Source organism: Podarcis tiliguerta (assembly GCF_965153285.1).
Source record: "Podarcis tiliguerta genome assembly, chromosome: 13".
NCBI classification, from domain to species: domain Eukaryota; kingdom Metazoa; phylum Chordata; class Lepidosauria; order Squamata; family Lacertidae; genus Podarcis; species Podarcis tiliguerta.
In genome coordinates, this window is record NC_139546.1 from 9579570 (window position 1) to 9720678 (window position 141109).

Genomic DNA, 141109 nt, shown 5'->3' on the forward strand with positions numbered 1-141109 from the left:
GGACTGCTCGAACCGCTGCAGACTCCGAGCGAACCGTGGGAGAGGGTGGCCCTGGACTTTGTCACGGATTTACCCAGCTCAAGGGGTAAAACGGCAGTGCTAGTGGTGGTGGACATGTTCACTAAAATGGCCCACTTCATTCCGTGCGCGAAGGTGGCCACGGCAGAACAGACCGCCAAGCTGTTCATAGACCACGTCTTCAGAGTGCATGGACTGCCACGGTCTATCTTGTCCGACAGGGGGCGCCAGTTCATTTCGAGCTTCTGGCAGAAGCTGATGGGTTTCCTGAATGTCAAGATCAACCTAGCGTCGGCGAGACACCCGCAGACCAACGGACAAGCGGAACGCGTCAACGCCGTCATGCAGCAGTACCTGAGATGCTATGCAAATCAACAGCCGACGACATGGGTGGACTACCTGCCGCTCGCTGAGTTCGCTTACAACAACACGAAGCACGTGTCCACAGGGGTGACGCCGTTCTTCGCCAACAACGGGAGGCATCCCAGAACCTTCCCGGGATTAGAGAGACTGGGGGAGGGGGAGCCACAGGCAGCGGAAGTCTTGGCGGCGGAATTGCAGGAAGTCCACGAGCAGCTTAGGAGGCAGTTGGAGCTGGCAAAGCACGCATACAAACTGCAGGCTGACAAGCACAGGAGGGTTGGTGAAGACATACAGGTGGGAGACTGGGTGTGGTTAGCGGCCCATGCAGTGCCGACCAGATCCTTAGCTAAGAAGAAACTCGGACATAAGCAGCTAGGACCTTACCTAGTTGAGGCACAGATCAATCCGGTGGCCTTCCGGTTGACACTTCCGGAAGGATCCAGAATGCACCCAGTATTCCATAGGTCGGTGCTCACGCCCTACAAAGCACCTCACCGATTTCAGGCGCAGGGCACGGCACCAGACCAGTATAAGGAGATCCCCCCAAGGAGGGAGTCGCCAAGAAGGGAACCCATCAACCAGGTCACAGAGATTTTGGACTCGAGATGGGGGGAAGAGGGAGTAGAATATTTTCTCGCAAGGGAAGGTACCCCGGCCAGCGCCAACAGTTGGGTGCCGGACTATGCCCTGGACGAGCCTCTCCTCAAAGAGGAGTTTCATGCCTTGTTCCCACACAGGCCCATGCCAGCCGAGTATTTCGACGACTGGCTTTTCACACCCACGCTTTCTACCAGCACGTTCCAGGGATTCACCTCGGACGAAGAACCAGCATTAGAAACACGTTCACCGGAGGGCTCGCCCTCGGGGTTTGCCTCAGACCGCTCCTTTTGGTGGGACAATCGAGGAGAGGAGAGGTGGCTGAGGGGCCCTTGGCAGGCAACGGACCCAGAGGGGAACGAGGGTGAGAGGGACATGGACGTGATGGGGGAGGACGTTGGGTTCGAGCATGGCGGCACGGAGATGGAAGCAGAGGAGAACGAGGTCGGCGAAGACATGGAGGACGAGCCGGATTTCTCTAACTGGATGCACGCCACGGGGGACGAACTGTATCCACCATTCACCCCCACAACGACGGAGCACCCAGCACCCCCGCCGGAGGAAGGGGAGGGGGGAAGGGGGGGCTTCGAGGGGGGGATGGATGTCAGGGGTTCAGGAGCAGAGTCACAGGAGAGGGAAGAAACGGAGAGCGAGGGGGAGGAGTCGGAAGGAAATGTCAGCGGCGACAGTAGTCCGAGGTCTCTGAGTCTCTCCAGTGACTCGGAGGATTCACAGAAAGGGGCCCCCATGGTCAGGGCAAGGGGAGTGCCCAGGGGGACACCTCGGGAAGAAGGGGCCAGAGGGGACTCAGAGAGTAGCAGCTGGAAATCCGGACCAGCGTCCCCCCCAGAGTGCAGTAGGGGGGAGGAGTCCAAGGCATCGGGATCAGGGAGCGCGCAGGCAGAGGGAGAACGTGAGGCAGGACTGACCACACCCTCGTCAGGGAGCGAGGAAACGGTCATCCGGAAAGTAAAACGCGCGCGCGCGCCAAGTTCAAATGTACAGGAGGGCGGCAAGGTGGGCAGCCCGGGTAGGGAGCCAGGTCCTAAAGCCCGCCGAAGAGAGGGGGAGGAGTCAGAGGGGTCAAGCTCTGCGTCGGAAGAGTCCAGGAGGAATGAGACCCCGGGGGGTAGTAAGACCCAGAGGAAGAGAGAGAGAAGGAAGAGGTGGAGTAAGATTAGAGTCTTAAGCTGGTGCACAGGGGGTGGAGATCCAGACAGAGCTTCGCCGGTCTAAAGTCCAGACGTAGGGCTGGGACGCTGAGACTTGTAAATGGAGACTATTCTTCAATAAAGACTTTGATACTGTACGATCGGCTAGCGTTGGTCCTTGGTGAGCTGGGACCCGGAGCCAGCTCTGACAATATATATAAAAGGATGTCACATAGAGGAGGGAGAAAGGTTGTTTTCTGCTGCTCCAGAGAAGCGGACACGGAGCAATGGATCCAAACTACAAGAAAGAAGATTCCACCTCAACATGAGGAAGAACTTCCTGACAGTAAGAGCTGTTCGACAGTGGAATTTGCTGCCAAGGAGTGTGGTGGAGTCTCCTTCTTTGGAGGTCTTTAAGCAGAGGCTTGACAACCATATGTCAGGAGTGGTCTGATGGTGTTTCCTGCTTGGCAGGGGGTTGGACTCGATGGCCCTTGTGGTCTCTTCCAACTCTACGATTCTAATAGGGAACCTACTGTATTTTTCGCTCTATAAGACACACTTTTCCCCTCCTAAAAAGTAAGGGGAAATGTGTGTGCGTCTTATGGAGCAAATGCAGGCGGGAGGCTCTGCTCAGAGCTCCCTTTAAAGGGAGCCCTTGGGGGCTTTACCCCGTGGAGAGAGAAGGGCCCCCAAGAGCCGCACACACACACTGCGTGCTCTTTAAAGGGAGCACAGCTCTTGGGGGAGCCTTAGCCGCACGCAGCCTCTCCCGGGCAGTGGGATGAAGGCTCCCCTTGCCCAGGAGAGGCTGTGCATGACTATCCCATAAGCCAGGACAGCAAGTGGGATCCCGCCTGCTGTCCTGGCTTCTGGGATTCAGAATTCCCCCCCCCCCCCACCTTGTTTTCCTCTTCCAAAAACTAGGTGTGTCTTATGGTCTGGTGCGTCTTATGGAGCGAAAAATATGGTACTTAAGAAGAAGAAGAAGAAGAGTTTGGATTTGATATCCCGCCTTTCACTCCCTTTAAGGAGTCTCAAAGCGGCTAACATTCTCCTTTCCCTTCCTCCCCCACAACAAACACCCTGTGAGGTGAGTGGGGCTGAGAGACTTCAGAGAAGTGTGACTGGCCCAAAGTCACCCAGCAGCTGCATGTGGAGGAGCGGAGACGCGAACCCGGTTACCCAGATTACGTGACTACCTCTCTTAACCACTACACCACACTGGCTCTCTTAAGGACTCTATAAGGGGAAAGGACCAGGTTTTTTCTAGATCACGTGGGTACCCTGCATGTTGCACCCAATACAGGGTCCGTGTGGTCCTCACAGCTTACAAACAGTGAAATTAAGAATGACGAAGCATCACCCTAAAATAAAGGCTTTATTGCCAAAAAATGCAATAGGAAACAGGTGTGTGTTTTGCAAGATGCCAAGACTCTTCCCAGGTGGGTGGCACTCAGGTGCTGCTCTTTCACGGTGCCACTCCTGAGATTCCTTCCAGATGGGTGGTGAACGATGCTTGCTGCCTGAAGCCTCCAGGCTTTTCACCGCAGCATGCCCATTGCCTCAGGCAGCCCATATCCCGGCTCAGCCGTTGCAGGTCCTTACGGAAGCGCATGCCCAGAAAGGTGTGGAGCACAGGGTTCAGACAGCAGCGGGCAAAGGCCAAGGCACTGGTGATGAGGAGGGCCAAGTCCCGGCGGAGGGTGACTTTGCAGCTCGACGCCTGGTGTCCCAGCAAATCGGCCGTGTCCAGTGCGGTGAGCAGCGCGTAGGGCAACTGCAAAGCCAGGAAGACCAAGACCAGGGCCAGAATCAAGCGCAGCGCCTTGAGAGACTGGGCGCATGGAGAGGCCAGGAGAGCGCGGGCGATGGCTGTGTAGCAGGCCGCCATGACTGCGAACGGGAGCACAAAACCCAAGGCCACTTGCACCAGGCTGATGGCCGCTGTGACGTCTGCCACCCTGCAGAGGCTCACGCCCCCATAGTCCTCCACGCGGGCGTACAAGAAGTGGGGCAGTGCCAGAGCCGCGGAGAGCAGCCACACCAGCCCTGAGCAAAGCCGACCCCAGCAGGTGGCGGAGGAGTGCAGGCGATGGGCGACGGGTGCCCCCACGATGGCCACGTAGCGGTCCACCGTGAGGCCCATGAGGGACAGGAAGCCACTGTAGAAGTTGAGGGCGTGGAGGCCCTGCAAGGCCTGGCACGTGCCGGTGCCTGGGCTCCAGCTGCCCACCATCCCAGCCACGCCCACGGGCAGCGTCAGGAGCAGCAGCAGGTCAGAGACGGCCAGGTGCAAGAGCAGGACGTCCCCGAGGGACTGGGCTGTGTGATAGCGGGTGCGCACCAGCAACAGGATCCCGTTGCCCAGGACGCCCAGCACGCAAAAGAGGACAGCCGTGACGGGGAGGTAGATGTGAGCCACAGCACGGAGGGCTGCCTTTTCGCACAACTCAGGCAGGTCTGGCGGCGATGCGTTGTAATCCCACGGGTACCACTCGGTGGTGACCGCTGGCTCATTCATCCAACCAATCGGCTCCTGCAAAGCAGGGGGGAAGTGCTTATTATCATGCTTTATTATTACAGTGGTACCTCGAGTTACATACGCTTCAGGTTACACATTCTGCTAACCCAGAAATAGTGCTTCAGGTTAAGAACTTTGCTTCAGGATGAGAACAGAAATTGTGCTCCGGCGGCGCGGCGGCAGCAGGAGGCCCCATTAGGTAAAGTGGTGCTTAAGGTTAAGAACAGTTTCAGGTTAAGAACGGACCTCTGGAACGAATTAAGTACCGTATTTTTTGCTCTATAAGACTCACTTTTTCCCTCCTAAAAAGGAAGGGGAAATGTGTGTGCGTCTTATGGAGTGAATGCAGGCTGCACAGCTATCCCAGAAGCCAGAACAGCAGGAGGGATCGCTGCTTTCACTGCGCAGCGATCCCTCTTGCTGTTCTGGCTTCTGAGATTCAGAATATTTTTTTTTCTTGTTTTCCTCCTCCAAAAACTAGGTGCGTCTTGTGGTCTGGTGTGTCTTATAGAGTGAAAAATACGGTACTTAACCCGAGGTACCACTGTATTACTGTACTGGCCTGAATCTGAGCTTCGCTTTTCTCCCAAATTCCAACCATGAAAAGTTAAAAGTGTGGCTTATATTCACAGCCCTACAATATGCAGCCAGGAGCCTGGGGCAAATAGCGCCAGTAGCACAGCAGAGCGGTGGTGTGTAGTCCCCCGTCCTCTCCACCAAGACTGGGAAGCAAGGAAGGGAAAAGGCCGCCATCAACACAGCCCCCCCCCCCCCCAATATTCAGCCAGGAACGGAGCAGCTTATACAGGGGAAGCTCCGGTTGCGAATGTGATCTGTGCGGGAGGCACGTTCGCAACCCGCAGCATTCACAACCCGCAGTGCCGCGTCTGTGCACGCACGGGTCGTGCTTCTGCGCATGTACAAAGTGCGATTTAGCGCTTCTGCGCATGTGCAAGCGCTGAAACCCGGAAAGAACCCGTTCTGGTACTTCCCGAAAACGTGCAACCTGAAGCGTCTGTAACCCGAGGTATGACTGTATTCAGGTACCATATTTTTTGCTCTATAAGACTCACTTTTTCCCTCCTAAAAAGTAAGGGGAAATGTGTGTGCGTCTTATGGGGCGAATGCAGGCTGTGCAGCTATCCCAGAAGCCAGAACAGCAAGAGGGATTGCTGCTTTCACTGTGCAGCGATCCCTCTTGCTGTTCTGGCTTCTGAGATTCAGAATATTATTTTTCTTGTTTTCCTCCTCCAAAAACTAGGTGCGTCTTGTGGTCTGGTGCGTCTTATGGAGCAAAAAATACGGTATTTTTTCTCCCCCCCCCCGCCTCTAATTTTAAAGGTGTGGCTTATATTTGGGTGCAGCTTATATTCGGGCCAATATGGTATTAATAATAATAATAATAATAATAATAATAATAATAATAATAATAATAGAATTTTATTCCGCCCTATACCTGTGAATCTCAGGGCAGTTCACAAAATAAAATAAAGATATAAAACCACAAAATACATATTAACAACAAAAACAACCCAACAGCCCACTCCCCACAAAAAATCATATTGTCAATGGTATAGGATGTTGATTAGGTCAGCCAAGGGCCTGGCTGGGACGCAGGTGGCGCTGTGGTCTAAACCACAAAGCCTAGGGCTTGCTGATCAGAATGTTGGCAGTTCGAATCCCCGCGAAGGGGTGAGTTCCTGTTGCTCAGTCCCTGCTCCTGCCAACCTAGAAGTTCAAAAGCATGTCAAAGTGCAAGTAGATAAATAGGTACCGCTCTGACTTAGTCATGCTGGCCACATGATCTGGAAGGTGTCTGCGGACAAACGCTCCCTCGGCCTATAGAGCGAGATGAGCACAGCAACTCCAGAGTCGTCTACAACTGGACCTAACTGGACCTTTACCTTTTAAGGGCCTGGTTAAAAAGGAACGTTTTTGCCTGGCGCCTAAAGGTCTATAGTGAAGGCGCCAGGCAAACTTCCCATGGGAGAGCATTCCATAGGCAGGAAGCCACTGCAGAGAAGGCCCCGTTCTCGTGTTGCCACCCTCCGGACCTCTCGAGGGGGAGGCACATGAAGAAGGGCCTCGGAAGATGATCTCAGGGTCCAGGTAGGTTCATATGAATATAGGCAATCCTTGAGGTACAGTGGTACCTCAGGTTAAGAACTTAATTCATTCTGGAGGTCCGTACTTAACCTGAAACTGTTCTTAACCTGAGGTACCACTTTAGCTAATGGGGCCTCCTGCTGCTGCCGCACAATTTCTGTTCTCATCCTGAAACAAAGTTCTTAACCCGAGGTACTATTTCTAGGTTAGTGGAGTCTGTAACCTGAAGCATCTGTGTTATGTACTGAAGTTCTCACCCTGGGTCAGCAGGGGGATACTATAGATAGTTTTCACTCAGGTCCACATATGCAAATAAGGGATTGAAAGTGACGTTCAGTGATTGGATAGTTACAGAAAGTTGTTACTGTTGCGTTGTACTGGAGCTCTATATAAGCAGGCTGGCTGAACCCTTCAGTTCAGTTCTGTTCTGGCCTGTGAATAAACAAGAGCTGTTTGAAGAATCGCTGTGTCGTCTGTTATGTTCACCCACAACTTAATAGTCTGTAACCTGAGGTACCACTGTATTGTGGTCCAGAGCCTTTTAAGGCTTTAGAGGTCAAAACCAGCACTTTGAATTGGGCCCGGAAACTAATTGGTAGCCAATATAGTCAGAGCAGATCAGCGTAATATGCACAAACCGTCCTTCTCCAGTGAGCGTCCTGGCTGCTCAATTCTGCACTCTGCTTTATGAATTCTGAATTCTGCTTTATGGGATGGGTGACATGGCGAAAGTGGGCAGTGACATGTGACATGCATGCGAAGCGTGGCTTAGACGTGGGCACACCTTTATGTTTGCAAAACGGATGAAGATGTGCACACCGAACAAATGCTTCCAGAAAATGCTCTGTCTCCATCCCCCTCCCTGCAATAAAAGGGTTAACTTTGGATGCCCCGGTGGGCCAGGATTAACCCTGGGAGTGGAGGCTCTCCATCCCTGGTGTCACCCCCCTTCAAAGCTATCTAAGCTGCTGGTCTCCACCTTGTCTTGGGGTAGCAAATTGCATAGTGTAACTCTGTGATGTATGAATCTGTTCTGAATTTCTACAATTCAACTTCACTGGATGATTCCAGTTTCTAGTATTATGAGAGAGAGAGAGCGAAAGAACCTCTCCATTCACTTTCTCCACAATATGCATCATTTTAGATACCTCTTCATGTACATTGCTTTACAGGCACCAGCAAGTAATAACAAGTGCAGACTAACAGGATGCTTAATCTCAACTGCTAGTAGATTTCTTTTTCCCTTTTTGCAAGTCACTGGGTGGTGGGGCTGCTATCCCTCTGCTGCCCACTGCCTACCACTAACAACCTCTTTCAAAGTAATTCCGCTATGTTTGTGCTGATGATTATTATTTCACTATTTAATAAATTTATACGTCACCTTTCATCCAAGGATCACACAGCAGTTCACAATATAAAAACACAAAAATGCACACTATAGTTACAAACAAAACAGTTACACACACAAGTATTATGATGGTGGGAAGGATCTCAAAGAATAAACTGGTGGGGTTAATCTAAAATAACCCTGTGCTTGTCGCTTGGGATTCCATAGGAACATAATAGGTAAAGGTAAAGGAGCCCTGGACGGTTAAGTGCAGTCAGGTGACTATGGGGTTAATAATAATAATAATTTATTATTTATACCCCGCCCATGTGGCTGGGCTTCCCCAGCCACTCTGGGCAGCTTCCAAAAAAATATTAAAATACAGTGGTACCTCAGGTTACATACCCTTCAGGTTACATACGCTTCAGGTTACAGACTCCGCTAACCCATAAATAGTGCTTCAGGTTAAGAACTTTGCTTCAGGAGGAGAACAGAGATTGTGCTCCGGCGGCACAGCGGTAGCAGGAGGCCCCATTAGCTAAAGTGGTGCTTCAGGTTAAGAACAGTTTCAGGTTAAGAACGGACCTCTGGAACGAATTAAGGACTGAACCCGAGGTACCACTGTACTGTAATACATCAAACACTAAAAGCTTCCCTAAACAGGACTGCCTTCAGATGTCTTCTAAAAGTCTGGTAGTTGTTGTTCTCTTTGACATCTGGTGGTGGGGCATTCCACAGGTAGGGCGCCACTACCGAGAAGGCCCTCTGCTCTTCTCGCTTTCAGACCAAGGGAGCCGCCGTTTGTCCGCAGACAGCTTTCTGGGTCATGTGGCCGGCATGACCAACCCGCTTCTGGCACAACAGGACACCATGACGGAAACCAGAGCGCACGGAAACACCATTTACCTTTCTGCCATAGCAGTCCCTATTTATCTACTTGCACTGGCATGCTTTCAAACTGCTAGGTTGACAGGAGCTGGGACAGAGCAACGGGAGCTCACCCCGTCGCTGGGATTCGAACCGCCGACCTTCTGATCGCCAAGCCCAAGAGGCTCAGTGGCTTAGACCACAGCGCCAGCCGCTGCATAATAATACATAATAATAGCCTGCTGGTTCAAGGCAATGGTCCATCTCGTCTAGCATCCTGTTCTCACAGTGGCAAAACCAGATGCCTGTGGGAAACTAGCAAGCAGAATTCGAACACAAGAGCACCCTCCGTTCCCGTGGCTTCCAGCAGTGGCGTAGCGTGGGGGTGCAGGGGGGGCCGGCCGCACCGGGCGCAACATCTGGGGGTTAGGGTTAGGGGGCGCAAATCCATGGGTTAGGGGGCGCAAATCCACGGGTTAGGGGGTGCAAATTACTTCCTTGCCCCGGGTGCTGACAACCCACGCTACGCCACTGGCTTCCAGTAACTGGTATTCAAAAGCATTGCTGTCTGCAGCGATGGAGACAGAGCATAACCATCACGGCTAGAACAGTTTGTCTAATCCTCTTTTAAAGCCATTGAAGTCAGGGACAGTCCTGGTCGAGCCAGTCCCATAGTTTGACTGTGTAAATAAGTTATTTTTATCCGTCCTAAATCTTCCGGCGTCCAGCTTCATTGGATAGCCACGGGTTCCAGGGCTGCGAGAGAGGGAGGAAAAGATTTCTCTACCCACTATCTCGTAATTTCACGAACTTCTCCTCCTGCTCGTCTTTTCTCGAAAGGAGTATACCCCAGTCGCTCTTGAGAGCAAGTCCTCTCCCACTTACCTCAACATCAACGTGCTCTTTGCCCTCCATCGTGTCGCAGTCACATCCTTGAAGGCTGGCTCGTTTTTTTTATACGCTGGCTGCTCTGCTGAGCGATTTTGTGGCTGATTCTGAAAGGGCTCGCCCCCTCCTTGATACTGAGATAAACACGCTAAGAATAAGCGCTGTATTAACCACAGCTAAACCGAGCAAGCCTGGGCTTACTTTGCAGATACGACATGGTGCGTGCGATGGAGATAATTTGCAAAAGTGTTGTGAATCCCACATAGTTTAAAAGTTGGGGGTGGGGTTCCTCCTGTTCAGGTAAGTAAAGTTATGAAATCTGTTTTGAGTGTTTGTGGGTGCAGAATGATGGGGCGGAATTTCCCTCTCCTCAGGGCCGACTAATGAATTGTGATGTTGTATAGAAGACACAACTTCATACCCATCACATCGTGTCTCTTTCCAGTGAAAAATGACGCCAGTGGTCCATTTAGTCTGGCATCCTGTTGTTGCAGTGGCTGACCTGTGAGAAGCCCAAAGGCAGGATCCTAGCGCAAGGGGCGCTGTCCTCTCCTGTGGTTTTCAGCAACTGTCATTCAGAGGCATGGCTGCTTCTCACTATGAGAGGTAAGAGGAATGTGTTCTGCTTGAACATTTATGCTCCCTGTTCTCACCCACCACAGAGCAAAAAAGCCAGCCCTGAAACAGATCCCTTTAGAACTACAGTACACAGCTGTCAACCGTCCCTTATTTGGCGGGAAACTCCCTTATCCCAGCGCCGTGTCCCGCTGCTGTCCCTTATTGATGATGTCCCTTAAATTCCCCAGGTTTCAAAGGAAGCAGCTCCTCTCCCTCCCTCCCTGCCGGCCAGGGAGGAGGGAGGCTCCAATTGTGTAGCTTGGCTGCGTTGCTCACCCAATAAGGAGTCTAAGAACAACTGGGGGGGTGGAGCTTGCATGCCTTGTGCCAATCAAATAGGCCATGTTGCCTGGGGACTCGCCTTTGCTCAGCGCTTCCCAGTGGAGAGGTGACGGTGGCTTTCCTTGCTGCATCCCCTTTGCCGGGTTGCTGCGCTGTGGGAACCACCGCTTGACGCTTCGTTTGGCTGCTGGCTGGGCTTTCTGCCTTTGGCTCGGAAGGGCTCAGAAGTCGAACATACCTGTGCCTGGAAAATACCTTATTTTGGCTTCTGATCCCTTATTTTCGAGGCTGCTGGTCCGTTATTTTCAAATTTGTAAGTTGACAGCTATGCTACAGTAGATGCTCGGGTTGCAAACGTGATCCGTGCGGGATCCACGTTCGCGACTCGCAGCGGTGCGTCTGCATACGCACAGGTTGCGATTTGGTGCTTCTGCGCATGGGCAAAGTGCAATTTAGCGCTTCTGCGCATGCGCAACCACTGAAACCTAGAAGTAACCCATTCTGGTACTTCCGGGTTTCGGCGGGTCTGTAACCCGAAAAAACGCAACCTGAAGTGTATGTAACCCCAGGTATGTCTGTATGTAGAACAGTGACAAAGACAAAACCACCAACAAAAAATATCTCTTTTTTAAAAAGTCATTTTTATTTGATTTTACAAATATAAATTTATAACTAAACCAAATACATATCCATATAAAGAGATTCCTCTATATCTCCAGACTCCCATCCCCTCCACAGATCCTATTGTCCACTTTTCAACTGCATATCATTTCATAATCTACGTTTTATATCTCTCCATATTGTCCATAGTATTTGTTACATTACAGGTGAGATTAAAATCCTACTAATGTTTTCATTTGCTTACAGTGGTCTCCTAAATAAATTATAAATTTTACCCATTCTTTTTTGAAGTTTTTGTTGTCTTGGTCCCTGAGCTTTCTAGTAAATTTTGCCATTTGGGCGTAGTCTAACAGCTTAGTTTGCCATTCCTCTCTGGTAGGGACTATTTCTTCTTTCCATCTCTGGGCTAATAGCATCCATGTTGTCGCATACATGAAGAGCCTTTTCTGTTCCTTTGGGATGTCGGTACCTACAATTCCTAATAAGAAGGCTTCTGGTGTTGTTGTTTTTACAAAAGTTATTTTAAATATTTAAATATTTATTTCAAAGAATGTACAAAACAGGCTCAAACATGTGTTAGAGATGTAAGGAAAAAGAAGGGACTTTTTATCATAAGTGGTGGGATTGCAGTAAGATTTTGGGAAATGATATATAATGAGTTGAAGAAAATGTTCCAATTAACATTTGTTAAAAAAACCGGAAGCACTTTTTTTTAGGAATTGTTGGGAGAGACCTGCCAAGGAAATTTAAGAATTTCTTTATGTATGCGACAACCGTGGCAAGAGTCTTAATAGCACAAGGATGGAAGAATGAAGAAACCCCGACTAAAGAACTGTGGCAAGAGAAACTGATGGACTATGCGGAATTGGCGGAATTGACACACAAACTGCGCGACAATGACAACTGTGACTTTAAAGAAGAATGGGAACCTTCTACAAAATATTTGAAGAAACAAAAAACTGAATTGGACTCCTTGGCAGGTTTTGAATAAACACCCACAAATTTATTTTTAATAATACATAGACAGATAAGTTAAGGATCTTTACAATTTTACAATATGCAGAGAATTATAAGTATGGAAAAACCAGAGAGAGGAGCTGAGGGAAGTCTGGGGGGGGGAGGGGAGGGGGGTTCTTTTTGGGGGAGGGGGGAGAAAAAAAATTAGGGGATTTTTTTTGGGAAGATATGTTTTATTGTTAAAATATTATATTGTTGTTATGTTCAATAAAACGCTTTAAAAAACAAACAAACAAACAAACTTTTTTCCAGTTCATTGTATATCCTTTCCAAACAAAACAAAACAAATGTTCTCAGTGAGCTTCAAACAGCACTGTAAACCTTTTGTTTCAAGCTGTCTGGAGGTGTGAACCACAATATTTTTATTCAGGGACTGCAATATTTGTTTCTTCTGCTTCCCATTTGTCTAATGTTGACCTCCTAATTCTGGGTGCTTATTCCTCGGCTAAACCCTGACACCACAGCAAAACAAAGAAAGAGGATCACAGAGGTGAGGAAGCGTCCCATATTTTCCCTATGTGGGGCAGATGTAAATCCTATATTTCAGATTTCACTATAGATTGGTTGTGTTTTGCTTGTGTGGGGAGGGCATCATTACCTTTTCCCAGCAAACAGTCACACAGACATCAAAAATCCATTGTTGTTAACAAGCAGATTAAACTGCAGTGGGGAGGAGCCCTCCTTTTCTCTCGATGTCAGCTGAAAAATCAATTTGGTTTTAATTTTAATAGGCTTTTGGATTTGGGAAGTTATAATCCTGCCGGGCTTTCCCCCATTCTCCAGGCCCCGAAGAGCTCATCCCTGCTTGGCCTTCATAAATAAAGGAGGTGTTTCTTCCCCCATCTTTTTAACAAGCGGAGGGCTTAGACCCCCACATCTGTCCCCCAAAGAGGCATGAATCCCACCCCACTCTCGCCACCCTTGCCCTCCCTTCTTAAAAGAAGAGCTTCACGAAGGGGGAGGAACCAGCTAGCTCCCTGCTTTGGCAACAGAGCAACATATGGGGCCCCCATTGTTGCCGAAAGAGAAAACAATACCAACAATTGTCTGAGTGCGGATTGCCAGTAGCAACAAAACAGGTTTGCCACCTTTTATTTCTGGCATTTTCCCAGTAGTGATGTATGGAAGTGAGAGCTGGACCATAAAGAAGGCTGATGGCCGAAGAATTGATGCTTTTGAATTATGGTGCTGGAGGAGACTCTTGAGAGTCCCATGGCCTGCAAGAAGATCAAACCTCACCATTCTGAAGGAAATCAGCCCTGAGTGCTCACTGGAAGGACAGATCCTGAAGCTGAGGCTCCAGTACTTTGGCCACCTCATGAGAAGAGAAGACTCCCTGGAAAAGACCCTGATGTTGGGAAAGATGGAGGGCACAAGGAGAAGGGGACGACGGAGGATGAGATGGTGGGACAGTGTTCTCGAAGCTACCAGCATGAGTTTGACCAAACTGCGGGAGGCAGTAGAAGACAGGAGTGCCTGGCGTGCTCTGGTTCATGGGGTGCTGACCTTTAAAGCCCTAAACGGTCTCGGTCCAGTATACCTGAAGGAGCGTCTCCACCGCCATTGTTCAGCCCGGACACTGAGGTCCAGCACTGAGGGCCTTCTGGTGGTTCCCTCACTGTAAGAAGTGAGGTTATCAGGAACCAGGCAGAGGGCCTTCTCAGTAGTGGTGCCCTCCCATTGGATGTCAAGGAAATAAGCAACTATCTGACTTTTAGAAGACACCTGAAGGCAGACCTGTTTAGGGAAGTTTTTAATGTTTGATCTTTTATTGTGTTTGCAATACAGTGGTACCTCGGGTTACATACGCTTCAGGTTACATACGCTTCAGGTTATAGACTCCGCTAACCCAGAAATAGTACCTTCAGGATGAGAACAGAAATCGTGCTCTGGCGGCGCGGCAGCAGCGGGAGGCCCCATTAGCTAAAGTGGTGCTTCACGTTAAGTTTCAGGTTAAGAACGGACCTCTGGAACAAATTAAGTACTTAACCCGAGGTACCACTGTATCCTGTTGGAAGCCACCCAGAGTGGCTGGGAAGGCCTGGCCAGATGGGTGGGGTATAAGTAAAATTGTTGTTGTTGTTGTTGTTTTAAAAGGCTGGCTGCAATTCACTAAGTGTGAGCCGTAGTGTTTTTCTGCTCGTCACTGCGGACCAGCTGTTATTTCATGAACAGCGGCTGGTTCTTCCACCCCATCACACACCACAAGCACCTGGGCCTCTTTGTTCTCACTTTCACCCTCAAGGCCCATCATCCCCATCAATGCACAGGAAACATCAGTGGAAATGGCGGGTAGAAAAGAAGCGACTATTGACGTCTAGCACGTATCGGCTTGAGGAGGTGGGACTCTGGAACAGACCTCCACAACCACCCTTTGCAGCCCTCAGCATCACGGGCAGGACGGCACCCAAAAGCAACAAGGCTGGTGAAATATACTCGGAGTCGAAGAGTGGAGTTTGTGCTCTTTATTCAGCTCGTAGTGGTGAGGAGGAAATGGAAGCTTTGCATGTTTTAAAGTACGGCTGCAAATTTTGCTTGATTTTCTTGTTTTATCTTTTCATATGTCACTATGTGGTTGTGTGGGTGGGTGTTTTTGCAATCAAGCAGCGTATAATTTTTTTGCAAAATTAAATAAATGGATACAACTAACCGTTTCAGGGAGTATCACATGGGGGCTTAATATATCCACAGGTCACTGATATACCACAGATAGGTTATTAGAGGTTCAGAAATACGCCTCCCCTCCCTGAATTAAACTCTAGGAAACTGTAGAGAACAAATAGCTGAGTTATAAAAATAATTTATTTCTTGTACCCCGCCCATCTGACTGGGTTACCCCAGTACTTTTTGTTTTTCAGTAAAGAATATGAAATAATAATAAAAAGGAACACACCAAAACATCCAACATTAGAAGCTTTATGAAACAGCTGCCTTTAGATGTCTGCAAAAAGTCATATGATTATCTCCTGATGGGAGGGCGTTCCACAGGGAGGGTGCGACTCCCGAGAAGGCCTTCTGCCTGATTCCCTGTAACCTCACTTCTCGCAATGAGGGGACTTGCCAGAAAACCCTTGGCACTGTACCTCATTGTCCGGGCTGAATGATGGGGGTGGAGACTTTCCATCAGGCCTCTGGTTGTAGTGGGTTGTAAAGTTCAGCTCCACGCTCCATAAAATAACAGTGAGGAATGTTCTTTCCAACTGGATATTAAAACAGAATACTGTAACAGACGGAACGCAGGTGGTGCCGTGGGTTAAACTACAGAGCCTCTTGGGCTTGCTGATCAGAAGGTCAGCAGTTCGAATCCCCGCGACGGGGTTAGCTCCCATTGCTCGGTCCCTGCTCCTGCCAACCTAGCAGTTCAAAAGCATGAAGTGCAAGTAGATAAATAGGTACCACTCTAGCGGGAAGGTAAACGGTGTTTCCGTGTGCTGCTCTGGTTTGCCAGAAATGGCTTAGTCATGCTGGCCACATGACCCGGAAGCTGTACGCCGGCTCCCTCGGCCAGTAAAGCGAGATGAGCGCCGTAACCCCAGAATTGTCCACGACTGGACCTAACGGTCAGGGGTCCCTTTACCTTTACTGTAACAGAAACCGTGTCAAGATGTTGTTGTTGTTTAGTCGTTTAGTCGTGTCCGCCTCTTCGTGATCCCCTGGACCAGAGCACGCCAGGCACTCCTGTCTTCCACTGCCTCCCACAGTTTGGTCAAACTCATGTTCATAGCTTCAAGAACACTGTCCAACCATCTCGTCCTCTGTCGTCCCCTTCTCCTTGTGCCCTCCATTTTCCCCAACATCAGGGTCTTTTCCAGGGAGTCTTCTCTTCTCATGAGGTGGCCAAAGTCTTGGAGCCTCAGCTTCAGGATCTGTCCTTCCAGTGAGCACCCAGGGCTGATTTCCTTAAGAATGGATAGGTTTGATCTTCCTGCAGTCCATGGGACTCTCAAGAGTCTCTCCAGCACCATAATTCAAAAGCATCAATTCTTCGGCGATCAGCCTTCTTGATGGTCCAGCTCTCACTTCCATACATCACTACTGGGAAAACCATAGCTTTAACCATAAGGACCTTAGTTGGCAAGGTGACGTCTCTCGTGTCAAGATACACAAGTTGAAATCTAACATTTTCTCTTTAGGTTTGCTTCTGGAAGTATGCATTTGGGACTCTAAACCTCTAAAAATAGGATTTAGGCCATTCCCTGGGTGGTTAAAAAAAAACCTTTCCTCTGTAGAAAAATCCATTTAAATTAGTTACAGTGGTCCGGGGAATCCCTGTTAGGATTGTGACGCTCCCCGTTCTCCTGAGGCACTGCAGGGTCGTGACGATTTCTACTTGGCTCATGCTCCGTAACCATTAATACGCCGGGATGTCTTTCATTCTCTCCCCCCCCGCCCCCCATGTTCCAGGGCAGGAAATGACCTTGCCATTGGTGGAGGTCGCTGAGATTGGGGGCTGTTTCTAGGCCATCCAGCCAAACCGTAGCCATCCCTCTGACTCGGAGAGGGTGAAAATGACAACAGGAACCAGAAACAGAATCAATTCCGTGTAGCTTTCGCTGCTTTAGCTGATAATAAACCCCACAAGCCCCTAAAAGCCCCCGAGGCTTAATCTGCTGGTTGATTGCAAACGAGCCACACATCTGTCACACTGCAGCCAGAGCTTGTCTGGTTTCTCAGATGATGCTAGCACTAACACATCTCCAATTTATTTCCCTGCTGTCACACCCCGGCTGTTTATTATCGGCTCTGTTGCCCCATTGCAGCAGTCCTGGGCATCTCCTGCTCATTTTAAGGAAGTCGGCATACGAGAACTTCTTAGCTGTTTTGTAGGGCGTGTGACTGGTTGGGTTTTTCTGCCTTTCACACCAGCTGCCCTCCATTCTTCTTTCCCTGTTCCTGCAGGTGACGAGACAAGCTCAGTGGCTATTTTCTCAGCAAGACGATGAGCTTCAAAATGTCAAATCCTTCATTCAGCAGCATTAAAAGTCCTTGTGATCCAGATACCAGACCTGACATCAGGATGGGATCCAGCGGTTCACGTACCACTTCCATCTGGCTCAAATTAAACCCTGACCTCACTTCCTCTCATCCCAGAAGCAGGCTGCTTCCCCTTCCTTTGGGACTTTCTCCCCTGAAAGGATTTGAGGTGGATTAAATAGATATCGCCATATCAAATTTTATGGTCATGGCAATTATAAAGGCACAAGACTCCCTATACAGGTAAACCGAGCTGGTCAAAGCTGCATTCCACAGCTTGGATGTTATTATAAATCTTAATAAAAACCCCGTGGATTTGTACAAACTGTCTGATATTTGGCATGGGTTGTTGTTGTTGTTTAGTCGTTCAGTCGTGTCCGACTCTTCGTGACCCCATGGACCAGAGCACGCCAGGCACTCCTGTCTTCCACTGCCTCCCACAGTTTGGTCAGATTCATGTTTGTAGCTTCGAGAACACTGTCCAACCATCTCGTCCTCTGTCGTCCCCTTCTCCTTGTGCCCTCCATCTTTCCCAACATCAGGGTCTTTTCCAGGGAGTCTTCTCTTCTCATGAGGTGGCCAAAGTATTGGAGCCTCAGCTTCACGATCTGTCCTTCCAGTGAGCACTCAGGGCTGATTTCCTTAAGAATGGATGTGTTTGATCTTCTTGCAGTCCATGGGACTCTCAAGAGTCTCCTCCAGCACCATAATTCAAAAGCGTCAATTCTTCGGCAATCAGCCTTCTTTATGGTCCAGCTCTCACTTCCATACATCACTACTGGGAAAACCATAGCTTTTACTATACAGACCTTTGTTGGCAAGGTGATGTCTCTACTTTTTAAAATGCTATCTATGTTTGTCATTGCTTTCCTCCCAAGAAGCAGGCGTCTCTTAATTTCGTGGCTGCTGTCACCGTCTGCAGTGATCATGGAGCTCAAGAAAGTAAAATCTCTCACTGCCTCCATTTCCTCCCCTTCTATTTGCCAGGAGGTGATGGGACCAGTGGCCATGATCTCCGTTTTTTTTATGTTGAGCTTCAGACCATATTTTGCGCTCTCCTCTTTCACCCTCAATAAAAGGTTTTTTAAATTTTTTTAATTCCTCCTCACTTGGCATGGGTTAGCTACATGCTAAGCAATACACTCCTGACAAAATTTCCTGTGTGAGTGCCTGGAGGCAGTTGGAAGATGGATGGCGGCTAACAGATTGAGGTTGAATCCTGACAAGAGAGAAGTACTGTTTTGGGGGGACAGGGGGCTGGCAGGCAGGTGTGGAGGACTCCCTGGTCCTGAATGGGGTAACTGTGGCCCTGAAGGACCAGGTGCACAGCCTGGGAGTCATTTTGGACTCACAGCTGTCCATGGAGGTGCAGGTCAATTCTGTGTCCAGGGCAGCTGTCTACCAGCTCCATTTGGTACACAGGCTGAGACCCTACCTGCCTGCAGACTGTCTTGCCAGAGTGGTGCATGCTCTAGTTACCTTCTGCTTGGACTACTGCAATGTGCTCTATGTGGGGCTATCTTTGAAGGTGACTCGGAAACTACAACTATTCCAGAATGCAGCAACTAGACTGGGAGCGGCCACTGAGACCACATAACACCAGTCCTGAAAGACCTCCATTGGCTCCCAGTATGTTTCCAAGCACAATTCAAAGTGTTGATGCTGATCTTTGAAATCCTGAATGGCCTTGGCCCAGTGTACCTGAAGGAGCGCCTCAATCCTCATAATTCAGCCCAGACACCGAGGTCTTGCTCTGAGGGCCTTCTGGTGGTTCCCTCCCTGCGAGAAGTGAGGTTAGAGGGAACCAAGCAGAGGGCCTTCTCAGTGGTGGCGCCCGCCCTGTGGAACGCCCTCCCAACAGATGTCAAGGAAATAAACAACTGAATTTTAGAAGACATCTGAAGGCAGCCCTGTTTAGGGAAGTTTTTAATGTCAGCCACATGGGTTCCAGGCAGATCCAGCAAATGGTTGGGACATCACAGTTTATAATCTTTTGTCCATTTCACCTTGGATTTTGCCAAGATACTTTTGGGATTGTTTTTCTTGCCCCTTTAATTGGGCACAGAAGTTCAAGGAAATGTGATCATGTGGAGAAGTGACATGCAGACACTCTGCTTCAAATCTCCCTCCTCCAACACATGGACAGCGACAATAGGGACACAGAAGAGGGTGTAGGGCCCCCCCCTGCCCCCACCTCCAGTTATGGGGTTGTAATAATGTGAAAGAGAATGCCCAAATTGGGGCAAATGGCTAACATGTTAGTAAGTGTGTTTGCTGTTGTGGATAACATGTGTACTCTTCAATATACAAATGTGCTATTTTTTTTAAAAAAAAAACTTTTTATTGGATTTTCTAAACAAGGGCCATAGGAATAACAAACGGTACAAATACAGTGGTACCTTGGGTTAAGAACTTAATTTGTTCTGGAGGTCTGTTCTTAACCTGAAACTGTTCTTAACCTGAAGCACCACTTTAGCTAATGGGACCTCCTGCTGCTACTGCTCCTCCGCAGCTGCACGATTTCTGTTCTCAGCCTGAAGCAAAGTTCTTAACCCGAGGTAATATTTTTGGGCAAGCGGAGTCTGTAACCTGAAGCGTATGTAACCTGAAGCGTATGTAACCCGAGGTACCACTGTAAATAGATCAAGCCTTCTCACGTCATTTGTCCACCACAAATATAGCAAAAATAAATTTGCAGTAATACCTACAGTATATCACTGTTCATTATTGGTGGTTAATGTATACGTTGGGGTGGCAAGGTTTACCTCACCTGGGCCGGATCACTCCAGCGGAGATCCCTCCGTGTGTCAGATCGCGCGTGTAGCCACGATTTCCGGTGTCTACGCAGACATGATTTTCGGCGTCTGTGTCTGCGCAGATGCAATTTTCGGCGTCTGAGCATACGCAGACATGATTTCCGGCACTACGGAAGCGAGTCCCCAAGCCGCACTGCACCGGTTTAGCATAGTGTATGGGGACTCGCTGAGTAGGCAGCTCGGAGAGAGCCAGTGTGGTGTAGTGGTTAAGAGCGGTAGTCTCGTAATCTGGGGAACCGGGTTCGGTTCCCCGCTCCTCCACATGCAGCTGCTGGGTGACCTTGGGCCAGTCACACTTCTCTGAAGTCTCTCAGCCCCACTCACCTCACAGAGTGTTTGTTGTGGGGGAGGAAGGGAAAGGAGAATGTTAGCCGCTTTGAGACTCCTTAAAGGGAGTGAAAGGCGGGATATCAAATCCAAACTCTTCTTCTTCTTCTTCTTCTTCTTCTTCTTCTTCTTCTTCGGTTCGGGGGTGGCTTGTGGGACAGTCAAACGACCCCTGTGGGCTGCTTGTGGCCCATGGGCCTTAGGTTGCCTACCCTTGGTATAAGTTTTTGGTTCATGAATTGGTTTAAATAAAATCTAAATCTAAGGGGAAACAGAATAGAACAGAGTTAGCAGATAACACTCGGTATTGCGTAGCTAAACGCCTAATCAGGAGCTCTTCTGTTTGTGCTTAGATTAAATATGAGTAATAAGTCATTTCCTCCCCCCCCCCTTATGTTACCAATGAAACAATGCAAAATGCTTGTCTATCGATGAACATGGGAGCAGGGTTCAAAGTGAAGATAATGATTTATGCTTAAATTTAATTGTAGATCAACCAGATTGAGGCGAATGCTGAGGTGGGGACTTGGTCGTTTCTTGGAAAACTGGCATATGTTTTGAAATTAAGTCACACCAGGGTAAAGCCATATTTCTTTATCTGTCCACGTGTCAACCATAATTTATATGTTAATCTCTCAAGGAGAGCTTAGGTTGTGGAAAAATCTAATAATTTTTTTTAAAAAAAAGTTTGTTGAATACATTTCAAGACAGTCATCTGGATTCACATAACAGAGAATTAATAAGCCATTCATTACAAGCAGCAAGACACAACATGACCAGACACATGACCAATGTACCAATTGTCCACTGCTGTGCCAAAAAAGGTTATTTCCAGGGTCTGGTCATGTGTCTCGCCGCTTGTAATGAATGGCTTATTAATTCTCTATTATGTGAATCCAGATGACTGTCTTGAAATGTATTCAACAAACTTTTTTTTTAAAAAAATATATTATTAGATTTTTCCACAATGATAACACAAACCACAAAGCAGAATGATACACAAAAACATAAAATGAGAGCGAAAGAGAGAAAGGAACAATAAACAGATAAACAATAACAGCAAACTTAATTCTTCACAAATCCAACCTTTTAAACATCTTGGTTGACTTCCTTAAGTCCCTCCCTTCTGAGTTTCCTTGTAGTTAAAAGTAACAGCTTTGCAATATCATTATTAAACTAAAAGAATTTCCAATTATAGTCCATCTTGTTCACTTTTCTTAACATTCTAAATCCCATTTATTTAATTATAACTTAGTTTAATCCTAGGCCTATTTGTTTCTTTCAAGTAATTTCTAATTTTTTATATTAGAAATATATTCAACAAACTTTTAATTCTCCACCACTGCTTGAGGCGGTAGGGCAAGCAGGGCATCCAAGGGGGGGGGGTGTCTCTGCCGCCTGAGGCAGCAGTCTCACCCTGTCTAATGGCTGGGCCGGCTGACTGTACAGTCCAGCACTGTCTGGAGAGCACCACATCAGCTACTCCTGCCCTAAAGGCTTCTGTGGCAGCTTTCAGTCCTGGGCTGATTTAAGAGGCAGGGTACTGTGAGGCATGTCCAAAATGCTTTCTTTACCCCACTACATACCATGGCTGTGGGAGGCCCTGCAGCAGCCCAGCTTGGACTACAACTCCCATTAGCCTTGACATGACCGTGGTAGCGGAGGCTGCCAGGAGATGCAGTACAACAACCTGGGGAGAGAGGACGTACAGATTCTCCAGCGCGGATCGCCGGTGACCTTTAGTTCGATGCCACGAAAGGGCCGGTTGCGAAGCGATTGCTGCGGCTGATCCGAAGCCCCACGCTTCTCTGGCCATTACTGGCGAAGAAAGACTCCTTCTGTTTGTGTTGGTTAAAAGAATGGATTACACTGGAAAATGCAGACTTCCTGGACTTAGGTGGTCATGACTTAAAACTCGGCTGGCATGCATCTCTTTCGTATGGGAAGACAACAATTTATAAGAGTTTTATGAAGCATATTCTTCAGAAGAAGCTGTATAGAGTTTGGAAGAAATATAAAAATCTGCTGGAAAGGAAAACAGCGTTTTCAGCTGCACACAATTATTTCCCATATATTCAATAAACCTTTTCCAATCTTCTCTAAATGTATTTTCTTCTTGTTCTCTTACTCTATATGTTAGGTCCGCAAGCTGCACATATTCCATCAATTTAAGTTCCCATTCTTCTTTAGTTGGGACCGCTTGTTTTCCATTTTGGGGCTAAAAAAACATGGGCCGCAGTAATGGCATACATAAATATCCTTTTTTGACAGCTGGGAATTTCTGAATTATCCCCAACAAAAAGGACTCTGAAAGATCTGTCTTTTAAGCTCCGGGTTGCCAGCACAGACAGATTTACAAACTCGAGCATTGGAAGACACAAGAACTACCCACTCTGGAAGAATGGCAGATGAATGGTGATGGAATTGGCAAAAATGACTGGCAGAATCAGAGACCAGGGAGAAGAGACGGTGGAAGAAGATTGGAAGAAATTTAAAGACTATTTACAGAAATATTATAAAATTAATGAATGTTAGAATGACATCGGATTGAGCTTAAAAGGCTATTAGCAACAAAGTGGTGTAGGAGTATGGAAAATTCGAAAGTTAAAAGGTGTAAAATTAAAAGGTTTAACATATTAAGATATCAAGAAAAGATTAAGATATATTAAGATGTCAAGATAAAGATTAAGTTAAGATAGAGGGAAGGGATTTGCTGATTAAATATGTGAACTGGAATACAGTGAGGGGAGGTGTGGGGAAGTCTGGGAAATAAGTAAACGCAAGGAATATTATGAAAATGAAACTGTTTTTATTTGTTTTTTCTGTGTTGTTGTTTTTGTTTTTTTGTATTTTTCTTTTGTTTTTTTCTTTAATGTAAAAACCTTAATAAAAAATATTATATAAAAAAAGACAGATTTACAAATTCATATGTATGTCTGTGTGTGACAAATGCCAGAGGGGCCACCCTTGTAAGACTGCAAGAGATTGTAATGGATCGCGTGGAAGTCACTTCAGCACCACCAGATGAAAAGGAAAACCGTCCGCCCTGTCTGGTCAAAACAAAGGTGGCCACCCTACCTCTGACCCTGTGCAGAGCGCTCTCCCCTCTAAGGGGCGGGAACGAGCAGCTCGGCGGAGAGAGAGAGGAAGAGGCCGTCGGCTGGTCCCGGGCGGAGGCGCGCCGGCGCTCGCTCCCCGCGTCGGAGGCGCGCGCAACGGGCTTGCTCCGGCCAGCGGCAGGCGGAGGCGGGCAGGGGCGCACGTGCGGCGGCGATGGGCAGGCGGCTGGGCTCGGGAGCGCACTGAAGCAGCCCGCGCCGCGGCTGCAGCATGGGCGGCTGCGCCATGCTCTTCGTCCTCGCCGTCGCCGCTCTCCTGCAGCCCAGCCACGGAGGCTGGTTCTGGCGTGAGTGTCCCGGGACTTGGCGCGGCGGCGGTGGCGGCACCTGCATTGCGGCAGAAGGAGAAGCAGCCCGGATCGGGCCGGCAGGGGAGAGGGGGAAAAAGGTCACGGGGCGGGGACAAGGCGGACTGCGCTCCGGGGCGCGCGGCGCAGCGCGCAACGTTTGGGGAGAGGGGCTTGCGGCGGGGCGCGAGGTTTGCGCGCGGGCTGCGGCGTCCTGGGTGCTGGGAGCGGCTCCCTGGGGACCTCGGGAGCGGGCGGGGTTTGTAGGAGAGACCTCACCACCCCATCCCTCGAAACCCGCTCAGGAGAGGCTTCTGCGTCGGGGTCGTTTGGCACAGGACGCCTGGGTCCCCTTCCCCGTCTCTTCCCCCATCCCCCCTGCCCCGCCACCCAGGTCAGAGTGTTTATCCCGCGTTAGCGAGGAATCCCGACTTGGGGAGCTGCCGGGCGGGGCTGGAGCTCGGTTGGTATCCTGGCCAGCTGTCGAGAAAGCGGCTTTCCATCCAACGCTTCCCGGCTGCTAAGTCTCCCGGAGATCCGGAGCACAGGCGCTCATTTGGCGTAACCTTTGCGCCTGCGGATCGGCGCGTGTGGATGCACATTTAGGTCGCTGAGCAAATTAAGGGGGCTGGGGGCTGGTAGCAGCGCCCTTTGCAGTGGCAAAGTTTTTTTGGGTTTTTGTTTTGGTAAAGCATTCCAAGTTGTTGCCGCCTTTTCCAAAAGAGGGGCAAGGGATCTGGGGCTCAGTACCAAAGATTTGGGCCTCATCAGCTGCTTCCTGACAGCACCCCATCCCCGCGTTGCTCTTTGGCGAGTGTGTGTCTTGGGCCCTCTCAAGACAGAGGCCCAGGGAACAGTGGCGTAGCGTGGGGGGTGCAGGGGGGGCGGCCGCACCGGGCGCAACATCTGGGGGTTAGGGTTAGGGGGCGCAAATCCACGGGTTAGGGGGCGCAAATCCACGGGTTAGGGGGCGCAAATTACTTGCCTTGCCCCGGGTGCTGACAACCCACGCTACGCCACTGCCAGGGAATGGTCGTTTCTTCCATCTGAACACACACAATACACAAACACACACACTTTTTCTTAGGCTGCACAGTTTGTTTGTGGGGATGGCTGCGAGCCTGGAGCCTGTTCCATACATTGGTGCTCTGGGAGGGCAAGACAAAACCAGCCCCCTGCTCCCCCCATCCACCCCACCATGCAGGGCCTTGCAAAAATAGGTTACAGGTCTGGGTCGATTCTTCTGCATCTGCTTTTTTTGGGGGGGGGGGTGTGATGATTCTGCAGACTTCTACACTTATCTATGTCTTCCCTCTTCATTTTTAAACAGGGTTGGGGGGGGAGTTTGGGGTTCCTCTCCACCAGAGAGCTCTGCACTAGTGAGTTTGCTGGAAGGTTGCCTGAGGTTGGGGGGGTTGCGATGCCTGTTATTTGTTTTCCTCCCTTGGGCAGGTCAATGGCTTCCTTCATCTGTCCTTGATGTAACGTGCATCTCTTTTCGAACTGGCTCGGGGAACTCAAGTGCGTCCCACTTCCTTGCACCCCTGGCCGTTTCTTTCTCCAAGCCTTGTTCTGCTGTCTCATAGCTGGCCTGGTGGTGCTGAGGAGAGAGGGCTTCCCCATTTTGCTCTCTAGCAGATAGAGGCAGGCAGGAGCTGAGCCTGCAAGGGCGTGCCAGCCACTCTCTGCAGTGGAAGGGGGAAAAAAATAATAAACCTGGAGGGAGGGAGCCGGTGGATAGCTCTGCTGCTGCTGCTGCTGTTCAACGGCCTTCCAATTTTGCAGTGGTGACAGGCTCAGTGTGCTGCCTGCCTGATGTGCGTGTGCCTTGCCATCTCTGGAAGGATAACAGGAGCTGCTCACTTTGTCACTTGGTCTTGGCCGCTGGCGTCCAAGAAAACTGAACTTTAAAGACGTGCAGCTTAATCTGGCGTGGGTTCTGCCCTGGAACCTGTTTTACATGGGAGGTAGTGATAGCGCAGGGGTAGGCAACCTAAGGCCCATGGGCCGGATGCGGCCCAATTGCCTTCTCAATCCGGCTCGTGAATCAGCGTGTTTTTACATGAGTAGAATGTGCCCTTTTATTTAAAATGCACCTCTGGGTCATTTGTGGGGCCTGCCAGGTGTTTTTACATGTGATAGCGTATCATCTGAGCATGTCTGGAGTGCCTTTCCTTCGCTGCCGCAGTGTGCTTTGTGTAGGGCTTCCCTTGATGGTGGTGTGGAGACAGCAGCTAGTGCAGAGTGCAATGGCATGAGTTCGAATTCATTGGGCCGCCTGTGGTGATATGCTGCTAGTTCTGGTTGCTCACTGAGCCCAATTCAAGGCGCTGGCTTAAAACTGTAAAGCCCTGAAGAGGATGGGACTCTGCTGTCTCAAAGAGTGGTGCTCCCTAAACCGTTCTGCCTGTGAATTGAAACCACCATGTTCGCCATGCCAGCAATAAACAAAGTCTGGTTGGCCAGAGCCTGGAACAGGGCCTTCTCAGTGGTGGCACCATGGAGTCCTCTCCTGTCCTGAGGCGGTTGTCAGCACTGGCTGGATTTTGGCACTAAGTAAATATGTTTCTCTTTCCCCAAGCCTATGAGGAATTGCACCTGTCTATAATTTGGAATGTTATCAGTGGAATGAATGAGTATGGTTAATTTTAAACGAGGAATCAGAGAATTGTGTAGATATTTTATGGCTGGCATTTGGCAAGTGAACAATTGAGGATGGTGATAATTTGATTTGTTGAAACCCACCCTGAGACCACTGGTAAATTTTATAAATCAATAAAATTAAATTAAATAATTAACAACAGCTATTACACATACGTGTGGCAGTAAGCTTACTAGTTGCTGCCCTCCAAGCTTTTCTGAGTAGACATGCTTTGGATGCTTACTCAGAAGTAAGTCCCACTGTGGAACTTAACTCTCTGGTATGTTGAGGACTGCAACCTTAGATGGCTTTAAAAACATAGGAAGCAGCCTCAAACAGAGTTTCGCCATTAGTCCATCAAGCTCACCATAGGAGCCAACTCCTAGACGCTGAGGTCCCTTTGCCCCCTCATAAAATATTTGAGGGGGCCACCCACCCACCCACCCCAAGTTGACGGGCATTGCCATTCAATTGGGGGGATGTGTGCTGCTTTGTGTGACCAGTTACGCAGAGCTTACCTGGCCCCTCCAATGTTTAATTGAAGTGGGTGCCCCAATTATGATGATGATGCCAATTTATATGTCACATGCAGCATAAGGAGCATCCAAGCGAGTTACAGAATTTTAAGAGTATTAAGCGAAATGTAAAAAAAGAAAATATACATTGCAATAAAACCCCGCCCCAAGGTTGCCGCACCTTGGACAGGTGCCCCCATCGCAAGACTCCATTCTTCCTATTCTTCCTTCTGCCCTGCAGGGACTTGTGACCATGAACTGGTTGGCCCCCTCTACACCTGGAATCTCGCAGCATCTTCCCGATCCAGCATCTTCCGTGCTGCCACGTTCGCTCGGATTTATGGTGAGTTCATCATGGAGGGACAGACTTCACGCTCTCTCCAGCTCAGTAGCGTTAACAGATGCAAGACTAAGCCAGTGGCCCATTGAGTTTGGTTGACTGTCTTCCAAAATTGGCCCACTGTCCCAAGCAATGCATGGTAGTAGAATGTGTTGCTTGTAGGCGATGATTGCTATACTGGATCCAGCCACCGGATCCAGCCACAAATCTAAACGCTGGATTTGTGGTTGTCACACTAAATCAGGGTGGTCCAACCCTCAGATGTGGCCCATGAGACCTTTTTTGGTGGCTCTTAGCAACATTCAGGAAAACAATATCTTTAAAGCTTTATAAATTTATTTTTGTGTGTGTTATGCATTGTTTATGAAAGTTTGGTGGTTCGAGCCCAGCCAGGGAGGTTCATGGGTAGAATTCCTTCATTATTCAGAGAGAATTATTGGGTGCACTCTTCCCACCTTAGATCAAATCTATGCTTCCAGGTGCCATAAGAAAGCGGCAGAGATAGCGCAGGATAGTACGCACCCCGGAAATGATCTCTTTCAGCTTCTGCCTTCTGGAAGAAGGTACAGGGTTATAAAGGCCAGGACTCGCCGCCTGAAAAACAGTTTCTACGCTAATGCAATTCTGGTTCTAAACGCAGCATAAGGGGTCTCTGTAGTATAGTGTATTGTAAAATGGGGTTTTAGAGTTTTTTAGGGGTTTTTGAATGTTTTATGTAGTTTTTATGTAGTTTTATGTAGTTTTTATGTAGTTTTATGTAGTTTTTATGTAGTTTTATGTAGTTTTTCAATTTCATTGTTCCGCAAGGGACAATGACAATAAAGATATCGTATCGTATTGCAGGGGGTCAGACTAGATAATCATCCGACTCTACAGTTCTAGGATTCCATGAAAGCAGCTGTTTCCTGTATCTTGTCCTCCCCGCCCTCTTTCAGGTGCCGGAGGCTGGTCTCCCGACCCGCAAGACAAGCAACCGTGGCTGCAGATTGACCTGACCAAGAAATGCCGTATCAACGCCATCGCCACTCAGGGGACCTTCAATACCTACAACTGGGTGACACGCTACATTGTGCTCTACGGGGACCATCCCAGCAACTGGAAGCCTTACTTTCAACAAGGGAGCAATTGGGTGAGAGAGGAGTTTCTGTCCCTACCTTCCGACAGGGAGGGGGCGGCATTGTGACATCAGGTGACAGGCGGGTGGGCACCTTCCTGCCCAAACCTGACTTATAAGGGGTTTGAGGAGATAATAGTTCCCCACATCTATACTGAAGGGTCATTAGGTAATTCCATCTGAAAAGTCCCTCTCGTTTATTCTGCTTCTTGGCTCCAGAACTGCTGTGTTTTCCTACTTGGGCACCACAGGTGGTGAAAACCAGCCTTTACAACTTCCTGTTGTGGATCTGCAAGGGATCTACGCAGTTTTCTTCACGATTTGTGGGTACTGAAAACAACAATCCTTTTTCTACATAGAGATTCCCAGACTTATCCTCTAGAATCGCCTGTTGTAGATTCTGCGCCCATATCTTTATATGGTGCAAAAAAAAGGAACACACTCGTTTTGCTCAGCCACCCGTTCCCACCACCCCTAATATATGTGTTGGTTCAAAATACATATCTAGAAAGGAGAATGCCCTGGATGCCAAGATTGAGATCTGGGGCCAGTACTCTTTGGTGAGAGAATCCCAGCAGAGATTTAAAGTCATAAAGTAAAGCATGGAAATACAGACTTTAAAATATGCCCTTCCAAATTCCTTCCAAAGTTTCTCACTTCCACTAGCATAGAAAAAGACCACACGTTTGATAAGTTAAAAAGTGGTTTACTTATCAACTCTCCAAAGGTCAGATTCATGTGCTTTAGAAAGTTGCACAGGCGGTATAGCTTGGCTTAGCTACAGAGTAGTGAAAGTTCCTAAATTATTGGAGTAGGAAGTCAACAGTGGCTTGTGAGAGCCATGCGGTTGAGCTGGGGCAACTAGCTCAAACCTCTTGACACAGAGAGCTTCTCAGGTAGACTAAGGTTGAACAAAGGCTTGTTTACATAGTCCTTCCCAAGGTAAGGGGAAGTGGACATAGCTAAGCCTGGCAGGACAGCTTACTCTATGGTATTAACCCCTTCATGCATTAATTAGACTTAAGCATGTTGATTATATGAGGCTTGTTATCCCACAATTTGGCCTTGCTGACTGGGCATGATGGGGATTGCAGTCCGCAACATTTGGAGGCTGCCATATTGGCTATTCCTTCTTTAACATCAGCCTTGAAGGTCCTCCTTGTATACCTGTCAGTGCATCAGTTTGGCTGGAGTGGGCATGGCCTTTTCACCAGTAGCCCCACCCGCCAAAATGAAATTGCCTCCCAGGTGAGATGTGGGTGGCTCTTTCTTTGCAGGCCCTTAAGCAGACATTCAAGACTGGTCTATTACATATAACTTTCTATTTTAAAAAAAAAATTGTGCCCCTATACAGGACTTGAGGGAGTCTTTTGCTATTATGGCTTGTTTTTATGTCCTGAAAGACCTATGTACATTGGCTCCTAGTATGTTTCCGGGCACAATTCAAAGTGTTGGTGCTGACCTTTAAAGCCCTAATTGGTCCCAGCCCAGTATACCTGAAGGAGCGTCTTCACCCCCATTCTTCCCGGACACTGAGGTCCAGTGCCTTCTGGCGGTTCCCTCACTGCAAGAAGCCAAGTTACAGGGAACCAGGCAGAGGGCCTTCTCGGTAGTGGCGCCCACCCTGTGGAACGCCCTCCCACCAGATGTCAAAGAAATAAACAACTATCTGACTTTAAGAAGACATATGAAGGCAGCCCTGTTTAGGGAAGCTTTTAATATTTGATGAATTATTGTATTTTAATATTTTGCTGAAAGCCACCCAGAGTGGTTGGGGAAACCCAGCCAGACGGGCGGAGTATAAATAATAAATTATTATTATTGCTATATTATTATGATGTAGTAGGACGACTTGATAAGTTGGTTTCCTCTTACTTGTTTGCGTTGTACTGCATCTTAATACTGTACGGAAACTGCCTTGTGCCATTACCGTGAAAAGTGGCTTGTAAATATTGAAAATAAATATGTCTTTTCCCAATTGACTGTGTGCCTTCAAGGTCTCGGGCAGAGGCTTTACCCAAGTTCCTTTCCATGGCAAATGGCAAGGAACGAACCTGGGACTTCCTACATGGGAAGAAAAAAATGCCCTTGGCTGGAGATTTTGCATTCTATTGCCTTCATTTCTCTCTTTTTTTATGATAATTTTTATTAATTTACAACAAAATCAAATCATACAATAATTTCACATCCAGTTTTTTCACAAAATCTTTCTTTTCTGGACTTCCTTCAGCTTTTCCATAAATCTTTCGTAGTCATTATTAATTTACGCATTTCTTAGGTTTGTATTGTCATTATTTAAACCTTTCTTTTTCTATTCCCTTTTAACAATACTTCTCGCGCTTCACAGTGCTTTTTAAAATCCCTCTAGCGTTATTTGACCATCACTAATACTCTCCAGATATTCCACAAGTTTTCCCCAGTCTTCTGTGAACTTTTGGTCTCTTAAGTATCTAATCTTCCCAGTCATTTTATCCAACTCAGCCTAGTCTAGCAGCTTCCTTCTCCATTCTTCCATTGTCGGTATTTCCTGTTGTTTCCATTTCTGAGCCAGTAACACCCTTGCAGCTGTCACTGCATACTGACTATTGCCTTCATTTCTCATCCCTCCTTTTGGTTCTTAGTTCTGAAATCCACAAAGTGTTTGTGTGCCTAGGAAGACAGCCCTCCCATGGCTGATCGTGCTGCTGCTCTTGAGAAGTTTCTCTTCCCATCACCACTTTGTTTTCCCTTGTGCAGACATTTTTCGGCAATGTGAACGCAAGTGGCGTGGCCCTCCACAACCTGCATCACCCCATCTTGGCTCGGTACCTCCGCATCATCCCTGTGGCCTGGAATCCACATGGTTCCATTGGCTTACGCGTGGGCCTTTACGGCTGCTACTACCGTAAGTGATTCAAGCTGGGAATGTCGAATGTAATAGCTGTTCGACAGTGGAATTTGCTGCCAAGGAGTGTGGTGGAGTCTCCTTCTTGGGAGGTCTTTAAGCAGAGGCTTGACTACAAGAAAGAAGATTCCACCTAAACCTTAGGAAGAACTTCCTGACAGTAAGAGCTGTTCGACAGTGGAATTTGCTGCCAAGGAGTGTGGTGGAGTCTCCTTCTTTGGAGGTCTTCAAGCAGAGGCTTGACAACCATATGTCAGGAGTGCTCTGATGGTGTTTCCTGCTTGGCAGGGGGTTGGACTCGATGGCCCTTGTGGTCTCTTCCAACTCTATGATTCTATGATACGATTTATTTCATTTAATTTTTATTTCCCCAACCCGAGATTTATGTGCGGCGCCACTCTCTTGTGATAAAACCCCAAAGCGGTTTACGAAAAGAATAAAGCAGTAGCATTATCAGTAAAAAAATAGTTTAACAAACCCTATTTGCAATATTCAAAAATACAGTGGTACCTCAGGTTAAACACGCTTCAGGTTACAGACTCCGCTAACCCAGAAATAGTACCTCAGGTTAAGAACTTTGCCTCAGGATGAGAACAGAAATTGTGCGGTGGCAGCGGGAGGCCCCATTAGCTAAAGTGGTACCGCAGGTTAAGAACAGTTTCAGGTTAAGAACGGACCTCCAGAACGAATTAAGTTTGTAACCAGAGGTACCACTGTAAAGAGATTCCTCTATATCTCCAGACTCCCCCCCCCCCCGAAATCCCCTCCATAGGTCCTATTGTCCACTTTTTTTGTTGATAAAGGTACCGCTTTATCAACAATAAGCCAAAAACCAGATTAAAACACATGCTAACATTCCACGGCATCTTAAAAACAACTGCTTCACAGAAATGTGAAATACTTGGATGCTATTTATACCTTCCAAGTAAAAGAAGATTTGTGGGAGACACCCTGAAAATATCTGAAGTTATCTTTCTAGTCAGATTATTTTACTTTGCCCTCTGAAATTCCTGCATTAGGGCAATACATTTGTTAATACATTTTCAACATGCCCAGTGTTTTTATTTGCCTTGATCGATATGTTTTCCTAATAGGCAATGCTTTTCATTGAAAAAAATGAACGAGGTGCTGGTATTCATATCTTAATCCAAGTGTTGTGGGTGCCAGCACAATTTTTTTTTTATTCTTTTAAAAACTTTTTAAATTCAAAATTAAAACAAAACATATTATCCGGAAACCTATCATCCTTATTCCCCGCCCCCATTTTTCCTCCCTCCCCCCACCCTCCCACACAAACCTCACCCCACCCCCCAGCTTCCCTCAGTTCCAGTATCTGATTTCTCTAAGAATGCTGTTTTCTGCACGTTACACAGTTGTATAGATCCTCAAACGATTTAGCTGATTATCATCACAAAATAGTTACCAGTAGCAGCAAAGACAGAGGTGACAGTATTGTGTACCAGTGAGTACTCTCACAAAAAACAGTGTTTGAGATTACGGACCAACATGACTCCCTTTTACAGTGGTGCCTCGCAAGACGAAATTAATTCGTTCTGCGAGTTTTTTTCGTCTTGTGAATTTTTTCATCTTGCGGAGCACGGTTTCCCATAGGAAATGCATTGACGGTTTCCCATAGGAATGCATTGACGGTTTTAAGAAAAAGGCGCAAGACGTTTTCGTCTTGCGAAGCAAGCCCATAGGGAAATTCGTCTTGCGAAGCAACTCAAAAAACAACAAAATCTTTCGTCTTGCAAGTTTTTCGTCTTGCGAGGCATTCGTCTTGCGAGGTATCACTGTACTTTTTTACATTAACAAAAAAATCCATAATCAGAGCACATACTCAAAATAAAAACTTGTCTTTGTGGAGAAGCATTTTGGAAATTGATTGGCCCCACAATCATTGGTTAAAAGAGGAAAATATGGTGCATGTATTGGTTTGTTTGTTTTTTCTTAGCAAACTCGGGCAGGGAAGGGGAAGAGGGTGATTTTCCAGATGTCTTCAAGGTGTGACATATTTAGGGCTGAGGAGACAGATCTAGATAATATGGGGATAAAATGGGGGAGATAAAAGGTATTCAGGAAATTAATGGAACCTGAGATGAAAATATAGCTTAGTAACTGAGGCACTGACTCTTAGTATTGATCAGGAGTCACCTGCAAGCAAACTTTGCATTGACCAAGGTCCTGTTGGTCTAATTTGGGACATTGGCAACGGGCTGGCTACTATTGTACTGTCGTACTTGGAAAGGGGGGACGCGGGTGGCGCTGTGGGTTAAACCACAGAGCCTAGGGCTTGTCGATAAGAAGGTTGGCGGTTCGAATCCCCGCGACGGGGTGAGCGCCCGTTGCTCAGTCCCAGCTCCTGCCCACCTAGCAGTCTGAAAGCACATCAAAGTGCAAGTAGATAAATAGGTACCACTCCGGCGGGAAGGTAAACGGCGTTTCCATGCGCTGCTCTGGTTCACCAGAAGTGGCTTAGTCATGCCGGCCACATGACCTGGAAGCTGTACGCCGGCTCCCTCGGCCAATAAAGCGAGATGAGCGCCGCAACCCCAGAGTCGGCCACGAGTGGACCTAACGGTCAGGGGTCCCTTTACCTTTACTTGGAAAGGAGACTTGACTGGAAGCAGCTGTGCATCTGCTTTGCTCCTCTTCCCCGCAGAGTCTGACGTCTTATATTTCGATGGCGACGATGCCATTGCCTACAAGTTCCGCACCAGAACAGTCCGTACCGTCCAAGACATGCTTGGGTTCAACTTCAAGACGATGGAACGCGAGGGGATCTTAATGTACGCGGCGGGGGCCCAGGGCGACTACATCAGCCTGGAACTGCAACAGGCCCAACTGGTCTTCAGCATAAGCCTTGGTGAGTTTGGAGGGGGGGGGGGAAGCATGCAGGTCCCAAATCAGAGATAGGCAACGTGGTGCCCTCCAGCTGTCGTTGGGCTCCAAGTCCCATCATCCCTGACTGTTGACCACGCTGGTGGGAGTTGGTGACAAGCTGCTAAGGCAGTGATTGGGTACCTGGGTGGAGATCTGCAGTTGTGACATAACTCATTTGTGAATATCCTTGATTGGCGTGAGAGTAAACAACTGATAACAACAACAATTTTATTATTTATACCCTGCCCATCTGGCTGGGTTGCTCCACCTTCCAACACATATAAAAACATAATATAACATCAAATATTAAAAACTTCCCCATAAAGGGCTGTCTTCAGGTGTCTTCTAAAAGTTGTGTAGTTCTTTAACTCCTTGACATCTAATGGGTGGGCATTCCAGTATACCTGAAGGAGCGTCTTCATGCCCATCGTTCAGCCCAGACACTGAGGTCCAGCTCCGAGGGCCTTCTGGCGGTTCCCTCACTGCGAGAAGAGAGGTTACGGGAAACCAGGCAGAGGGCCTTCTCGGTAGTGGCGCCCTCCCTGTGGAACGCCCTCCCATTAGATGTCAAGGAAATAAACAATTATCTGACTTTTAGAAGACATCTGAAGGCAGCCCTGTTTAGGGAAGTTTTAAATGTTTGATGTTTTATTGTGTTTTTAATATTATTTTGGGAGCTGCCCAGAGTGGCTGGGAAACCCAGCCAGATGGGCAGGGTATGAATAAATAAATAAATAAATTAACGACAACAACAACAACAACAACAGAAGTACAATGAAGGCATGACATTAATCAAGGCAGTCAAACTCATAGCAATGCATGTAGATGTTTCAGGGTGCTAAGATTTGAGATTTCATTTAGCAGACCTCTCCTGTGAAGCTCTCTGGCAGAGGTGGTGCAGTTTGCAACGTCTGCATGCAAGACTTTGGCAGCTGAGCCCACTAAGCAGCTCAGGCTAAGCAGAGATGATCTTGAGCTCAAATGACATAAAGTTGATAGACTTTCATCTTTAAATGTGAGCACCGCATTTGCATGTGAAATGACTGTATTTGTGAGAGACATTTAAAGGGCATGCGAATGGGTGGATAGGTGCACGCCAAACCTTTCTGCTGCCCTTCATCCCAATGCTTCCATCTCCCCAGGTACTTTTATCTCAGCTAAACTCTTGATACTGAAAGTGAGCTTAGCTGGGAGAAAACGTCTGTGGAGGATAAAACTGGCTGGAGTAAGGGCCCCACACTTCTTTGACCCTTCGAAATTGCAACCCACATCTGCCACACCTGTGAATAGACACAAGATAATATCAGTGGTAAAGGGACGCGGGTGGCGCTTTGGGTTAATCCACAGAGCCTAGGACCTGCCAATCAGAAGGTCGGTAGTTCGAATCTCCGCAATGGGGTGAGCTCCTGTTGCTCAGTCCCTACTCCTGCCAACCTAGCAGTTCGAAAGCACGTCAAAGTGCAAGTAGATAAATAGGTACCGCTCTGGCGGGAAGGTAAACGGCGTTTCCGTGCGCTGCTCTGGTTTGCCACATGACTTGGAAGCTGTACGCCGGCTCCCTCGGCCAATAAAGCGAGATGAGCACCGCAACCCCAGAGTCGGCCACGAGTGGACCTAATGGTCAGGGGTCCCTTTACCTTTACCTAGTATCAGTGCCTTGGTTTTCCGAGCGTCTCGGCAGCCAAACATTTCGGTTTTCGAATGCCGAAAACCTGGAAGTAAATGTTTCCGTTTTCGAACGCGCATCGGAAGTCAAACGGCTCCCAATGTGTTATTTCCCCAAATTTTTCTATTGAAATTGCCAACTGCCCTTTGCGCCTCAGTTGCCGAACTTTTCAGAAGTCAAACGGTGTTCCGGAATGGATTATGTTTGACAACCAGGGAACCTCTTTTTCTGTAAACAAACAATAAACGTCCCCAAAAATGGCAGAAGTAATTTCTTTCCCAAATAGGTTTTATCTTAAACAATAGCAAACGCAGTAAATAAAGAGTTCCCTTGTAATATGTCAGCGGTTCAGTGCTCATTTCTTCTCTTTCCAAAATAGATTTTATCTCGAACAATGGCAAACGTGGTAATAAATGGTCCACTTGTAATGTATCAGTGGTTCAGTGCTCGGACGTTGTTCCGGTAACCTGGCATTTCGTCGCTAAAGAGCTTCGTCATCGAGCTTTGTAGTAAATAATGTACAAGAGAAGACTGTTGGCAGTAATCCAGCCTAGAGGCCACCAGAGCATAGACAACAGAAGTTAGGCTATCCCTATCCAGATGGCGCTGTGGGTTAAACCACAGAGCTTAGGACTTGCTGATCTGAAGGTCAGCGGTTCGAATCCCCACGACAGGGTGAGCTCCCGTTGCTCGGTCCCTGCTCCTGCCAACCTAGCAGTTCGAAAGCATGTCAAAAGTGCAAGTAGATAAATAGGTACCACTCTGGCGGGAGGGTAAACGGTGTTTCCGTGCACTGCTCTGGTTCGCCAGAAGCGGCTTGGTCATGCTGGCCACATGACCCGGAAGCTGTCTGTGGACAAACGACGGCTCCCTCGGCCTATATAGCGAGATGAGCGCCGCAACCCCAGAGTCGGTCACGACTGGACCTAATGGTTAGGGGTCCCTTTACCTTTATCCAGATAGAGGTACAGCTGATCCACCAGCCAAAGCTGATGGAAGGCACTCCACATCACTGAGGCCGCCTGAGCCTCAAGCAACAGCAAAGGATCCAGGAGGACCCCCAAGCTATCTTATCTGCTCCTTCAGAGGAAGTGTAGGGAACCACCCACTAACAGTCTTAGCTGGATTGAACTTCTGTTCAGCTTTCATCCAGGCCATTACCAAGGCAAGACTGCAGTCCATCACACATCCACTGCCACACCTGCAGATATTAAATAAATAATAGAATAATATATTGTTATATTAATGGTCTATTATTGTATTAACTTAGTTCACTGATTGATTTGATTTTGTGTCCTGCCCTTCCTTCCCCAAAAGCCCAGAGTGGCAAACAAATAATGCTGTTTAAAAGGAAACAGAAACAATTAAAAGCATCAACAATCAGTTTAAAACGTCCCTAAAAGCTGTTAAAGGTAAAGGTAAAGGTACCCCTGCCCGTACGGGCCAGTCTTGACAGACTCTAGGGTTGTGCGCCCATCTCACTTAAGAGGCCGGGGGCCAGCGCTGTCCGGAGACACTTCCGGGTCACATGGCCAGCGTGACAAAGCCGCATCTGGCGAGCCAGCGCAGCACACGGAAACGCCGTTTACCTTCCCGCCAGTAAGCGGTCCCTATTTATCTACTTGCACCCGGAGGTGCTTTCGAACTGCTAGGTTGGCAGGCGCTGGGACCGAGCAACGGGAGCGCACCCCGCAGCGGGGATTCGAACCGCCGACCTTTCGATCGGCAAGCCCTAGGCGCTGAGGCTTTTACCCACAGCGCCAACCGCGTCCCTAAAAGCTGTTAGAGCTGTTTAAAAAGTTCTTGGATTCAGCGATCTGCAGGATTCCTGGAACATTGTTCTTCGGCCACCCAAATTCCTGAGTTGCAGTTTCAAAATTGACCTTTTGCTCAGTTTTCTGGGAACTTCCAGTACAGAAAAACAGCATTCTTTGCCTGTCTTCTGCCCGTGGGTATACACAGTGGTACCTCGGGTTACATATTCTTCGGGTTAAAAACGCTTCAGGTTACAGACTCCGCTAACCCAGAAATAGTACCTCAGGTTAAGAACTTTGCTTCAGGATGGGAACAGAAATCGTGCTCCGGCAGCAGCGGGAGGCCCCATTCGCTAAAGTGGTGCTTCAGATTAAGAACAGTTTCAGGTTAAGAACGGACCTCCGGAACGAATTAAGTACTTAACCCAAGGTACCACTGTACTGGCTCACCAAATAACCAAGGCCAAAAGTTGGATTTTAGAGGGGCACGGAAAGAACTCGAATGACTTGGCTCTGCTCTTCTGCGGACAATATCTCCCGCATCCTGTTGACTTGCTGTTTTTGCTCCCCAGGCAACAGCTCACTAAACATGAGCGGAGGGGAGACGATTATGAAACTGGGAAGCCTCTTGGATGACCAACACTGGCACCAAGTTCGCATCGACCGCTACAGGCGATTTGTCAATTTCAGCTTGGACGGGGAGGTCTTGCAGTACCGCCTGAACGGAGAGTTTGATCAGCTTGACCTGGACAAAGAGGTGATTGGGATGGCATGGTGGGCAGCTGCTCACAGCTCTGCCAGGGGTTTACACTTGCGATGCCCTGATTGGAGATTTTAAATTGAAGTCCCAAGTTGAACCCTGCTTTTCTCCCTTTCTCCATGGCAGTGGTACCTTTCAGTATTTCCCAGCCTTACATATTTGATCCTCTCTGGGTTTCCTTGACTTCTGCAGATCTTCTTTGGGGGAATAATGAACTATGAGAAGCAGCGCCTTGTCTATCGGCCAAACTTCCGTGGCTGCATGGAAAACATCGCCTACAATTTGGTCTATATCAGCAACTTGGCAAGACGCCGGAAACCATCTATTAGGATCGAGGTGAGGATGAACGTGTTACTGTGGTCTGCAAAAATAGAGAGAGAGAACTTTGTTTAGTTGCCCCTGACTCTGTTGTAGATGTTTGCTAAAACTGCGGAAGCAGCTTTGTTGTTGTTTGGTCATTCAGTCATGTCTGACTCTTCGTGACCCCATGGACCAGAGCACGCCAGGCACTCCTGTCTTCCACTGCCTCCCGCAGTTGGGTCAAACTCATGCTGGTAGCTTCAAGAACACTGTCCAGCCATCTCGTCCTCCGTCGTCCCCTTCTCCTTGTGCCCTCCATCTTCCCCAACATGAGGGTCTTTTCCAGGGAGTCTTCTCTTCTCATGAGGTGGCCAAAGTATTGGAGCCTCAGCTTCTTGATCTGTCCTTCCAGTGAGCACTCAGGGCTGATTTCCTTCAGAATGGATCGGTTTGATCTTCTTGCAGTCCGTGGGACTCTCAAGAGTCTCCTCCAGCACCATAATAGTCCAAATGTAGGGCTCTTCGGCTTACACTTATTCTATTATGAGGCTTGCATTGACCATGCAGCCCTCTGTTATTTTCTCTCTCTAGTAAATTCAGAACCAAGTAGACTTTTATAGAGATGCCTGCATATTCAGCCCCCAGACATATTTTCCTCTGGGTCTGCTGCCCATCAGCTGTTCAGGGGGGAGCAACTGAGAGAGAAAAGGACAATGTTGTATAAAGTGTATGGCTGCAGCTCATTTTTCTGTAAGAGCTGCTTCAGGAAAATAAAAATAGCAGGGATAATGCCTGAACAGAAAGGTGGACCCTTGCTGAATGTTGCATGTACTTTGCGATTGCACATTTGCAATTTTGGGTGATGCAGTTGCATCTTGAAGTTTGAGGTTCTGAACAGCTGAGAAGTAGGGCTTGCAGTTGACCTTATTGACATTTTCCCAGCCTGTGTTTTTTTAGCCCCAAATGGAAAATAAGGGAGGTCCCAACCAAAGAAGATTGGCAACTTAAATTGACAAAATATGCACAACTTGTAGACTTAACATACAGAATATGAGAACAAGAAGAACTTAGGTTTAAAGAAGATTGGAAAACGTTTCTCGATTATATGGAAAATAATTGTTCACAGCTGAAAACACTGGCAGCATTCAGATAAATTCAACAGTGTAACTAAGTTTTGATGGCTGTAATAATGGAAAACTGGTTGGTATAGTTTTTGTTAAATATGCAGGGATATAAGATATGTAAAATGAACCACGGAAAGAGAAGAAGGGAAGTCATGGATACCTTAAGTATGTAAAATGTTTATCTGAAATTGTAAAACATAAAATTTAATAAAAATCATATTAAAAAAAGGAAAGAAAGTCGAAGGAGTAAAGGGAATGAGAACGCCGAGTTACGCCTCTGTTTCCACCTACCGTATTTTTCGTCCTATAGGGCGCACCGGCCCATAGGACGCACCTCGTTTTTTTTGGGGGGGGATGAATATTAAAAAATCCCCCCCAGCCGCGGCTGCCGCCCCAAGCCTTGCGGACACCCGCCAGAAGCAAGGGGAGCCCTCCGGAGGGCTCCCCGTGCGGCAGGGTGCTGCCCCAAGCCTCGCGCGCCCAGTGGGACCTCCTGCTGGGCGCGCAAGTCTTGCGGACACTCGCCCGAAGCACGGGGAGTCCTCCGGAGGGCTCCCCGTGCTTCGGGCAGCAGGCTGCTGCCCGCAAGCCTTGTGAGCCCGTGGGAACTCCCGCAGGGCTTGCAAGGCTTGCGGATAGCTTCCTGAAGCCTGGAGAGCAAGAGGGGTCGGTGCGCACCAATGCCTCTCGCTCTCCAGGCTTCAGCGAAAGCCTGCATTCGCCCCATAGGATGCACACACATTTCCCCTTCATTTTTGGAGGGGAAAAAGTGTGTCCTATGGGGCGAAAAATACGGTACTTCTGAGGCTACTTCAGGCATTGCCCTGTTCTTAGCACCAGAAACATGATAACATTAATTTTATTCCAAAAGAAGCCAGAGATTTGCAACCTGCAGAGTTGTGTGCCTGTTAAGAAGCCCATCTGCTGCACAGTGCAGTCACAGGAGCATATGGCCCTGCTGTGATGGAACAGCAACCAAGCCACCTCCTTAGCTGTCTCCTCCTTTGTTTCAGGGCCACTTGGGCGATTACTGTCGAGACAACCTCTTGTTCCCCTTCACCTTCGCTGGGGTCAACAACTTCTTGCAGGTGCCCGGGTACCCGCGCCGCAACCAGCTGGCCGTCAGCTTCAGCTTCCGCACCTGGGACGTTGTGGGGCTGCTCATGTACACCTCCTTTGCAGACGACCTGGGCTGGCTCGAGATGGTGCTGAGCGACGGGCAGATCAACGTGACCATCGCTCAGCCAAAAACCAAAACAAAGACCAAGAAGCTGGAGTTTGCGGCAGGTAGGAGGAGGGGACGGAGGAGGGATGGTTTTCTTCTACAGTGATACCTAGGTTCTGAAACAGCTTAGCAGTTGAACAACTTGGAACTTGAACGCTGCAAACCCGGAGGTAAGTGTTCCGGTTTGCGAACCTTTTTCGGAAGCCGAATGTGCTCTGTTTTGAGTGCCACACTTCCAATTTGAGTGCCACACTTCTGTTCCGAGCGTTACGCTGAGATCTGACTGTTTTTGCTACTTATTTTGCATTTTTCTTTTTGCGGCTCTTTTTTGTCTTGTTTTCTTGACTGTGTGGAACCCAGTTCAACTACTTATGGATTGATTGTATGACTGCAGTACATTGTTTATTGCTTTCATTTTATGAATCAGTGGTCTCATTAGATAGTAAAATTAATGTTACATTGCTGTTTTAGGGGTTGTTTTTTAAAGTCTGGAACGGATTAATCCCTTTTGCATTACTTTCTATGGGAAAGCATGCCTTGGTTTTGGAACGCTTTGGTTTTGGAATGGAATTCCGGAACGGATTAAGTTTGAGAACCAAGGTACCACTGTAATTGTTTTGAGGTGAAACTTTAAAATGCCTGCCCTGGAGGCAAAACGGAGGAATGCAACCGTTTGGGTTATTTGTTTTTGTTTTAAAAATTATGCATTCTGTTGCATTGTGTCATCGGAATCACTCAAGGTAGCAGATCTTTCATTGAGGGCTTTGGTGGCCCCAGATGTGGGGACCCGTGGCTCCAGCGTGAGGAGTCTGAGGAGTCTTATCCCCTCGTGTCCCTCCACCCACAGGATATCGCCTGAATGATGGCTTCTGGCATTCGGTGGCCTTGATGGTGCGCGAAACCATGGCCGTCATCACCATCGATGACCAGAATGACGCCAGCTTCCGCGTTGACAGAGACATTCAGCTGCGCACGGGGAACCAGTACTTCTTTGGAGGTGGGTTCTGGGCTGGTTAAGGGTTAAAGGGGGAACTGGTCATTTTTCCCCAAGAGGGTGGGCTGATGGTTGGTCAACTAATAGGCAGTCGTCAGGCTTCGGGGAATCCTATCCCTCCCACATAGCAGCCAAGAAGAAGAGAAACAATAAAAGCTCTTACCAAGTAATTTATTCAATATTCACAGAGAGACACGAAGGTATGCAGTATCCCGTAGATAATGGCGTTGCTCCAAGTCTCTTGGCGTCTCTCCTGCTTCTCTGTCACCCCTGTGTCGGCTAATCTGAGCTTTCTGCCTCTGAGCCTTTTTGTCCTACTACCCTCAATGCTTGTCTGGTCCTGGGGTGGGGGGTCAGGAATGCTTTCCAAAGACACTGAGTCTGTCAGCTGTCTCTCCCCTGGTGCTGCTGCTTCTACCTGCTGCTCCCCCAATATTTCCTATCTTCTCCCCTCTGCAGCCTCTGAACTGTGACCTTCTGCAAACCACTGTTCTAAATCTATAATGTCCTCTTGTTCTCAGGGAGGTTCAGGAGAAGGGGGGCAGCCCCCACCATTCCTCCTCAGTCCAGCCCCTGACAGCAGCAAGCTCTATGGGTCCACGGGAGCTGCCTGCTGATGTACTGGTTTTGAGAACAACTATTAAGGGAGGCACCTGAGAAGAGATGGGGAGGCAGCCAGGCACATGTATTGTAAGCTGCTCTGAGTTACCTTGGGAAAAGAGTGAATCATACATTTAATAAATAATAAAAATGAAAAGAGGAACAAACGGCTCAGTTGCTTTAAGCCATTTTAATCTAGGTGCAAATTGAAGTTTGAAGGTGTTGGAACGAGGCCTAGCTAAATCTCACGGTCACGGAAAGGAGGAGCGTAGACTAAGGAGGACTGTTCTAGAAATGGGGGCTAGTCATCAGTGCCATCACCCCCAAAGTAAAAAGAACAAGACAGAAGAAGCCCAAAAGCAAAATGCATTGCAAACTAAATGTACAATAGTAAAGGTAAAGGGACCCCTGACCATTAGGTCCAGGCGCGGACGACTCTGGGGTTGCGGCACTCATCTCGCTTTATTGGCCGAGGGAGCCAGCGTACAGCTTCCGGGTCATGTGACCAGCATGACTAAGCCGCTTCTGGCGAACCAGAGCAGTGCACGGAAACACCGTTTACCTTCCCACCAGAGCGGTACCTATTTATCTACTTGCACTTTGACGTGCTTTCGAACTGCTAGGTGGGCAGGAGCAGGGAACGAGCAACGGGAGCTCACCCCGTCGCAGGGATTCGAACCGCCTACCTTCTGATCAGCAAGCCTTAGGCTCTGTGGTTTAACCCACAGCGCCACCCACATCCCACATATAATACACAGGGCGTCACGTTATTTCCTCATCCAATCCCTTTTTTTGTTTCTGTTTCGTGAAATGTAACGGAGGAATTTCCCCCTTCCTTTTGGTTGATGGTCGCTGCGTCTTTCCTAGGCTGCCCCAAGCCAGCCTCTCGTACCGGCTGTGCCTCCAACCAAACGGCCTTCCATGGGTGCATGCAGATGGTCAGCGTGGACCGGCAGCCCATCGAGTTAGATATGGTCCGTCTGCACCGGCTCGGCAAGTACTTTGAGGTGTACTTCAACGTGTGTGGCATCACAGACAGGTACGCTTGCCGGAGTGGCGATTCTGGCCTGGGCAGAAGATGGTGGCTTCGGCTGGCAAGACCCGGGGATGAGGTCTAGCTGGTTCTCCCTGCTGTGTGTTTGGGCCAAGCCTATAGAAATAGCATGGTAGGAACCCAGGGGATGCTCTGAGAGTGTGCGGGGTCTGGGTTCAGGTCAGTGCTTGCATGGGAGATGCCCAGAAAGCTCACTCACACATCATTTAATTTTTAATTCTTTTAATTTTATTGAAGGTTTTCAACTATATTATTGTAGTGTAGTGTAGTGTAGTGTAGTGTAGTGTAAAGGTAAAGGTACCCCTGCCCGTACGGGCCAGTCTTGACAGACTCTAGGGTTGTGCGCCCATCTCACTCAAAGAGGCCAAGGGCCAGCGCTGTCCGGAGACACTTCCGGGTCACGTGGCCAGCGTGACAAGCTGCATCTGGCGAGCCAGCACAGCACACGGAAACGCCGTTTACCTTCCCGCTAGTAAGCGGTCCCTATTTATCTACTTGCACCCGGGGGTGCTTTCCAACTGCAAGGTTGGCAGGCGCTGGGACCGAACAACGGGAGCTCACCCTGCCGCGGGGATTCGAACCACCGACCTTTCGATCGGCAAGCCCTAGGCACTGAGGCTTTTACCCACAGTGCCACCCGTGTCCCAGTGTAGTGTAGTGTAGTGTAGTGTATTATTTATATATACCCCGCCCATCTGGCTGGGTTTCCCCAGCCACTCTGGGTGGCTTCCAACAAAAGATTAAAAACACATTGAAACATCAGACATTAAAAACTTCCCTAAACATAGACCATTAAATTTAATAGACCATTAAATTCAAACTAAGCTAAAAGGAATAATAAAAAAACAAACAAACAAAAAAACTAGAGAAAAAGAAAGATACATGAATAATAACCCTTATATGCTCCTCATAATATTATAATAATAGGCCTCAGAGAGTTGAATCTTCCTACCTCCCACCTGGGACAACTTCTTCTTCTTGAGTCTCTCACTCTGAGAAAAACCACTCTGGCCTGCCTCTCATAATAGGCTCCTTCCTCTTCTCTCTGTAGCTCCCTCAATATGTTTTCTTGAAGGCAGGCAAGATGTGGACTTCCTTGTCCAGATGGAGGAGAAATGTTTTTGCATCCTTCAATCTGGTCTAGGCAAGCTTTTGGGGACGCATGGGGAAAATGGTTCATGCTGGACTCAGAAGGTGCATCTTGTCTGCTATGCCTACTCCTGTTCCTCAGGAAAGGGCTTGAAAATAACCTAGCAGATGTCATAGCACCAGTTTATAGAGATTGGAGCTTTTGCCCGCAAAAAAACAGTTATTTTTTGATCGCCTCCATCTCAAAGAACCTTTGAGGGTGGGGAAAGGACCATCTAAAATTATCATGAAAATGGAGGAAAAGGTTAAGGAACTTGGGGGAAACACACAAATTCTTTATAAAAAATGTTAAGGGATGTTGTAGATACTAGGAGAGAATATATTGATTTAATAATATCCTTCCTAACTCATGCTTGTGAGTGAGCAGCAGAGTGCATTCTCCACAATATATATCAGGAAGCTAGTTGGTAGATTTGTTTGAATCTCTTTACTTAAGCAATCCTATGTGGCTTTGTTCAGCTTGGGTTTGGTTCCTGGTAAGTCCCCTTTTATCCCTCCCAAAAAAGAGTAAAGACACAACAGTCTCCTTTTAAAAGTAATAAGAAGTTTACTCACATTCAGTTCACGGTTGGATCCCTGAAGGTAGGCTTTAGCTGAGAGTTACAGAAGAGGGTTTGAGTTCATCCCATATGGGAATGAGCCCATGTGCTGCTGGCTGAGAGCCAGCAGACAGCAAAATACTTCAGTATCAAGAGGAAGAAGAAGGGAGGTGTCTGCGTAACCAGCCCCTTTTATGGGGTCTCCCAGGATCACACCCACCAACCTGGTCACACGCAGGGGGAGGACGCTCCAGACCAGGTGTGACAGGAAGTCCTCCTGGCTGTGGAGTAACACCCCTCTGTGTGTCCACTCTGGGCAAACAGGAAGTGTTGTACTTGACTGCTTGTGTTACATACCCAAATGGGGCAAATGCCCCTGAAGAAAACTAGCCCAGGGTGTTCAGTAGCCAGTATCTGGGGGTGGGAGAATTGAAAATCTTGAATGGAGATGGAATAGGGTCTCCTGGAAGGAGGGCAGACTGGCAGAAGTGTGCCACACTGCCATGTTATGTTGCAGGTCCCACTGCAGGAGGCTGGCAGTGCCATCATGCTTTAATGTTGTAAACCGCCCTGTGATCTTTCAACAAAGGGTGGTACGTAAATTTAATAAATAATACAGTGGTGCCCCGCAAGACGAATGCCTCGCAAGACGGAAAACCCGCAAGACGAAAGGGTTTTCCATTTGCAGAGGCGCTTCGCAAGACGAATTTCCCTATGGGCTTGCTTCGCAAGACGAAAATTGACGAAAATTTTCGGGGGGGTTTTCCGCTCCAAAACCCCTTTTTCTGAATCACTAAGCTGCTAAAAGCCTTTTAGCAGCAAAACCGCTAATCCCCCAAGCCTTAAAAAGCCGGTTTTAGCCCTTAAATCGCCAATAGCGCTAATAGCGCTACTCCGCCAATGGGCTTGCTTCGCAAGACGAAAAAACCGCAAGACGAAAAGACTCGCGGAACGGATTCTTTTCGTCTTGTGAGTCACCACTGTATTCATGATCACAGTCATGGCGTGCCTATGAGCTTACTGTGGGTATTGGCTTTGCCAAAGGTGAAGTCAGAAGCGCCAGGCTAAGGGGTAGTTTTCAATGTTTCAGGAGTGGCACTTGTCTTGCCAACAAACTAGAAAAGAGATGGTGTACCAGGAAGCTTGACTGACTGATTGATTGATTGATTGATTGAATTTATATTCTGCCCTATATCCGGAGATCTCAGGACAGCTCACAGAACACAAAACCACAAAATATGGTTTTGCTCTGGCAACAACCCAACTACCACCCCCAACCACGTTTCAAAAGGGCATCGGATGTCAATCAAATCTACCAAAGGCCTGGTTAAAAAGGAATGTTTTTGCCGGGCACCTAAAGGTGTATAATGAAGGCGCCAGGCGAACTTCCTTGGGGAGAGCATTCCTCAGATGGGGAGCCGCTGCAGAGAAGGCCCCGTTCTCGTGTTGCCACCCTCCGGACCTCTCGAGGAGGAGGCTTGGATCCCTGCTGCGATGGGGCGTCCCTTCCTCTATTGCCAGCTTGCTTCTCATGTCATCCCAGGTGCACTCCCAACATGTGCGAACATGGAAGCCGCTGCATCCAGTCCTGGGATGACTTCACCTGCATCTGTGACTTGACAGGCTACAAGGGGGAGACCTGCCACACACGTGAGGCTCTGAGGATGGGGAGGGGAAGGGAGAGCTTGAGGTGCTGACCACACGACCCCTCACCTCCTTCTTAAACCTTGCAGCCGTTTACAAGGAAAGCTGCGAGGCCTACCGACTCAGCGGCAAAGTGTCTGGAAACTACACCATTGACCCGGATGGCAGTGGGCCCCTGAAACCTTTTTACGTCTACTGTGATATTCGAGGTATGGGGAAAATGTGTGGGATACTGGCCTTTATCAGGGGGCGTTCAGTGCAGGGGGCGTTCAGAATAGGCACAGCGGCGAAAAGAATAGGGAGCCTTGGAGTTTATGCAGAGAGCAGAGCCATCGTCCCTGAGCAAAACAAGCCAAACTCTACCAATATATTATTTAGATGCCCAAGCAGCCCAGGCACTGTGCAAAAACTGTTGAAAGAGAATATGTCAGAACCTGAAAGCTTTACAACAGAAATCTTCAGCTTGTAATCTAAATTTTGCAAAGGGGTAGTGTATCATTTTTATGTGCTGAATATCAGCAAGCGACGCCCTTTGCTTTCCTGGAACGCTGCTTTTCTGTATTGTTGCTGATTTATGGAATGTGGCATCGCATGAAAAAACATTACCGGCTGTATTTTGCTGCTCGTCTAAATAGCAACAAGTGTTGCGGCGGAGAGCGCTTTTAAAAAATGGCAAATGGAAAAGACCAGAAGCATAATGGAGGTGAGAGGTGTCGGCGACTGGCTGGACCGAAGGTGGTGGGAGCCCCAAGAGAAGCCCCAGAGGAGGAAGGATCAGAGCCCGGGGATTGGTGGTGGGACACTGAGGAGAGCTCAGAGGGAGAACTGGATGCTGAAGGGGCAACGGGGTTTAGTGAGCAGGAAGAGCCGGTGACAGGGAGCAGTTCAGACTCAGAGGATGAAGCAGAGGAGGGGGGTTCAAGAGGCTGCTGAAGAATCCAGGGAGTCTCCCTCTTCAGCTGCGACAAGGTCACCTCCCTGCTGGTCTCCAAGACCGCGCAGGATAATAAGAGCAGAACAGAGGCCAGAGGTGCACAGACGCAGTTTGAGACTGCTTGGGAAACATCCGGGAGAGGAGGAGCCTTAGACGGGGTGGAGGGCAGGGGCCTTGAGTCCTGGCAACTGCTCTGGCAAGACCTACTGGGAATTGTTGCTGAGTTGTAGGCTGTATCCTTGAATAAGGAGTTAGCTTCATGGGCAATTGCCTCTGCCTCTCTGTACTGAGCTACATCAACTCGAACCTTGATGAGTTGTGGCAGCTGGTGCGATTCCTAGCATCTCGAAGTAGGGGCGGGGTTACCCAGCCTGAAATCCTGCCTACCAGTGTAGACAGCACCAGCCTAGGCCGATCGATCACTCAGCTTTCGTAAGGTCTTCTGTTGCAGGCTGGCTCTGTAGGCTGGCTACAGAAAGGCCTCTCTGCCTGCCCTCGAAGGGTTTCCACAGCCAGCCCTGCAGGCCACTGTCTCCATTGCATGGGGGGGGCAGTTGTTTTTCCTGTCACACACTCGTTTTGCACCCTTTCTGCCTTCCAGAGGACCGGGCTTGGACCATCGTCTGGCACAATCGATACTGGGTCACACGAGTGACCGGTTACAGCCCTGAAAGGCCTTTCCTGGGCACTGTGGACTACTGGAACGCCTCGTGGAGCGAGGTGTCGGCTCTGGCCAACGCCTCAGAGTACTGCGAGCAGCAAATTGAGTTCCGCTGTTACTTCTCTCGCCTGCTCAACACCCAGAGTGAGTGACCAGGTGGATGGAGTTGCACGGCTGCACCCTCGGGTGCTGTGTGGGTTTCGCTTTTAGCACCTGCTAAAATTTGAAATTTGCTAAAATCGAACCATTCCAGGTGGCTTGTTTTTGTTCTGCCTCTTCTCCATGGTCCCTGTGCAGAACCTGTGTTTTTCTCAAGTGGGAAACTTCCAAAGTTAGGCTCATGTTTTTGGTGGGTACCTTGCCCTACCTTCTGTGCCATCGTTCCCCAAGTTGGTGCCTTCCAGCTGGTGCTGAACTACAACTCCCATCATCCCATTGGCCATGCTAGATGGGGGTGATGGGCATCAGAGATGGGGCTCTGTGTGCAGGCAGCCACTCAGAAGGACTGTAAAGGTAAAGGTAAAGGGACTCCTGACCATTAGGTCCAGTCGTGGCCGACTCTGGGGTTGTAGCGCTCATCTCGCTTTACTGGCCGAGGGAGCCAGCGTACAGCTTCTGGGTCATGTGGCCAGCATGACTAAGCCGCTTCTGGAAAACCAGAGCAGCGCACGGAAACGCCGTTTAGCTTCCCGCCTATTTATCTACTTGCACTTTGACGTGCTGTCGAACTGCTAGGTTGGCAGGAGCAGGGACCGAGCAATGGGAGCTCACCCCATCGCGGGGATTTGAACCGCCGACCTTCTGATCGGCAAGTCCTAGGCTCTGTGGTTTAACCCACAGTGCCACCGGCGTCCCTCCCAGAAGGACTGTAGTTCCAGGTAAACCACCTGTTTCTTTCAGTTGGGTCCAAGGGCTGAGCCAAGCCCTGGAATGCCACCTGTTCCAACATCTCTCTTGAGCCTTCAGATGATTCACTAGGCATTGTTCACTCCACTTTGAGGTTGATCTTTTCCTCCACCAGGACTAGAAACGTGAAAGAAGCATGGCACATGGGAGCATGAATAATTTCACGTTTTGGGGAATTATAGGGACAGAACTACCTAATATCGAATAGAAATTTATTTACGTCTGCTACTGCAGCAGCAAGAATGCTACTTGCCCCCAAGTGGAAAGAAGCAGAAATCCCAGTAAAGGAAGAATGGATACAAAAACTCATGGAACATGCAGAAATGGCAAAACTTACCGGAGGAATAAAAATTCAAGATAGCAAACTTTTTTTAAATAAAAGAATGGAAACGGTTTATTGAACATTTACAGATAAATTGCAAACAGATAAAACCATTATCAGGGTTATTGTAACAACCTGCAGTTTCACAAGAGTGAATATTTACAGAAGTTAAATGAGCAAGTGAAATGAATTTGGATATGCAGAAGATATTAAAAAATAATCATAAGGAACCGTAGAAAGGGAAGAAAGTCGAATGTTGAAATGCGGAATTGATTGTAAAACTAATGAAATGTATAAACTTGAAAAGTATATATATATAAAAAGTATTCACGGCTGAAAAAAATTCAGGGTGCTGAGCTTTGCATTACCCGATGGCACTGTTGTCACAGAATGCAGGCAACCCCCCTAAACAGAGGAGATCATTACTAGGAAGAGATCTTCAGGTTGTGTTAGATATCTGAATGAAAACGTAAGTTTGGTATGCAGAGGCAGCGGAGTGGGTTAAATGGACCTCTGGCCTGATTCAGCAGGGGATTAGTTTTGCCGCATAGCTGTCAACTTTCAGATTTGAAAATAAGGGATCAGCAGCCTCGAAAATAAGGGATCAGCAGCCTCACCTGTCCCAGGGACAGTCTACAGGATATCTAACAATCCGGGATAGCAGCGGGAAGCAGCGGGAAATGGCGTTGGAATAAAGGAATTTCCCGCAAAAAAAGGGAAGGTTGACAGCTATGTTTTTCCGTCTGCCTGAGAGCAGGCTCTGTGAGATCTGCCTCTGACAGGCTCTCTTGTTCTTCCATAGCTGGGATGCCGCTGAGCTTCTGGATGGGCCGAAATGAAGAGCGCCATTACTACTGGGGGGGCTCTCCCCCAGGGCTGGGGCGCTGCGCTTGCGGCATGGACAAGAACTGCGCTGACCCCCGTTTCTACTGCAACTGTGATGCAGACCATGCCATGTGGTGAGAGAGAAGGCAGCCCTCGTCCCTCCAAGAAGGGCCTTGGGTGGTCGTGGCGGCGGGTGCGAAACGTATATCCCTAACTGATAGCGGGCCCAGTTTCCCACAACCATGGTGTTATGTACTGAAGTTCTCACCCTGGGCCAGCAGGGGGATACTGTAAATAGTTCAGGTCCACATATGCAAATAAGGGATCGAAAGTGACGTTCAGTGATTGGATAGTTACAGAAAGTGGTTCCTATTGCGTTGTAGTGGAGCTCTATATAAGCAGGCTGGCTGAATCCTTCAGTTCAGTTCTGTTCTGGCCTCTGAATAAACAAGAGCTTCTTTGAAGAATCGCTGTGTCGTCTGATACGTTCACCCACAACTTAACACATTGCTCTCTCTCTCTTCCAGGCGGGCGGATAAAGGGCTGCTGAATTTTGTCGACCATCTTCCTGTCACGCAGGTGGTGATCAGCGACACGAACCGCACCGGGTCGGAGGCCCAATTCTATGTGGGCCCGTTGCGTTGCTATGGCGACCGTGAGTAGCGTCCTGATACGGATGCCGTTCCCTCATGTGTCTATCAGAATGGATGGAGGGCCCCTGAGGGAGGACAGGATAGGGCTCGCACCCATTTTACATGCGCTAATAACGGACTTCCTACGATTTGCAGGCAACTCTTGGAATACCGTTTCTTTCGTCCGGGGAATGGCTTTGATCTTCCCCACCTTCCAAGTCAACTACAGTCTGGATATCAGCTTCTTCTTCAAGACTTCTGCCCCCTCTGGCACTTTCCTGGAGAACATCGGGCCGAAGAACTACATCCGTGTGGAGCTTAACAGTACGGAATCGTCACTGAAATTCCACTCAGTATTGATCCAGAGTAGATCCCAATGTATAGTTAGCAGAGTAAGAACTTAAACACATTGGAGGATTCCCAAAAAATAGACAAGGGGCAATTATATTTCATCCAGCAGAGCTTTACTGCTACTGAAGGCAAATGAGCATAATGGTCACAAATCCAATACATTCAGGATTGGCCCTGTCCATAAGAAATCCAGTTGCAGAAGACAGTGGTACCTCGCAAGACGAATGCCTCGCAAGACAAAAAACTCGCAAGACGAAAGAGTTTTTCGTTTTCTGAGTTGCTTCGCAAGACGGATTTCCCTATGGGCTTGTTTTGCAAGACGAAAACGTCTTGCGCCTTTTTCTTAAAACCGCCAATGCATTCCTATGGGAAACCGTCAATACACAGTGGTGCTTCGCAAGACGAAAAAATTCACAAGACGAAAAAACTCGCAGAACGAATTAATTTCGTCTTGCGAGGCACCACTGTAATAAGACTAAACCTTAATACTATATACAGTGGTGCCCCGCAAGACGAAATTAATTCATTCTGCAAGTTTTCTCGTTCTACAAGTTTTTTCGTCTTGCGAAGCACCAATGTGTATTGACGGTTTCCCATAGGAATGCATTGGTGGTTTAAAAAAAAAAAGGCGCAAGACATTTCGTCTTGCGAAACAAGCCCATAGGGAAATCCGTCTTGCGAAGCACCTCAGAAAACGGAAAACTCTTTCGTCTTGCGAGTTTTTCGTCTTCTGAGGCATTCGTCTTGCGGGGCACCACTGTATACTATGTACAGAACACCACACCAGAAGGAAGAGAGAAAGTGAAACTCAGGCTCCTTCTGGCCTCTTATTATAGTCAGAAGAGATAAGAGAACCAGTTTAAACCAGCTATACTCAGCTTCTCTGAAGGAAGAACCCAAACATCATGAAGTTTCTTTCACACAGAGAAGCTTCCAGAAGCTTCCAGAACCCTCTTAAATGAAGTAGAATAGGAAAGATCTCTACACAGCAGATCAATACTTGCTGTACTAAGAAATGCAAACTGACAGGAATTGGGAACTCGAGGCAGTGGGAGTAGTCTGAGAGGCCTTCTGAGACAGATATTGAATGTATTGGCACTTTGCCCAATCCCAGTGGTGTGCAAAATGTAGGGCTCCGTCCGCGTGGTACATTTGAAGCGGCATCAAATAACTTTAAATGGGGTTCCCCCCAAAGAATTATGGGAGATGGCGTTTGTTAGGGGTGCTGGGTGTTCACCCCTCACAGAACTGCAGTCCCCAAAGTTTCTCGGGGAGAGGGATCGATGGTTAAACCACTCTTGAGAATTGTAGCTCTGTGAGGGGAATAAGGGTGTCCTAACAACTCCCAGCACCCTTTGCAAACTATAGTTCCCAGGATTCTCTGAGGGAAGCCATGGCGTCTAAAAGTAGTATGATACTGGTTTAAATGTGCAGTGCAGATGGGCCCTAACACTGTTAGAAATGTGAACGAGATGGAGAACTAAGGATGTATTGCTTGGAAACTGAATCTTGAGTCATCTAAGTAATATTATTAATAATAATATTAATTCTATTATTTGTACCTCGCCCATCTGACTGGGTTGCCCCAGCCACTCTGGGTAAAAAGGTAAAGGGAACCCTGACCGTTAGGTCCAGTCGTGACCGACTCTGGGGTTGCGGCGCTCATCTCACTTTTACTAACAAAATATTAAAAACACAGTAAAACATCAGACATTAAAAACTTTCCTATACTGGGCTGCCTTCAGATGTCTCCTAAAAGTCATATAGTTCTTTATCTCCTTGACATTTGATGGAAGGGTGTTCCATAGGGTGGGTGCCACCACCGAGAAGACCCTCTGCCTGGTTCCCTGTAGCTTCACTTCTCTCAGTGAGGGAACTGCCAGAAGGTGCTCAGAGCTGGACCTCAGTGTCTGGGTTGAACGATGGGGCTGGAGACACTCCTTCAGGTATATAGGACCGAGGCCATTGAGGACTTTACAGGTCAGCACCAACACTTTGAATTGTGTTCTGAAACGTACTGGGAGCCAGTGTAGATCCTTTAGGACTGGAGTTACAGGGGGGCTGTAGGAAATCATCAGGGCTACGGTCTCCGAAAAAGACATGCCACTCCCTTTTGTGCTTAGCAGGCAGTGAACCCAGGGACAGGGCGGTAGCTTTATTTAGGGGCACCCAAATCATAGCTGTCTGGAGAGGCAGAGACCCTCCCTCCTGGTCAGAGCCGTCTTAAGCATATCCGGCGCCGTGGTGCAAAGATCCCTCCAGCGCCCTACCCCCCGTTTCCCAGAGTTGTCAGCCTTTTTAGGGGGACACCCCAAAGTTGTTGACCTTTTTCAGGAAAGGCTGCTCACGCTGCTGCCCTGTGCTGCTCAAGCGAGGCTGGGCATTGGCTCCCGTGACGGGATCGTAGTGTGGGGCTGGGCAGCCGGGCGTGATGGGGGCAGCACGGGAAGAAGGTGGGGGTCTTGTCCGGGCAGGGACAGGCAAAGTGAGCTGGGCCGTCCACATCGCCGCAGCAGAGAAGTGCGCTCACTCAGCCGCAATCTCGCTGTCCTTGCTTGGAGAGGAAGGGGGTGGGAGGAGAGAGCATGACTGGGAGGGGATTGGGCAGGGGAAGGAAACACGGTTCGTGTGAAGGGGTGCAGAGGTGGTGGGGGCAGTGGGCAGAGGCAGGCTCTGTGCAAGGCAGTGGAGAAGCAGGGGAAGGGCGCTGAGGGCAGTAGTTGCAGCGTGTAGCCTCAAGCGCAGGGATCTTTTGACATCGAGTAGACAAGGGGAGCTGGACATGGGTGGCGCTGTGGGTTAAACCACAGAGCCGAGGACTTGCCGATCAGAAGGTCGGCGGTTCGAATCCGCGCGATGGGATGAATTCCCGTTGCTCGGTCCCTGCTCCTGCCAACCTAGCTGTTCGAAAGGCCGTCAAAGTGCAAGTAGATAAATAGGTACCGCTCTGGCGGGAAGGTAAACGGCGTTTCCGTGCACTGTACTGGTTCGCCAGAAGCGGCTTAGTCATGCTGGCCACATGACCCGGAAGCTGTATGCTGGCTCCCTCGGCCAGTCAAGCGAGATGAGCACCGCAACCCCAGAGTCGGCCACGACTGGACCTAATGGTCAGGGGTCCCTTTACCTTTACCTAGACGAGGGGAGCAGTGGTAGAGTCACGTTTATGATGCGCAGAGCTTGGGATGCAAGCACACACCACGCAGCCGAGGAGGTGGTGTGTTGCGGAGCCAGCAGAGAGAGCTCCCGACTGCGGGAAAGCATCCGGAGCCTTCCCGCCTCCGACGGGCGCTGGAGGCGTGCAGGCACCAAGCCCCCGCTCCGCCTCGCTTACCTCCCCGCTCTCCCCTCCCCGGACTCTCCGCTTGGTGCCCTGGCTTGCCGCGCCACTACGCCCAATGCTCCTGGAAGGCAGCTGTGGTGTGACACCTCTCTCCTGCTGCCGTTTTCTAGCTACCCGAGATCTGGTATTCATATACGACATTGGCAACGGGGACGAGAACCTGACAGTGCACCGGGACATGCCCTACAACGACAACGAGTGGCACGAGGTCAGGGCGGAGATGAACGTGAAGCTGGCTCGGATGCGGGTTGACCGGATGCCCTGGGTTGTGCGAGCAGCCCCTCCCCAGACCTTCCTTCACATGAACCTCACGAAGCCTCTCTATGTGGGTGAGTGAGGATGGGCAGGGTGGTCTGAATGAAAGAAAGAAAGAAAGAAAGAGGGAGAGAGACAGATCCTATTGGACGACACTGTTAGAGGTTCTTTCATTGTTGATAACCTCAAACTAGAACCAGACTCAATACAGCTTCCTCATCAATATGAAAAAGCTCAGCCAGCTCAGTTTTGTAACAGGCAAAATCTCATTTTTGTGTGTGTCTGGGTGGTGAAAATCTAGCTTTATCATCTTCACCATCCTCTTCATTTTATTTGTTAAAATCTTTATTTCCATAGTTAAAAACTTCTAGGTTCATTTTAAAAATATATATATATTATTTGATTTTACATTTAAAAAGCTATCACATTATCAAATACATCACCATATATAGAGATTTCTCTGAATCTCGAAACTTCCCCCCCCATCCCCTCCATGGGTCCTTTTGTCAACATTTATAACTGCATATTATTCCATAATTTCGTATCCATAGTGTTTGTTACATTACAAGTGTGATTAAAATCCTGCTAATGTTTCCATCTGCTTACAGTGGTCTCCTAAATAAATTACAATTCCCCCCCTTTCTTTTTAAAAGTTTTTGTCCAGCTTCAAAGGCAGCGGACATTACAAAAACACCTTGCTATTTTCCACTGGGACCGGAACACTTAAAACAAGCTTGCCTAGATCCAGCAAGGCAGCTGTTAACGTTTTCGTTTCCTGTCCCCCTTTCTTAGGCGCTGCTGAATACTACCTGCGCCCCTTCTTGGGCTGCTTGCGGGGCCTGCGCATGAACGGGGTCACCCTCAACTTGGAGGGGAAAGCCAACGAGACGGAAGGGGTTCTTGTGAATTGCACCGGGCATTGCCGGAACCCTTTGGTGCCCTGCCGGAACTACGGCACCTGCCTGGAGGCCTATAGCCACTACACCTGCAACTGCTCGGTCTCTGCCTTCGAAGGACCTTTCTGCAACCTGGGTGAGAGCCCTAAACAAGTTTGGAGGGTTGAGGTGAAGTGGCGAGGCGAGGAGGGGGCATGATGGAGAAGACAGGGCTGATTTCCCCCCACCTTTGCCGCATCAAGCAGTTGGTCCCTTACCTTTCCCGCCCCGACCTGGCCACAGTGATCCATGTGACGGTCACCTCCAGGCTTGACTACTGTAATTCGCTCTACGCGGGGCTGCCCTTGAAGCTGTCCCAGAAACTCCAGCGGGTGCAGAATGCTGCAGCGAGGCTCCTCACGGGGTCTCTGCCATGGGAGCATATTCACCCAGTGCTTTTCAAGCTGCACCGGCTCCCGGTGGAGTACAGGGTCAGGTTTAAGGTGCTGGTTTTGACCTTTAAAGCCCTTCACGGCCTAGGAGCCTCGTACCTACGGGACCGCCTCTCCCGGTATGCCCCACGGAGGACATTAAGGTCCATAAATAGCAACACCCTAGTGGTCCCAGGCCCTAAGGAAGTTAGATTAGCCTCAACCAGAGCCAGCGCCTTTTCAACACTGGCCCCTGCCTGGTGGAACGCTCTGCCTCATGAGACCAGGGCCCTGCAGGATCTGATTTCTTTCCGCAGGGCCTGTAAGACAGAGTTGTTCCACCTGGCCTTTGGCTTAGAATCAGTTTGATTCCCTCCCCCTTTCTTTTTTCCTTTCTCCTCCTGTGATGAGGCTGCATTTTAATATTTTAATGTTGTATTTAACCTTGTTTTTAAGTTGTATTTCAATCAACTTGTTTTTATTATTGCTTGTTAGCCGCCCTGAGCCCGGCCTTGGCTGGGGAGGGTGGGGTATAAATAAAATTTATCATTATTATTTTTTATTATTATTTTCCTTAGGCCTTTGGCTCTCCGCCTAACCGTTGCCGTGTTCCCCCATCTATCCCCTTTTGCAGACATCGGGGCCTACTTCGAGCAAGGCACCTGGGTGCGCTATGACATCATGACGATGCCGTTGCACGTTGTCCGGGAGTTCTCCAACATTCTCCACCAGCCGATTCAGCCGCTCCCCGGCTACAACCTGACCAGGGAGGATGTGTGGCTCAGCTTCCGCACCACTTCGGCCCCCGCCGTCCTGATCTACGTCAGCACCTTTGTGCACGATTACATGACCATTTTGATCCGCGAGGACGGTGAGCACAATGGGAGCTAGCCGCCCTCCGAATCTTGCCTCTTTCTCAGCGAAGGCGCATCTTGCCATGGCGTCAGGATAGTTCATAGAATTGTAGAGTTGGAAAGGAATCCCCCCAGGGGTCATCGAGTCCAGCCCCCCTGCAAGGCATGAATCTTAACTACAGCATCCACAGCAGATGGCCTAATAATAATAATAATATATTATTTATACCCTGCCCATCTGGCTGGGTTTCCCCTGCCACCAGAATACAGTGGTACCTCGGGTTAAGTACTTAATTCGTTCCGGAGGTCCGTTCTTAACCTGAAACTGTTCTTAACCTGAAGCATCACTTTAGCTAATGGGGCCTCCCACCGCCGCTGCGCACGATTTCTGTTCTCATCCTGAAGCAAAGTTCTTAACCTGAGGTACTGTTTCTGGGTTAGCGGAGTCTGTAACCTGAAGCGTATGTAACCCGAGGTACCGCTGTAGTTCTAAAGGGATCTGTTTCAGGGCTGGCTTTAGTGCTCTATGGTGGGTGAGAACAGGGAGCATAAATGTTCAATCCACACACATTCCTCTTACCTCTCATAGTGAGAAGCAGCAACTGTCAGAATGACAGTTTCTGAAAACCGCAGGAGAGGTCAGCGCCCTTGCGCTCGGATCCTGCCTTTGGGCTTCTCACAGGTCAGCCACTGTGACAACAGGACGCCAGGCTAAATGGACCATTGGCGTCATTTTTCACTGGAAAGAGACACGATGTGATGGGTTTGAAGTTGTGTCTTCTATACAACATCACATTTTCATTAATCGGCCCTGAGGAGAGGGAAATTCCACCCCATCATTCTGCACCCGCCCGAGGTACCACTGTATTAAAAATGCGATAAAGCGCCAAACATTAAAAACTTCCCTAAACAGGGCTGCCTTCAGATGTCTTCTAAAAGTCAGGTGGTTGTTTATTTCCTGGACATCTGAAGGGATGTCCACAGGGCGGGCGCCACCACCAAGAAGGCCTTGTGCCTGGTTCCCTGTAACTCCACTTCTCGCAGTGAGGGAACCGTCAGAAGGCCCTTGGAGCTGGACCTCAGTGCCCGGGCAGAATGATGGGGGTGGAGATGCTCCTTCAGGTTCTGTAGCTTCACAGAAGGTCCTTGGAGCTGGACCCCAGTGTCGGGGCTGGATGATGGGGGTGGAGACACTCCTTCAGGTCTACTGGGCCAAGGCCATTTAATTCAGCACCAGCACTTTGAATTGTGCACGGAAATGTACCGGGAGCCAATGCACGTCTTTCAGGACTCAAGACAGAAGTACTGTTTTTGAGGGACAGGAGGCGGGCAGGTGTGGAGGATTCCCTGGTCCTGAATGGGGTAACTGTGCCCCTGAAGGACCAGGTGTGCAGCCTGGGAGTCATTTTGGACTCACAGCTGTCCATGTAGGCACAGGTCAAATCTGTATCCAGGGCAGCTGTTTACCAGCTCCATCTGGTACATAGGCTGAGAGCCTACCTGCCTGCAGACTGTCTCGCCAGAGTAGTGCATGCTCTGGTTATCTCCCGCTTGGACTACTGCAATGCGCTCTACGTGGGGCTACCTTTGAAGGTGACCCGGAAACTACAACTAATCCAGAATGCGGCAGCTAGACTGGTGACTGGGAGCGGCCACCGAGACCATATAACACCGGTCTTGAAAGACCTACATTGGCTCCCAGTACGTTTCCGAGCACAATTCAAAGTGTTGGTGCTGACCTTTAAAGCCCTAAACGGCCTCTGTCCGGTATATCTGAAGGAGCGTCTCCACCCCCATCGTTCAGCCCGGACACTGAGGTCCAGCTCCGAGGGCCTTCTGGCGGTTCCCTCACTGCGAGAGGCCAAGTTACAGGGAACCGGGCAGAGGGCCTTCTCGGTAGTGGCACCCACCCTGTGGAACGCCCTCCCACCAGATGTCAAAGCGATAAACAACTACCTGACATTCAGAAGACATCTGAAGGCAGCCCTGTTCAGGGAAGTTTTTAATATGTGACATTTTAGTGTACCAGCGTGGCACGTCTTTGAGAGCAGCTGTTTCAAAGCAACACCATCTCCTCCTTGCCGTCCCCTTTTACCTGTTGCCGTTTCCCTTGCAGGCATCCTTCAGCTCCACTACCAACTGGGCGCCCTCCCTGCCATCTACCCCCTGAGCACACGCTCTGTGGCCGACGGACAGCCACACAGTATCAATGTCACACGCGTCAATCGAACGTTGTACACACAGGTAAGGGGGCCCCCTCTTGCTGCATGAGTGGGGAGGGGCCTGCAGAAAGGTGTCGTGCGGCGGAAGGGACCCGGAGCCCCCCTGACGTTGCTGGGCTCCCAACTCCCATCAGCCTCAGTTGAGTGATGGATGCCGCAGTTCAGCAATGCCTAGAGGACTACACATGGTCTTCGCCTCTGGCCCTGTGGCTCTCTCACTGTCTGGAGGGAGGGAGGGACTCCCGGGAGAGTAGCCCAGTAGCTTTCTGCTCTGCGGAGTGTGGGCCCATTGGTGTCATGTGGACAAACGGTTAAATTATGCAGTGCTTGGCTTCATGTCTCCAGGCACACATTCCCAGCGCCTGGAGGTTCTGAGATAAGGTGCCAGGTGCGCTGGGTTGCCATAGCAACACTAGCAAGGCCAGGCGTACGTCTTGCTGAGTCATTTACCCTTCCATTAGTTCAAGAATGCCTAGGTGTAGAAACAGATAGAACAGGCATTGCTTTTCTGATGTTTGTGTCCTGATGCCCATGCCATATTGTCCTTTCCTGTCTGGATACTGCCCTGTTTCCATGTGAGGAAGAGGCTCTGGGTTTTACCCAGCAGCGTTACCTAGCAGGGAGATAGTGTTACCGGATCTTTCTGTACATATGTATCTTTACTTCAGAGACCAGAAGAACTCTGTATAGTAGATAGCTGGGGCTCCACGTACTCTGCTGATATATCAAACTGGTTGTTGAGGTGTGAGGAACACAACCTTCCACAAGCAGACAACAGGGCCTGGGACAGTGCTGGGAAAGGCTGAGTTCTCCACTGTAACATCATAATCATAATAATGATAATAATATTGTTAGTGTTATTTATAACCCACCCAACTGGCTGGGCTTCCCCAGCCACTCTGGATGGCTCCCAACAGAATATTAAAAACATGATAAAACATCAAACATTAAAAGCTTCCCTAAACAGGGCTGCCTTCAGATGTCTTCTAAAAGTCAGGTGGTTGTTTATTTCCTGGACATCTGAAGGGATGTCCACAGGGCGGGAGCCACCACCGAGAAGGCCTTCTGCCTGGTTCCCTGTAACTCCACTTCTCGCAGTGAGGGAACTGTCAGAAGGCCCTTGGAGCTGGACCTCAGTGTCCGGGCTGAACGATGGGGGTGGAGACGCTCCTTCAGGCATACTGGACTGAGGCCGTTTAGGGCTTTAAAGGTCAGCACCAACACTTTGAATTGTGCTCGGAAACGTACTGGGAGCCAATGTAGGTCTTTCAGGACCGGTGTTCTGTGGTCTTGGCGGCCACTCCCAGTCCCCAGTCTAGCTGCCGCATTCTGGATTAGTTGTAGTTTCCAGGTCGCCAGTCCACTGTTCTCTGTGAGGGTATTCTGATCAGCCTTATAGTATGTTCTCTCTCTTCTTCCTTCCTTTAGTTGGATTATTACCCAGTCCAGGTCTACCAGCTCTCCCTTTTTGTGGATGGCAGACTTGACTCGCCCAAGGCGCTCTATCTCGGTCGTTTCATGGGTGAGTGAGAGTCGTGGCTCCTGCCCATTCTTGACATTGATTGTCCCATTCCCAGCTCCTTGGATGTGCCAGTCAGCCTTCTGCTGCCCTGGTTCCTTCCAGTTACTTTGGATTTCCTACCCATGGCCAGTGGCCAACATCTGGAAAGCTCCAGATTGACCAGGGAGAGAGGGGGATGTCTGCTCCACATAACCTCACCCTGACATCCAACTCTGCTTTGCTTTTAGGCTCGCAAACATAGTTCTGTCCACATCTCTGGATTCTGCCCTGTCCCTCAAAACAGCCTCTGTTGTCCCCTTATTCCTGTGTTCCTGGAGACCCCCATTCCTTCTAATCGCCAACTTGGGAGTGCCTATCAGTTCTAAAGCAAAATGTGGCCACCCCAAAATGAGGTGATGGTCTCTGCATCCTCAGGGGCCTCCCTTTGGTATATGGAAGTTTGTCGTTATATATATATGCCCGATAGGGAACTGTGAGCTTCAATACTTACCGTATTTTTCGCTCTATATGACGCACTTTTCCCCCTCCAAAAATTAAGGGGAAATGTGTGTGCGTCCTATGGAGCGAATGCAGGCTCCTTGGCTTCAGCGATAGCAACGCAAAGCCTCTGAAGCGCAGAGGGAGTGCTCCCTCCACGCTCTGGAGGCTTCGTGTTGCTTTCGCTGAAGCCCGGAGAGCGAGAGGGGTTGGTGCGCACCGACCCCTCTCACTCTCCAGGCTTCAGGGATAGCCGCCTGAAGCCTCTGGAGCGCAGCGGGAACTTGCGCTGTGCTCCAAAGGCTTTGGGTTCCTTTTGCTGAAGCCAGGAGAACAAGACTCTCCTGGCTTCAGCAGAGAGGGAGAGCTGTGCAGCGCCCCTTCAGCGAAGCAGGAGGAGAAATGGAAGGGGCTCCGTTTCTCCTGCCGCTTCACTGAAGGGGCGCTGAGCAGAGAGGGAGAGAATTTTTTCCCCCCTGTTCTCCCCCTCCTATGGTCTGGTGCGTCCCTTAGAGCGAAAAATACGGTAATAGAATTTGGTGGCAGCCGAGTCAGTAAGAGGAGGAGAAGGGTCTCCTCTAAGGCAAATGGGGAACTCGTTTCTTCAAAGAGCCGCCATCGCCCGAGCTCCTCTGCTCTTCCGCTTCCCTCCTGCGCCACTTTTTCACGTCTTCTCCTTCCACCCCACTTTCTGCAAGCTCTTCCCCCCACTTTCCCTTTCCTTTCCCCCTCGTTGCATCTGTCAAACGCAGGCCTCTCTGTATGAACATTCTGTAACGGGGCTGGAAATGATTTTGCAGGTTCTGGGCTGAATAAATTATGCAGATCATATGAATTTTGCATGCGCGTCCTTAATTTGCATAGTATGCCCTTCTGTCGCTAGGCAGGGAAAGGAACAAAGAGCCCCTCTCCCCCTGGAGTGCTGCTTCACGTCCTGACAGATAATGACTCCTAAGCCTGTCCTTACAGATCTCAAGGCTTTTTCAGAGACTGATATGGCTGACCGTTGTCAGTGTTTTTGAGTCAGGGTAGTTTTATTTTATTTCATTGAACCACCTGTTTTATTACATACATTTAAACCCATTGACACACACACACACAATTCTTTTAAAAATTTCTAAATTACATTTCAAAATATTCATTTCAACAACCATAAATGAATGACTTCTCTCCTTCTCTTTCGGTGGTTCATTTTGCATACTATAAAGGTAAAGGGACCCCTGACTATTAGGTCCAGTCGTGGCCGACTCGGGTTGCGGCGCTCATCTCGCTTTATTGGCCGAGGAAACCGGCGTACAGCTTCCGGGTCATATGGCCAGCATGACTAAGCCGCTTCTGGCAAACCAGAGCAGCACGCGGAAACACCGTTTACCTTCCTGCCGGAGTGGTACCTATTTATCTACTTGCACTTTGACGTGCTTTCAAACTGCTAGGTTGGCAGGAGCTGGGACAGAGCAACGGGAGCTCACCCCGTTGTGGGGATTCGAACCGCCAACCTTCTGATCGGCAAGTCCTAAACTCTGTGGTTTAACCCACAGCGCCACCCGCGTCCCTTTTGCATACTATACATCCCTGCATATTTTACATGAACTAAATCATTCAGTAATCCATTTTTACATCCCTCAAAACTTATTTACACTGTTGAATTTATCTTAACGCTACCAGTGTTTTTAAATGAACACAATTTTCAGCCATATGTTCAGTGAACATTTTCCAGTCGTCTTCTTGTTCTTTTATATTTTATATTCTATATGTTAAGTCCTCAAGCTGCTTGTATTCCATCAATTTAAGTTGCCAGTCTTCTTTAGTTGGGGCCTCGCTCGTTTTCCATTTTGGGGCTAACAAGACACGGGCCGCAGTAATGGCATACATAAATATCCTTTTTTGACACCTGGGAATTTCCCTCTGAATTGTCCCCAACAAAAAGGACTCTGTTTGTTTTTGGGGGGTGTACTTTTAAACATTTTTTTCAATTCATTATACAGTGGTGCCTCGCAAGACGAAAAGAATCCGTTCCGCGAGTCTCTTCGTCTAGCGGTTTTTTCGTCTTGCGAAGCAACCCCATTAGCGGATTAGCGCTATTAGCGGTTTAGCGGCTATTAAAGGCTTAAGGGATTAGCGGATTAGCTGCTAAAAGGCTATTAGCAGCTTAGTGCCTTAGAAAAAGGGGTGGGGAGCGGGAAAAAATCGCAGCAACTCGCAATACATTTTCGTCTTGCGAAGCAAGCCCATAGGAAATTCGTTTTGCGAAGCACCTCCAAAACGGAAAACCCTTTTATCTAGCGGGTTTTCCGTCTTGCGAGGCATTCGTCTTGCGGGGCACCACTGTATATCATTTCCCTGATTTGGGGTAGTTTTGAGGGGGGTTAAGGTTTGAGGAGGAGCTGAGGAAGAAGCTGGCGTCTGTTTAACTGTGTCCTGTTCCTCTTGTCTTCCATGGTCCACAGAAACGGGCCTGATTCACCCGGATATCCAAAGGTACAACACACCGGGCTTCACAGGTTGCCTCTCAGGAGTGAAATTCAACAGCATTGTGCCTCTGAAAACCATCTTCCGGGCCAGTGGCAAAAATCCTATCCGCCCCTACAGCATCAAAGGGCGGCTGGTGGAGTCCAGCTGTGCCTCTATGCCCAACTCTTACATCGAAACGCCACCGGAACTTGACCCCTGGTACATAGACCCAGGTAAGATAGCATTTATGGGGGAGGAAGGGTTGGGGGCAAGACTGTGCTTACCGGGGGGCGAGGAGACCTCTTAATAAATTTAATAATAAATGTTATTTACACCCCAGCCAGAGCTGGGCTCAAGGCGGCTAACACCAATAAAATCACAGTAAAAACATAATGGGGGGTGGGGGAGGAAACAACCAATTTAAAATACAGGTTAAAATGCAATTTAAAATGCAGCCTCATTTTAAAAGTAGCCAATAGATCAAGACTATAAAGGGAGGGCAACATAAGGGTCCGACTGAGTCTAAACCAAAGGCCAGGCGGAACAGCTCTGTCTTGCAGACAGATGTCAAGTCCCACAGGGCCCTGGTCTCTTGTGACAGAGCGTTCCACCAAGACGGGGCCAGTACTGAAAAGGCCCTGGCCCTAGTTGAGACCAATCTAACCACCTTGCGACCTGTTGTCATTTGTAGACCTTAAGGTCCTCTGCGGGGCATACCAGGAGAGGCTGTCCTGTAGGTACGTGGGTCCTAGGCCGCAGAGGGCTTTAAAGGTCAAAACCAGCACCTTAAACCTGACCCTGTACTCCACCGGGAGCCTGTGTAGTTGGTAAAGCACTGGATGAAACATTATACAGTGGTACCTTGGTTCTTGAATGGCTTAGCTGACGAACAAATCGGCTCCCGAATTCCGCAAACCTTGAAGTAAGTGTTCCGGTTTGCGAACGTTTTTCGGAAGCCGAATGTCCGACGTGGCTTCTGCTTGAGGGCAGGAAGCTCCTTCAGCCAATCAGAAGCCGCACCTTGGTTTTCGAACCGTTTCAGGAGTCGAACGGACTTCCGGAATGGATTAAGTTCGAGAACCAAGGTACCACAGCGGATGCGTTATCAAGATGTGACACCAGAGGGCGCTGTCATCAATGTAAAATTGCATTGCTGTTGTTTTATTTTGAGCGTTTTTACAATCACGATTTAAATCACTAGTCAATAAGACTTGATTTAAATCATTTTTTATTTTTTTTACAGAAAGACTCATTATTGCTGGTATTATCTTAATATTTACAACCAGAGGAAGGTTTTATTTTTGGAATAATAAATTTTCAGAGTAGTTTTTACAGTTATAGCAAAATTACAGATTTGGTTATACTATTAGAAATACATAGACAGATAATTATGAAATTATTGTGAGGTTTAATAAGTGTTTATATTTGGACAACTTTTCTGCTGTTCTTTACTGGAAGGAGATAAATAAATTGTTTAAATTATTAAGGAAATTATTAACTAAAACAATAACATTATAGCATACGTATCCATGTTTGTTAACCGATGTGGTTAAACATTTTTAAAAAAAACTTAGACTCGCGTTTTAGCACATATTAAAAACTTAAAACAAATCCTTATCTCCTGATGAATAGCCTTTGGACAATAATGTAACTTAATGTAGTGTAACTTAAATAGAAAACTATCTTTAGAAAGATTTTTCCTCCAAAAGCATTTTATTTTAAAAATCCGATTTAAATTTTAAAAAAATCTGATTTAAATAAAAAATCCAATTACATTTTTTAAAAATCCGATTTTTTAAAAAATTCATTGATTTTTATTCATCCTGGTCCTCTGTGTCCTTCTAGTTGACTTCCTGTACATCCACGATGACGGCTGGATCGCGATCATCATTGGAGGTGAGTGAGACCAAGAGGGTTGCTAGGAACTTTGGTCCAAGAGCTGCACCATGGGATGGGAGCTTGGCCCATGAGAGCTTTGAGAGCTCAGATTTAGATGCTGACTGTGGCCTACCATGCTACAGCCACAACTAATAACGGAGGAAGCCAGGGTGCCACGTCCAACCACGGGTCCACCTAAGGGCTCAGCACTGTCCGCGTCGGTTAGCAGTAGCTCCCCAGGGTTTCAGATGCGGAGGGGGGCATTCCCAGCCTTAACCTTTAAAGCCCTAAACGGCCTCGGTCCAGTATACCTTAAGGAGCGTCTCCACCCCCATCTTTCTCTGAGGTCCAGAGCCGAGGGCCTTCTGGCAGTTCCCTCCCTGCAAGAAGCCAAGTTACAGGGAACCAGGCAGAGGGCCTTCTCGGTGGTGGCACCTGCCCTTTGGAATGCCCTCCCACCAGATGTCAAAGAGAAAAACAACTTCCAGACTTTTAGAAGACATCTGAAGGCAGCCCTGTTTAGGGAAGCTTTTAATGTTTGATGCATTAAAGGTAAAGGGACCCCTGACCATTAGGTCCACTCGTGCCCGACTCTGGGGTTGCGGTGCTCATCTTGCTTTATTGGCCGAGGAAGCCGGCGTACAACTTCCGGGTCATGTGGCCAGCAGGACTAAGCCACTTCTGGCGAACCAGAGCAGCGCACGGAAATGCCGTTTACCTTCCCGCCGGAGCGGTACCTATTGATCTACTTGCACTTTGACGTGCTTTCGAACTGCTAGGTTGGCAGGAGCAGGGACCGAGCAACGGGAGCTCACCCCGTCGCGGGGATTTGAACCGCCGACCTTCTGATCGGCAAGTCCTAGGCTCTGTGGTTTAACCCACAGCGCCACCTGCGTCCCCGTTTGACGCATTACTGTATTTTAATATTGTGTTGGAAGCCGCTCAGAGTCGCTGGGGAAACCCAGCCAGCTGGGTGGGCTGTAAATAATACTAACAATAATATTTATTATTCTTGTTATTTTGATGATGATGATGATAATGATGATGTTACAGTGGAGAACTCAGCCATTCCAAGCGCTGTCTCAGCACCATTATATTATTATTATTAATTATTATTAATTATTATAACGCGGGTGGCGCTGTGGGTAAAAGCCTCAGTGCCTAGGGCTTGCCGATCGAAAGGTCGGCGGTTCGAATCCCCATGGCGGGGTGCGCTCCCGTTGTTCGGTCCCAGCGTCTGCCAACCTAGCAGTTCGAAAGCACTCTCGGGTGCAAGTAGATAAATAGGGACCGCCTACTAGCGGGAAGGTAAACGGTGTTTCCGTGTGCGGCTCTGGCTCTCCAGAGCAGCGATGTCACGCTGGCCACGTGACCCGGAAGTGTCTTCGGACAGCGCTGGCTCCCGGCCTCTTGAGTGAGATGGGCGCACAACCCTAGAGTCTGTCAAGACTGGCCCGTACGGGCAGGGGTACCTTTACCTTTACCTTATTATTATAACTGGAGAAGCTGGGAGTTGAACCTGGCACCTGCAGGCAACCCATATGGTCTACCAAGGAGCTATGGCCCTGCCCATGTGTAGCCTCGCTTCTGGGTTATTCTCGTCCTTCCCCTTCACTCTCTCCTTTCTCCCTCAGTGATTTTTTTCCTGCTCCTGCTGCTGGCGGCCGCTTTCCTTTTGATGTACCTGCACCATCACCGCTACAAGGGCTCGTACCACACCAACGAGCCCAAGGCTATCCAGGACTACAACAGTAGTAGCAGCAGCGGTGGTGGCGGCGGCGGTGGCGGCAGCAGCAGTGGAGCCCCTCCCGTCCCGCCGGCGAAGCCTGCCGCCTCGCGGAAGGATCAAAACTTGCCACAAATCCTGGAGGAGTCCAAAACCGAATAGCCGACCGGAGCCAGGAGCGCCGATTCCTCCCTCCGATGGTGCCGGCTGCAGCCTTTTGGCAAGACCAAACCTGAACTGCCAACTGTGCCACTTTCTGGGAAGCCGACCTTCTCCCCCCTGTCAGCCCCACTGCGAGACGACGGCCCTCCTGGCGCCTCTGCCTTGTTTCACCTGCACATCCTGTGGAGTGTTGCTGCATCTTCCGGTTGGATCCAATAACCGATGGGCAGGTGTCAATCAAAGGCTGCCAGCCCGAGTTTTTTTTTTCTTTAATAGCCTGATTCTCCCCAGTCCCGTTTCTCATCTCTTGATCAGGTTGGTGCCTACGAAGATGCCCAAATGATACCTGAGGGTGGTTGTTCCCTGACCCCCAGAGCTATCAAGTCTCTCTGCACTCCTGTTTCTGGACCGCGCAGAGTCTCCTTTGGAGTAAAACTGGGGTGGCAGAGGTGACGCAAGACAGACTTTCTCCATGCCAAACTCCACAGATCCTTGCCGTTATTGAAGAGAGACACTGGACGGTCAATATTGCACTTTCTTCTTTTTATTTTGTTTTTACGGAACAAGGGGAAATGCAACGCAATATCCATTCTGGCCTTTTCACGCGTGACTCACTAGCACATAGTCTTCCTTGCTTAATTGCTTAGCATTTAATTAAAAAAACAAAAAAAAGCCATTAGTCGAGCCATGCAATATAGCATATTTTAGATCTCGGCACGTTATATTGTGCCCTGAGAGAAATCCAATGTGCAATGTAGGTACCTGCCTGCCAGTATATATATATATAAATATATAAAAATACAAATATATTTCTGTGTGCAGCTGCAGCGCATGGAAGGATCACTCGCACTTTGCTACCACTTTGCTGCTTTCGTAAATCAGGGTTTTGAGAATTTTAAGATTCTTTCTACCTTCCCTTCTTCCCTTTTAGTTGTGGGTTATTAGACAGACTAGTTTTTTTATTCTATCGGTTTGTATAAAAAACACAAAAGCAGAAGTCTGATGTTCTGTTTTTTCCAGTGAAGTGATGTCGTCTGTGTGGTCTGTAGTTTGCTACTTCGGGGAAGGAGGTTTTGCTCTTGGGTAACTCTTCCGACCCTCTTCCCCCCCCCCTACCTTTTGAAAAGCTAAGTTCACTCGTGCAATGTTAAGAAGATAAAAACTGTGTAGCAGAAGCAAAATGGATTTATTTTATCCAAAAGCCCGGGGCTATTCCTGAGCGGTTTATTTTTTCTAAGGAGCTGTTTGTCTGGACAAAGCGTGAAGGTTACCTAAATAAATAAATGTAAAGAAAGTTAAGTCAGGGCGATGGCGACGTGAGCCTGTGTCATTTTGTGGGGAGGTGATGGTGCGAAGGCTGTTGTTCAAAAGTATCTAAATTATAAATTGAGTTTTAACAGGCAGCGCTCCAGCGGTTCTCAACCTGTGGGTCCCCAGATGTTGTTGGACTACAACTCCCATCATCCCTGAGCACTGGCCTTGCTAGGTAGGGGTGATGGGAGTTGTAGTTCAACAACATCTGGGGGCCCACAGGTTGAGAAAGGCTGCAGGCTGTCCAAGCAACCACCAGCATTGTAACTACAGTGGTACCTTGGGTTAAGTACTTAATTCATTCCGGAGGTCTGTTCTTAACCTGAAACTGTTCTTAACCTGAAGCACCACTTTAGCTAATGGGGCCTCCTGCTGCCGCCGCGACGCCAGAGCACGAGTTCTGTTCTCATCTGGAGTCTGTAACCTGAAGCATATGTAACCTGAAGTGTATGTAACCCGAGGTACCACTGTACAGCCATGTGGTGCAATCAATGAGGGTGTGTTAAAGGTAAAGTTAAAGGGACCCCTGACCATTAGGTCCAGTTGTGACCGACTTTGGGGTTGCGACTCTCATCTCGCTTTATTGGCTGAGGGAGCCAGTGTACAGCTTCCGGGTCATGTGGCCAGCATGACTAAGCCGCTTCTGGCGAACCAGAGCAGTGCACGGAAACGCTGTTTACCTTCCCACCGGAGCGGTACCTATTTATCTATTTGTACTTTGACGTGCTTTCGAACTGCTAGGTTGGCAGGAGCAGGGACCGAGCAATGGGAGCTCACCCTGTCACAGGGATTTGAACCGCCGAGCTTCTGATCGGCAAGCCCTAGGCTCTGTGGTTTAACCCACAGTGCCACCCTGTGTGTTAGGATGGTTCAAAATCCCCACTGCAGCAAAGTTCCTGCTCTAGACTCACATTCCTTTTGCAGATAGAGGATCGACGTGCTGGGGTGAGAATGGCAGCAGCGAAACCGGCTAGAGCTGCCCTAGCTATGCAAGGCAATCGGATCTCACAACACATAAAAGCTGAAAACCCGAACAGGCATTGTTTGTTGCAAAGGCCAGCACAAAATGTGTGGCTCCTATGGTGAACAACAGGGTGAGGAGACCTTGGCTCCTACAGCTAACACTAGAATGATGGGCACCTCTTGCCCTGAACTCTGCATTAAGGCTTTCTTAAGCCGACCAGAATGTCACAAAATAGCATGCAAGTGCTCGGTTTCCCCAGAACGCTTCATCGAGTTAGATAGTTAAAAAAAACCCCAGCAACCCATAAGCAGGTGAGGGGGGAGGGTGTCTATATTTCAGTTTCTCTCCCCCCCCCCCCGTCTTCAAAGTCTGTTCTTCCCTTTTCTGCTGCAACTTGTAATTTTTTAATTTAAAAAAAGGTCCTCATGAAAATTCATCAGGTGTTGAAGAGAGGATGGAATCACCCGTCGTCGTAAATAGCCGCCCAGAGTGGCTGGGTAAACTCAGCCAGATGGGCGGGGTATAAATAATAAATTTATTATTATTATTATTATTATTATTACTAAATGCGTTTCCTCTTCCTAGGCAGCCTGGATGCATCCTCAATTGCGCAAAATGTCTGCTAATTCTCCCCAACGGTCAAAACTCCCATTGTTCTAGGTGCGTTTTGCGACAGGGAATTTTGTTAACACGAGCAGTTTCGGAGCTCTGGGCGCAGTACTGAGCCTAAGATTTCAGATTAAAACTGCAGAGTGGAAGGAAAGGAGGACCTTTTTCTGCCTCTCCACCTCCAGCTACTCTCTGAAGACTGGAAGAGAGACCCTCTTAAGAATATTAGGGGGGTGGGCAGGGGAAGGACTAGACCATGTGGAAAATGAACATAATATTTTAGCTGCAGTTCGTTCATTCTCAGCTTTGTATTCTTGTTATAAAGAAAAAGAGCAGCTAGACATTCTGTCATTGTGCCCATAACCTAGGTTGAAGGTGCCATTTAGCTCCTAGCTTTCATATCTGTTTCTAACGGTGCTACTCCGCCACGCCATCTCAAGACTCTTACCAAATGCCCACACCTTCCACTTTTCTCTTTCCCTCCTGCTTTCTCTCTCATTGGATTTTTTCTTACCATCTAGTGTTGTTGTTGTTTAGTCGTGTCCGACTCTTCGTGACCCCATGGACCAGAGCACACCAGGCCCTCCTGTCTTCCACTGCCTCCCGCAGTCAAACTCATGCTGGTAGCTTCGAGAACACTATTCAACCATCTCGTCCTCTGTCGTCCCCTTCTCCTTGTGCCCTCCATCTTTCCCAACATCAGGGTCTTTTCCAGGGAGTCTTCTCTTCTCATGAGGTGGCCCAAGTATTGGAGCCTCAGCTTCAGGATCTGTCCTTCCAGTGAGCACTCAGGGCTGATTTCCTCCAGAATGGATAGGTTTGATCTTCTTGCAGTCCATGGAACTCTCAAGAGTCTCCTCCAGCACCAGAATTCAAAAGCATCAATTCTTTGGCGATCAGCCGTCTTTATGGTCCAGCTCTCACTTCCATACATCACTACTGGGAAAACCATAGCTTGAACTCTACGAACCTTTGTTGGCAAGGTGATGTCTCTGCTTTTTAAGATGCTGTCTAGGTTTGTCATTGCTTTTCATTGCCATCTAGCCTAGGGAAATCAAAAGCTTGCACACCAGTTCATGACATTTCAGTCAGCTTAATAAAGACACCATCTTAATACGGACTCCCCCCCCCCCCATGGGCCTTTATTTGTAGGGTGACTGAGATGAAACATTCCTTTGGGTACCTTTGACTTCATGTGGCAAGCATTTTCAGAGACACAAACCACACACGCAATACAAAACAAAGTCGAAAGCACATCATCACCCCCCCCCCCACTTTTTTTTGTCCTTTCCCCTCTGCTGTGAGATCCTATATACCAGTGTTTCCCATACTTGGGCCTCCAGCTGTTTTTGAACTACAACTCCCATCAGTGGCGTAGCGTGGGGGGTGCAGGGGGGGCCGGCCGCACCGGGCGCAACATCTGGGGGGGGGGCGCACTCGCAGCTCTCTGCCCCTACCTGGCTCACTCACTCTCTCTCACTGCAGTGCTGGCTGTGCGAATCCGATCCGAGCCGCCGGGTCGCCGCCCACTGTGGAGGGGAGGGTGCCAGGCGTGCGGTGCGGTGCGGAGAGAGAGCGAGGGACTATCTGGGGGAGGGACAGTGCAGCGGGGGGGGGGTGCAAATTACTTGCCTTGCCCTGGGTTAGGGGGCGCAAATTACTTGCCTTGCCCCGGGTGCTGACAACCCACGCTACGCCACTGACTCCCATCATCCCTAGCTAGCAAGATGATCGGGGTGGTGGGAAGCGAAGTCTAAAAAGCTGCTGAGACCCAAGTTTGGGGAACGCTGCCCTACGCAAATGTCACGGGGATGATTCTCAGGCTCCCTTCCAACTCAACAATTCTATGTGTGTGTATCTCAAGTTGTATATGCATTACTCAGTTACAGTGCTGTCATCTTGAAACATGCATGTACTGTCCTGTCCCTCGGTCTCCTGAGGGTGTGGAAAGTGCCGGGGGGGCATGGTTAGAGCAGATCTCTCCAAACTCCCCTGCTCTTCACCCTCCTCAAGTGTTTTTGCCTGCCCTTGGCCTGTGCTAATACTGCCTCCTTGCTTGGATGGGAGGAAAGGACACCACGCTGCACAGAGAGGTAAGTATCCCAACGACTGCTCTATCAACTTTTGCCCGCAGGCTGAACAAAGGCCCCGACCCCCCAGGTCAGACAAACGGTCACTCCAGCTTACTGTCCCCAGGCAGGTTGGAAAAGAGGCAGACTTAACTCAGCAGTCACTACAACTTTATTAAGACAAAACTCTTACAAGCCATAATATATAAAGTGCACATAAGTTGCCAGCAGCAAAGCACAGAGACACAAGCAGCCAGAGGAGTTGGGAGGAAGAGGCCGAGACAAGAGTGGCTTTGAGAGAAATTGCTCTCCCCCCCCCCCCCATTTCTCCAACACAAGAGCAGTTCCATTGAACTTCCTTTTGGTGTGTGTTGTGGGGTGGGGGGTGGAAGTAAGCATACAAGTCCACAATGCTGCATGCTAAACCTGCTCTCGTTACCACTCTGTAAATGTTCTGGGCGGGGACTGGAGGCCTCTGCCCCGGCCAACCTCTGCGCCGTGCCTCAAAAGTGTCAAGCGATACAGGCTTGCATTATAAGAGGGAACAGAATGCACTATGGATGTGAGGGCCAAACACCCAAACAGCTGCACAAACAATGCCTTTTTATGGGTTAAGGTACTTTTGCAACGGAGATGAGCAGATGAAGCGCCTATTACGATAGGCCCAGCCAGCCCCTAGCAAAGTATTAAAACTTGCATCACCTTAAGACAGTGCCTGGTTCAGCACTGGATAGCTCCTTTCAGAAAGGCAGCAGCTCAGTTTGGCACATCAAGCCATTGGTCAAATCAGAGATTTGCAGACCTTCCCACTGCAGTCTGCCCCAGGAACCATATTCTCCTTAATCTAAAGTTGGGTGCAGAGGTAGCTGAGGGGGGAAAGTGCATTTGCATCTATTTTATTTAGCTACAACCCCATAGCTAATCTCACACTCCAGTTCCACCTTCCCTGCTACCAAAAATGACTTGCTGCTATGCCGATAGCAATCTGAACATTAGCCTCCTTCATGGCTTTAGGCAGCATTTAATGCACTGTTTCCTGAACTTGGCCCTCCAGCTGCTTTTGGAACTACAATTCCCATCATCCCTGACCGCTGGTCCTGCTAGCTAGGGATGATGGGAGTTGTAGTCCAAAAAACAGCTGGAGACCCAAGCTTGGGAAACCCTGATTTAATGCATCAAAGAGTGGGAGTTCTTTTATTAACTTCGGCATCCAGCGCGCAGCCTCAGAATCAGGCTGCTGCCCTAGAAAGCTCCCATCACAATTGGACTAGTCTGTTTCTTCGCATTTTTACAGGTAAGGGCTGCTGTGGAGGGCCCTGTATGAGCGACAGCCAGGGAGAGGAGGAGGACTGCAAACTGGCAACTACTGGATCTCCTTTTCTCACCACAGAATCAATATCTGTGTTGGGAAGCAGAGAAAAATGGTTTGACAGAGTGTATGAGCGACTATGTGTGTGATAGATGTCCTTGTTTCCCCACGCCCACAAGTATTCAGGTGCTGGGGAAAGATGAGCAACAGGGAAAGGGGCGCCATCACTGCTGCTTAGTTCTTTCTGTGATTAATTTCCAAGAAAGATTTGGGAAGTCTAGGCTGCCCAGCAATCGCAGACCCACTGCCTGGAAAGCCCTGATCCCAGATGACAGAGGGAAGGTCATAGCTATACAGGAGAAAACGCACTCTACGCATGTTTAGACACTATCCATGGTATGACTCTACATGCCAAATGTAGGCCAAGGGACAGGCAGGGGAAGGGATTTGGCCAACGAACCCTTTCAAAGAGTGTTCTAATTGGGATAAATGCAGAAGCTTCTACAATTAGGCAGCTCTCTTGATCTGAAATGGCTGAAAATCCTTCAGACTAGGCCTAAATGTTGCTCTTTGCCGGTAGTAAGAAACCGCTCCCTGATGCTCCAGGAGATAATTCTGTAGAATTCAAAAGCTCTGCGTACTACTAATACGAAACCCAGCTCCATAGTGTAAAACTTCTTTCGCCACCTCTAAATGGACAAGGCTGTCTCACGCAGCAGCTGCTATGCCAAACTTTGAGAAGAACATCTCGTCTTCTGCTGGTGCCTGCAAATAACCTCAACAGCAGGAAAAGCTGGCTATTATTACTGCCGGAGCTGATGAGGATCCAGTCCTTACAGTAATTCACGCCATCAACTCAGCTTTCCACCCTCGGCAGCTCACGGAGAGCCCAGCTCTCCGCGGCCTACCCTTGGTGGAGCAAATTATTCTAAAGTGCATGCTAACTTGTTTCTTTTGTACATCGATAGGCGGGGGGAAATCCTGATTTCTGAGACAGAGGAATTTGGTCAGGAACAGACTACACATCCCATCACCCCTGGCCACACTGGCAGGGGCAGATGGGAGTTGTAGTCCCGACACCATCCCTGAAACAGCATTTCGTAAGGTTTCATTCTAGCTGGGACACATACGCCCAAACATCCCTTGCATGAAACCTCCTGCAGCTTCAAAGGTGCTGATTTATTTATTTATTCATTCATTTATTTTAAAAAGCTTAAAGGGGTAGAGTCTGACCAAAAAACGTGAACTCAGCAAGTGAGGAGGAGTGTTGCCAGCGCTGCAGGGCCTGAGATTCTGCTGGGAGAGGACAGATGATGAATAAGCAACTTCCTTGCTTCAGAGGCGACGGGAGAATTGCTCACGAGACTCTGGGGGAATTAATCCTGCAGGATTGCAGCCACAGAGTCATTTCTCAAAAACAGCGGGTCTTGGGCAGCACCATTCTGCGCAGTCGCTTTGTCGCTACCGGCAGGGACTCTTGGTTCAGACCAAGAGGACTGAAAACAACCGGGGCTTCCTCTAGACTCCGAGAACGCTTTGTACTTCCCATCTCCCAATATCTACCACATACTGACGGGATAGAAGAGACCCGATTATGGCCAGGGAGGAGAAGCCCCGTTACGCCCTAATGCAACCAACAGAAGGAGTCAAATCACCACCATGGGAGACCCAAACCAGAGCCGATGGCGTCTGCGCCCCGTCTCCCATGCCCTGACGCCTCCTACAACCCTCTGCCCCATCTTACTGACCCACTTTACCTGCCCCAAACACTCCTCCTCACCTTTCTGCCCACATCTCTATGTGCCCATTGCTTTTATCCACAGCTCCTTAGCCTATACAAATTCCTTGCTCCAATGACCTCCTGTGCTTAGCACTTCACGGCTCATCCTTCCCTGCAGGTGGGGTTCTCGCTTGTGTTGCTCTTGCCTATCAGAGAAGGGAGGAGGCAGCTAGAGGAAAATAATACTTCGTTCAGCTCAAACCAGGCTTCCCCGCAAAAGACCAACAGAGCCCACAAAGCCCAGCGTCCCAACCCCAGGCTCATTCTGCACGGGGCAGGGCTCAAAACGCCTTTTCAGCACCTCTGGATTTTCCTCCGACGGTAATTGAGAAGTGCTCCCCAGCTCAGGTCTTGGAAGTCAGAATCTCACTTCTGTAGGTTGTTTGTGGGCCTCTCCTGCTCCTTCTTTCCTTCTCTGAAGAGGGATCTGGATGGAATGAAGCGCTCACGACACACATAGCAACAAGGGAAGCAGCATGGAGAGGGTGCGGCAATGCTTGCTGGGAGCGCGGCTAGATTATTTCGCCTTCTCTTTCTATGCCAACGTATTTGAGCGCGTCTGCCTGGCTGTACCTGCGGAGAAGAGAAAGCAACGTGGACTTTCCTCCGCAACTTCTCAGCACCTCCCGGAGCTAAAAAGCTTGCACGCCTTCCCTGCCGCACGCACTCTCACCTGTAATCAAAAAAGAGCTCTTCACCGGCCTGGATTGCTCTCTTGGCAAAGATCCCAATGCGGTGGTCCCCGTTCACCATCACCACTGAGTCAGAGCATGAGAGAGAGTGCGTCAGTTGCTCGGCCACATCAATGTAGGACAATCGCTCCTCCCTCCCTCCCCCACCAGCTCCTCAGGGTCCCGGCCGCCCACCAACCATCCACATACGTGGTCCCGAGTTCACAGCAAAACTTGGGAAGAAGGTTCCAGATGGTATCTTCACAGCCAGAATCTACTTTTGCACATAAGCATCAAACTGGCATAGACAACAGTAACTGGTTAATCCAAACCTCCCCCCTCCCCTCATTTTATTTATGAGGACTAGAAACCCAAAAGCTTTTATTAAATGCTAGGATCTATTTCTTAAATCCATTAGACAGTCATTCTCTTTTTGCCATTCTGGATTTTGCAAGAGGCACTCAGTGCAGTGAGTCTGGCTTCCAGCAGTATCTGAATTAGGGCTTTCAGACACTGAGCCTTCATCTCATCTAAGCTTCTTGTTTCTCCCCCACAGCTGCAGGATGTTACTCCCTTTTTTCCCAGAACCCCTGATAGGGCCTTCGTATCTATGGGACCACCTCTCCTGGAATGCCCCAAAGAGGACCTTAAGGTCCATGAAGAACCATAGTTTAGAGGTCCCGGGCCCTAAGGAACTCAGACTATCCTCCGCCAGGGCCTTTTCAGTGATGGCTCTGACCTGGTGGAATGCTCTGTCCCATGAGACTAGGGCCCTTCAGGATTTAACCTCCTTCCGTCGGGCCTGTAAGAGAGAGCTATTCCACCTGGCCTTTAATTTGAATTCAGCCTGATCTTTTATTTCCCTTCCCTTCCCTCCCCCTCCCCTTTTATGAAAATCACCCCCTCTCTGAGACCCCACAGCTAATTCTCCCCTGGCCTCCTCGCTGGCCCAAGTAGGACCAATTCAGCCAGCTAGCCCTGGGGATTATCTAATGCTTATTTCCCCTAAATTGATTTTTAAATTTTATTGTTATTCATGTTTTTATAGTGTATTTTATGTTGCTTTTATAATTAAGTGTTTTAAATTTGTTGTTAGCCGCCCTGAGCCCGTGTAGGGCAGGGTATAAATAAATATTATTATTATTATTATTATTATTATTATTATTACTGCTCAAAACCTCCCCTTCCAGGAAAACCGATTCTACCAAAGATTTCTACTTTCAAAAACCTGCAGCCACATTTCTGGGGGTTTTGACTACAGAACCGCTTTGCTGTGGTCCTCTTTATCTGACCTGATTATTTAAAAAAGCATTCCCTACCATGTCTGCTTTATTTATTTATGGGGGTGGGGGGGGGGTGAGAAAGACACCGAGGGGCTATTCTGCTCCCACAGAACAGTCGCTGAGCCCACCCATCTTACCTTTGGCGTAACAGTTGGGGTTGACAGAGTGGTTTGCAAACCGGATTTTGTTGCCTTTCCGGGTGGCGTCAACAACGAAATCTGTCCGGGGAAGAAAAGCAGAGCTAAAGAGACCACAGACCCTACTGGGCCCTGTTGAAAAAGCTGAACTGCCTCTCTCCAAACTAAGCAGAGGGGCTGGATTTTTGGGGAGAGGGGTTCCTCCATTGCCACTACCATGCGAACTGCTTCCCCCCTTCCCCTTCCGTTACTCAGGGTTGTGTCCCTGATCCGACGCGGTCAGTTACCGTTATTGAGGTTGAAGAGGAAGCTGGACATGTACTTGTCATAGACCTTCCCACGTCGGTCAGCCTCATCTTGAGAGATGAGCTGAAGCAAGCAAGGAAGGAAGGACAATAGATAAAAGCCAGTGAGTGGGCAAAAGGAGACCAAGTCAGATCCTGTCAAGCAAGCAGATAGGGTTGTTACAGGGATCAACCTCCCTCAAAGAACCCCTAGATCGGGCAGACAAGAGCCCCCCAAAGCGGAAAAAGACCAGCATACATTCCCTGCAAGAAACAGCACAGCGGGGGAGATAATACAGCCGTACCTTGAATCCCGAACGCCTTGTGAGTCAAACGTTTTGGCTCCCATACGCCGCAAGTGAGTGTTCCGGTTTGCGAACGTTCTTTGGAACCTGAACGTCTGACGCGGCTTCCGATTGGCTGCAGGAGCTTCCTGCGGCCAATCGGAAGCCGCGCCTTGGTTCCCAAACGTTTTGGAAGTCAAAAGGATTCCGTTCGACTTCCAAGGTACCACTGTATAGTCATGGAGAAGAAGACAGCACCTAACCCTAGCTCAGCCTCACTTTCCCGTAGAACGGCAAAGACCACTGGCTATGCGCGACAATATCCCCCCTCCCCTAAGAGTTCGAGAGAATAGCATCGTGACTGACTAGAAAGTTTACCCCAACCACAGCCCATGTCAGCTGGCCACAAATGATCAGAAACGCAGAGGCTGTCTGCCTGGATCTTCAAGCCCCAGGTGCCATTACTTAGAAGGACTGCTGACCCCGGAAGGGCCCCCAAAATCCAACGGTAGGCAATTTCCAGCTGCCTCATCTTAGCCTTTGGGCTACGGCGGGACGGCAAAACCAGAGCTAGCCACAAAACGCAGTTTGGGGAAGGATTTGACAGTTGCACAGGCTTCCCATCCAACGCCACACCTGACCACAGAAAGCTGCGCTTCCTCCACGAAGTCCCGCCTTACGAGATCATGGAGGTGGGATGCCAAGAAATCTTTGACTTGCTGCCCCACCCCCTCCACCACCAACAGAGCATAGGAAGGCCGCGCCAGAGAGGAATTTGGAGCTCCCATGCCACATCCTGCCTCCCAACTCACCTCCCCGCAGTACTCAGAGATAAATTCATTCTTCTGCACCGCCTCCTTGATGAAGGTTCCCCACCCGGCAACATCCGATGGGGCGAGCAGCAGGTGCTAAGAGGAGGAGAGATGGAAGGTGCCTCAGCCTGCCCTGCCGGGTCCCTGGGAAAGCGGCGGCAGACCACACTGGCCCAGGGACTCAGAGGGCTGGGAGGGACCAAATAGGTACTCCAGGCCCCCTTCAAGACATCTGTTATCCACTACCCACATCCCTTCTGGAAGATGCCTGTCCTTCAAAGACCCCCAATCAGTTGATGCTCTAACGCAGGCTTCCCCAACCTCGGCCCTCCAGATGTTTCGGACTAGCAGGGACGATGGGAACTGTAGTCTCAAAACATTTGGAGGGCCAGGGTTGAGGGAACCGGGATAGGGAATTAATTTTGACAGAAAAGACTGATAAAACTGGTAAAAAAGACTGGCAGTACCCGATACCAGGGGGATGAGATGGTGGGGAAAATTGGGAATTTTTTTTAAAAAATAGTATTTATATAATATGGTATGATTAAGAATAATTGGGAGATGGTGGAATGATTTTATTTGGCTTTAGTGGGAAACAACATAAAGATATAAGATATTAAGATACAAAGGTATATGATTTAAAAGTATAAGATTTAAGGTTTTTTACTTTCTTTTATTTTTTTCCCCTTCTTCTTTTTAACTAGGGAATTGGAGTTTAGACAATTTTTTGTTAGATGCTTACTTAAATTGTGATGTTGATAAGAGAATAAGATATAAATGGATTAAGGTAAATAAGTGAGTAAGCAGTAAAAGATGGAAAGAATTTGCTGACCTGATTAATAACCGGAATACAGAAGGGGAGGTGGGAGGAGGCCAAGGAAATAAGTTATTGAAAAATAGATGTTGAAGGATGGAGATTTATCTTTTTTTTTTTTGAATGTTTTTTGCCTTTTTGATTTTCCTTCTTTTTTTGTGTGTGTGCTGGTGGGAAGGGTGTGGGTTTTTGCATTGTGTATATTTTGGTTTTTGTTTCTTTTTCCTTTTTTACCTTGTTGCATTTGACTCTTTGTTTTTGTAACTTTGTGTTTTTTGGAAAACTAATAAATATTATTTTTTTTTAAAAAAGGGTTGAGGAAGCCTGCTCTAACACAAAGCTCCCAATCCGTTGGTGCTCTGCGCCTGGAGCAGCAATGCTCAGAGGATCCCCTTCGGAAAAGCAAGCTGCTTAGCCCTTACGGCTGTGGAAATAAGGCCAGCAACGCTTATCGAAGCTGGGAAACTTACTTAGCATTCCCAATAAAGAATGGCGTTGGGGTTGAGCATTTCTCTTCTTCCGTTTCAAGTGGTTTTTACAAATTCATTCACGCTCAAAACCGCAAATAATACGAATTACACAGGATTCCTCCGAATCTCAAGACTTCCCTCCTCCCTTCTGTGGGTTCTTTGGTTAACTTTTCCAGCTGCATTATTATAAATCCTCCTGTTTTTCCATTCCTCCATCGTATCCGAAGTCTATGTAACATTACAAGAGCTATTTAAGACGCGCCAAAGAGTTGAAGTGTTTACAGTGGCCTGTTTGCTTCCGCTTGCTCCTCCCCGTGGCTAGCGGAAGCAAACGAGTTACGCAAAACACATCAGTCTGTGCAACTGATGTATTCTGCATAGCTCAGTTTGCTTCTGCTAGCGATGGGGAGGAGCGAGAAATAATGAGAAATACTTGGGGTTGAGCATTGGTCATTACTTCTTGCTCCTGCCCATGGCTAGTGGAAGCAAAATTAGTTATGCAAAATAGATCAGTTGCACAGAACTTTTATGCAGGCTTTCTCCATTCCGCCCCCACCCCTTCCACAGCAAATTCAAATATCCACATCAAATATCCACACCAACCCACAGCATGCAATCTCGACTAACCTTCTCTCTCCTCCCCACTCTCTGAACAGAGATATACCTTCTTAAGACCCCGCTGGATGCTGCAGTTCTTGCAGGAGACCACCTTGGATTCCCAGTGCTCCGAGGCGCCGCAGGTCAGGCAGAGGTCCGGGTCACACTCTCGGACCGCCAGGTAGCACGGGCACTGCTTGGTGTTGCACTGCGTTTTGCACCGGCAGCCTGGGAAACGGTTCTGGCCTTGCGGGAGAAAACAACAGAGACACATTTCAAAGGGACTCGTGCGCCACGAGAAAGACGGAAAACAAACCCACGTGAGGTCGGGTGCCTGCCCGCTCTTCCTGGAACGCCACGCGCCAGGATTTTCAAGCCCCGCCTAGCGCCTCGCCCCTTACAGTCGGGATTGCACTGGCAAAACTTCTCGCAGAAATTCTGGGTCATGATGCAAGGGCAGGAGCTGTCGCAAGGGTGGTCCGGGTGGTCGCAGGGCTGGTACTGGTACACCTGAGTGGAGGAGCTGTCTGCACAAAGAGAAAGGGGGGGGGGGAGCTGTGAGCTGAGCCCCGTAGAAGTTTGAGGGTCAGACAGACAGGAGACCCCCAACAGACAGTGTGCTCCACACGCAGAGGGCCACGCTCAGCTTCACCTAGTGCTAGAATAGGGCTTGAATGACAAGAGGCTACCCCAGTGGTGTAGCGTGGGTTGTCAGCACCCGGGGCAAGGCAAGTAATTTGCGCCCCCTAGAGTGAGTGAGCCAGGTAGGGGCAGAGAGCTGCGAGTGTGAGCGCGCCCCCCCAGATGTTGCGCCCGGTGCGGCCGGCCCCCCCTGCACCCCCCACGCTACGCCACTGGGCTACCCTTTTGAGACCTTGGCAAGCATAGCTTCCCCGTTAGGGGTTTTTCTTTAAAGAACACTAAGGGCAATGAGGGAATACCTGCTCTGACTTGAATGGCGCTGCCTTAGGGGAAGCGACCAGGGGATTCTGTTCGAGATTCAAACAGGAAAGACTACAGGCATGGCAAAACCGGGTGCCTGTTGACATTCTGGACCCGACCCCCCCCCCAAATTTCCAGTTGGGCAGAAAATCACCCGGGGACATTGTTGGGGGAGAATGCACAGTACCTTTTTTAAGTTGGATCTTCCGACAGTGAGCAGCCCAGAGCCTTTGTTGGAGACAGGGGCAGAGGGAGAGAGGAGAGAGAAAAAAATGCCCCAGTGTGATGTTACCATATGAGTGCTGGAGGTGAAATAGTTAAACAAGTTACCCTATCAGAACCCAGGGGGGTGGAGTCAGAGGGACTATAAAACCAGCTCTGGGAGGGGCAAAGGGTGGTGTTCATTGGGATGTTGGTTGGAGTGGGAGTGAATTGGGCTAGAGTTCTGGGTAGGTTGAGTTAATGTAACAAAATAGTCTGAGTCAGGAACAGTTAGGGGCTAGGCAGACAAGTAAATATCAGAGAGGTGGTTTAGTGAGTGAGAGCAGGTAGCGGAAGTTATAGGTCTGGATAGGCACCCCGTGAATGTAATTGACTGATACCGTTTATGAAACCACACGCTTGTTAAACTGCAATAAATAAACAAAAGTTTATGTTCCAATTTAACTGGACTCAGTATTGTACCAGGTAGGGCCTGGGTGGTGGCAGCGGGAAATAAAGTGGTGGCACAGGGATCAATAGACGGTGAAACGTCCAGGGACCCTGTGTGATCGCCACACCCAGTTTTAATCCTGACGATACACCATGCTGAATCCCCAGGGCTCAGTAGCTTCTATCCTGATCTTCCCTGCCACATCCTTCCCAGAGGAACTGGGAGCTGGGGGAACAGCAATATGGGCGGCAGGGGGCTTTCCAGCCAAACAACACTCAGAGAGGGGAATGGGCATGAAGCAGCCACATCTTAGATCTTTGACCCCTTTCCTCAATATGTGTGCAAAAGCAGAAACAACAGCTAGGGATTCATTTGTCCTTGGCAATCCCTGCCCCGCCATAGGCTTCATCAAGGGGCAACTATACAGTGGTGCCCCGCAAGACGAATGCCTCGCAAGATGGAAAACCCGCTAGACGAAAGGGTTTTCCGTTTTGGAGGTGCTTCGCAGGACGAATTTGCTATGGGCTTGCTTCGCAAGACGAAAATGCCTTGCGATTCCTGGGGGTTTTTCCACTCCCCCCCCTTTTTCCCAAGCCCCTAAGCCGCTTAACAGCTGTTCGCTAAGCCGCTTAACAGCTGATCTAAGCCGCTTATCAGCTAATCTAAGTCGCTAATAGCCTTTTAGCAGCTAATCCGCTAATCCCTTAAGCCTTTAATAGCCGCTAATAGCCTTTTAGCAGCTAATCCGCTAATCCCTTAAGCCTTTAATAGCCGCTAATAGCCGCTAAACCGCTAATCCGCTAATGGGCTTGCTTCGCAAGATGAAAAAAACCGCAAGACGAAGAGACTCACGGAACGGATTCTTTTCGTCTTGCGAGGCACTACTGTATTCTGTAGCCCAACAGAACTATTTTTACGTGGGATTTCCTCGTCAGCCTCCTACTGGACAGGCTGTCCTGGCCACATACCTGTGCTTCCTCTTCTTTTTTTGGGAAGGATTCAAGAGCTCATTCATGGGCAGCTTCATGATCAAGGACTCCTTTACTGCAAACTGGAAGACCTGCCAGGAAAGAAATGCAGCTCATTCAAAGGACTCTCAACGTCAGGAACTTTGCACATGCGATGCCTGGTGCTGCCGCCGGTCTGGTCTTCCGAGCCACCCAGAGGTCCACCATACCTGCTTGCAGGTCTTGGTTCCCAGGAGCCGAGCGATTGAGCAGAAGTTGTTGAAATAAGTCCCGTGAAAGACACGGAAGAGGGATTCCTCGGCTCCGGTCCACTCGACGGGCTCCAGCGGCATGTCAGCCACGAAGGGCTGCGAAGAGGCAGGGCTCAGCTTCGGCTTGGTTGGGGTCTGGCAACGTGAGTTTGCCTCTAGAGCAACAGGAGAACAAACACAAAAGGTTGGAAGAGAATCCGCCTAAAAAAGCAAGCTGCAAAGGAGCTACTGGTCCCTTTTGCCACGGGACAATCCTCAAAAAAAAAAAAGTAGGCCTTTATCAGATGCTTTTATCTCTAACCCCACTCCAGGCTTGAACCTGGACGCAGAAAGCAGGTTCTGGGATTAAGCTCTGTTTGGAAGTACCATATTTTTCGCTCTATAAGACGCATTTTCCCCCTCCTAAAAAGTAAGGGGAAATGTGTGTGCGACTTTGGGAGCGAATGCAGGCGGGAGGCTCTGCTCAGCGCTCCCTTTAAAGAGCCGCGTGGAGCTCTTGGGGGCTTTTCTCTGAGGAGGGAGAAGGGCAGCCGCGGCTCTTTAAAGAGAGCATGGCTCTTGGGGAAGCCTTCATCCTGCTGCCCGGGAGAGGCTGTGCGCGGCTATCCCATAAGCCAGGACAGCAAGAGGGATCGCTGCACAGCGATCCCGCTTGCTGTCCTGGCTTATGGGATAGCATGCGGCTCTTGCGGGAGGTAGGGGAAGGGACAGAGTGCGTGGCTCTGTCCCTTTCCCCACCTCCCAGAAAAGCCCCCAAGAGCTGTGCTCTCTTTAAAGAGCCACGCGGAGTCAGTGACGGGCTGCCCTTCTCCCTCCTCGGGGAAAAGCCTGCAAGCGCCACACACACGCTCCACGCGGCTCGTGAAAGGGAGCGCTGAGCAGAGCCTGGGATGCATACAGGCTCTGTTCAGCGCTCCCTTTAAAGAATATTTTTTTCCTTGCATTCCCCCTCTAAAAACCAGGTGCATCTTATGGTCAGGTACATCTTACGGAGCGAAAAATACGGTAAATTCTGGAGGAACTCTGCCTTGAAAACAGCAGGCTGTGCTCGGTCTGGTCTCGGATTCTGCCGGTCTGGTCTGGTCCGAGACAAGGGAGAAGAGTCGGTGGAAGAAGATTGGAAGAAATTTAAAGACTATTTACAGAAATATTGCAAAATTAATGAATGTTAGAATGATGTTGGATTGAAGTTAAGTGGTTTTTTAGCAGCAATGTTATAAAGGAATATGTAAAAATGGACTGTTAACAGGTGATAATCTAAAGCTACAATATATTAAAAGATTAAGATAAAATCAAAGAGGGAAAGGATTTGCTGAATTAACTAACTGAACTGGAATACAAGAAAGGGAGGTGTGAGGAGGTCAGGGAAACAAGCGAATGAAAGATAAGATATGGAAAGACTGATTTGTTTTTAACTGTTTTCATTTTGTATTTTCTTTTTCTTTTTACTCGTTTTTATTTTTGTAATATGTTGAAATTTCAATAAATATCTTTTTTTTAAAAAAAAAGAAAACAGCAGGCTGTGCATCTCCTTCGATCTGTTTCACTAGCAACCCTGAGAAGCACAGGAAGACCTTGCTCAGCAGGAACTGCTGGGGGCCACGATTCCGCAACTCCTGCGTGCGCGCGCGCACACACACACACACACACTTCCCACAGGGCAATGAGAGGATCTGTCAAGTACCAGAGGAACTGGAGGCCCAGTCATTGCCCGTGTCTCGGTCGCTATCGCCTTCTTTTGCTTCGTTGCCCGTGGAGGTGGAAGCGCTGGAAGTGTTACTGAGTGTGAGATGTCTGCGGCGACGTCGTCCAGAGCACTTGGAGCGCGGGTTGTGCAGCACAGCAAACTCCTTGGCTCCCTCCTATAAGCAAATCTTCATTAGAAGAGCCCATACAGAGACATGGGGATTCCCTAGTGCTGCGTATCTCAAATTTGGGCCTCCAGCTGTTGTTGGACTACAACTCCCATCATCCCTTGCTAGCAGGACCGGGCTAGCACCTGCCTTTGCAGTTTCTGTTGTTGAAGAAGAACGGTGGGTTTCAGGTCAGTATCAGAGTGCTGGGGGTGGGGAATTTGTTTTTTAGTTTTTCAAAACTCTGCAATTTCAATTTATCTCCCTCTTTTTCCAGAATTTCCCAATATTTCGGCCATTTGGCCTCCATATTGGGCTTTTTCAAAGCCTTCGCTTCCATCGGTGACAACCACCTTGTGGTTTTATTTTCAAGTAGGTCTTTATACCTTATCCAGACATTAAACAATGCTTTCCTGACAATATGATTTTTAAATTCTTTATGCACTTTGACCTTATCATACCACAAATATGCATGCCATCCAAATACATTATTGAAACCTTCTAAATCCAAAATGTCTGTGTTTTCAAGAAGCAGCCATTCTTTCAGCCAGCAAAAAGGTGCTGACTCATAATAAAGTTTAAGGTCTGGCAGGGCAAATCCACCTCTTTCCTTGGAATTTGAAATGTTCTTCCATTAGCAATTATTTGCCAATAATGCGTCTATATTCTACACACAGAACAGGCAATGGATGCCAATCTGACATAAAAAGGGCTTGCTTACTAGTGATTTTTGTAAGCCACACTGTGAGCCTTTTGTAGCTAAAGAACAGAGCTTTTAAATAAAAGTAAATAAAACAAACATTCGGAAACCACTTGGAGAACTTAACACTCTCTCAAGACATTCTGGTGCTGGCCTTACAAGTTGCCATTCTTCAACAAAAGAATAAGGGAGACTCTGGCATTACTTGGAACTGATCAGGAAATTCGATCCTATTCATTCAGGTCAGAATGGAGGCAACGGTTTCATTTCCCACTTACAGGTGTTAACCGGCACAACAAACCAAGGATGACTGTGTTATCGTCACTTGTTGCTGCTGTGAATGGCTACACTTATCTTGTATACATTCAAGGTTTACACAACGGATAGCGCTAAATCTAATAAGTGGATTGCGGACCATGAAAAGGCATGGCTCAATAAATGTGCTAGCCTTAAAAGGTGCTAAAGATTTCCACTCCCTTTTTTTTTGCTCCAACATAAAGGTAAAGGTAAAGAGACCCCTGACCATTAGGTCTAGTCGTGACCGACTCTGGGGTTGCGGCACTCATCTCCCTTTATTGGCCGAGGGAGCCGGCGTACAGCTTCCGGGTCATGCGGCCAGCATGACTAAGCTGCTTCTGGCGAACCAGAGCAGCGCACAGAAACGCCGTTTACCTTCCCGCCGGAGTGGTACCTATTTATCTACTTGCACTTTAACGTGCTTTTGAACTGCTAGGTTGGCAGGAGCAGGGACCGAGCAACGGGAGCTCACCCCGTCGCGGGGATTCAAACCGCCGACCTTCTGATCGGCAAGTCCTAGGCTCTATGGTTTAACCCACAGCGCCACCCGCATCCCTTTGCTCCAACATATACCACCCCAATTCTTCACTTTTAAGTGTTCTGAACAGAATATCTTCTTCCTAAGTGTACATCTCTCTCGCACCCTAACGTAACCTCTACCCAACATACCAACCACAGGAAGCACTCTGGCCCGCAAGGCTCCATTTCAATTTTGGTTTCTCTGTTCTTCCGCTTGTAAACGTTGGGAGTAGCGTGAAAAGCTAGAAGACAGAAGTCATTTTGTCTGGGTTACAATGAGAAGCTGACAAGATCACCCGTCGCTCTGATCCTCATCAGAAGTCCACCCTCCCCCTTCCTGTGAGAGCACCCCAAGCCCAGCATTAAATAATAAAAGTTACTATTACAAGTTTGAGAGAACTTGGTAACAACCCCACCCATATCCAGCACACCAGCTTTAAGAATGCAAGAGTGGGGTGGATTAGGGGGCATTTAAGAAAGAAAATCTATCCTCCCAAAGAACTTGAGGAATTGCTCGTGTCTTTCACATGCTGCTAATTAATCTTGCAATGTTTCATTACGGATGAATAATCCAAATTGAGCCTGGCTGGCTGAGGTTACCATTAGTATTGCAAGAGCTAGCCCAGGGTTTCCCAAACTTGTGTTCTCCAGCTGTTTTTTTTGGACTACAACTCCCATCATCCCTAGCTAGCAGGACCAGTGGTCAGGGACGATGGGAACTGTAGTCCAAAAAAACAAAAAACAGATGGAGACCCAAGTTTGGGAAACCCTGAGCTAACCAATAGGAATTTTAACTGAAATGCTCGCCTGCAAATGAATTATGGTATGTAATCACGACATGCGTTTTACAGATTTTGTTAAACCTGTAGACAGGTGGGTGAATGGATAAGCAGTCAGGCAGGGAATTTCTCTAGGGCAACTTTTTGCAGAGGCACATTCCAAATGGTGGGTATGGATACATTTACAGAGGAGCAGTTGGATCCTGCTAGGGACCTGGCAAGACAAGATTGGCTAAGATCAAAGTGGTCAAAGGCCTGGAAACGATGCCTTATGAGGAACGGCTAAGGGAGCTGGGCATGTTTAGCCTGGAGAAGAGGAGGTTAAGGGGGGATATGATAGCCATGTTCAAATATATAAAAGGATGTCACATAGAGGAGGGAGAAAGGTTGTTTTCTGCTGCTCCAGAGAAGCGGACACGGAGCAATGGATCCAAACTACAAGAAAGAAGATTCCACCTAAACATTAGGAAGAACTTCCTGACAGTAAGAGCTGTTCGACAGTGGAATTTGCTGCCAAGGAGTGTGGTGGAGTCTCCTTCTTTGGAGGTCTTTAAGCAGAGGCTTGACAACCATATGTCAGGAGTGCTCTGATGGTGTTTCCTGCTTGGCAGGGGGTTGGACTCGATGGCCCTTGTGGTCTCTTCCAACTCTATGATTCTATGATACTATGATTCTATGATTCAGGGAACGTTTCCCATGTCATAGGGAGCATCTGGGCCACCTCCAATACTTGGATGCAACCGCTTTGGAATAGCCACTGCTTCTCCCTGAATTGGAAAGCTGGAACAGAAAAGGCAGGGGTGAGAGAGGCAGGGGATTGTGTCGGAAACTTACGATGGAGGAAACAGTCGTACTTGAAGCAGCGCCTGCAGAAGAGTGTGTGGAAAGAGTGCAGGGCCTGCTCACGCTGAACAGATTTGGCACACGGTCCATCGATGTTTGGCGTGCATTGGGGAGGGAGCACATTCGGGTCAGACTCTTTTGTCAGTTCTCTGTATCTGCGGAGGGAGTGAAGTGGATAGAAAAGTCACTTGAAGGCACTCGATAAGGTGCTCCAAATGATAGGAGGATTGCTGAGAGTCAGCTGGGTGGACGGACAGTTTGCATCGATGACGGACTTGAAAACACCTGCCGCTTTCTAAAATTCTTCTTTTTTTAAAGGGAATGAGCTGCCATTTCTGGGTTTCCTTGCTAAGAGGCAGGTGCCGCTTTGGGTGTTACTCAAGCACAAAGCACTATGCCCAGGAATACAACCGAACACATTCAAGGGAGCTCAAAATATCTGCACAATCTTCATTACGCTGCAGATTCTGGGATCACAGAGCAGAGCCAAGAAGCCGTCTAATCCAGCTCCTTTTAGGAACCACATTCATCCGCTGCCCAGTGCCCAAGGATCTGCCCACCTGGTCCAGACTTTAGCACACAGGAAGCCAAGTGCATGGCAGGGCATAGGCCTACAGAGCATCTTGCTCAAAGGTTCGTTGAACAAGGAGGCGAAGTCTCACACTGCAGTGGCGGGAGGCCAAAATAAGGCAGCACACACACCAGGAGGGAGTTATAGCCGCTTCTGGTTGCATTTTTTGGGTTGCGGACCGCCAAAATCCGAAAGTACCGGAATGGGTTACTTCCGGGTTTCGGTGGCCGTGCATACGCAGAAGCGCTAAATCGTGCTTTGTGCATGTGCAGAAGCGCCGAATCGCAACCCGCGCATGCGCACACGCGGGTTGTGAACGTGCATCCTGCATGGATCACTTTCACAACCCGAGCGGCCACTGTAGTAATTAAGGGGGAAACCTTGATTTAAGCTGAGCATCTCTACCTACACTGTGAAGCAATGGCTGAAACTCACAAGTTAAGCTGTGCAAACCATGTACAGTGGTACCTCTGGTTACGTACTTAATTCGGAGGTCCGTTCTTAACCTGAAACTGTTCTTAACCTGAAGCACCACTTTAGCTAATGGGGCCTCCTGCTGCCGCCGCGCCGCTGGAGCACGATTTCTGTTCTCATCCTGAAGCAAAGTTCTTAACCCAAGGTATTATTTCTGGGTTAGCGGAGTCTGTAACCTGAAGCATATGTAACCTGAAGCGTATGTAACCCGAGGTACCACTGTATTCCAGTTACTGATCCTGGGAATTTATAACTCAGCCTACTCTTATAACCCATGACTAGAAAAGCCGGAAGACTGTGTCAGGAATAAAAAGCGGCTACCTCTCCTTCATGTCCTCTGGAAAGCCGTTCTCTGGGAACATTGACGAAAGAGCAGTGAAGATCATGTCGTTTGGAAAGTGCTTCTTCAGACATTTCTTGTTGCCTGCATCACAGGGAAGGAGGGAAGGGTGGTGATTTCTGAATTAAAGCGCTTTATTCCCCTCCTGGAAATAGTCTTCCAAGATAGGAGTGGCCCAGAGCAGAGTTAGAAAAAACCCTATAAAAGTAAAGCAGATGCTCATACAAGCATTAGATAATACGCCAAGTGTAAGATAGAGGAATCCCTTAATTTTATTCTACAAAGCAAACAGGTTACATTGTTACATTGTACATTATTGTACATAGTGTGCAGGTAGCCACTCAATGCTTCCCATGCAGAAAGATACACACGTTACGGCCATCTTGATCTGCATGTACGTTGAAATTTAGTTCTTACAAGAAAAGGAACTTCCGCATAGGAATTGTGGAGTGTTTGCAGCAGCCCTTAACCTGCTCCTTCTCAGATCAATAGCAGCAGCCTTGCTAGTGACAAAAAATGCTAGCAAATTTAGTGAAACTTACGTGGGGTGGCTTCCATAAGGTGACATCCTTTCTGGGGTGATACAAGAGCTGTGAATTTTAGCAGAAATGGACTCCGATCTGTATAACAAGCAAGGCTTGTATGGTTCTGACAGCATCATGGTGTGCCGTAATAGGAGGGGGGAGGGTGATGCTGGGAGGGTAACTGGTTTACCTTCCACGGAAAGCCACTTCCTCTTCCGGGTGACAGGCAGCTCATCCTTCGCCGCTTCCTGTTTGCCTTCCGCAGCATCGTGGCCTTCCTCTTCCTCCTCAGAGTACTGATTGAGCGCATCCACCAGCTCCAGGAACACAGCATCGCTGATCAGGACGGACGTCGAGAGCATTTCTGGATGGGAGAATCGGGCGAAAGGTGGGATGGCATATACCCAAGCGTGGAAAAGATGCAGCTTCTCTGTCCTCACAACGACGATGATAATGTCGACGATGACACACAAATCCAGTACAGTGGTACCTCTGGTTATGTCCGTTTCATGTTACGTTCTTTCAGGTTACGTCCCGCGGAGAGCCAGAAGTACTGGAAAGGGTTACTTCCAAGTTTCGCCACTTGCGCATGCGCAGATGTGCAAAATGGTATCGCGCGCATGCGCAGAAGTGGCGAACCGCGACCCGCGCATGCGCAGACGCACCGCTGCGGGTTGCGCTCTTTTCATGTTGCGAATGGGCCTCTGGAACGGATCCCGTTCGCAACCAGAGGTACCACTGTACGTGCAAGCAGAGTAGTGTCCGTAAGGGTGATAGACTCTTCCAAAATTGAAATGCTAAGAACTCAGGGAATCTCCCCTCCTGCCCACCAGCCGCCACCACATGGCCTTTTACATCCCTCTTGAAAACTATTGCCCTCATTACCTTCCTCTCCGTGGACTTTGCCGTCATAGTTGTTAATGAGCTCCTCAATGAAGGTTTCATCCTCCTCCTTCACCTCGTCCCCCATGTAGGGGATGTTGCACAGAACGGTTTCATCCTCCACCTGCAAACGGAGTAGACACAGCAGGTGGTTTTCCCTTGTCCACTCACCAGGAGCGCCTGCAAATGGCAGATTGCACGGCTACCTTAACGAGATCCCAGAGGGGTATTTGGTGGTCTTGCTGCATTTGGTGGTCTTGCTTCAATCCTTCGAAGACAGAGGTCCTATGGCTAGGTCGGGATGGCATGGGGATGAGGGACCAACTCCCTTCTCTTGCGGGGGCCCAATTAGTGCCATTGCCTTCCGTTAAGAGTTTGGGTGTAATCGTTGATGCCTCCCTTTCCATGGAGGCGCAAGTTACAGCAACAGCCAAGGCGACATTTTTCCACCTTCAGTGCATCAAGCAGTTGGTCCCTTACCTTTCCCGCCCCGACCTGGCCATAGGACATTATTATTATTATTATTATTATTATTATTATTATTATTATTATAGCCCCTCTCTTAGCACCAGAGAGCAGATCTTCCTTCCTCAGTGGGAGGGGGGATCCTGAATGTGGTATTCCCCTCTGCCCCCCTCTGATGGCAAGGCCATGCACACCTGCTAGAGATTTATCCCTTCCGGTAGAACAGGGTTTCCCAAACTTGGGTCCTCACCTGTTTTTGGACTACAACTCCCATCATCCCTCGCTAACTGGACCAGCGGTCAGGGATGATGGGAACTGTAGTCCAGAAACAGCTGGAGACCCAAGTTTGGGAAACACTTCTGTAGGATGTGGCGCGCACGGTTCTGATCCTACCCAATCGCAGGGCATTTTCAGAATTTCTGCTCCCTAACTATTTGTTGGTCTCCTGGATTAAATAGTTTTGAGGTGGGGAGACAGCTAGACAAAGTACTTCCCCATACACCAGCACACACTCGACCATTGCAAGGTGCACAACTCACTCTTTTGGCTATCAGGCAAAGAGAAGAGACAGCCTTGAGAGGTGCAGCTAGATGATGAGTGGTGGGCATTTTATAACCTTACCATCTTGTTATGGTTCTAGGGATTGCTTGTGCGTAAGTAGCCTTTACTCCTGGCTAGGTTGCATGGTTGAACCCTTTCTGACTAGACAGCCCTCTATTCCGTGGCTGCCTCAGTCGCTGGCAGAATCCGTCAGTGGGCGTTTCTTAAACCGCTTCCAACATAAAAGCTGCTTGACGCCCAGTCTCCTCCCCCGTTGCCTGCGCGAAAGCTTTCTGCGCAAGGTGGGGGTGGGCAATGGAGCACTAGTCTCCTCCCTGCTTGTCTCCTGCGAAGAGTCCTGGAGACACCTCTCCGCTTCCTCTATCTCCTCCCCTTCTCCACTGGTGTTACGCTGATTTCCTTCCCCAGCGTATGGGCTATCCCTCCTCCTACTGGGACCCTCTCCACCATCGTCCGGGAGCCCTCTCACCTCCTCCTGCTCCGATGGCAGTTCCCTGACACATCTCAACCCAGATGCAAGAAGGCAACAGGGGGAAAGAATGGAGGGGGCTCAACAACTGGAGTGGCATGCCACTCGAGAGCTTCAGAGACTCATACTTGCCCCCAGGGATTGTTTCCTGCTGCCTCTGTACCTGGGTTTTTGTGAACGGATTGAAAAGTTTCTTATAACGTGGGGATCTGAAGCCAGGCACCTCTGCTAGCATGCCTTATCTATATCTTCTTGCTCTAATCCTCTCTGTAGGTGGGCAGGGAAACAGCCTCACATGGGAACGCAAGCTTCTACTGGCAGACCATTAATGGGACTTTTTTTTTATTCTGCAAATCACGCTGGACCTCCTCAGTCCCACATGGGGCAGAGTGTGAGAGATATACCACCCCTTGCAGCACCCCCCACAATATAGCCGGGCAATATGCAAAGCAGTTCCATTTCCCCAACCAGACACTAAAGCCTGAATCAGGAACATTTGCTCAAAGTAAGAAGTTCATACGCAAAACTGTTTTTTGCAGCAAGGGATTCTGTATGCATGGTAGCAGCTGGTCACCTACCATGAAATTCTGCTGAAGTGGGGACCAGGAATACATGATAGGCACCAAAGCCACAGTGTTCAGAGTCCGCATGAACAAGGTCTGGGTGGTCAGACTGGGGAAAATGCTCTCGACTGTGCACTGGAGTGGTGAGGGGAAAAAAATGTTACACAGCTGACAGGTAGCAATTTATTCAGTCATCCAATGCCAAGGTCACCTCAGCTCCACTGACTCTCAATGGTTGCTCAACCCAATTGAAGGTGCTGGTTCTTAAATGCCAAGGCCCATCTCCCAGAACATTGAAAAACACCAACATACTGTACTGGAGTCATTGTGTGTGGCTCTGCTGGTGCTTCTCTTTTGACCTATAAGACCCTGCTGATGATTCCTCTGCGTTCAATCAGGCAACAAATTAAGATAATTCCATTCAGGTGGGAATCTAGGGTGGGCTGTGACCTGGAATTGTGCTGCAGTATTAAAATGGGCTTGATCTTGTCTGCTGCCAAGCCATAACAGTGGTACAAGAGATGGTTGTGTCTATGCGGAGACCAAAACAAGACCCCTTAAATATGCACCTATTTGTATTCCTTGGAAGGGCATCAAGACATGATTCTGGGGAGAAGCCCTCACTCATATTAAACCTGCTCAACTCACAAGCACAGTCTCACTACCTCTGTCCTAGAAAGGCAAGTCTCTAGCAAGAAGGGATAAGAGAACCACGCAGGCTGAACAGAAATTCTCGACATCTGTTGTTTTGTTCAACCTCCTCTATTCTCTAACAGAAATCTGTTCCACAAAATGGAACAATGGCAAGGAATGAGGGGCACATGGCAGGAGGTAACAGCATTCTAAAAACAATATTCCTCTTTTCATCCTCTAGGTCTCAAAGAGACTGTGGTAACTTCCTTTCACTGGGATGCGGGTGGCGCTGTGGGTAAAAGCCTCAGCGCCTAGGGCTTGCTGATCGAAAGGTCGGCAGTTCGAATCCCCGCGGCGGGGTGCGCTCCCGTTGTTCGGTCCCAGCGCCTGCCCACCTAGCAGTTCGAAAGCACCTCCGGGTGCAAGTAAATAGGGACCGCTTACTAGCGGGAAGGTAAACGGCGTTTCCGTGTGCGGCTCTGGCTCGCCAGAGCAGCTTCGTCACGCTGGCCACGTGACCCGGAAGTGTCTCCGGACAGCGCTGGCCCCCAGCCTCTTGAGTGAGATGGGCGCACAACCCTAGAGTCTGTCAAGACTGGCCCGTATGGGCAGGGGTACCTTTACCTTTACCTTTTTAACTTCCTTTCGCATCATCACTGGGTACAGCTGAGCAGAACGGACTGCAACTAGCCAGAGGGGGAACTGGAGTACAACTAAGCAGGAAAACCTTTATACTATTGAAAGCAAACCATTCTATCCAAACCCATTTCTGCATGTTTGCCTGGTTTTGTAAAGGTTAGCATTTTTTATTTAAAGTTCAGACTGGGATTCTCCATGGGACAATACTTTGCATGAGCTGGCCTATGAGGAACGGCTAAGGGAGCTGGGCATGTTTAGCCTGGAGAAGAGGAGGTTAAGGGGTGATATGCTAGCCATGTTCAAATATATAAAAGGATGTCACATAGAGGAGGGAGAAAGGTTGTTTTCTGCTGCTCCAGAGAAGCGGACACGGAGCAATGGACCCAAACTACAAGAAAGAAGATTCCACCTTAACATTAGGAAGAACTTCCTGACAGTAAGAGCTGTTCGACAGTGGGATTTGCTGCCAAGGAGTGTGGTGGAGTCTCCTTCTTTGGAGGTCTTTAAGCAGAGGCTTGACAACCATATGTCAGGAGTGCTCTGATGGTGTTTCCTGCTTGGCAGGGGGTTGGACTCAATGGCCCTTGTGGTCTCTTCCAACTCTATGATTCTATGATTCTATGAATCTATGATTCTATGATTCAATTCCACACTACTTAAGCTTTTCAAAAGCACTTTGAAAAAGATTCATTATGAATAAATTGTAAACCTGGGATGTGAAACCTGTGGCCCTCCAGATGTTGGTCAGCTCCTGTCAGCACTGCCAATGGTCAGGGTTGATGAGGATTGGAAGCCAACATCTGGAAGGTCACAAACCCTGCTTTATAATATGGCATTGCAGAACACAAAAAAAGTAGAGATATCTTGGTGTGTGGATACAAATCCTAGGGGAGGAGGCACAGAGGGTCACAACATGGCAGACTGGCACATCCACAGAACCCAACAGCTGCCTCCTCAACATACCTGTTTGAGAAAAGGATGCCCTCCAACCAGCTTCATTGATTGAATAGGTTGAACTCTAAGCTTCTTCCAGTCTTCGTTCAGCATGTTTATCTTCTCCTGAACCTTTGCGTAGTTAGACACAAACAGCGCCTAGAGAAAAAGAAGATGCTTGATTGCCAACCTCGCCCTTAAGAACTTTCCAAATCCTTTTGCCACTGGGGAAGAAGGTGCTCCATGGAGACTGCTTGAACTTAGCTAGCAGGAAGTTGCTGTTAAGCCTGCATCCCTGATAAAGGAATGATTAACGATCTTATGCAGGTTGGCAGAATTTCAAAGATGAAATCCACACAATTTTTATGCTGGTTCAGCGGAGAGCAATCTCTCCCACATAACAGGCTGTAATGACACCTGCTTGCCTTCGGTCTCAAATATGTCACCATATCTTTTCTATCAACTGGGAGACCTCCTCGCTCTCTCACATATTAATAAGTGAGTTCTGGTTTTCCTTAGTTAATAATTTTAAGATCTTAAGAAAGGCAGTCATTCCCCTTATGGCTCTTTACCTTGGCTCCCATGTTCGCTTGCAGTCTCTTGAGCTGCCTAAGGCGCATATATTCTGACTTGACCTTCCTTTTCCAGTAATGGATGCATTTTGACGTTGGTACGGCTGGAATCTCCATGTTCCTGGGCGGGGGGGGGGGGGGGGGGACAAGAAGGAGCATATGAGCTATGTGAACAGTAAATGTAACCAGAGTTGTTGTTGTTAGTACTATTGGCAACAAATCTTTCTCAAGAAAAGTTACAGCTCTCTGTTCTGTATCATTCATGCAAATTGATATACAGTGGTGCCTCGCAAGACGAAATTAATCCGTTCCGCGAGTCTCTTCGTCTTGCGGTTTTTTCGTCTTGCAAAGCACGGCTATTAGCGGCTTAGCGGCTATTAACGGCTTAGCGGCTTTAAGAAAAAGGAAACAAACTCGCAAGAACTCGCAAGACGTTTCGTCTTGCGAAGCAAGCCCATAGGGAAATTCGTCTTGCGGAACGACTCAAAAAACGGAAAACTCTTTCGTCTGGCGAGTTTTTCGTCTTGCGAGTTTTTCGTCTTGCAGGGCACCACTGTATTTACTTGTTCTACTGGAAAGTAGGAAACCTATGGCAAAGGAAGCAGGAAATTCTGAGCAGCTGATATTCCACTCAGCATTACCTCTGGTTCTTGTTATTTCACTATACATTGCTCCCGCTTTTTGGCTTCTCTTCACACCAGAGTCCTCTCTCTTTATAATAAAAGCTTGCATTCTCAAGATGCTGAACTGCACCCAGTAACAGCTTTTGTTTGGTGCAGTTGCAAGGCTCTAATCATAAGGTGGATGGGCCCTTAGAAATTCAATTAATACAGCACCATCACTACCAACACTTCTGCAATAACTTAAGAACTGCAATGGCTGAAGTATGTGGGGATTTCAGGATGCAATCAAAAGGATATAATTAGAGTTTTGAAGGCAACGAGTGCTTGTGATTAACAACTAGTTGAAGAGGTTGGCATGACTCTTCCTTCTCACACAGCTGAACTATGAATTGGGGAGGCAAGGACTTCAGAATGCAGAAGCCACAGCAGAGAGCAGGCAGAAACTGCTATAGATCTAGACATAGTTCTCTACTCCAGTGAAGAGCCAACCACAATCTCTTTTTCTTTTTTCTTTCACTAGGAAGAATAGGGGAAACGCAAACGACCCTTTCATCTCTCCTCATTCAACAAAACGGAGGAGCAGCTTTCTCCAACCGTGCTGGCTGGGGCTGGTCCAAAATACCTAGAGGGCACCACTTTTGGGAAGGCTGTTATACGCATACCTGGGCATTTTCAGGTGCTTCCATCAGCACCATTTACGTCAGAAAGCACAGAAACCTGCCTAGATCAACACTAGGAACAAGAGTCGAAAATAAAGGGGTGGAGGAAGAAGCAAAGAAGCTTCGCCTATTGCCCACAAATTCCTCACGCAGCAGCCAGGAAACACACCACAGAAAAACAAAAAAATCCGAGCTTTTCACGCCCATTTCTTTTTCCACACAGGAAGCGGGGGAGAGAAGGCTGAAAAGCGCAAAGCTTTGGGAGCATTCACAGGCATGGGAGATGCAAAGGGCCCCCCCTCCCCACAATGGTCAGCCCCAATGAAACCCTGTCACCTTATGGAAAGATGTCCTGAAACCCCCCACCCCCACCTCCTTTTTGCACCCCCTTATGGGAAGATGTCCCTGACACCCCTCAACCCTTTTTGCACCCCCTTATGGGAAGATGTCCCTGACACCCCAACCCCTTTTTGCACCCCCTTATGGGAAAATGTCCCTGACACCCCCACCCCTTTTTGCACCCCCTTATGGGAAAATGTCCCTGACACCCCCACCCCTTTTTGCACCCCCTTATGGAAAAATGTCCCTGACACCCCCACCCCTTTTTGCACCCCCTTATGGGAAGATGTCCCTGACACCCCAACCCCTTCATGCACCCCCTTATGGGAAGATGTCCCTGACACCCCCACCCCTTCATGCACCCCCTTATGGGAAGATGTCCCTGACACCCCCACCCCTTTTTGCACCCCCTTATGGGGAAATGTCCCTGACACCCCCACCCCTTTTTGCACCCCCTTATGGGAAAATGTCCCTGACACCCCCACCCCTTTTTGCACCCCCTTATGGGAAAATGTCCCTGACACCCCTCAACCCTTATGCACCCCCTTATGGGAAAATGTCCCTGACACCCCAACCCCTTCTTGCACCCCCTTATGGGAAAAGGTCCCTGACACCCCTCAACCCTTTTTGCACCCCCTTATGGGAAAATGTCCCTGACACCCCCACCCCTTTTTGGACCCCCTTATGGGAAATGTCCCTGACACCCCCACCCCTTCATGCACCCCCTTATGGGAAGATGTCCCTGACACCCCAACCCCTTTTTGCACCCCCTTATGGGAAAATGTCCCTGACACCCCTCAACCCTTTTTGCACCCCCTCATGGGAAAATGTCCCTGACACCCCCACCCCTTTTTGCACCCCCTTATGGGAAAATGTCCCTGACACCCCCACCCCTTTTTGCACCCCCTTATGGGAAGATGTCCCTGACACCCCAACCCCTTTTTGCACCCCCTCATGGGAAAATGTCCCTGACACCCCTCAACCCTTTTTGCACCCCCTTATGGGAAGATGGTCCATGACACCCCCACCCCTTTTTGCACCCCCTTATGGGAAAATGTCCCTGACACCCCCACCCCTTCTTGCACCCCCTTATGGGAAGATGTCCCTGACACCCCCACCCCTTTTTGCACCCCCTTATGGGAAAATGTCCCTGACACCCCTCAACCCTTTTTGCACCCCCTTATGGGAAGATGTCCCTGACACCCCCACCCCTTTTTGCACCCCCTTATGGGAAAATGTCCCTGACACCCCCACCCCTTTTTGCACCCCCTTATGGGAAAATGTCCCTGACACCCCCACCCCTTTTTGCACCCCCTTATGGGAAGATGTCCCTGACACCCCTCAACCCTTTTTGCACCCCCTTATGGAAAAATGTCCCTGACACCCCTCAACCCTTTTTGCACCCCCTTATGGGAAGATGTCCCTGACACCCCCACCCCTTTTTGCACCCCCTTATGGGAAGATGTCCCTGACACCCCTCAACCCTTTTTGCACCCCCTTATGGGAAAATGTCCCTGACACCCCAACCCCTTCTTGCACCCCCTTATGGGAAAATGTCCCTGACACCCCTCAACCCTTTTTGCACCCCCTTATGGGAAAATGTCCCTGACACCCCAACCCCTTCTTGCACCCCCTTATGGGAAGATGTCCCTGACACCCCCACCCCTTCTTGCACCCCCTTATGGGAAGATGTCCCTGACACCCCCACCCCTTTTTGCACCCCCTTATGGGAAAATGTCCCTGACACCCCCACCCCTTCTTGCACCCCCTTATGGGAAGATGTCCCTGACCCCCCACCCCTTTTTGCACCCCCTTATGGGAAGATGTCCCTGACACCCCTCACCCCTTTTTGCACCCCCTTATGGGAAAATGTCCCTGACACCCCCACCCCTTTTTGCACCCCCTTATGGGAAGATGTCCCTGACACCCCCACCCCTTTTTGCACCCCCTTATGGGAAAATGTCCCTGACACCCCCACCCCTTTTTGCACCCCCTTATGGGAAGATGTCCCTGACACCCCCACCCCTTTTTGCACCCCCTTATGGGAAGATGTCCCTGACACCCCCACCCCTTTTTGCACCCCCTTATGGGAAGATGGTCCATGACACCCCCCCAGCCCAACCCCCACTCCCTTTTGCACCCCCTTAGGGGAAGATGTCCCTCTTACCCCCACCCCTTCATGCACCCCCCCCCGCCACAACACATGTTTTCAGGGGGGGGTCCCTCTCCCCTCCGCCTCCTCCTACCCCGGAAAACCGTTTCCCCACACCCTCCCCCGCCATTTCTGAGGAAGGGGCTCCCCATGGCACCCCAAATTGCCAATGCTTCCCCCCTCCCTCAAAGACCCTTACTGCATAGGCGTGGCGGCCCCCCCCTTTTATTCCTCAACCCACCCCCAGAGCCCCCCCCTCGAGGCCCCCCCGTCACTCACTCCACAGACATCGCACTCAGGTGACCTACAGAGACCACAGAAGCAAACACCCCCCCCCTCCTCCGCCTTCCGATGCGCGCATGCGCGGGGAATCGCGTCACCGCTTCCTCCTCTCCGGCTCCCCGACGCGGCCCTCTTCCCGCAAAGCCACGCCCCCTTTGCCGCAGAGACCCATAGACTCTCAAGGGTAGAGGTGGCGCGTCGGGGGCGGATTCCGGGATCCGTAGTCGCTTCCTTTCCTCTCGTGCGGTGAATTAAGTGGACATTGGCGATAGAGCGGGGGGGGGGGCGACACGTTTGTCTGTCTGTCTGTCTGTCTGTCTGTTTTCAAAGTTTTTAGCGGGGCTGCGTCTGGGTAGCAGGTATCCTTCCTCCCCCCCAGTTAAAAAAAACAGAGCAGCAAAGTAAGACATTTTCTAATGTGTGTATAATTTTTATTAATTATTTATATTTATTAAATATTTATTATTTATTAAATATTATTCCGTTTTACGATTTAAAACATTCATTTAAACAACCTTAAAATGTCAATGACTTCCCTTCTTCTCTTTCTATGGTTCAATTTGCATATCATAAATCCTCGCATATTTTACATACACAAAACCATTCAGTATTCCATTATTACACCCATCAAAACTTGCTTACACTGTTGAATTTATCTGAATGCTGCCCACGTTTTCAAATATACACAATCCCCCCCCCCAATATATTCATTAAACGTTTTCCAATCTTCTCTAAACTTGTGTTCTTCTTGTTCTCTTATCTTAGGTGTTATGTACTGAAGTTCTCACCCTGGGCCAGCAGGGGGATACTATCGATAGTTTTCACTCAGGTCCACATATGCAAATAAGGGATCGAAAGTGACATTCAGTGATTGGATAGTTACAGAAAATGGTTACTGTTGCGTTCTAGTGGAGCTCTATATAAGCAGGCTGGCTGAACCCTTCAGTTCAGTTCAGTTCAGTTCTGGCCTGTGAATAAACAAGAGCTGTTGGAAGAATCGCTGTGTCGTCTGATATGTTCACCCACAATTTAACATTAGGTTGGGAAGAAGTCAGACATTCTCATCCCCTCCTCTAATTTAAGGCATTATTTAGAGATAGGATGGTTTTGAAAGAATTAAGGGTTTAAAAGGGCAACACCTCTGCATGCCAGTCAATGTGTCCCACGTGGTTCCTGCGTGCGACACGGTTTTGGAGCTGAGTTGGTTTTAATATTTGCACCTCCGCTTTTCCAACAGCGATTGCTGAGCAGGAACAGTAATAATAAAAAAATGCAATCCCTATAATATCAAACGCAAAAGCCTATGAAGCGAACAACAAGAAGAAATCCATCGAAGCAAGCAATACAATTCAACAAAGTCATAGTTAACTCATAGCATGGCCAGAATACTTCCTAAATTGAGCCAAGAGGAGGGCAACAAGATGAGGAGTGTTTTACAGGAGGGATTTTCGACTGGAAAAGGCAAACCAGTCCACACTCCCAGCACTCTGCAATATTAGCAACAGAATGTATAGTGCAAGGTTGTTTTGCACAGCTCTGTAAACGATACCTAAGAGTGGTGGACTCGTGAACTGGGTTCGATTCCCTGCTCCTCCACATGCAGCTGCTGGGTGACCTTCGGCCAGTCACACTTCTTTGAAGTCTCTCAGCCCCACTCACCTCACAGAGTGTTTGTTGTGGGGGAGGAAGGGAAAGGAGAATGTTAGTCGCTTTGAGACTTCTTTGGGTAGTGATAAAGCGGGATATCAAATCCAAACTCTTTTTCTTCTTCTTCTTCTTCTTCTTCTATTTTATTTTATTTTATTGTTTTTTAAGGCACACTACTCCATAAACAACAAATCACAAGAAATAAAATCCAAATTGGAAAGGGTATAAACAACCCTGCTGTTTTGTGTTTCGGCATGGAGACGCCGGTGCTATGATAAAAGCCTAGATTTCGTCGATGGAAGAAGATTGGAAAAAATTTAAAGTATATTTACAGAAATATTGCAAAATTAATGAATGTTAGAAGTATATTGGAATGAAGTTATATGGTTTTAGCAGAAGGGTTATTAAGAATTATATGAATATTAAGTGTTAATGTGTTAAATTGGAATATTTAAAGTTAAATTGTGTTAGGATAAATTATAGAACAAAAATTGAAGAAGAGGGAAAGGATTTGTTGAATTAGCAAATTTGAACTAGAATACAAAAAAGGGAGGTGCGAGGAAGTCGAGGAAATAAGCTAATGAAAGATTTAGATATAAAATTTGGATGTGTCTTTTTGTTTTTTTCTTATGTTGTATTGTTGTATTGTTTTTTCTCTTTTTTATTGTTGATGTATTGTTTGTTGAATTTATGTATTGTTTTCTTTTTTCATTGTTTTTCTTTTTATAATTATAAAATATCTAATAAATTTTATTTAAAAAAAAAAGATAAAAGCGTGGATTTCTCCACCGATACCTATTGGCAGCTCCCAGTTCTTTCCTCCTTTTTCGACAGTTCTCAGTTATGCCTTAACATTTCTCTGATGAAAATAGGGATGTCCTATTCCATAATAGGGACATCCTATTCCTCCACCACCACCATCATTTTATCATTTATACCCCACCCATCTAACTGGGTGGCCTCAGCCACTCTGAGCAGCTTCCAACATCTATAAAAACATAATAAAACATTGAACACACACACAAAAAAACAACCCTTCCCTATACAGGGCTACCTTCAGGCCAGGTCTTCCTGTTATATACCTGCTGGGACTGACAAGGCATCTGACCCTCACCTGAATCCCATAGCTCTCCTGACGAGTGCTTTGTTCTGCCCACCAGATACCAGGCACTCTACTATTCAAATTAGGCCCCAGTGTTTTTGTTACAATCCCCTTCTCAATTAAGTAATCAATTTTAATCTAGAATTTAAATTCTCAAAACTTTCTTATCAGATTATCAGATGTCTTCTAAAGGTTGTAGAGTTACTTATCTCCTTGGTTCGCGGGTTGCATAACTCCATACCCTCCAACATTTCTCTGATGAAGATATGGATAGCCTAAGGAAGAGCGGGACCTTCCGGGATCAAATCAGAACAGGTACAGCTTCTGTAAATCTGGGATTGTCCCTGGAAAATAGGGACACTTGGAGGGTCTGCCTTAGGGTTTACCAGCTTCTGCGTGGGACTTGAATTGAGTAACCAATACCTGATAGACAGCACAATTCCTTGATTTGGAACTGGGAGTGGTGACAGTGGCATGGGCCTTGTGTTATTTGGAGGGGGGTGGCTACTTCAGACTTTTCAGAGTACGACATGTTCATGGTGCGGCAAGCTTTTGGGTTCCACAGAGTCTTTCAGGCAGGAGTAAGGAGGGTGAGGAAAAGCAAGTCTAAAATATACCATAAATACTGTGGGAAATGACTATATATAACCACTTTGCCTTATTGCGCATGTAGGTCCCCAGGTCACCCCTCAAATAACTTCACACATGACACGTAATTTAGTTTTGATTTTTGGGCACTATTTTGGCCACAACTTTATTAAAATACAAAATCAGTGAGTGGTTGTTTAGACATTGGTTATGACTATCTGTCCCCCCGCCTGGGACAGAACTGGCATCCCGAGGTCCGATCGGTAGCCAGTAGAAGAGAAAGTCAAACTGGGGGGGTCACCTGAGCTAAGCGTCGGACCCACGCCGCTCTCCCCAGCAGCTCCCCGAAAGCTTGCCTGCCCCGTCCTATGACAAGGATTCCCTCTGCAAAGAGAAAGAGAAACCAGAGTGCACCAATATTTAAAGACTATGGTCCCACCCACCCAATTTGCAACATACAATTTGCCCCAGCAACCCGGTTATCCAATCACAAATGCCAGGCAATAACTATTAACCAGCCTGGCAACAAGAGGCCTGGCCCGGTGGCCCACACCGCAACACGTGCTCTCATTTATTGGAGAACACGCTTTCCCAGAAAATGGCTGTACTTGCCGACCTTACCTCTACACTGCCTCCAGAACTGATCTTTTGTGGTTGGACTCACCCTTGGAACATGAGGTGATCATAACATGAGGTCACCGTTGAACTTATACACAATATAGAACGCAATTTCTATCCTAATGAAGGGGGGAGCGGTAAGGTGAATCATTCCCTTCTTATGAAGACCACCACGATTGGTTTTTGTTTTTTTTCCAAAAAAAGAATATTCAAAAGTTACAATACAGTTGAAATGCAATGCATTGAAAGACCACTATCGTTCTTTACCAAACTCGCATGGTTTCAAAATGTGCCTCTGGTGAGAGCAACGATATCACTCATTGCTGCATACACATCCCAAGAGGGAAAACTCTCACATAGTATCTGACACTTCAGAAACTTGAACCACCATTTGTTTTGGCACTGGGACTTGGCTATTTTGAGTTTTTGCTGGAAAACAGCCAAGCAACTCCCCTCTTGAAGTTTGTATATCTCTCATAGGGCTGAAGGGAAATCATTTGCCAATACCTCTCCTCCCCTGCTTTGCGGAGTGTTTATAGAATTGGTCTTATCTTACTGGCTTCAAAACTATGTTTTCCTTCTCATTGGTTCCATATACCTGAGCATAGGGGTAACTGATACATTTTCAGCATGCTTCTGGCTTCGTAGCTAGAGAGCAGGGCCATCTTAACCCGAGGTACCACTTTATTGATTAATATGATCCTAACTCGCGCTAGCAAGTTTCTTCATATAGCAGAGTGCACCCCCCTTTTAGACAGCAGGAAGTTGGTTGCAGACTCGTTAGAATCTCTTAAAACAATGAGCAATTCAATCTGGATTGCCCAGATTGGGATATGTTTCTGGTAATACCCCTTGAATCCCTCTTAAAAGAATAAAGATACAACAGTCTTATTCATAAATAACAAAAACAAGTTGACTCATGATCAGGCAGAGCACAGTGTGATCCCTGAAGGCAGGCTTTAGGCTTAAAGTTACAAATACAGTGGTACCTTGGGTTACATACGCTTCAGGTTACATACGCTTGAGGTTTCACACTCCACTAACCCAGAAATAGTGCTTTAGGTTAAGAACTTTGCTTCAGGATGAGGACAGAAATCGTGCTCCAGCGGCGCAGCAGCAGCAGCAGGAGGCCCCATTAGCTAAAGTGGTGCTTCAGGTTAAGAACAGTTTCAGGTTAAGTACGGACCTCTGGAACAAATTAAGTACTTAACCCGAGGTACCACTGTATGCTTAAGTCTGCCTTACCTTGTGTTGTGATTTGGTCCCTGCATGTCCCGGTAATTTTCCATTGTTCAGAAAACAAGTCTGTTGCCTGCCTGTTCATTTTCTCAGCACGGCAGCATTAAGAAGCAAGGATCTCCCTGGAATCTGTGAACAATGAGATTATCTTGGAGCATGTTTAGGATTCTCCAAAGCCAGCTCACCCATGGAACTATCATCTCCCGTTCATCAAACCTCAGGATATTCATGCCCCTTGCTTGATAGTTATCTATGATGAATGACTCTTTCTTTCAACAACTGGTCCAGTTTGCAAGAGGCTCACAGGGGAGGGTTTCGCAGCCAAACTCCCAAGTCGATGTGGGCCATAGGGGTCTCAGACAGCAGTTTGATAAGAGAGGAGAAAGGCTGAGTTTCTCCCCAAGATGGTGATGAGAATGCCCCAACCTCTCTGGCGTTGTCTCCAGTATTCTATCCTGCTTTTGCTTTTTTGCAGAGGTAAGTGTCCCCTTTCCCGTCCCATTAGAAAAAAAAATATAGTTGTCTTTCAGTGCTACATGGTGTGAAAAATACCACGATACTGGCAGTAGATTGGGCTAATGTGAGTATAATGCTATTGAGAGAAAAAACCAACCCTAAGTTTTGCCTGAATTGTATGGGGAAAAGACCAACCTGTATATGTAATTGAGCACTGATCCTGATTTTCTTGCACAAAACTCCCATGGAAGTTAGAATGCATCCAGTCTTTTACTGAGTATTTGTTCTGATTTGCTTGGAAACTCTACAATGCAAGCCTAAGCACGCCTACTCAGAAGTAAATCCTATTTAATTCAGTGGGGCTAAGCTGTAGTTTCCAATTCTGGAGGGGGTCCTCTATACTGCATATTGATTTCCACAACCTGACCAAATTTCTGGCTAGGACTCTGCAATAATTACGACGAATGAGGGCTTTGACATTTGCAATCCCTTAGAGCTCTTCTCCTTCTCTTGGAAGAACGTACATTTTTTTAAAAACAAAGTGGAAATTGTGTGATTTGGAAACCCACAAAGCGACTTGTTTTGATTCCAGTTTAACAAACATTTGGAACAAATTACAACAAATTTGCCTTCCTTCGTGAGCCCCTCCTCTCTCTCTCCTGAATGTATGAGGCCAGCTTCTCCATAGAAGCTCTACCTCACGGTTTATAAAGCTATTGTATTTAACTTTGGGGGGTGGGTTTGACATCTGTTGGTGTTTAGCTTGGATTATTTTAGTTGGCGGCAGCGAAGTTGCTTTTGATTTCCCATTCTTGGGCTCAGCTGCATTGTCTGAATAAAGCAACAAAGTCATCCTGGCTTTAGCATAATAACGCTGTGTTGGTGCACACCTGGAGGTCACTCCTTTGCAGGTGAACCTGAGGGACCTTGTTGTGGACCTGGGGTCACTCGCGGGACAGAGAGAAGGGCAAGGAAGCTGCCTGCTGGGCTTAGAACTAGCTTCAAAGCAACCCAACCGAAGAGAAACAAAGGAGCCCCTCTCCATTTCCAGCAGCTGCACAAACATCCAATATGCAAAAAAAAGCAGTTATTCTGAACTGACAAGGGTAGTCCAGGGAAGCCCCAGTTAGATTTCTCTTTTCCTACTGCCAGATTCTTTCCTCCTTCACCTCTTCCATCTGTTGCCCCGTGAGGTGCAGCAGTGGCCTCGACAATGAGAGCTTTACATACCCTCCAATATTTCGCCGGTGAAATGTTTTCGGAAGTTAAGTCCTGAGTAACTGAGAGGGAGGGGCGCGGGTGGTGCTGTGGTCTAAACCACTGAGCCTAGGGCTTGCCAATCAGAAGGTCGGCGGTTCGAATCCCCGCAACAGGGTGAGCTCCCGTTGTTCGGTCCCCGCTCCTGCCAACCTAGCAGTTCGAAAGCACGTCAAAGTGCAAGTAGATAAATAGGGACCACTCTGGCGGGAAGGTAAACGGCGTTTCCATGCGCTGCTCTGGTTCGCCAGAAGCGGCTTAGTCATGCTGGCCACATGACCCAGAAGCTGTACGCCGACTCCCTCGGCCAATAAAGCGCAACCCCAGAGTCGGTCATGACTGGACCTAATGGTCAGGGGTCCCTTTACCTTTACCTAACTGAGAGGGAGGCAGCTTTTAGCGTTCTGCAAACTGAACAGAAACATCCAGTTCTGGGCACCACAGTTCAAGAAGGACACTGACAAACTGGAACGTGTCCAGAGGAGGGCAACCAAAATGGTCAAAGGCCTGGAAACGATGCCTTATGAGGAACGTCTAAGGGAGCTGGGCATGTTTAGCCTGGAGAAGAGGAGGTTAAGGGGAGATATGATAGCCATGTTCAAATATATGAAGGGATGTCACATGGAGGAGGGAGAAAGGTTGTTTTCTGCTGCTCCAGAGAAGCGGACCCGGAGCAATGGATCCAAACTACAAGAAAGAAGATTCCACCTAAACATCAGGAAGAACTTCCTGACAGTAAGAGCTGTTTGACAGTGGAATTTGCTACCAAGGAGTGTGGTGGAGTCTCCTTCTTTGGAGGTCTTTAAGCAGAGGCTTGACAACCATATGTCAGGAGTGCTCTGATGGTGTTTCCTGCTTGGCAGGGGGTTGGACTCGATGGCCCTTGTGGTCTCTTCCAACTCTATGATTCTATGATTCTATGATTCTATCCTTGGGGTTATTTTGCTTAAAAAACAGGTCTCTGTGTAAGGCCTTAAGGCTTAATTCCATCTACGTGGAAATGGACTGTGTCTGGCTGTTGTGCACATTGCGTTTTCTTCCGGGACCAAGTACAGCACTTTGCCCCCCTCCTCTTCATGGTGCACACAAAACCTAGATCTTGCCCTGAAAAGCACTCCTTGAGAAACTGGGGGGGGGGGGGGGGGTATGTGGGAACCTATGATATCATTTATAATATAATTTGTTAATTGTGTTGTATTTACATATAGCAAAGGGAAGCCTAGAGCAATTAGATATATTTTAATCTAGGTAATAGGCTTATGTTAGAAAATGAATATGGATTTTGAATTTGATGTTTGTAAATTTTATTTTTATTTTTTTGTTTTGAAAGAAAGAAAAAAAAGAGAAACTGGTTTCATTTTGAAAATAAAAAATTGTTGCAGAGTGATTTGGCATCCCCCGCACCCACCCGTGTGTCCATTAGCGGGAAGGAAAAAATGTGAATCGCCTAATCAGAGGGAGGGTTTTCTAATGCATATCAAGTAAACCCACCCTCCCTTGTGGCAAACCAGGATCCCGGACCAATGTAGACCAAGCAGCATGCTAAGAATGAGCATGATTGCAGTGCTATTTTTCTAGAAAAAGAGGAGCCAGAACTCACCATGAACACTTCTCTCGTTCTCCTAGAATGGCAATGGCGCCCACTGCAGCCCACCAGAGGTGCTGGAACTGAGTTCCGGCTGAAAAAAACACCCTGGGGACGTCCTATTCCATTCCCTCCAACATTTCTTCAATGAAAATAGCGCGAGTGGCACTGTGGTATAAACCACTGAGCCTAGGGTTTGCCGATCTGAAGGTCGGCGGTTCGAATCCCCGTGATGAGGTGACCTCCCATTGCTCGGTCCCTGCTCCTGCCAACCTAGCAGTTCAAAAGCACGTCAAAGTGCAAGTAGATAAATAGGTACCACTCTGGCGGGAAGGTAAATGGCATTTCCGTGCGCTGCTCTAGTTTCACCAGAAGCGGCTTAGTCATGCTGGCCACGTGACCCGGAAAAACTGTCTGCGGACAAACATCAGCTCCCTCGGCCTGTAAAGCGAGATGAGTGCCACAACCCCAGAGTTGTTCGCGACTGGACTTAACTGTCAGGGGTCCTTTACGGAAAAGTGGGACATTCCGGGATCAAATCAGAAACCAGGACAGCTTCTGTAAATCTGGGACTGTCCTTGGAAAATAGGGGCACTTGGATGGTTTGGCTTTAGGGTGGGGCCGAGACAGAAGGGACTCCTGCAATTCTCCTTCTCTGACCTTTCTCTTTTTCCTCCTTCAGGATGCACAGCACTGACCTATGATGACTTTGAAGATGAAAGTAAGAGAGAAACAAGTATTTGTTCTCTGGGAACAAGGAGAGCAAACCAGTCCTTAGCACTGCCCTTTCCCATTTATCTTTCCGTTGCCATTTCCACACTTCTCATACAGAGGGTACTGGGCCGTTAAGAAATGGGGACACGGGAGGGCCTTCCCAAAGGCTGCACCCTAGATTTAGAAGACCCTCCCTAGGGACGTCCACATAGCCCAGTGGTCCTCAAAGGGTGTGGTGTGCCAAACTGGTGTGGCAGGAGAGGGTGGCGAGTGTGGTGGGAACATTCAAGGACAATCAATATTATATTCTGGGAATGATTTGTGTTGTTACAGAGCCACAGTCTTTTATACAGTGGTTCCCCGGGTTACAGACACTTTAGGTTACAGATGCTTCAGGTTACAGACTCTGCTAACCCAGAAATAGTACCTCGGGTTAAGAACTTTGCTTCAGGATGAGAACAAAAATCGCGTGGCAGCAGTGGGAGGCCCCATTAGCTAAAGTGGTACCTCAGGTTAAGAACAGTTTCGGGTTAAGAATGGACCTCCAGAACAAATTAAGTTCTTAACCTGAGGTACCACTGTACTTTCTGGATGTCTCACGATCATATGACAAAGTAGTTGTGTTCTGTGTTATAAACACTGCTAGGAGTTGCTTTGTTTCTCAATGTATTTCTTATTGATAAAAAAATTGCTGTGGCGCGAGCAAATTTTTATTTTGGAAGTGTGGCCCAGAATCCAATATTTCTCCGATGAAAATAGGGTCATCCCCTTCCGTAATGATAATTTTACTATTTATATCCCACACATCTGACTGGGTTGCCCCAGCCACTCTGGGCAGCTTCCAACATGTATAAAAACATAATAAAACATTAAATATTAAAAAAACCTTCCCTATACTGGATTGCCTTCAGACGGCTCGGGGATCAGATAACTCCATACCCTCCAACATTTCTCCAATGAAAATAGGGGTGTCCTAAGGAAAAGCAGGACATTCCGGGATCAAATCAGAAACTGGGACAGCTTCTCTAATTTAGGGACATCCCTGGGAAAAATAAGGACACTTGGAGGGTCTGCTGACCCAGAAAAAATATTTGAGAACCACCGACTTAGCCCCTTTTCTTTTCTTTTTTTTATAATATTTATTGCTTTTTGAACAATTTAAACATTACAAAACCAAACATAAACAGAAAAATAAAAACCAATACAATACAATATAAAGACACTACATAACACTAAACACATTAAACTAAACAAAACCAAACAAAACAATTTAAAACACTCAAACAATTTCAATACCATATCTTTCATTCACTTATTTCACCGACCTCCTCACACCTCCCTTTTTGTATTCCACTTCTGTCGAATGTTTCAGCAATTCCTTTCCATCTTCCTCTGTTATCTGTCATATAATTATCTTAATACATTCTAACCTTATTTTACTTTTAAAATTCCATTAATCTATTTATACTTAAATCCTTATAACATTTCTACTAAAGCCATATAACTTCATTCCAACATTTTAAACATTCATTAATTTTGCAGTATTTCTGTAAATAATCTTTAAACTTTTTCCAGTCTTCTTCCACTGACTCTTTTCCCTGGTCTCGGATTCTGCCAGTCATTTCCGCCAGTTCCATGTAGTCCATCAACTTCATCTGCCATTCTTCCCGGGTGGGTAGATCTTGTGTCTTCCAATACTTCGCGATAAGTATTCTTCCTGCTGTTGTTGCATACATAAAGAAAGTTCTATCCTTCTTTGGCACCAATTGGCCTACCATGCCCAGGAGAAAGGCCTCTGGTTTCTTCCGACTTAGCCCCTTTTCTTTCCACTGTCAGGAAAACACATTTTAAATTCATCTAAAAGTGTTTTAATGTGACCACTGTTTGGTCCTATTTTCTCTCTTTATATTTTTTTTAAGTGTTTTGATGTATTTTTAAATGGTTGCTGTAAATCATCACCATCATAATTTTTATTATTTGTACCTCGGCCATCTGACCGGCTTGCCCCAGCAACTTTGTGCAGCTTCCCACATATATAAAGACGTCATCATCATCATTTATTATTTATACCCTGCCCATCTGGCTGGGTTTCCTCAGCCACTCTGGGCAGCTTCCAACAAAATATTAAAATACAATAGTCTATTAAACATTAAAAGCTTCCCTAAACATAATGAAACATTACAAACGGATCGCCTTGGGTAATATATTGTAGAAAGGTGGGCCAATAAATTGAAAGAACGGCCAAACAAATTGTACGACAAGCAGTAGTTTGGCAGGTGAAGCGTTTCTGGTGTCTCTGCGCATTGAGGAGGAAAGATTTCAGCTGCTGAATTTCTGCCTGCAATGACGGTGCTAAAGGCACACAAATTCTGCCAGAAAAAAATGTGGTAATCTCTTCCCAAGACAGTAACAGATTCCCTCCCTCTTTAATAAGGACATCAGGTTAGGGCAAGGGGGGACTTTTCATTTGTGCTTTCCTCCCCACTCCTCCCCAAACTGGAAGAGATCCCAGAACTACCTAATATTTTTGGATCAGGAATAGGGAGCCCCTGCCTTGGGAAGGAAGGCGTCTGGTGAGTTTTCGCTTTTGAACAAGGAGGTGCTTGAGAGGAAACCATGGATGTTTATAAAAATTACTCGGAACAATGTGGAAGGGGCCGATAAGGCAGGGATTCCTTTTCTCTCTTTTTTTAAACAATAACACTTAGGGTCAACCAGTGAATTTTTACGACACCAGGGCAGATAGAAGTTAATATTGCATTGTGCAACATGTAAATGTATCTACGGAACTCATTGTCCCTGGGTGTTCTGGTGGCATAGATGGCTTTCAAAAGAATTGTTTTCTCTCTCTTTTGCCTTCTTGGGGAATGTTCATTCATGTCCATTGACCATTCCAGCCAAGAATAAAAGTTTTAATTTGAAAGCAGGGTGATGCCCTATTGCCAGATATACTGGCTTGGATTGCAATGTTAATGTTATGTACTGAGTTGAATAGGATCCCAAATGCAGCAGCTGATTGGTCCTAGAACAATAGGATCCAGATTGCAGCAGTCTGATTGGTCCTAGAACAATAGGCTCCAGAATGCAGCAGTCTGATTGGTCCACAGGAGCCACCCAATCCAGCTCCAGGTGGAAGGGAATCCGCAACCTGATTGGCTAATTCCGGGATTCTCCTGTAGGCCAATCACGTGGGGCCCATTGTGTAAATAATGTATATAAAGCAGACATTCTGGGGGAACTTCCTTGCCTCCTCATCACTATGAGCTGAATAAAGAGCATGAACTCCACTCTCGACTCCGAGTATATTTCAGTTAAACAATAGTTTAAAACAGGGTCAGCAAACTTTTTCAGCAGAGGGCCGGTCCACTGTCCCTCAGACCTTGTGGGGGACCAGACTATATTTTTTTGGGGAGGGGAATGAACAAATTCCTATGCCCCACAAATAACCCAGAGATGCATTTTAAATAAAAGGGCACATTCTACTCATGTAAAAAGACACTGATTCCCAGACCATCCATGGGCCGGATTTAGAAGGCGATTGGGCCGGATCCAGCCCCCGGGCCTTAGTTTGCCTACCACGGTTTAAAATAAACTATAGCTTAATGTGCACAAGCACATCTCCTGCACAGCTGCTGCTCTTAACCTTGCCATGCACAGGGAGAAACAAGCCCCAAGCAAGCTAGAGTGTGTCTTGTTGTGATGTGTGAAGCTGTGCTCATGGTTTGTTACCTTCAAATAAACCAAACGAGGTAAACTAAGGACATGGTTTGGTTGTAGGAAACAAACCATGGGTCTGGGTTCACACATCACAACATTGAGACTCTGGCTAGTTTCTGTTGGGATACTGCCAGGGAGACAAAGTCCATCATGACTCCACGTCGGATCCGGACGTCCATCGATCTCCCGTAGACACGCAGTATCAGCAATTAGCGACACGAGCTCCAGAAATAGCTTGCCACATTCCAGAGCTGATGCACTATCAGCAGATAATGCACAGCAAAAGATGCACGCAGGAGAGCATTATTTACAAGTTTATTTCTGCGTTAATCAGAACAAAGAAAAACATGACTGCCTGCTTCAGTGTTCTGGCACAGAGAGAGAAATGAAAACAAAGACACAACAGAAACATCCTGTGAAACAGGAAATACGCAGGCTGTGACACAAACATCCTGCTCCTTTTTAAGGTGGAAGGGAAATATCCTAACAGTTTCCTCCCTTGAATGGGACTAACTTCAACTTCATCAGTTTCAGTGGGTCTACTCTGACTGTGATCAACTCAGATACAACGGATAGTTTGTCTTTTAACTACGGTTTAACGCGGCATTTGAACGCAGACATTGGGGCTTAAGGTTGCCTGGATGCCTTGCTTGCTGGTCACCTCAAAGTTCCTCATTCCTGATCCTTGTAGTTGTGACAGGAGGGAAAACCAACATGCACATCCTCAGAGAGGCACTCGTGAACTTAAGCAGGGTTCTGGGCTGAGCCTTTGTCCTCCTCCAGATGTTTCTCCCCCCAGCAGAGATTTAATAATCTCCATTATCCCTCGCTTGGGAACCTCTGGGGTGGGGGAGGTCTCTGCTGGAGAGAAAAGTGCTGTGCCAAGATATACCGTATTTTTTGCTCTATAAGACTCACTTTTCCCCTCCTAAAAAGTAAGGGGAAATGTGTGTGCGTCTTATGGAGCGAATGCAGGCTGCGCAGCTATCCCAGAAGCCAGAACAGCAAGAGGGATTCCCTGCTTTCGCTGTGCGAATATATTTTTTCTTGTTTTCCTCCTCCAAAAACTACGTGCGTCTTATGGTCTGGTGCGTCTTATAGAGCGAAAAATACGGTATCTTTGATCTGATCTACAGAGCCCAGGACTTGCCGATCAGAAGGTAAGCGGTTCGAATCCCCGCGACGGGGTGAGCTCCCGTTGCTCAATCCCAGCTCCTGCCAACCTAGCAGTTCGAAAGCACGTCAAAGTGCAAGTAGATAAATAGGTACCGCTCCGGCGGGAAGGTAAACGGCGTTTCCGTGCGCTGCTCTGGTTCACCAGAAGCGGCTTAGTCATGCTGGCCACATGACCCGGAAGCTGGACGTCGGCTCCCTCGGTCAGTAAAGCGAGATGAGCGCCGCAACCAGAGTCGTCCGTGACGGGACCTAATGGTCAGGGGTCTCTTTACCTTTACCTTTATAGATCAGTACTTGGGCTGATTCCATCTGTCTTCCTCTTAAGTTTGTGTCAGTTCTGGAGCCAAAACTGAAGGTGAAATTGTGTATACAGTACAGGGGAGATGAAAAAGGCTTCACAGGTTCCCCGCCTTTAGATAGATCTTTCTTGAGGAAGGTAATAGTTGAGCTAGTGAGTCCCCAGGCCTGCCCTAACATCTACCTTCTTCTTCCAGTCTCCTACCTGTATCCAGATGAAGAAGGTAAGCAATGATCTCTTCCTTCCATCTCCTCTGTTGCGAAACAGAAGTCCTTGCTCTTCTTTTAGCCACAGGCTTCTGTTTTAATGAGATCTGCGTGCCAAAATGGTCTGTTTACCCAATATCTCACTTTTTATTTTGTGACCTCTGTTGGACATGTGACACACACTGAATAATAATAATAATTAATAATAATAATAATAATAATTTATTTATACCCCACCCATCTGGCTGGGTTATAGCAAACCAGGCAGAGGGCCTTCTCGGTAGTGGCACCCGCCCTGTGGAACGCCCTCCCACCAGATGTCAAAGAGAAAAACAACTACCAGAGTTTTAGAAGACATCTGAAGGCAGCCCTGTTTAGAGAAGCTTTTAATGTTTAACCGACTGTTGTATTTTAATATTTTGTTGGAAGCCACCCAGAGTGGCTGGGGAAACCCTGCCAGATGGGTGTGGTATAATGAATTGCTGGCAAGATGCCATGAACTGATTTTATAATGAAATGATTTTAGAATGTTGTATTATTTTACTGTTGTTAGCCACTCTGAGTCCGGCTTTGGCTGGGGAGGGCGGGATAAAAATAAATTATTATTATTATTATTATTATTATTATTATTATTATTATTAGAGCAGGGGGTGGGGGCACACACTGAGCTGCATGGAGATGTATGATGGGATGGGGCAGGGGATTTTTGCCTGCCACAGTCCCCAGTCAGAATTCTCTTCCGATCTCTCATTCTCGGCTAGGGCCTTTTGAAGAAGAGGACGACCAAGCCAGTGACTGTGGAGATACCTACTATGACTGGGTAGCACTGTTCTGCTGGCCCAAGTTTCATTCCTCCGTCATGGCTGCAGCAGAGAGCAGCAGGTGTATCTGGGAAACAACTGGCAGGTATAGATTTCTCAGCCGCAGACCTGGTTCCTGGTACCTTAGGGGGGGTTGGTTTCTTGATTTATTTTATATATAGGCCTCCTCCCCCCCATTTATGTGGGGGTTACATTCTGGTGTGTTGTTCCTTCTATGGCAGAGACAATGCCTTCCAAGATTTCTCCAATGGAAACAGGGACTCCTACCACACTCTGCATCTTAAAAAGCAGAGACATCACCTTGCCAACAAAGGTCCGTATAGTTCAAGCTATGTTTTCCCCAGTAGTGATGTATGGAAGTGAGAGCTGGACCATCAAGAAGGCTGATCGCTGAAGAATTGACGCTTTTGAATTATGGTGCTGAAGGAGACTCTTGAGAGTCCCATGGACTGCAAGAAGATCAAACCTCTCCATTCTGAAGGAAATCAGCCCTGAGTGCTCACTGGAAGGACAGATCCTGAAGCTGAGGCTCCAATACTTTGGCCACCTCATGAGAAGAGAAGACTCCCTGGAAAAGACCCTGATGTTGGGAAAGATGGAGGGCACAAGGAGAAGGGGATGACAGAGGATGAGATGGTTGGACAGTGTTCTTGAAGCTACCAACATGAGTCTGACCAAACTGTGGGAGGCAGTGGAAGACAGGAGTGCCTGGCGTGCTCTGGTCTATGGGGTCACGAAGAGTCTCCTCCAGCACCATAATTCAAAAGCGTCAATTCTTCGGCGATCAGCCTTCTTTATGGTCCAGCTCTCACTTCCATACATCACTACTGGGAAAGCCATAGTTTTAACTCTACGGACCTTTGTTGGCAAGGTGATGTCTCTACTTTTTAAAATGCTGTCTAGTACTTGCTGTTATATAATATTAATTTTTTTATTAAACATTGCCAGATATTTTCAGACAGCAGAATTAAAACTCTTTGGCTTTCCAAAAGCACTTCATGCGCTTCTTCAACAAATGTTATTATTATTATTTATTAAATTTCTATACCGCATCTCATCTGAAGAGCACGGGGCGGTTTACAATATGATTTGTCTAATCACAAAAATAAAAGCAGTTTTGATTCCCTCACACCTAAAAACTTATTTTTAAGGCCCCCTCACTAAAGACATTTGCAAAAAGGGAGAGAGAGAGAGAGCATAGAATCGTACCTTAGAAGTCGAATGGAATCCATTCTGGAAGTCTGTCCGACTTCCAAAACATTCGGAAACCAAAGCGCGGCTTCTGATTGGCTGCCGGAAGCTGCTGCAGCCAGTCGGAAGCCCCGTCGGACGTCCGGCTTCCAAAAATAGTTTGCCAACCGGAACAGTCATTTTCGGGTTTGCGGCGTTCAGGAGCCAAAACGTTTGAGAACTAAGGTGTTCGAAACGAAGGTCCGGCTGTATTTGAATTCCTCACACCCGGGTTGAGGGGGGTTTGCCAGGCCAAACCTCTGTTGCCAGGCAGGTTAAATGGTTATTGCCTGAAGCAACGATTGGACGACTGGGTTGCTGGGGCAAATTGCATGCTGCAATTTGGGTGGGTGGGACCAAAGATTTTAAATACTGGGGCACTCTGCCTTTTCCTTTCTCTTTCGCTGAGTGCATCGGATCACCCGCCCGCCCACCCTGTGTTCCGGTTGACCTTGCTTTGCCTGTCATGGGGTTGTCTGCCTTGGGGCAGGGGCCTAGTAGGAATTTTGCCATTTGGCTGATTGGCTGGTGCCATCCGGTTTTAGCAATTCATCACAACTTGTAAGGTTGCAGTTAGGCATTGGTTATAAAAATTGGTGGAGGAGGGGTCAGGATAGGCTGGGCCTGCCCCTCCAATGGTGGTGGAAAGGAATTCCGTTAAAGGAATCCTGGGGCTTGCCATGATTTCTTCCAATCCCTGAAATGGGACCAGGGCCAGCAAGCCTTGGGGAGCAGATTGGGTGAGCGGTGAGGGACTGACGCTCAGCTCAACTGATCCCCAATATTGTTATCCTTTCACTGGCTTCCGAGGGAGTTTGGATAGTCAGTTCTGTCCCAGGTGGGGGGGAAAGATAGTCATAACCAATGCCTAAGCAACCACTCACAGATTATGTGCTTTAATAAAGTTGTGGCCCAAAGTTTTATGCCAAAAACCTTAAACTAAAATTATGTGTGATTTGTGAATTATTTTGAGGGGTGGCTTGGGGACCTCCACATACAAATAGCCTATACAGTGGTGCCTCGCAAGACGAAATTAATTTGTTCTTTCGTCTTGTGAATTTTTCGTCTTGCGAAGCACGGTTTCCCATAGGAAATGCATTGACAGTTTCCCATAGGAATGCATTGACGGTTTTAAGAAAAAGGCGCAAGACATTTTCGTCTTGCGAAGCAAGCCCATAGGGAAATTCGTCTTGCGAAGCAACTCAAAAAACAAAAAACTTTTTCGTCTTGCGAGTTTTTCGTCTTGCGAGGCATTCGTCTTGCGAGGTACCACTGTAATGTTCCATCCGCCACAACCTTTTCATTTTGTCCCTCTGCAGCATGTATAGCGAGCTGGTCCTCTGCACTGGACTGCTGGCTGAAGGGATGGGCTGCCCGGTGGCCAGCCCCACGTTGGACGCCTTCTTCATGAGAATCCACACGGAGTACTTCGCCAACTGCTCCCTCCCCCGTGACCCCACAGAGCTTCGGACACCCACCGGAGTGGTCGTCATCTTGACCTCCCTGCCGGTCTGTTTGGTGCCCCTCTCCATCGCCCTCGTTCTCCGCAAGGCACGGGGTCCCGAAACTGCACTGCAAATTGCCCCACGGTGGGCAACAGTTCGAAAGGGAGTGGTACTGCTAAATGCTGAGAGGTGCGAGACGTCTAGCCTGGAAGACAACTGAGAGCAACTGGGCTGAAGTGTGAAGGAGAGGCGGATTTTATTGTTATTGTTATTTTGACATCACATTTTTATTAAATATCTTTAAATTCTGGCTTTCAAGTTTTGCATTTCTCTTTAAACTTCGCTTAAACTTTTAAGTGCCTATACGCTTATCGCGTTGATAAATTTCAAATTTATTGTTGCACATTGTTTTAAATGTTTGTTTTCCTTCTGGGATTGTACCCCCAAGTGTGTTTTAGAAGCTGGTCTCCGACCGTAATAAATTATCTATCTATCTTTAAACTTTGACTTTCTGCCTTTTCGTCCCTGCTGTTCTGAATCCCATCCCATCTACATACTGCCTTCTAATGAACATTCCACCTAAAAGATATTCTTTCATTTCAAATATTATCAACTTTCTTTCGCTGCTCAATGTTTCAAATCCTGCTTGTGATTTCATCTGATTATGGTGTTTTTCAGAGATTCCAAAAAAAAGGCTTCTATTTTTCCACAAATAGACCATCATGCTGTTTTTTTTAATTTTTGCTGTTTCCTTCGCCAGTTCTGCATAGTCCATTAGTAGCTACTCCCTGTCCCTTGAATTTTATTTCTGAAATTACATATTCGTAGTACCCCTTAAAAAAATTGTTTAGTGGTACTCTCATTTTCCTGCTCATATCAAAATACTGCCCCTCAGTGAGGCCAAGCTTAGATTCACAAAATGTTTGGGGTAAGTGTACCCCTGCGTCCCCCCAGAAAAAGCATTGCATATTCTACTTGTCTGAAATTACACATTAGCCCATACGGAGACTTTTCTGCAATAGCAATGTTAACCCAAAGCCCCAGAAGAACGGAAGCCCTTTTTCGGACTACTTAAGGAAATATTGCAGTTTGATGAACTCACAAGCAGGATTTGAAATAAGAGAAAGAGAAGGTATTAGAGAATACAGTATTGATGTTATGGTAAAAGATAGAAGGTATTGCACAGAAGAGGGGGAGAAATAAAAACACCATGGAAAATGAGGTGGGAAGTCAGAAAATGATAAATTTATTTTTCCCCCCAATTTTTTTTTTCTGGTTTTCCAAATTTACAACAAGCACACAAAAAAGAAAAACATTACAATTTTAAAAAGAAAAAACAAACATATAAACACCTAACTGTTTGAAGCCCAATTTGATTTTCATTGTTAAGTGACTTCCTCAAATCCCCCCTGACTGGGTTTCCCTAAACCTCATTGTAGCAGTTTTCCAATATCCACTTTCTAATAAAATTAACTTAATCAAATTGCTATCTTTCTTTCTCTTTGTGGTAATTTCAATCCATAATGTTATACAATTCAACATATTTAACTCCTAGGCCGATTTGGTACTTACAAATAGTTCTACTTACGTTATATTAGAATATCTAGCTAAATAATCCTTAAATTTCTTCCAAGAAATTGGAAGAAAATGGTAAATTTATTATGTACCGGAAAAATCTGAGGGCTCCCTTGGACAAAAAGTAAAGACACCAACCAGAGTAAATTGGAGCAAATCAGCAGCCTGTAGGCTTGGCCTTTATTGAACTGTTGCAACAGGGTGTTCCCCTCACTTGCAGGAGAGAGAAAGACACAGAAAAATGGTGTGCAAGACCTTATAAAAACTTTTGAAATTCCCATTCTCTAAGTCAAGCCCACCCCCAGAAACATCATGCATACATTATAGAAAGGAGGGGTTGAGGGAGGAGTTGTGGTGGTAACCTGAGTGTCCTGTCACCTGGCTGGTTCCCTTCTACCCCTCCCCATGAGTCATTTTCTGAAGACAAAAGGTAGTCATAGTTTCCTGCCCCCTGAGGGAAGATCTGATCATTGTCCTTTGTTCCAGTCTGTGCTGAATCCACTCCCATATGCAAGTTCTTTGTGATCTTGATTGTCTTCTGTCTGGGATCATCAGGGTTGGCATAGCAACTGGGCAGGGCTTCTGTGGATGTGCTGGTATGGTGAAGGGATTATGGCGCCCTGTATCAAACCTTCCCCATTTTGTAGTCTTTCCTTCATGGAGTAAAATAAAAGTGGAACAGTGCAAATCCGATGTATGGTTGATTTTCTATGAATTTATAACAGAAGTGTAGCGTATGTAGTGTGTGAGTGTGAGTGTGAGTGTGAGTGTGTGTGAAGTTTGTACAAACTGAATGATGGGGGGGGGGTTCCTGCTACATATTGAAGTGTAGATGTTAAATCTTTGAAACCTTAATAAAAAAAAAATTATGGGGGAAAATAAGCCCCGCACAAACCCCACATTTCAGGGCATAACATCTGCCCTGTTTCTTTTCAAGTTGCCAATAGTGCCTGACTGTCTTTGTAAAGTGTTTCTCTTTAGGCACAAGCGCCACTCTGCATTTCATTAAAAGCTGCAGTTTCTCTGCTGACCAATCTCTGTATTCCTTCTTCGGTTGTTAACCGAAACATCTCCCTTCTCCGCCCATCAGAAGGAAACACCACTTTATCCAAAAGCACTTACTTCTATGTGTGTGCCTAGACTTGCAGTCTTTTAAGGCAAACACCCCCCCCCCAAAAAAAAACAGCCGCAACTTTCCGCCGCAAACAACAGTACAAGTGGCAGACAGACTCCCTTCTTTATTCTCAGAGAGTTCTCGCAATCCATTTCATAATCTTTATTTTGTACCAGTTACCTAATTAGTCTGATCACCACAGCCAGATGATGACTTGCAGATCCTCCCACTCCGGCTTCTATTGAGGGCTTTGGAAATAATTTCCTTTTTAAAAAGGCAAAACAAATCCCAGGGCTTGTCTTTCCACAGTTTGCTTTTTTAAAAAAATTTAAATCTCCCACTTCAAAGGAGAAGTGAGTTTTTTAAGCCCTCAAATTCATCTGTGATTGATTAAAATCCAAGCCATGGAAGAACTGCCAGCCCCTTCACTACTCCCACCAGCCTTTGCCCTTAATAAAACACATCCCCCTCTCATATTCCTTGCAGGAGGAGCAGTATTCTTCCGCTATGGTATGTGGAATATCATGCAAGATGTAAGGTGGAATGACCTGTGGGATTCATAGTCTACACAACAGCTCTGTTGTGTTGTGCTGTGTTGCGTACAATTTTCAGGTTGCACCAAGGGCTATGTTATGTACTGAAGTTCTCACCCTGGGCCAGCAGAGGAATACTGTAGATAGTTTTCACTCAGGTCCACATATGCAAATAAGGAATTGAAAGTGACGTTCAGTGATTGGATAGTTACAGAAAGTTGTTACTGTTGCGTTGTACTGGAGCTCTATATAAGCAGGCTGGCTGAACCCTTCAGTTCAGTTCAGTTCTGGCCTGTGAATAAACAAGAGCTGTCTGAAGAATCGCTGTGTTGTCTGATATGTTCACCCACAACTTAACAGGCTACTTGGGCCAATCTATTCTGGTCTCCATTGCTCCTTCTACAGTTACTCCATTGTCTTCAAGTGTCCCCTGAAAGTTATATATTTGATTGATAGCATGTAATCTCAAGCATGTAGTATGCTACACAATAACTGTCTGTATTAGCAATCTCAGGCTGAGAGCGCCAACCAAAATTGACCACTAAGAAAGAAGAGGAAACTATCAGTTTGACTGAGGGAATCCCAAGGATTTCAGTAGAGATATCGATATGGATATGGATATTGATTACATATACATATACAGTGATGCCTCGCAAGACGAAAAGAATCCGTTCCGTGAGTCTCTTCGTCTAGCGGTTTTTTCGTCTTGCGAAGCAAGCCCATTAGCGGATTAGTGCTATTAGCGGTTTAGCGGCTATTAGCAGCTATTAAAGGCTTAAGGGATTAGCGGATTAGCTACTAAAAGGCTATTAGCAGCTTAGTGCCTTAGAAAAAGGGGGTGGGGAGCGGAAAAAACCCCCCAGGAATCGCAAGGCATTTTCGTCTTGCGAAGCAAGCCCATAGCAAATTTGTCCTGCGAAGCACCTCCAAAATGGAAAACCCTTTCGTCTAGCGGGTTTTCCGTCTTGCGAGGCATTTGTCTTGTGGGGCACCACTGTACATCATATACATATACATATACATGGATGTCTATTAGGTATAAAAGGAGCAGTTTCTTACGAATGCTATGGTTAGGCTGAACAGGAAGCAAATAATGGATGAAGTCACAAAGAGGAAGCTTCTAATTAAAGGGACAAAAGTCCTCAAAAGCCTTGATTCCACAAGACAGGAACTGCATTTTAAGTGAGAAGATTAACAATAAATCAGGCCTGGGGAAAGAATGTAACGTAGCACCGAAATCAGGTCGATGGTTTGGCAACGATGTTATTTAGATTCTCTGCTTTTAAAAAAATGAATGAAAGATGACAACTCCAGACTCAATGTGTTTCTGATTTGATCCCAGAATGTCCCACTTTACCTCTGTTTTCATCAGACAAATGTTGGAGGGTATAGAGTCATGCAACCCCCCCAAGCTATGGACATAAGTAACTATTCAACAGGGGTAGGCAACCTAAGGCCCAGGAGCCAGATGCGGCCCAATCGCCTTCTCAATCTGGCCCGCAAATGGTCTGGGAATCAGCGTGTTTTTACATGAGTAGAATGTGTCCTTTTATTTAAAATGCACCTCTGGGTTATTTGTGGGGCATAGGAATTCGTTCATTTCCCCCCCCCCAAAAAAAATATAGTCCTGCCCAACACATGGTCTGAGGGACGGTGGACCAGCCCACGACTGAAAAAGGTTGCTGACCCCTGCTATACAGCCTTTAGAAGACATCTGAAGGCAGCCTTTTATAGGGAAGGTTTTTTTAACGTTTAATGTTTTATTTTGTTTTTATATATGCTGGAATGCACCCAGAGTGGCCGAGGCAGCCCAATCAGATGGGCAGGGTATAAATAATAAAATGATGATGATGATGGAATAAAAAGGTAAAGGGACCCCTGACCATTAGGTCCAGTCGTGGCCGACTCTGGGGTTGCGGCGCTCATCTCGCTTTATTGGCCAAGGGAGCCGGCGTACAGCTTCCGGGTCATGTGGCCAGCATGACTAAGCCACTTCTGGCGAACAAGAGCAGCACACGGAAACGCCGTTTACCTTCCCGCCGGAGCGGTACCTATTTATCTACTTGCACTTTGTCATGCTTTCGAACTGCTAGGTTGGCAGGAGCAGGGACCGAGAAATGGGAGCTCACCCCGTCGCGGGGATTCAAATCGCCGACCTTCTGATCAGCAAGCCCCAGGTTCTGTGGTTTAACCCACAGCGCCACCAGCGTCCCTTGATTATGGAATAGGACGTTTCTATTTTCATTGGAGAAATGTTGGAGGGTGTACACATAACAACCCATCTTATAATGAAGTTCCACTTATTTTGTTTGTCAATTAGCGTAGCCCCTACAGTGGTACCTCGGGTTAAGCACTTAATTCGTTCCGGAGGTCCGTTCTTAACCTGAAACTGTTCTTAACCTGAAGCACCACTTTAGCTAATGGGGCCTCCTGCTGCTGCCGCGCCGCCGGAGCACGATTTCTGTTCTTATCCTGAAGCAAAGTTCTTAACCTGAAGCACTATTTCTGGGTTAATGGAGTGTGTAACCTGAAGCGTATGTAGCCCAAGGTACCACTGTATTTCCGATCTGCAGCTTACAGTTCCCTGGTCAGAGACGTGATTGTGATGATCCCAATCTGAAGTTAGGAAGGCTTTGTGGCCGTGGCGTAGCGTGGGGGGTGCAGGGGGGCCCGGCTGCACCGGGCGCAACATCTGGGGGGGGCGCTTGCACTCGCAGCTCTCTGCCCCTACCTGGCTCACTCACTCTCTCTCACTGCAGTGCTGGCTGTGCGAATCCGATCCGAGCCGCCGGGTCGCCGCCCACTGTGGAGGGGAGGGTGCCAGGCGTGCGGTGCGGTGCGGAGCGAGAGCGAGGGACTATCTGGGGGAGGGACAGTGCAGCGGGGGGGGCGCAAATTACTTGCCTTGCCCCGGGTCGCCGCCCACTGTGGAGGGGAGGGTGCCAGGCATGCGGTGCGGTGCGGAGAGAGAGCGAGGGACTATCTGGGGGAGGGACAGTGCAGCGGGGGGGGGGGGCGCAAATTACTTGCCTTGCCCCGGGTCGCCGCCCACTGTGGAGGGGAGGGTGCCAGGCGTGCGGTGCGATGCGGAGAGAGAGCGAGGGACTATCTGGGGAGGGGCAGTGCAGCAGGGGGGGGCGCAAATTACTTGCCTTGCCCCGGGTGCTGACAACCCATGCTACGCCACTGCTTTGTGGACCCCTTGTGAGGTGCTCTCTGGGCTCAGGTTGATCTGCTAAGTTTTATTTTAAGCAAAATATCCTCAGCAAAAGCTCCAGGACATCTGTGCCAAGTCTGTTCGCAATTTATTTCCTCGTATCTCTGAATGGCACATGGCAAGCAGGCAGAGTTGTGTCACAGGGAGCTTGGCTTCTGCCTGCTGAGATGCCAAGGGATGACCAGCTCGGGGTACTAATTGGCCTCCTCAGACTCTAAAGATGTTCTGACTTCAGTGGGTGTGTTTGCGGCAAGTAAGTAATAGGCACAAGCTGTTTTCACCGAGGGCTTGGATCCAGCTGCCATGACCTCAGCAAACAGCATCAAAGGTGCTGACAGGCCTGGACTCCCTCCAGGATACGATCTGTTCCAGATGTGGGGAGGGAGGGAGACTCCTGCTTGCACACAGTCCAAGGAAAAGGGGTCTCTTTCTGTGAAAGCACGGCGCTCCGGGTGATGAGGGTGGGAGCCATCTTGCTGGGTGGTTTCTGTCTCATAAATCGCACACGGACGGGAGGGGAGGGAGGGAGAGGGAATTGGCAGCAAAGCTTGGATGGAGCTGCTGTCTCTGGCTGGGAAGAACTCCGGGCAGAGCTCGGCTCTGCCTGCTTCTCTTCCAGAGTTTATCCAGAAAACCGCTTCATCCTAAACGGCCACATTTGCTTCTAACTCAGAAAGGCTTGAGATGGGTCCAGCTGGGAGCTAAGGGTCAAGGGGACAGAGTTGTACCTGGGTCTGTGAAACTGAGGTTCAAGTCTTGCCTCCGCAACAGATTTGCTGTGCCGCACCAGAGCACGTCCTACTCTTGGCCTCGGTTCCTCATCTGTGAAATGGGTGTGTGTGTGTGTGGAGTGGGGTGTTGCCCAGAGGTAGAAGGTGGCGCAATGGTTCGGTGCATCTGGCTGTTAACCAGAAGGTTGGCGGTTCGAGCCCACCCAGGGGCACCCTACCTACTGTCTCGCCAGAGTGGTGCATGCTCTGGTTATCTCCTGATTGGACTCCAATGAGCTCTATGTGGGTCTACCTTTGAAGGTGACCCGGAAACTACAACTAATCCAGAATGTGGCAGCTAGACTGGTGACTGGGATCGGCCGCTGAGACCATATAACACTGGTCTTGAAAGATCTACACTGGCTCCCAGTACATTTCCGAGCACAATTCAGAGTGTTGGTGCTGACCTTGAAAGCCCTAAACGGCCTCGGTCCAGTATACCTGAAGGAGCATCTCCACCTCCATCATTCTGCCCGGACACTGAGGTCCAGTGCCGAGGGCCTTCTGGCGGTTCCCTTGCTACGAGAAGCCAAGTTACAGAGAACCAGGCAGAGGGCCTTCTCGGTAGTGGCACCCGCCCTGTGGAACGCCCTCCCATCAGATGTCAAAGAGAAAAATAACTACCAAACTTTTAGAAGACATCTGAAGGCAGCCCTGTTTAGGGAAGCTTTTAATGTTTAATAGGTTATTGTATTTTAGTGTTCTGTTGGAAGCTGCCCAGAGTGGCTGGAGAAACCCAGCCAGATGGGCGGGGCATAAATAATAAATTGTTGTTGTTGTTGTTGTTGCATTGCACTAGATGGGTTGGGCTAGATGACCCTGGGGTGCCTCTATGATTCCATGAAAGGAGTTAACACCATAACACACTCTGCAGTTTTTTAAAGGCAGCATCTGGTGGGGGTGGGGCGAATAAACATGGAGTTAGGGCCTGAGTCACAGCATTATTCACCGATTTGTGCCCACCCTATTCCCAAAGGTTTAGATCCAGTAGCAACGTTAGAAGCAAGTAAGCAAAACTCTCTGAACACTTAAAAAATAAGCAAGCAACACCAGTAACAGGATTCTAATTTTCTCATCCACTGGGTGTTCGCTGGATGTTTTTCCAGGTTGAAACCCTTGCAGTGTTTTTTGACCCCAGCCATGGTGGTCCTTGCCTCACTGTGCAATTTTGAGATGAAGAGAGCTATCGACACGGCCGTCAAAAAGTACCTGGTCTGACACAGCAGAGTTCTTTGTGTTCCCTGGTTCTCCTCCAAGCTAATAGCAAAAAAGCCCTGGGGAGTTGGACAACTACTGCCCAGCCTCTAATACTCGCTGTAGGCACTATTGGGGGGAAAACAGATCATCTGGACCCATTCTAGCCCAGGATCAGGAAATCAGCCCTGAGTGCTCACTGGAAGGACAGATCGTGAAGCTGAGGCTCCAAGACTTTGGCCACCTCAGGAGAAGAGAAGACTCCCTGGAAAAGACCCTGATGTTGGGAAAGATGGAGGGCACAAGGAGAAGGGGACGACAGAGGATGAGATGGTTGGACAGTGTTCTCGAAGCTACCAGCATGAGTTTGACCAAACTGCGGGAGGCAGTGGAAGACAGGAGTGCCTGGCGTGCTCTGGTCCATGGGTCACGAAGAGTCGGACACAACTAAGCGACTAAACAACAACAACCCCTGACAGATGACTCCCTTCATGGGAGGAGTCAGTGAAACTGCATTCAGGGCCAGCCCACCCATGAGGCAAGGGGACGTGACTGCCTCAGGCGGCAGGATCCACAGGGTCAGCAGACTCTGATGTAGATGTTTATCTACATTATCTATTTATGATCCTTAAAGTCCTTATTTAGACCTTCACTTCACCTCATCTTCCCTGGTGAGGAGAAGGGAGAGGCACCATTTTGTGGTTTGCCTCAGGTACCAAAAAGTCCTGGGCTGGTCCTGACCATACTGCTGTCTCTTCACTGCCCAGCAATCAGCTAAAGGGACACAGTTACTTTTACTACGACCTGATTATTATGGGCTTGTGGGAACAAGGAGGCAGGCTTTTTCACTAGTGGCACCAGTGTTGTGGAATGCCCTTCTGAAATAAGAGTCCCCACCAGACCCCTGAAAGGAAACCTGTTATTTTCCTAAATGTTTTAATTAATCTGCTTTTTAGTTGTTTATGTTATTGTATATTTTAATTAAGGCTGTTTTAATGCCCCAGTGGAATTGTTACTGTGCATTTCAATTATGTCTTTATTTTATAGCTGTAAACCACTTAGGAACATACTGTATTTTTCGCTCCATAAGACACACTTTTTTCTTCCTAAAAAATAAGGGGAAATGTCTGTGTGTCTTATGGAGTGAATGCGTGGTCCCTGGAGCCAAATTGCCCAAGGCGAAAAGCAGATCATGCTTTTTTTTTTTTTTTTGAAAGAGGGAAGTGGGTGTTGAAACAAAGCCGCTGATCAGCAAGCGATCGGGAGCGAGATAAGGGGCGCTAGCAATAAAGGAGGCTGCCTGGGAGTGGGGAAGTAAAGACAGCAAACTTGCAAGGAGAGACAGGAAGAGTAAAGCAATCAGGAGAGAAATTAGTAGAAAAGGAGGCGCAAAAAACCTAAGACACTAAGGCAAACAAGAGGGAAGGGAGTGTTAAAAGGAAGCAGCTGATCGGCAAGCGATTGGGGAGAGAGATAAGGGACACCACAATGGCACAAAAACGTGGTTACAAAGCACGGATCCACATGGATCCTCAGGGTTTTTGCATTGGGCTACTCCAAACTCACCATCAAATCACATGTCTGTGGCCACAGCATGAACCACAAAAATCATACATCCACTGTTTCATTCAGAATATTTTTTTCTTGTTTTCCTCCTCTAAAAACTAGGTGCGTCTTATGGAGCAAAAAATACGGTATTTAGGCATATTAGGTAAATGGAACCCCTGAGGGAACTTATGGAGTTAAGTCCAGTCGCAAACGACTCTGTGGTTGCAGCGCTCATCTTCCTTTACAGGCTGAGGGAGCCGGTGTTTGTCCACTCTGCAGACAGTTTTTCCAGGTTATGTGGCCAGCATGACTAAGCCGCTTCTGGCGAACCAGAGCAGCGCACGGAAATGCCGTTTACCTTCCCGCCGGAGCGGTGCCTATTAATCTACTTGCACTTTTTGGCGTGCTTTCGAACTGCTAGGTTGGCAGGAGCTGGGACCGAGCAACGGGAGCTCACCCCATCGTGGGGCTTCAAACCACCAACCTTTTGATAGGCAAGCCCAAGAGGCTCAGTCCTTGGGCATATTAGCGGGATATAAATTAATATATAATAACAACATCTCCCATCAGCTCCAACCAGCATGCTAGCTATGGCTGCTGGGAGTTGCAGTCCAAAAACATCTGGAAGACTCCTGTTTGATACAGAAATTTGACAAAGTTTTGCTGGATAACTTCTCTGTGTTGCTGTTTGCAGATGGGGAAGTGTCCAGAACCCAGAAAGGGGTTTCATAGCTGGGCATCAAAGAGGGGATTTTAGCAGGTGTGGCAAAGTGCCATGCAGCAGGCACCTGCTGGGAAACCCAGGATGAAAAGCACAGAAGCTCTGTCCTGTTTGGCAGCTGGCTGCCCTGCACCCAAGGCCAGGGCTAGGGTTTCTGGTCGAGGTCAGCCCAAGTCATTTTGTTGCCTGAGGCAAAGGACAAGAGCCACGCCCCCAATCTTACCTGCAGAAGCCGGCAGGATTGGCAGCTGAATCTTGCTTCTTCAGCTCTGGCAAGGAAAACAGCTTAGTGGGGAGGGTGCAGGGCAGGCTGTGTGGCACACACAGCTCTGCCCTCCAGCAGACTTGGGGAGCCTGAGGGGTCTGCCAATGCCCTACCCCAGCAGCTGATGCCTGAGGTAGACTCCTCACTCCACCAATTGCTAAAGACCAGCCCTGTTTCTGGTGCTGGTTGTCAGCCTTGCGTGCCTTTCAGTGTTGCCTGAAGAGGACGATGCCTCTGAGCATGTACAGAGCTAGTTTCCCCTCACCCTGAAGCAGTAATTTGTGGCACCTTTTGGGAGACGGGGCAACTTAGAGAATGTGCATTTCAGGCAGTCCACCACCTCCAAAGCTCATTGCTCTCCGTTCCAAATAATCATAGAAATTGTAGTTTGCTTGTTTGTTTTGGATCATGCTTCATGCGTGTGGAGCCTATTCCACAAAACCTGATGCAGCAATAAATTTACTAATCTTTAAAGTGCCACCAGATTGCTGCTTCTGGTGATAACAGTGACCTATTTTAGGGTGGCGCTGAGAGCCAGGGCAAAGGCAAGGGTCGTGGGCACATGAAGCACACTCCGAGCAGTCACTTTCCCTTGGAGCAAGTGCTTTGTAGTTGTACACACCCTCGTGCCATAGCATTTAAGTAAACTGGCAGCTACAATCTGCACTGTTGTTAAACACAGGTTGGCATCTTTACAAAATAGTGTGCATTGGTGCGGTCTACTCCCCTTCCCCTCAGTTAGCATTTCCCAAGCGCTGGTATAATAATAATAATAATAATAATAATAATAATAATAATAATAATAATAGTTATTGTTTGTTTGTTTGTTTATACCTCACCCATCTGCCTGGGTTTCCCCAGCCACTCTGGGAGGCTCCCAAAATAATATTAAAAACAAGATAAAACATCAAACATTAAAAGCCTCCCTAAACAGGGCTGCCTTCAGATGTCTTCTAAAAATCAGATAGTTGTTTATTTCCTTGACATCTGATGCGAGGGTGTTCCACAGAGCAGGCGCCACCACTGAGAAGGCGCTCTGCCTGATTCCCTGCAACCTCACATCTGCAGTGAGGGAACTGCCAGAAGGCCCTCGGAGCTGGACCTCAGTGTCTGGGCTGAACGATGGGGGTGGAGACGCTCCTTCAGGTATACTGGGCCGAGGCCCTTTAGGGCTTTGAAGGTCAGCACCAACACTTTGAATTGTGCTCGGAAACATACTGGGAGCCAATGTAGGTCTCGGCGGCCACTCCCAGTCACCAGTCTGGCTGCCGCATTCTGGATTGGTTGTAGTTTCCAGGTCACCTTCAAAGGTAGCCCCACGTAGAGCGCATTGCAGTAGTCCAAGCGAGAGATAGTCCAAATGGTAGAAGTGATGTCTCTCCCCAGCGAGGTCCACTGGGTGCTTTACCGGCATCTGTTATGCAATAGGCCATGGGCAGGCAAACTAAGGCCCAGGGGCCGGATCCAGCCCAATCAGCTTCTAAATCCGGCCTACGGACGGTCCGGGAATCAGCGTGTTTTTACATGAGTAGAATGTGTGCTTTTATTTAAAATGCATCTCTGGGTTATTTGTGGGGCGTAGAAATTCGTTCATTGTTTCCCAAAAAAATATAGCCTGGCCCCCCACAAAGGTCTGAGGGACAGTGGACCGGCCCCCTGCTAAAAAAGTTTGCTGACCCCTGCAATAGGCTAAAAAACTTACCTGCTACTTCAGAGGGAGCTGCCCACTAACAGAATCTTAGTCTTGTACAGTGTGCACACGATCCATGCGCAATGAGATTGCGATTGTGCATGTGGGACCGCCAGTGATTTCTGCAACTTACACCGTTTCACGCTTGTAAAAATATCATGTCCGTTATGTCCAAATGTGGCATCCAGCAGGCTGCCCTAGCAAGGATGTGGTGAAGAGTAAAAAGCTGAGAGTGTGCAAACCACATTCTGTGCGCTTTCAGAACACTGGCAACCTCTGTGGACAACCTCTTCCCCTATGTGGTGATCCAGGAGGGATGAGAGCACAGAGTGCATAAGTGCTTTGAGTCACATAAGGTCACACGGTGGCAGCATTTGGTATCTGCCTGATGCTTGAGAGACGCCTAATTGTTAATCTTCTTTGGCAATCACTCGTTGCTGAGTAAGATTGTCTTCCATAAACATGGTTTTAACAGCGAGTTCATAAGTGACTGTGGAGGCCAATTCTGGATCCACACATCCTCCCACAGTGGGGACGTAGGTTTCTGGGCAGGAGTTGATCACAGTGAGGGTTTGCCAAACGTGCCTTCCTCTTAGCTCGTTTCTCCCTTTTGCCCTGAGTTTGAGCGACTTTAAAGCCTGTTATGTACTGAGTTGAATAGGATCCAAAAGGCAGCAATCTGATTGGTCCTAGAACAATAGGATTCAGAATGCAGCCGTCTGATTGGTCCACAGGAGCCACCCAATCCAGCTCCAGGTGGAAGTGAATCCGCAACCTGATTTGCCTACAGGTGAATCCTGGAATTAGCCAATCACGTGGGGCCCATTGTGTAAATAATGTATATAAAGCAGACATTCTGGGGGAACTTTCATTCCTCCTCACCACTATGAGCTGAATAAAGAGCATGAAATCCACTCTCGACCAAGTATATTTCAAAGCCCATGACACCTTTGGTAAAGGCTGTTCTCCCACTAGGGCGCTCACAGGCCAGTATTTCCCAGTTGTTGGTGTTTATACTACATTTTTTTAGATTTGCCTTGAGAGAGTCTTTAAACCTCTTTGGTGACCACCAGCATTACGCTTTCCATTTTTAAGTTCGGAATAGAGTAGTTGCTTTGGAAGACGATAATCGGGCATCCGAACAACATGACCAGTCCCACAAAGTTGTCATAAGGGCAATATTAGCAACAAAGAAAGCAGAGACACAGAGTGAGCGACAAAGGACTTCCTTTAATGCAGTCTGTATTTTTCTTTCCACAGCGGATGACCACTCCCTACACATCCATGAGGTGTCCCTTAACCTTCCACCTCTGGGCTGAGTGAACAAAGAGAGGGAAATCAGTTGGCCAAGAGAGGGCACTTGCCATCTGCAGTTTGTTAAGGGTGGCACCACAGCACCCATAAAATAGTTCAGACCCTATGATGAGTGTCACAAACACCTCCCTGAATGTAAGTTATGAATGTGAAGTCTATGAGCATTAACATCCACACCGCACAGACTAGTTACTCTATTGTGTACACGGAACACCGTGAAAGCCACCAGGGCCCAAGCGTTGCTCTAACTGAGCATCGATCTCTCCCCCCCCCACCGTCCCTCTTTCTGACTTCCAAACATAACTACCATATTTTTCGCTCTATAAGACACACCAGACCATAAGACGCACCTATTTTTTGGAGGAGGAAAACAAGAAAAAAAATATTCTGAATCCCAGAAGCCAGAACAGCAAGAGGGATCGCTACGCAGTGAAAGCAGCAATCCCTCTTGCTGTTCTGGCTTCTGGGATAGCTGCGCAGCCTGCATTCGCTCCACAAGACGCACACACATTTCCCCTTACTTTTTAGGAGGGAAAAATTGAGTCTTATAGAGCAAAAAATACGGTACTTTAGCACATGGTATTCAACACCTATAAAACTGCCCAAAATGTATACATCTATAAAACATCTGTTGGAGACGGCACTATGAGCCACGTGTGGCGGAACTGCCAAAAAATCAGGGATTTTTGGGAAACAATATATAATGAACTTAAAAAAAATGTTTAAAAGTTCTTTCCCTAAGAAGCCTTGAGCCTTCCTGCTAGGCATAATGAGCAATGAAAATCCAAAAAGGGTAAGGAAAATTTTAATGCACGCAATAGCAGCAGCAAGGATTTTAATTGCTAAGGTATTGAAAGGTAGGTAGTAGGTAGTAGACTTTATTTGCGTAGCCGACAGGCCATAGCATCAAAGGACAAACACCAACAGAAATACATTACAGATATAGTTACCATAAAATCTTGTGACCTATTAAAACCCTAGTTAAATTAATAATCTCAGTACTTAAAACTTGGCAGAAGTACTAAAATAATAATAATAAAACATAATGATAATAAACATAAGATCCTAGGCGAGGAATCCGGGTGACGACACTGGTGTCATTCAGATAACAGGTCTCAGTCTCATTGCTCTCTCGATAAATTTGGCAACCTTCTCTGTTGTCGAGCTGTTCTGGTCGGCTAGGAGTGAGAACAATTTGGCTTCGCAAGAGCGGCCCAGAATGGCAGATAGGAGCGGCGTAATGGTCTCGTCCCTGAGATCTTTATATAGGGAGCAAGACAAGAGAACGTGTGACACCGTCTCTACATAGCCAGCTCCACAGGGGCAGAGCCGGTTCTCGAATATTGAAAGGAGATTCTACTCCCTCAAAATTAGACTGGCAGAATACAATGTTAGAATATGCAGAGATAGCAAGATTGACAACAAGATTCCGAGACCACACAGATCAAATATTTAATAGAGTGTGGAATATTTACAGAGAATATTTGAAAGAACTTTGTAATAATCTCAATTCTTTGGCAGGCCTGGATTTGATTTCTGCATGAAATAAGATAACTTTACAAAATTAACACAATCGAACAACCTAGGAGAGATAAAGTTTAGTGCGCAGTTGTTATGTAATTTAGGAATCACAATGGGGGGATTGGAAGTTATGTTAGAATTCGTGACGTGTGAACTCAATCGTTTCTCCTTTTTGTAACGAGTGTTGATCTTGGATTGCCTTTTGTTGATCGTTGCGTATTGTTTTGTATTTGTTTTGTTTCTAAAACCAATAAAGCATTTAATCAAATAATAATAAACTTGCAGTTTTCCTTTTCTGCAATCTTCCCTGTCGCTCTACTTTGAAGCAACTTTGTGTATTGCGTTGGTTCCTGTCATCTTGCAAACCCCTTGTCCAAGCGTGAGTCAGATGAGTTGCACAGATGTGCAGAGTTGCCCCCGGGGCTGCTTGTCCCCTGTCTGATTTTGCACGCGGGAGACACGCAGAGAGAGCCAGCGTCTTGCTTCCAGAGGCGTTCCCCTCTCTTCCCTCTGCCCTGGCTACCCATTTCAAGCTGCCTCTTTGATTTCACAACCCAGCAGACAGAAACGACTAGGAAATTGCCAATCCAAAAGCCGGCTGGGCCTTGTAAAAGTTGGAAGGGCTGCGGAGGAGAACGTTCCTCTGCTGCCAGGCAGGGTGACCCGAGGTGGCTGCCCCGAGGTTACAGGGGTCCCGGTGCCTCCGAATGGGTGTGGGAGCAAGGGAGGAGAACTGAGCCTCACTGAAGCAAAGCCCCTGGGAGCCAGGCTTGCTCCTGGATCTCATTTTTCACATGTCGGCTGCACTCTCAACCACCAGCCCTGTCAGAGGAAAGGAGGCGCTTCCTGTTATTCCGATTCAAATCTCAAGCTGGTCAGGAGGAAACAGGCAGCTGTGCTGAGAGTGGCAGGGTGTACCAAGATGGATGGCCGGTGCCTGCCCTTGCTGCTGCTTCTGGTGGTCTTTACAGGTGAGTAGCACTTCAGGGTGGCCGTCGGGTGGGAAGCAGAAAGCTTCTGCTCAGCAGCCGAGAGGGGCTTGGGTTCTCAGAGCTGTGGAGAGCAGAGATCATCTCCACCCTCAACAGGTTGTCCGCCGCAGGGAGATGAGTATCCCTTCTGAGAGTCTCCGCAGGTCAGCTAGAGTTCTCAGAGTCCTTGTCTCAGATCCTGCTTTTTGTCTGAATTGGAATTCTTAGCTCTTGTCCAGGCTCTGAGGTAGCTTCTAGACTCTCTGCGTAGACACAGACTCACCCCTGTATCTCAGGCATGATTTATCCTGCTTTCACGCTGTCTTCCAGTGCTTTTTCTGGCCAGGTTCATCGCAGTCTCAGTAGGGCTAGTCAAAAGTAATATTATGTCCCAGAGATCTAGGCAGTGCTTTTTTTCTGGGGGGGACGCAGGGGTACACATCTCCCTAAACATTTTGTAAATCTAAGTTTGGCCTCATTGAGGGGCAGTATTTCAATATGAGTAGGAAAAATGAGAGTACCCCTAAACATTTTTTTAAGAAGGAAAAAAAGCACCGGATCTAGATAAACCCCCACTGTCATTTTCTTACCCTCTCACTCCAGTTTTGCTGGCATTTCTGATTCCCCAAATACTCAGCCCAGCAGCACTTTGAGGTACAGGAGCCTTGGGAGAATTTGCAGGAGGCAGGAGGCAATTTCTTTCTGTGTTATTAGATATTTGGGTGACTTCCTCTGTTTTCCAAGTTGAGGCTTACAGCAACTTCTCCAGGGAAACAGCACTCCTGGGGTGTTTTTGCATGGCTATCTCACCTCTACGGATTTATTATTTCTTACATTTATATCTAGCTGAAGCTGAAGGCAATGTGCATGGTTGTCCTCTCTCCCTGCATCTCAGCTTCATAACTAGGACTGGGGGATAAATTGATATACAGTGGTACCTCGGGATACATACGCTTCAGGTTACATACGCATCAGGATGAGGACAGAAATCGGGCTCCAGTGGCGCAACAGCAGCAGGAGGCCCCATTAGCTAAAGCGGTGCTTCAGGTTAAGAACAGTTTCAGGTTAAGAACAGACCTCCGGAACGAATCAAGTACTTAACCGAGGTACCATTGTTTCGTCCCAAATCGGTTTCAAGTCCATATCATGATATTGCCTTCATAATTTTTGACGTGGCAATATGTTGCAAATCATGGTGTGGGTGTGGGTGTGTGGGTGTGTGCCATGCAAATGTCACAATGCGGGGCAAACCGCGAAGCCAGCCAATGCCTCTACATAGCTCCACCCTTATTTTAGACATTGTAATATATCAGTACAGTGGTACCTCTGGTTGTGAACGGGATCCGTTCTAGAGGCCCATTCGCAACCTGAAAATAATGCAACCCACGTCTGTGCATGCGCAGGTTGTGATTTGCCACTTCTGCGCAATGCGCATGATGTCATTTTGCGCGTCTGCGCATGCGCGAGCGACAAAACCCAGAAGTAACCCTTTCTGGTACTTCCGAGTCACCATGGACGCAACCTGAAAACGCGCAACCTGAAGCAAACATAACATGAGGTGGTACCTCAGGTTACAAACCCCTCAGGTTACAAACACTTTGGGTTAGAGACTCAAAGTTAGAGACTTAACCCAGAAGTAGTACCTCGGGTTAAGAACTTTACCTCAGGATGAGAACAAAAATAATGTGGCGGTGGTGCGGCGGTGGCGGGAGGCCCCATTAGCTAAAGTGGTGCCTCAGGCTAAGAACGGTTTCAGGTTAAGAACGGACCTCCAGAACGAATTAAGAACTTAACCAGAGGTACCACTGCATCACGAAGTTTAGCTGGTGATATATCGCGATGTTGAAAACTAGATTATCGCCCAGCCCAATTTATAACAACCCCGTGAGGTAGATTAGACTGAAACATTGTGAGCGGCCCAATGCCACCCAGTGCATATTATGATTGAGTGGAGACCTGGATCTTCCCAGTCCTTAATCAACAGCTCTAACCACTACACCATGCAGGCTTCCTTCAAGTGCCTTCATGGGGGCATTTCTGACGGGGGTTTCGCCTGCCTGCTGCAAGCCAGTTCAGTTTCAGGTGGGCACTGAACATTCCTAGAATTACAGCGCTGAAGGGGCCAGATCCCTTCTGTTGCCAGGTATGGCCACCCACCCGATTTCTCCCAGAGATCAACTCACATGATCTAAACTACAGCGTGCCACAAGAGCAGGCGGAATACAAAAAGAGGTGCTTTGCAAGAAAAGTGACTATCGAGCAAATCTGCCTGGAATGGCACAAGAAAGTGATTCCAGCTATACGCCACAAGGAAATGCAAGTATGCTCACAGCCCAAACAAACCCGGTCGAGAAAATGTCGTCCCAGGCTGCGTACGTACTATGCCTTTAAAGGGCATTCAAACCACAGTCTTTCCCTCAAAGAATTCTGGGCACTGTAATCCCTGAGCTGCATTTCCCAGAAACCCCTGAACAAACTACAGGGCCCAGAATTCCTCAAGGAGCAAAAAAGGTGCTTTGAATGCACAATAAAGATATTGTGCATACACAGTTACAGTCTCAAATGTGGCAGCTAGAAATTCGTTTATTTAAAAGCATTTATATTGTTGCATACCAGCCCAATAGGTGCAAGACCCCATGGGTTCGAAGCACTTACCCAGGGCTCGGATTCCTTGGAATGAGGGACAGCGGAGACTGCAGTGTCTTTCTGATATATGGTTTATTTGCACATCTATACAACCTGAGCCTATGATGGAGAGGCTCACAGCATTATCACCCCAGAGGTTCTTGCTTCCCCCTTAGCCACAACCTTGGATTCAAGCAGATATCAGGCTTTCACTCTCTGGCTTCTGCCAGAAGCCTGCTTCCATCCCTGCTCTGGCCTTTATTCTTCTCACTACCAGCCGGGTGAAAGAGGGGGCCCACCCATTTGCCCTCTGGCACAGAGAGGCTTCCTTTCTTATACCAATGACTTAGGGACATTACCAAGAAGCTGGTCTGGCAAATTCAACAATGGAATCAAAAGTAATTATAGAATTGTAGAATTGGAAGGGGCCACGAGGATCATCTATGTCAGGGGTGGCCAATTCCCAGAAATCACCATGAGACATTATCAAAAGCCTTTTTGGCATCAATTAAGACGAAGGCTGCCTGGGCTCATGTCTAGATATTCTATGGCATCTATCACCAATCTCATATTATCCCACATCCTCCTCCCAGGAGGCTGCGATCTACCATCAGAATTAAAAACTGGCAGTGGGGGTTTTTGGGGGGTTCAGCTCAGTTGTTGAACTTTTTTTAGGGAGGAGAAAAGCCCCTTTTGGGAGGGGGCAGCTCAAGGTTGTTGCACTTTTTTTAGGGAGGGGAGAACCCCATTTTGGGGGTGTTAAAGGCAAGAGACAAAGGGGTAAAGTCACTCACAAAAAGATTGCTGTGGATGAAAACAGCAGCACAGAGAAAGCTTTATCTTCCCTTTCAAAGATCAACAATGGAGAGCAGGGCGAGGGGACGGGGTAGGAGTCAGTTTTAGCAAAGCGAAGGAAGGGGAGCCAGAGATCAGCTGCGATCTACCAAAACCTTGCGGGGATCTACCAGTAGATCGCGATCGACCTGTTGGACATCCCTGATCTATGTCCAACTGCCTGCAATGCAGGAATATTTTGCCCAACGTGGGGTTTGAACCAACAACTGTAAGAAGAGCCCCTCTTGTCCAGAGGTTGCATTATTAACAATTTACAATGGGGTGGAAGGTTCGCAGGCTATGAATGACTTGCTCACAAATTTATCGACAGCTGCACGAATTATGATAGCCAGGAAGTGGAAAGGGTAAGCAGAATATAAAATGGAAGAATGGTATAAAGAGCTGTGGGAGATAGCTATTAATGACAAATTAACACGTGCCATTAAGGTAAGACAGGGAATATGCAGGACAAATGATTTCGAGGAGATGTGGAAGGTGTTTGTAGAATCTGTACTGTTAAAATGGAAAGGGGTCAAACCATTGCAAGAGGTGTTGAAATTTTGCGAGTTTGGATAGTTATAATGGAATGGCCTCGGTCGTGGGGTGCACATTTTTATTCTTATTTATTTCTGATTATTACTTTGTAATATATATAAAAAGAGTCTCTCTTGCCAGATCCAGGAATTTTGAGGGACTCAGAAATATAGCCTAACACCCACCTCCTGCAAAAAAAACAAACTCACAACTATATATTGATATTTCAAAAATCTCAGAGCGGTAGACATGGCTCAGTGTAAACACAACTCATTTACAGAGTCGCCACAGTTCACATTGATTTTTGTATGCGATGCCCTGTCCCTGGCTGTAGCAGCTTCTTAAACTCCAGAGGAAGTAAGTGAAGGAGGAACCCTTCCTGTTCTAGCAGGCTACAAAGCATTGGCTAAGTACGTGTTTATTGGGGGGGGGGGGAGAGCTTCAGGAAAGGGACATTTAGAAGGCAGGAAGGAGTGCTTAACTCTTTCCCACCTTGCCAATACTGTGCTCCAAATGTCTAGCCTGCTTGCTGGAATACCAGACATGTTTGTCCTGAACCCAATTCCATTCCCTCAACGGTTCCAGAGCATAGCTGTCAGCTTACAGATTTGAAAATAAGGGACCAGCAGCCAAAATAAGGGATTTTCCAAGCACAGGTATGTTCGACTTCTGGGCCCCTCTGAGCCAAAGGCAGAAAGCCCAGGCAGCAGCCAAACAAAGCCTCATGCAGTGGTTCCCACAGCGCAGCAACCCGGCAAAGGGGATGCAGCAGGGAAAACCACCGTCACCTCTCTGCTGGGAAGCGCTGAGCAAAGGCGAGTCCCCAGGCAACGCGACCGATTTGATTGGCACAAGGCATGCAAGCTCCACCCCCCAGTTGTTCTTAGACTCCTTATTGGGTGAGCAACGGAACCAAGCAACACAGTTGGAGCCTCCCTCCTCCCTGGCTGGCAGGGAGGGAGGGAGAGGAGCTGCTTCCTTTGAAACCCGGGAAATTTAAGGGACATCATCAATAAGGGACAGCAGCGGGACACGGTGCTGGGATAAGGGACTTTCCCGCCAAATAAGGGACGGTTGACAGCTATGTTCCAGAGGGACTGTTCCAAAATATCCACTTGTCCCCACTCTTCTTGCATTCCTTCTGCTCTCTCTGTCTCACCTGCAGTGGCCATCAGGCTCGATGCTCATAATGGGACCACAGAAGCTCCTGGCAACGCCAGCGTCTCTCTCGAAGGAAGACCAAACGCTACATTTCTGGGCCCCGAAATGAAGCTGAGCCTGGACGATGGTGAGATGATAGCAAAGCCCAGAAATTCTGATGCCTCTGAGTATGTACAGACCGCCTTTTTTCCCTCTAGACACATCGTGACATGCCCTTTGTTATGAGGACGCTTTGGCTCAGAACATGGCTCCTTTAGTCCTCTTGTCTGAGAGAGGCCTTTCCTGAGGTGATGGTGGGTGACCATCTCCACCATAGCTGTCAACTTTTCCCTTTTCTTGCGAGGAATCCTATTTGGAATAAGGGAATTTCCCTTTTAAAAAGGGAAACGTTGACAGCTATGATCTCCACCCCTCCAGTTGGAGGGGTTTGTGGGAAACTGGGGCTTGTTGGAACTGGTGTCCAACAACATCTAGAAGGCCACAGGTTCCCCACTTCTGGCCTAAGTTTGAAAATGAGCTGCTGAGGTCACCTCTGCTTTCAGCACCAATCCAAGAATATCCCCAAGAGTACAAACCTGGCCGTTTATGGTACACCTCAAAGCAGAAAACAGGTGCACCAAAACAGGGCCAGC

General features: G+C 48.0%; 5 protein-coding genes and 1 long non-coding RNA gene across 14 annotated transcripts in view; 4 read left to right on the forward strand and 2 right to left on the reverse strand.

Annotated features, from left to right (window-relative positions):
- Nucleotides 1-3546: 3546 nt before the first annotated feature.
- Nucleotides 3547-9905, reverse strand: CCR10 (C-C motif chemokine receptor 10). The gene is made up of 2 exons (XM_083407924.1): nucleotides 9839-9905; nucleotides 3547-4668 (listed from the first exon to the last, which is right to left on the reverse strand). Exons 1-2 carry the CDS (start codon nucleotides 9866-9868, stop codon nucleotides 3601-3603), a joined length of 1098 nt encoding a protein of 365 aa, XP_083264050.1. The 5' UTR covers nucleotides 9869-9905; the 3' UTR covers nucleotides 3547-3600.
- A 13801-nt stretch (nucleotides 9906-23706) lies between these two features.
- On the forward strand, nucleotides 23707-69211 carry CNTNAP1 (contactin associated protein 1). Its single transcript, XM_083407467.1, has 24 exons — nucleotides 23707-23902; nucleotides 27300-27401; nucleotides 28334-28527; nucleotides 31249-31396; nucleotides 34059-34262; nucleotides 38272-38456; nucleotides 38652-38795; nucleotides 40897-41170; nucleotides 41956-42105; nucleotides 43570-43741; nucleotides 46988-47094; nucleotides 47178-47297; nucleotides 48624-48827; nucleotides 50714-50870; nucleotides 51264-51391; nucleotides 51525-51692; nucleotides 55170-55388; nucleotides 56107-56346; nucleotides 57255-57491; nucleotides 59591-59718; nucleotides 61125-61218; nucleotides 64143-64379; nucleotides 65992-66042; nucleotides 67659-69211. Exons 1-24 carry the CDS (start codon nucleotides 23827-23829, stop codon nucleotides 67910-67912), a joined length of 3993 nt encoding a protein of 1330 aa, XP_083263593.1. The 5' UTR covers nucleotides 23707-23826; the 3' UTR covers nucleotides 67913-69211.
- A 3808-nt stretch (nucleotides 69212-73019) lies between these two features.
- Nucleotides 73020-100912, reverse strand: EZH1 (enhancer of zeste 1 polycomb repressive complex 2 subunit). 8 transcript variants are annotated; one of them, XR_014503969.1, is made up of 20 exons: nucleotides 100789-100912; nucleotides 96737-96857; nucleotides 96195-96323; nucleotides 93975-94094; nucleotides 91905-92025; nucleotides 91210-91383; nucleotides 90477-90579; nucleotides 89102-89265; nucleotides 87639-87730; nucleotides 85804-85981; nucleotides 84078-84274; nucleotides 83869-83960; nucleotides 82436-82476; nucleotides 81708-81833; nucleotides 81374-81552; nucleotides 79426-79521; nucleotides 78333-78485; nucleotides 78046-78126; nucleotides 76628-76712; nucleotides 73020-76527 (listed from the first exon to the last, which is right to left on the reverse strand). XR_014503969.1 is itself a non-coding variant. In XM_083407686.1 (20 exons), the coding sequence occupies exons 1-20, from the start codon at nucleotides 100797-100799 to the stop codon at nucleotides 76467-76469; spliced, it is 2253 nt and encodes a 750-aa protein (XP_083263812.1). In that variant the 5' UTR covers nucleotides 100800-100912; the 3' UTR covers nucleotides 73020-76466. The 8 variants fall into 8 exon arrangements, 6 of the variants coding, with proteins under 6 accessions (XP_083263812.1, XP_083263810.1, XP_083263814.1 ...); XR_014503970.1 differs by having other exon boundaries at nucleotides 100818-100904; XM_083407686.1 differs by having other exon boundaries at nucleotides 78333-78414.
- Nucleotides 100913-106351: 5439 nt separating this feature from the next.
- On the forward strand, nucleotides 106352-115412 carry LOC310661733. The gene is made up of 3 exons (XR_014504112.1): nucleotides 106352-106462; nucleotides 109966-110004; nucleotides 115385-115412. It is a non-coding gene; the product is annotated as an uncharacterized lncRNA (long non-coding RNA).
- Nucleotides 115413-116146: 734 nt separating this feature from the next.
- On the forward strand, nucleotides 116147-119146 carry LOC310661650 (receptor activity-modifying protein 1-like). The gene is made up of 2 exons (XM_083408064.1): nucleotides 116147-116300; nucleotides 118765-119146. The coding sequence occupies exons 1-2, from the start codon at nucleotides 116254-116256 to the stop codon at nucleotides 119108-119110; spliced, it is 393 nt and encodes a 130-aa protein (XP_083264190.1). The 5' UTR covers nucleotides 116147-116253; the 3' UTR covers nucleotides 119111-119146.
- A 15739-nt stretch (nucleotides 119147-134885) lies between these two features.
- Nucleotides 134886-141109, forward strand: part of RAMP2 (receptor activity modifying protein 2) — an 11206-nt gene continuing 4982 nt past the window's right edge. For both annotated transcript variants that reach the window (XM_083408056.1, XM_083408055.1), the window contains exons 1-2: nucleotides 134886-135323; nucleotides 140482-140604. In XM_083408056.1, coding sequence (XP_083264182.1) covers nucleotides 135275-135323; nucleotides 140482-140604 — 172 coding nt within the window. In that variant the 5' untranslated portion in view covers nucleotides 134886-135274. The remainder of the gene's footprint in view (nucleotides 135324-140481; nucleotides 140605-141109) is intronic.

What these genes read in the sequence shown, in the direction of transcription:
- CCR10 (XM_083407924.1), bottom strand. Translation starts at nt 9,868, where the DNA reads ATGGAGGGCAAAGAGCACGTTGATGTTGAG. An exon ending in AAGAGCACGTTGATGTTGAG is followed by an intron (nt 4,669 to 9,838) that starts GTAAGTGGGAGA and finishes CCTGCTTTGCAG; the next exon opens with GAGCCGATTGGTTGGATGAA.
- CNTNAP1 (XM_083407467.1), top strand. Translation starts at nt 23,827, where the DNA reads ATGGGCGGCTGCGCCATGCTCTTCGTCCTCGCCGTCGCCGCTCTCCTG. An exon ending in CACGTTCGCTCGGATTTATG is followed by an intron (nt 27,402 to 28,333) that starts GTGAGTTCATCA and finishes GCCCTCTTTCAG; the next exon opens with GTGCCGGAGGCTGGTCTCCC. An exon ending in AGCTTGACCTGGACAAAGAG is followed by an intron (nt 38,457 to 38,651) that starts GTGATTGGGATG and finishes TGACTTCTGCAG; the next exon opens with ATCTTCTTTGGGGGAATAAT.
- EZH1 (XM_083407683.1), bottom strand. Translation starts at nt 100,870, where the DNA reads ATGCGCGCATCGGAAGGCGGAGGAGGGGGGGGGTGTTTGCTTCTGTGG. An exon ending in GAAGTGGCTTTCCGTGGAAG is followed by an intron (nt 90,580 to 91,209) that starts GTAAACCAGTTA and finishes CCTGTGATGCAG; the next exon opens with GCAACAAGAAATGTCTGAAG. An exon ending in GAAGATCCAACTTAAAAAAG is followed by an intron (nt 81,834 to 82,435) that starts GTACTGTGCATT and finishes CTCTTTGTGCAG; the next exon opens with ACAGCTCCTCCACTCAGGTG.
- LOC310661650 (XM_083408064.1), top strand. Translation starts at nt 116,254, where the DNA reads ATGGCTGCAGCAGAGAGCAGCAGGTGTATCTGGGAAACAACTGGCAG. An exon ending in ATCTGGGAAACAACTGGCAG is followed by an intron (nt 116,301 to 118,764) that starts GTATAGATTTCT and finishes GTCCCTCTGCAG; the next exon opens with CATGTATAGCGAGCTGGTCC.